At 46.2% G+C, this 144,179-nt stretch overlaps 4 protein-coding genes across 15 annotated transcripts in view; 1 reads left to right on the plus strand and 3 right to left on the minus strand.

Moving 5' to 3' along the window:
• LOC119431388 (chitin deacetylase 7) overlaps positions 1–14,064 on the minus strand; it is a 63,694-nt gene extending 49,630 nt beyond the window's left edge. For 2 of the 9 annotated variants that reach the window (XM_049656803.1, XM_049656802.1), the window contains exon 1: positions 13,299–14,049. In XM_049656803.1, coding sequence (XP_049512760.1) covers positions 13,299–13,669 — 371 coding nt within the window. In that variant the 5' untranslated portion in view covers positions 13,670–14,049. Of the gene's footprint in view, positions 1–313; positions 1,022–3,558; positions 3,802–4,860; positions 5,074–13,298 lie in introns of those variants that run through there. The other 7 variants (XM_037698873.2, XM_049656804.1, XM_049656800.1 and 4 more) reach the window with 7 other exon arrangements.
• Positions 14,065–24,213: 10,149 nt separating this feature from the next.
• On the minus strand, positions 24,214–35,634 carry LOC119431205 (uncharacterized). The gene is made up of 8 exons (XM_037698674.2): positions 34,757–35,634; positions 34,337–34,640; positions 34,111–34,214; positions 32,827–32,966; positions 30,731–30,833; positions 29,363–29,530; positions 26,167–26,314; positions 24,214–25,224 (listed from the first exon to the last, which is right to left on the minus strand). The coding sequence occupies exons 1-8, from the start codon at positions 35,498–35,500 to the stop codon at positions 24,983–24,985; spliced, it is 1,953 nt and encodes a 650-aa protein (XP_037554602.1). The 5' UTR covers positions 35,501–35,634; the 3' UTR covers positions 24,214–24,982.
• Positions 35,635–36,792: 1,158 nt separating this feature from the next.
• Positions 36,793–85,468, plus strand: LOC119430951 (protein MON2 homolog). The gene is given in 26 exon segments (XM_049656794.1): positions 36,793–37,035; positions 42,977–43,125; positions 45,367–45,430; positions 47,199–47,326; positions 48,577–48,708; positions 50,761–50,893; positions 52,579–52,634; positions 52,636–52,683; positions 54,637–54,924; positions 56,216–56,340; positions 59,762–60,073; positions 62,536–62,760; positions 63,282–63,426; positions 64,789–65,037; positions 66,106–66,395; positions 71,090–71,177; positions 72,187–72,478; positions 73,894–74,045; positions 75,071–75,271; positions 76,099–76,317; positions 81,708–81,842; positions 82,398–82,532; positions 83,157–83,297; positions 83,838–84,001; positions 84,355–84,517; positions 85,142–85,468. Coding segments are annotated over 25 exon segments (4,308 nt in total). The 5' UTR covers positions 36,793–37,035; positions 42,977–43,014; the 3' UTR covers positions 85,454–85,468.
• Positions 85,469–97,558: 12,090 nt separating this feature from the next.
• Positions 97,559–105,036, minus strand: LOC119466538 (thyrotroph embryonic factor). 4 transcript variants are annotated; one of them, XM_037727067.2, is made up of 2 exons: positions 104,623–105,036; positions 97,559–99,717 (listed from the first exon to the last, which is right to left on the minus strand). In XM_037727067.2, the coding sequence occupies exons 1-2, from the start codon at positions 104,702–104,704 to the stop codon at positions 99,290–99,292; spliced, it is 510 nt and encodes a 169-aa protein (XP_037582995.1). In that variant the 5' UTR covers positions 104,705–105,036; the 3' UTR covers positions 97,559–99,289. The 4 variants fall into 4 exon arrangements, with proteins under 4 accessions (XP_037582995.1, XP_037582994.1, XP_049512773.1 ...); XM_037727066.2 differs by having other exon boundaries at positions 97,559–99,720; positions 104,623–105,035; XM_049656816.1 differs by lacking the exon at positions 104,623–105,036 and adding an exon at positions 100,681–101,929.
• Positions 105,037–144,179: the final 39,143 nt, after the last annotated feature.

A 144,179-nucleotide genomic window follows, 5' to 3' on the forward strand; every position in this document is an offset into this window, starting at 1 on the left:
TCATTCATCGAGTAATTGTCCCAAAACTGGGGGCTACGGATACTTTTAAATTAAAAAAAATATTGTAGGGTTTTACGTGCCAAAACCACGATCTGATTATGAGGCACGCCGTATAGTGGGGGGACTCCGGAATAATTTGGACCACCTGGGGTTCTTTAACGTGCTCCTAAATTAAAGTATACACAGGTGTTTTCGCATTTCGCCACCGATAAATTTGACCACCTCGCGTTCTTTAACGTATCCCAGGCGAGCACATTATAAACGGAAAATTTTGCATCGAGCACATCGGAATGAAACTGCCGCGGCCGGGAATCGAACCTTCAGCCTCGTGCTTAGCAGCACGCTGAGTCATGGATGACGTTTTCAATGCGGCTGCTTTAGCTTGACATTGTAAAAAATTTAGATCATGCATTATTGAAAAATTCGTGCACTACACACGAAACGACGGTTTCAAATTTATTAGCGTCGACAGATACAATTCTGGCATCGGGTAAACAAGAAATCCGCCGACTAAGCGGGAAGAATGGTGTGCTAAAGGGTGTGCGTCTTACGACGTCCAAACCGCTTCGCAGCAACGTAGAGACAGACGACGCCTGCCAGGCAGAACAGAAGAACGCAGCCGGCGTCAAAGTACTGTTGCCAGACTGCCTGTGCGCCGTCCTTCGCTTTTCGCACGTCGTCTCGCAACCATGGGTAACTTTCGGGACACGGTTTGCAGCCGATGAGCTGACGCGTTTCACTGATCGGCGCATCGGGAAACGAGCACGAGTAGACTTGCGGACAACGCTGGAACTCCGAGGCTCTCGGGCACATGATCTGCGCATACTCGCCGAGGGGCTTGGGGTCGCGCATGAACCGCACCAGTTCGGCCACGGTGACGACGAACACGTCGTCCATGGTAAGGAGCCAGTCGACGAAGGAAAGGTAACCCTGTCTTCGCCCTGGATTCTGCAGCCAGGTTTCGTGGGTGAACACTGGGAACGGAGCCCTGTTGGTGTGGTAGAACCGCTCGAAATTTGACCTGTGTGGAAACATGAAGCGGGTAAGAAAGGTGAAAGCTTGCACTAGGCCGCGCAAAGCTCAAGACACAGCGAAGCTGGCCGATTGATTGCGTCTCTTGGTTGTAGCTAGGTTGAACTTGGCTATGTCAATGTTTAAACTTGATTGTAGCTACACATACTCGTGTAGCTAGGTTGAACTTGGTAGAAGCTAGGTTCGGCCTCGGCTGAGCTTGGTTATGCTAGGAGCTCTCCAAGCGTGGGTGTATAGCGTAGTGTGTATGACGCTCGCTTTCGGACCGTGAGTACCCGGGTTGAAATCCCGCCTCCCCAACAAAGTTTAAGTTTTTTTCTCTCGCTTTCCTTTTCTCTCTCTTTCTTTCTGTAGGAGCTCGGCGGAGCCGTGTCTGTGAGGCGTCGCCTGGTTGCCATGGCGCAGTTTCTTGATACGAACCACAAATTACGGCTGGCTTAAACAGCTTCGCTGCTAAAGATATTCGTGTTGTTTTTATTGAGCGCCGACAGCCAAACCTATGAGGAGCGCGCCGCGTTAGCCCTCATACTGCGCAAGCGAGGCGCTTCCGACAGATGGCGACTCCGTTTGTCTCCAGCTAGAGTCACTGCTATCTCCAGCTGCCCGAGAACCGGCTTGGACGGCGACTTCCATCCTGCTCTCACGTTTCCGGAGCCCTCACCCGCCGTCTGAAAAGTGGGAGAGGGCGGCGGGAGAAGGGGAGCGCTGTTTTTCCCGAGCAATCAGCCACACCATCTAAACCTTCAGACGCCCTAAAGCTCTTGTGCGACAGCACGTGTGTCTCTCGTCGAACGCACCTCGCAACTCGACCGGTTGCTCGAGGGCACGCGCCCCTACAGCATCGGCGCGCTTTTGTATCGGAGGTGATAGTCATGCCACCATGGGAACGCGGGCCCCCGAATGAGCCAGACGTGAGACGACTCATTCGACTCTGTCTTCGAAATCAGTCTTCCAATCTAATAGCGAGTACTCATTCGTTAATACAAATTTTAAGCGAAGCTTTATAGGCTCACAAGTGTCGGTCGGCGGTGGTGGTGTCACGCCGAAAAGTGCGCCGATCCTGGTGATAGCACCGAAAGGGTCCAAGCTCAATGGCATATATCCCTGTGGGCTCGGGGACCTGTAACGCGCCCTTGAACTACCCTTGTCACACGTGGGACCCAAAGAGACAAAATCACCAGCCCTGTAGAGAAAATGGGGGTAAGCGAAGCTTGTCGTCCGAGTCTAGCGTGGGGGCTTCCGAAGCCGAGGCGAAACGTCAGCGAAGAGCCGCGGACCCCGAGTTGCGGGAGCGCGATGTTGAGGCCAAACATCAGCGAAGAGCCGCCGACCCTGAGTTTAGGGCAAACGAATCGGAACGCCTGCGACGGTGTCGTCTTGCCACAAGATTCGCTTGCCTCCATTTTTTCGACAGGTTTCGGATAGATCTCCGGATAGATTTCACCGAATAGATTTTCGATCTAAAAAATTACCCCACGTGTGCGCGATCAAACATAACATTAAAATAAGGATGCGATAAATTTCATCTCGGCGGCCATAGCAGAGAAAAAAAGTGAGAATTCACGTATAGTATAGCACGTTATACACCGCTCAAGTAGTCATACTTCAATATTGCGATCGTTCACCCTCACCGAATAACCTTGAGTACGCGAACAGAATGCTGATTTGTTCCGATTGCTCCATTTGGACTTTCAATGAACAACGCTTCCTAACGTGCAATATTATCACTGAAGCTTGCAAACGTTGTGAATAAAATGGAACACTATATCGTTGTGAATACTAAGAACATATTTTTTTTATTATTCCGGAGAACGGTTGCTTTATTATTTGAAAAGAGTTCTATATTCAATTCGATTTGCATGTGGCAATTTTCGATTCGCATTCAATTCGATCTCAAAAATTACCTATCGCACAGCCTTCGTTAGATGGCGCCACCACCGCGCCGCGGCGTCACATTACAGTGGCTAGTCACGTCATCGTGGCCGCCATCTTGGGGTATACGTATACATATACACTATAGCACGTCGAGAAGCTGCGTAACGAAGAAACATGACCACAACACAGGCGCGCCGTGCGCCGAACGACAAATCGATAGGAGCGATTATCCGGTGAAAAACGGTTACAATGCAAAAGCATTATACAATGTACGCGTAACAATTATATGCTATATGCGCTGACGTCATCGCGTCCATGTTCGAGTACTAGCCCGGTAAGAAGCTGCGTCCGTCATGTCACGTGAAAGCTATATCTGTAGCCCAATCTAGTCATCATGCACCTAAAGCGGCACTTGATGAGCATGTTCGCCAGTGGCACCGCGTGTGTCACCTGTATGCCTAAGCCTAACATGCCTACGCCTAACATGCCTACGCCTAACATGCCTAAGCCTAACATGCCTAAGCCTAACTCATTCTGCGTTAAATAAACGATACTTGCTATCGTAAGGCGTGGATTCACTCGCAGTTTTATGCGGAGAGCCTTTCGACTCGTTCTATTTTCAGCCCACATACGCGCCCGTGTCAGGCGCACCTGAGGAAATCCAGCGTGTCCTTCTCCGTGGTGGGCTGCGGTGTGCACGTGTCGGGCATGGCGCAGCTGTTGAGCGCGCGCGATCCGTTGCTGTGCAAGGTTGTCCGATAGAGGCTGTTGAGCGGCACCAGCCACAGGCCCCGGTGGCTGCCGCTGGGACACGACGGCACCGTGCACTCGATCCCCAGGCCGTAGTCCAGCGTGTACGGGAAGAAGGGCAGCTTGTCTGACTCGTTCATGTAGCTGCGCGTTTGAAACAAGCACATGCTACGGCTGGATTCTTCACGAAGAACGAATGCACGCATTTATTTAAACATAATTTACCGTATGGCAAACCACGCGATTAAAGAAAACAACAAAAAACACACTGCTGCTTGCTGCTGCCATGAAAGGGAAAACTGTCATGCACACTAAAGCATATGAATCTATATAAAAAAGGTGCCGTTCCGCTCATAGTCAAATATTCCACCATATTGTCACATTACGCCATGTTTGCGTTCTAGTATATTCGCCGTTGATTCAGTAAGAGAGAGGAGGAAGAGAGTGAAATGATGTCGGAAGCACTGTAACTCTCTAGCCGAAGCGACGGACACTTGATCACCGAAGTGTTTACGGTATACGTAAATACTTCCATTCCTCCTCTCCCCGTCTCTTTCCCTTCCTCAACTCCCCCCTCGCATGTTGACTTCCGTTGATGTGTCAGCAGACGTATCGCTATAGACAGTTACAGTGCGGTCAGGGGTAATGTCCTCACTTATTTTTCTCGTGTCATGTAAAAATAAATGACCAATTGCTAATTACTACACCTTAACGACAGCCAGCAGAAGGGAAGTGTTAGTTGTGTAAAGGATTTGAGATAGGATAATTCAGGAGATTGGAAAACCAGAACTGTCCGCATCCGACAGCCGACCGAACGGAAGCTTCACAGAAGGATTCTTAGCGCACAGTGGGCCCCTTCTTCTTCCTTTCTCTGCAACACGCAACCGGGCTCTCGCTACTCCTCAAATGGCTGCACACGAACCTTAGCCTTCGATTTACTGGATACAAGATGTTCTTGAAGTAGCAGTAGTAGTATTAGCATATATATACATGTATAGTATAGTAGTTGGCAGTGGCAGTAGTAGCAGTAGTTGTATTATAGATGTTATCGTTTGGGTAGCACTCTAACCAAACATTTTCAAGTTACAAAAATCGATTGTTTCTGAATTGTTAACTGCCGTCGAGTTACGGGAATCTAGCGGCCGTGGCTCCAGCCCGGACGAGCGCGATGTGATTGTGAAAGCAGCCGGTATATATACTCACTCGATGCAGACGGAAGAGTCGTAGACGAATCCGCTCTTCTGCATCATGTCGTACGCTTCTCCGTTGCCAGCCTCCAGGAAGGGCGCCCTTGCTCCCACCATGTCACGCTCGGGGATCAACGCGTAGTCGCGCAGCAGGTCGCGGTCGCCCACGAACTCCGCCGCCCAGCCGGCGACGTCCAGCGTGCGCCAGTAGCTGAGGTTGTAGCGGTGACTGCGCATAGCCCATTTGTCGAGAGAGCATAGTCTATAAGCGTGAGCAATACGCCGGGAGAGACACGTACGGAATACCGGGGGTGCTATCCGGAACATTGTCAAATTCTACCTCATATTGCCGAATTCACCATGTTGTGAGCTCCGATTGGCTCAAAATGCCGCCATTACCGAATTCGACAATATGGCGGAATTCGGTAATGTACAGAATAGTAACCCGGGTAGGGTGGCTAGAAGGGGAGGTGTGAATACCGGCGGCGCTTTCCTGCAGGCGCGCGTGACCCCCTTGCGCACCGATGCCACCAGGGGAAATATGGCGCTACCGCTTGCGGCGCGAGAAGCATAGCCGCGCCGGCCTGCCGGCCTCGCCTCGCCTCGCCTCCGTGCCTTCGCCGTCAGTTTTGGTCTCGTCGCCTGTTTTGTGGTGTTTCTCGCGATACATAGCGTGTTGCACAGGGTCGTCGTGGCATTGCCAATTGCCATCCTAGTATTATTCACGAGGCCTTTCACGCTAGCTCATTCTGATCACCACCGCCTTTTCTTCTTTTTTTTTTCTGTTTCCTTAGGTCTATCGTTCGTGACTTTATTAATGGAACTGCAGTCTTGATACCACGTCACATTCCTGCCCTCTCAGAAGATGCCGTGCCCACAGTACTTCCGAACTTGCCAAACTACATTAGGACTCTGACGAAAGAAAGAAAAAGAAGAGATGTCTCACACGCTCCACGGGTCCCAGGTTCAGCACGGCCAAACCACTCCGGTATAGGCAGTTCCGCCTACTATGACCCTGCATGCCTGGACTACATATTCGACTCTCTGAGTACGAATAAAGTATTATTATTATTATTATTATTATTATTATCTTACAAGAGAAGCGGCGCTTGTCTATTGACAAGACGGGGGAATACATGCCCACCGGCAGACGTGGAGGCTGTAAATATACAGCGGGATGGAATGCCCAGTCCAGTCGCAGAAGAATTGTTCATTATCGAGCTTAAGCGACCTTTGGAACTGTGGTCACTGCAAAAGTTTAAACAAAACATTGCTCGTTACTGAACTGCAGAGTTTGCATTGAACGAAATGCTGCGCCTGTTGTGTTAACCAAAATGGTAGTGTTCTTCATTGGAGAAGGACTTGCCAGGGCCGCTATTTTGTAGCGATGACTTTAAAGTAATAATGCCTTTTCGCGCTTATCGCGCTTTGTCAGTGGTCAGAGCGACGGTCCGCTCGCGTTATCAACGGGATCAGCCGGCCGTGAGCGGTGGATGATAAGACTATTCCAAAATAAGTCATAAGACATCGCTACAAAATCGCGGCCCAGCTGTAGCATCTACTTGGCTGGGCAGCTTCACAACGAAACCTTTGTGGAATCTAAAGAACAAACAGTAGGGACCTTGGGGGCCTTTTATATCTACCAGTCTATCAGAACCATTCTACAAGCTGGTCAATTAATGCCCTTATTGAAAACAAACTCACTCGTTTAATTGCATGCCAAAGCTTGGCAAAGTTTATGCAGTTGATCAATTGGTGATGTGCCAAAAATTGGTTGCCTAGAGCATTCTGCTGCCCTGACAGCATCAGTTGTACGTTTTTATTGCGTAACGAGGATTCATTTTTTGCTTAAAGGTGTCATTCAGCAGGGCACTGAGAATAAACTAAGCACCGAAATATTGCGTGTTGTAGATCAAATTTTACCATAGTTGTTTTCCTCACTTAAATAAACTATTTTATGACCAGATCTGTTGCTGTCTGAAATCATAGTAAATTGCTTATTTGAGCGTCGAAAGGACATGCTACACGTCTTCAAGCGCTGGCACAAAGTGGTTTGTACGTCGAGAAGTAATCGGGTAATGACTGCAGTTTACAGGTCGTACGTACAGCACGCATAGGGTGATTACTGCTGACCTCGACGACGACGGTCGCATTTTGAGGGAGTCGAAATGCAAGGCACCTGTGTGCCGTAAGGTGTGAGTGCGCGTTAAAGAACCCGAAGTGGTCGAAATTATTCCAGAGCCCCCAGCCCCTATGATCCTGATCCGGAGGACAAAAAAAAAAAAAAAAAAAAAACGCGTTTGAATCTATCGACGCAATGCGAACTGGGCCCGTAAAATCTCAGAGGAGTAGTGATGTGGGCTGATAAAACGTTGATTTCATGGATAAAGATGTATATTCCATGACGCTCGCAGACAACGCGCGATACCCGAGGCTGGCGATGCGCTCATTTCGGATGCGTGCCTTCCCGCGCCTCGGTCAACAGCGCCGCCCTGCGGCATCGGTGCGCTGAGGGGTCACGCTTGCGCCGCCGGTATTCACACCTCCCCTTCTAGCCACCCTAACCCGGGTTACCGGAGACGCGGACGGCAGTTGCAACGCTGGTAGCGAACACCTTCGCAGCTTTGTCGAAACACAATGCGTTATAGAAGCATTCATGTGCAACATAATAGGTGCTCTCGTAATATATATATATATATAAAAGGAGCGCGAGTTAGCGATTTCGTCAATCTCGCCACAAGCACACAACGATTAGTTTATATCATACTTATCGTCATCAAACAAAGAGTGCATTCTTGAATCCAACAAGTGATTATGAGGTTCGGTCGGCGTTCACAGCGCTGAATAATAGTAAAGCAAGAGACATTGACGGGCTTAGAATTCAACCAATTAATTTTGTCGTAGAAAGTATCATATCCGTCCTTATATCTTTAACGTATCATTGGCCTCCGGAACATTTCCGGGTAATATGAAGCGCGCAAAACTAGCAGTTGTTTTTAAATCTGATGATAAAAACGACCTGAGCAATTACCGACCAATTTCAGTGCTACCTGCATATTCTAAATAGTCTGAAAAATAATTTCCCACGTAAAAATTCTTTTTGTAAGAAACACTTGTTAATATCACCTTCTTAATATCGTTTCAGGAAGGAACTGTCCACAGCATTAGCACTACTCAAACAGAAGAAATGATCATTAGGGCTTTTGAAGACAAACAACTCATTATAGGCATTTTTGTTGACTTTTCAAAAGCTTTCGATTCATTAAATCACCTCATATTATTAGCAAAACTGGATCGTTGCAGATTTCGTGGTCTGGCCTGAAATTTTACGACGTCTTACCTAACAAATAGAAAGCAAACTGTCGCAATAAATGAAGAATAATCTGCAATAGAAACAGTGAAAACGGGTGTTCCCCAGAGCAGTGTATTAGGTCCCTTAGTATTTAATCTGTAAATTAATGATATTGTAAACATAGAGGAACAGGCTTCATTCATAAACTGTGCAGACGACACAAGTACATTTTGAAATTCTGATAGTCTTGATAACCTTTCTCTTAATGCAAGCATTGATCTATATAAAAAATATAACTATGTATACAGTATCGCAATTGCACTGCAAATCAATACAACAAGGACAAAAACAATTTTGTTTACACCGCACCAAAAACATATACTTTAATTTTAATGTTAAAATCGGTCTCAATAAAATTGATTTAGTGTCAGAAACTAAAGTACTTGGCGTAATATTCAACGAATACTTACTCTTGAATTCTCAAATTAAGAATACTCTTCGTAATCTCGCTAAAATATTTGGGATGTTGTGCAAGTGTCGGTATGTATTACCTGAGATACTGAAGCTCTTAGTGTACAACTGACTTTTCTTCCGCATAAGTAAATTTCTGCTGGTTACTGTGGGCTACAATGGCGCACATAAATGTAGATAATATTCACAGATTACAGAAGAAAGCTCTCCGTCAAATAGCAAGTGTTCACTGGGATGCACCGTCAAATCAACTATTCCTTAGGTACAGGATCTTACCTTTTGAGCAGTTCTACAAGTACCGATTATTGCTGAGTTACAAAATGAGCTTAACGCATAACACGTCATTTATGTCACTGTGCAACCTAACGAGCGCTCCATAAAAAGTGCATAGTTTCCGGAGCAAGACAACCTGGCTAGTACCTTTCTGTAGGACAAATCATGGCTCTAACAGCATAGAACATCACTTAAGTAGACTTCTGAATGAATTAATTTCTCGTGGTACAAATGTCCTCGAGATGAGGCATAGTGATTATTTATTTCACTTTCTAAGCAGTTCTTGGTAGTTTTGTTAATACATTATCATGTAACCCTACTGATTTGATCCGAATTCGTGAAATGTGGCAAGTCCTTCGTTCTTTTGTACTTCATTGTATGTATGCCCTTTACCTCTTCACATTTTTTTGCAGTTCACAAGCGGTAATCTTTGCATTCTCGCTAGAAGTCTTTATTACTTTCTAGATTGCTTTAATATTGATAACAACTACTGTCGCGCTGCCATTGACTGTCTGTAAGGTTACGGGGATCCCGTCAAGCTTGTCGATTGGCAAATCTGTTTGTCCCTGTTCCCGGCATTTCTGACGTATGAAGTGCAGAAATAAAATTGAATTTAATTGAATTATGTCCCTGCCTACTATTTACAGCAGCAGAGTTGATCGGGAGAGCACCGTCTATAAGTGCGAGCAATATACGGCGGGACAGATCTTTACGGAACACCACGAGTGCTATTCTCGACTTTTTCGAATTCCGTTATATTGTCGAACTCGCCATCTTGTCAGCTCTGACTGGCTCACCATTACAGAACTCGACAATATGGCGGAATTTATCAATGTCCAGAATAGCACCTCGGGTTACCGGAGACGCGGACGGCATTAGCAACGCAGGCAGCGGACACCTTCGCCACTTTGTCGAAACACAACGCGTTAGAAAAGTTTCTGCGTTACATAATAGGTGTTCTCGTCGAAGAAAAGTAATAAAAGGGGCGCGATTTAGCGATTACCACCATTGGATACTATTTACAGCAGCAGCTGAGTAGAATATGGTTGGTCACTGCAATAATATTTCTTTGTCCTCTTTGAGTAAACTGTGCGACACAAGATGGCGCCACCAGAGCGACAGTGACTGTAATTATGCGTGCATGTACCTGCTTTTTGTGTGTTACCTGCCAAGGCAGGCATCGCTACTGCGACGCCCGCCTATTACAAAAGGGTGAGGCCAATAAATCCCACCCAATCACGTCTACGTCTCCGGTAGCCCGCTATTCCATAAATACCTGGTAATACGCCATATGGAAAGCTAAAGCTCTATAAATCTGGTGCGATTTCCCGTTGCCGTAAACTTTTTTCTTCAAACGTCAAAATTCAAATATGTGTCGTTTGACTCTCGAATAAATTATTACAGCTTAGTATGGTTACCTAAGTCCCAACCGAATTTACAAAAAAAAATGTTTAATATTGCAGAAGAAATTAAGTCAAATGCCACGCCTCTCAACCTTGACTACGGTGCTTCCCCTTTTGATGCTTTCCAAAAAAACAAAAAAATGTGGAAATATATGTCTGAATTGCGCTGTCGATCCTCGTTTCATTGTTCAATTGTCAACTTTGGGCATTTCTTTTAACAGAAACTACACTAATTAACAACCCCACACACGAATATGCGTCGCTCGTAGATACGATGAGTGCGACACACGGTTTCTTTTATTCCGTTTTCGTGTGCAATATAACAAAATCCCCGCTACGACAGCTTATTTACAGACGTAACATGCTACTGCTTTCTTGTTTTCCTTTTACTTTCATCATAAGCTACAAGTTGTGTGCTTGTGATGTAATTACACTTCTGATGCCACAATTTGTATATATATATATATATATATATATATATATATATATATATAGATCAAGTGTCCATTCATGCTATTCTTAGTTCTTTATGGCGCACATACTGGTTTTTTTTTTTCTATTGTGACTTTCTTTGCTTCTGTGCCGCTCATTTGTGCATCTTACACGCTGCTTTGAAGTGCCCGCCTTACAGCGGCTACCTGGGCCTCCGGCACGCTACTTTTTCGAAGTTTAGCTCAGGCAGTTAAAATGGCATTTGAAACAATCGTTCACATCTAGCCCGCTGAAATGTCGCAACAAGCTATATACACGAACATTCGATCATGAGCCACGAAAAAATCTGTGCGGATGTCTCATATGTCACTCATGAGCCGCCTCCAAATAATTCAACTGTCATTGTCTTCTGTCTGTTCCAGATGTGTGTACGGATGCTTGCCCCGGCGGGTATCTTTCGCAAGTGACGTGAATTCATCTGCCTAAAACTTGGCACTCGGGCTGACAGTAAACGGTACAAATAATTAAATAAAAGAAATAAAAGAAAGGATAACAGTTGAGCTTGAGACGCAATAAATTTATCTGAATGTTCAAGCCTAAGTGCGTAAAAGGGACGTGGAGATCCGAAAGGAAGGATGAGGAATGTTGCGTTAAACTCCTGTCAGATGCCGGCGAACGGGAAAGCTTCTCTGCCAGTAATCGTTGCCGGGAGGAGCGCCAGCTGACCAAGAGGCGGTGTACGGCAGTTGTCCTCGTAGGAAATGTGGCCCTCGTTGAAAACCTGGATCGACCATTCCACGTTGTTGGGCGACGATTGCCAAACCTCGCTATGTGGCCCGCGAAACCGCATTGGAAACGCACCGGCACAGGCCGCAGATTTCGACGTTCTTCAATGTAGTCAGGCACGTTGGGGTTGACCGCATAGCCAGCAGGTTGGTCACATTCATCATGGCTAGGCATCGACCGCCGGGACAAGTGCGTTGGGTGAGGGCGTTCGTCGTAGTCAGGATCTCCATAGCTCCTGCTCGTCTGTGGGATATACCTATATACTCAACAGTCGCTGAGTGAACCGTCGGTTTCCATGCGGTCGAAACGGTCGTGCTTCTCATCTCGTGTGGTGAGTACGCACCAGTGATGCCGAGTGTGCTATACCACATCTCTTCTCGATGAAGCAACTCCTCGCGAAACAATCTGCTGCATGGTTGACGGAAGGTCAATAGACGAGCTCGTGTCTACACTCGCCGCCGTTGTGACGTCAGGCAAGCGACCAAACTTCGCCTGTATCTGTCGCACTTTCAACATTTCAAAGGTTCTGCAGTGACGAATGACGTCAGACACGGAATTCAAGCTTGTGCCACAGTTCTTGAGCCACTCGTCGACATCTTCTCTGTCTTTTCCTCCGAAAGTGAATGGAACCCGGTAGTACTGCCACGAAACGCCATGCGCTGGCCTCGGAGCGGCGTCAAGTCTTCAGGAATCTGGCAGGCTTCTTCAGGCATCTCAGGTGAGGGTGGCGGAAGCCCGGCAAGTCGACGGCTTCGGCGAAGTTTGTAGCAGCGTAGGCTCCGTCGTTACGAGGTGTACCGAGCACTTCTCCCAAAATGTTACGAGCACAGGGACAAGGGTTTATTTAGGCTTTGGACAGCAGGAAAAAGCAGGCTACGAACAGCGGGAATGGCCACCGCATAGTCGTGGTTCTCCTCTTCCTACATTTCCGTTCTCAAAGTCCCTTTCGCACACTTGAACGCAGCACTATAAACATATGTATAAAGATATGTATAGTAAGATATATATATATATATATATATATATATATATATATATATATATATATATATATCTTACCAAATAAATGCACGGGCTATGCGGGAATCGAACATGCAACCTCGTGCCCAGCTGCATAACGCCGAAGCCAGTGAACCGCCGTGGTGGTCTCTCTCTGTAGACGAAAGCTCGATTCCCGCACAGCCCGTGTGTTTTTTTGGTAAGTAAAGATCAATCCATCCATCAATCAATCTTACTTACACATGCACTGCAATACGACGGCAAAAATATGATCGTCGCAAGCAAGATCGACAGAGTACACAGCACAATAATTTCGACAAACACTAGAGATCATGGAAGAAGGAAAATGACTAGGAGGGAGCGTCACGGGACAATATTGAAGCTTAGTCACAAAAAATATATGTATATAAAAGAAGAACTCATGGGAAATAGGCCCTCACCACGTGATGTACCGTATATATGCAAGCGGCAATTTCTAGCCGCGTAGCACGCGGGTGGAAGAGAGGAATGGCGAGCGTGAGGCCTACTTCCTGGTTCTGAGCCGTGCTCCCTCAATGGCTGCAGAAGGCAGTGTCAACTTTGCCCTTCCTCATACAGACCCACTTCTCTCTCTCTCTCTCTACTTCCCGAAAGTCAACGCGCAGATAGGCCCCGAAGGAAGGCAGGGGCGGTGCCAGAGGAGGTTGGCTTTTAAGCGCTAGTTGCATGACGTCGTGTACCTTAATTCCTAGTATTATTTTATTTTTCCCCTTCACCGTGCATAATCTAAGGATGTAGTTAAAGTAATGGTACACTCACGTGATCGAGTGGATAGCAATCTCGTTGCCCACGCTGTGCAGTTCGTGGACGAGCGAGTAGTCGGTGTAACCGGCCGACACGAAGAACGTCGCGGCCAAGTTGCAGCCGTTGGCCCGATTCCGGCGTCTTCCCGGGCCGAGCAGCTGGCGGTAGAAGTCCATGTTTTCCTCGTTGACGGCGTCGTCGAAGGTCAGCATGACGAACTGGGGCATGCTGCTGGCGCTCAGGTTCGCCGGTGGTCGCGTGCTTGGGCACAAGCAGTTGTCGCGCAAGCTACACTGGCTAGGGTCGCACTTTGTCAGAGATCCCGCCACAATAGTTTCCCAGGCACACAGTGCGATGAAGAGGAGGCTTAATGCGTACCTCGCCATGTCTCTAACCCCACCGAATCACGACGATCACTTAATTTGCAGCTGGAAGTCTTGCTTGTCCAGTATTCAGTCCAACTGAGCGGTAGCACAGTCAGACGTGCATGGTTTACAAGGCGGCGAAGTAGTCTCTCTTATGATCACATTGGCGTTCTGCTTGCATTTGTAACAGCAGTTGTTGCGGAAGGCGTTCGCATGTATATTCAGCGTGGCTTAACAGAGGCACTGCAGGCGCTTTCCAATTTGCAGGCTTACGAGACGGTCTCGGCACTTCGCAGTAGTCTAAACCTTGGGGCTCCGGGGACGTGTCTGCTCCGTTTCACCGCGGTCACAGGGAAACTGCAACCGGATAGCACGTGATATTTGGAGCCCTCGTCTGTCTGCATCGGTATAAACGTGCGCCCATTCGTAAAACGGTATCCGCCGTGAGCGGCATGCGTTATATGTTCTGTACACATGAGGCGCAGTGAACAGCAAACACAAATGCCACATCGCCAACAGCTGGCGTGGCGCGGTCTCTACGCGGCCGATGCACTGCGCGTGTCGTCAGTGTATGGTCGCTACCTTCCGGAGCCGCGCGTCTGCTAAAATGACTGGCGGCTAATCAACGTTCCGTTCATGTAACAGCGGGCTGCAAACGGCGCGTCCCGCATTGACTCCTATAGCTGCACGAACAGTTTTTAAATAAAGCCAGCCACGGGTCTGTGCGAGGGAATAAGCACACCATCGTATGGTATCTATATACTACACGATGCTTTCTAGCGATTCTGGTAGAAAAAGATAAAATTGAATCTGGAATCAAACATAGGTATTTAGCTAAGAGCTTGTGTTATTTAGCTAAGACGCCATCGTTATAGGAATGAAGCAGGACACTTGAGCAAATAGACAAGAGTGTGCTGAACTGGGCAGGTTGGCGCATGTTGAATGAAATCGAACAGCGCTGATGTCTGTCGTATACAGTGCGTTCTGTCATTCGCGGTGTTCAATTACCTTCCACAATGGACATCGTCAAAACAAAATGGCGTTTTGACGTCCGCGCGGATCCTTTGTTCACATTGCATGGGAGGACCGCTATGGGCACCAGGCGCCGGCCAGATGGCGTTGCGGCTGTTTCAGCTTCCTACAAGAACTTCTGCTGTTAAAAAGCATCTCTTGTGCAGGTATTGAAGAAAATGTCAGCTAGGAACACGAGGGAATATTTATCTCCAAGGTATAGCTTTTTCATCCACTTGTGCTGTTCAAGAGCATCTTTTGTTCGGTTACTGAAGAAACATCTGCTTCGAGCACGGAGCTTGCGTTTCATCAAGTTCTGCAGTTCAAAAGAATGTATCGTGCTGCCATTGAAGAAAAGGTCTGCTAGGACCACGAGGGAATCTCCGTCCTCAAGGTCTAGCTTTTTCATCATCTTCTGCTACTCAACAGCATCTTTTGTGCTGCTATTGAAGAAAACGTCTGCTCGGAGCACGGGGAATCTTCATCTTCAAGCTCTACCTTTTAAATCATCGTCAGCTGTTCAACAGCCTCTTTTGTGCTGTTTATGAAGAAATGTCTGCTAGGCGCACACGGGAACCTTCCTCGTCAAGGTCTAGCTTTTTAATCAACTTCTGCTGTTCAAAAGCATCTTTTGTGCTGTCATTGAAGAACAGGGCTGCTTGGACCACGGGGGAATCTCCATCTTCAAGGTCTAGCTTTGTCATCAACTGATGATATTCAACAGCATCTTTTATGCTCTTATTGCAGAAAAAGTCCGCTATAGGAGCACGCGGGAACCTTCATCTTCAAGGTCTAGCTTTTTCATACACTTTTGCAGTTCAACAGCATCTTTTGTGAAGATGGAAGTGGTCATCATCCATGTAGTCAGTATACACTTTCTTCATAGTCCGCAGTGCTTCCCTCTCTGCCCACAAAATGGCCCCTGTTGACTAATAGTTCAATTGGTAGGGCTCAGGACTTTCAACTATGGCTTGTAGGGACATGCTGTTTTGGGCTGACATATTATTTACTGATTTGTTATTTGAAAAGCCTTCAAGGACCATGGGGCAATACAGAGAGGGAGTGGGCTAAACACGTACGAAATGATGTAACCGGAAGTACGGCAGGAATGCATAAATAAAACAAATAATACAGTACAACACATTCTTCTCAGTACTTCAGCGGGTCCACAATATGTTTTTTCTCCGTTTAACGAAAACACATTTATTCTTTTAATTGCGCGCTGAATCATTACTTGTTCAAGCTTGCCAGCATTTAAAAAAAAATGGATTTTTTTTTTGTGCAGTGTCTGAATCGTCGTGGTTGCAATGTACCTAAAACTATACAGCATTACCTTATAATAACGATCGATCCGGATAGAATTTTTCTATAACGAGTCGCACTTTCAAGAGCATGTCTGTGGCCTCCGACACTGCGTGCTCCGCTTGCAGTAACAGATCTCGGAGGCCAATAGTGCGACAGGTACGCGAACACTGCACACACCCCAGCCATCCAACAGCTAGCTATCCGGAGCTGCTGTATTAATTTGTATGTAATGGATGAAATATTTTCAAGCAACGGCCTGTTGCAATACTGGAATACTACCAGTGACGCGCAGGTTTTATTAGCACGTTTTGGTAGCACTGCCTGTTTTGCATATCGAACTACGATACATGGAACAATGTTGCGGTCCCCATGGGCTAACAAACGAAATTAATTAAATAACAACTATAACGTAAATTTCTAGAAATATACGGTTAGCACCATTCGCGCCATGTCTTGCCTAATCATCACTTAATTTTTAACCTTGCACAAAACTGTACTTTGTCTTATATATAAGCACAGTTTGGAGAAAAGGTGTCGTGTTATAGGAATTATGCACACTGATATTGTGGAATGCGTCACACCTTATCTAATTTCGGCTCATCAGAATGTTCGCGGTGCTCACTTTACCTTGCTTTGATTGATTGATCGATTCATTCATTGAGTGAATGATGTCACAAAACAGGAAGCTACGGATAATTTTGACCACGTGGCGTTCTTCAAAGGCTCATTCACACATAGGCCGACACGGCACCGATCTTGGTCTGCCGACTGTTGGCGACAGCAGTTTACAGGACGGAAAACGCTGTGGTCAACGTTTTAAAGGAAGGAAAAGGTTGTCGCCAACAGTCGACAGACCAAAATCGTTGTCGTGACGGTCTAGTGTGAATGAGCCTTAACGCATCCAGGGCGAGCACAATATAAACGGACATCTTTGCATCACCCACATCGCAACGAGACCGCCACGGCAGGGAATCGAACCTGTGACCTCGTGCTTTGCAGCAGAACGCTGAGTCACGGGATGACGTCTTCAAACCAGCTGCTTTCGCTTTACGTTGTCAAACAATTAGAGCAGGCGTGATTAAAAAAAAAAAAACACCGATGATTACGATACTCCATAATGCGAAATTCTAGCGCAGCTCTATACATGTTTTCATATCGCGATGTATTTGCTTGCGCGGACAAGCTGTCTCGCGCGGCACGTTGCAAACGGAGCGAATTAAGTGTGACGCGACTGCCTCGGAAATCGGGACATCCCGACAAGCAGCTCGTGGGTGACGCTTGGGCGCGATTCACAGCAGCCGCCGCAGACATACATCCGCTCATGCAGCGCTTTGTTTCCATATATGGTATCGTTGGACGAGTTAACCGCTTGCCATCGGTAAACAGATGACGGCGCGCTACACACGCCCCATCTCGTAGCGGTCGTCGCATGCCTTGCACGGCACTACGCTTTTCTTACGCTGCGCTCCGCGTTCGCTTACATTTTTCCCCGTGCTCGTTCGCTCGGTTACGCCGAGGGACAGCGCCGACGCTCGCCGCATGAACGGGTGCCTAAGAATTGCGCCCTAAAATTCGTGCACTACATATGAAATGACAGTTTCAAATTTATTAGCGTTGACAGATACAATTCAGGCATCGGGCAAACAAGAAATCCGACTACTAAGCGGGAAGGTGGGTGCGCTAAAAGGTCTGCGGTCTTACGACGCTCGAACCGCTTCGCAGCAACGCAGAGACAGACGACGCCTGCCGAGCAGAACAGAAGAACGCAGCCGGCGTCAGAGTACTGTTTCCGGACTAGCCGTGCGTCGTCCGTCGCTTTTCGCACGAGGTCCCGTTACCACGGGTAACTTTCTGGGCACGGTTTGCAGCCGACGAGCTGACGGGTTTCGTCGATCGGCTCATCGGGAAACGAGCACGAGTGACAACGCTGGAACTCCGAGGCTCTCGAGCAGCTGGTCTGCGCGTACTGGCCGAGGGGTTTGGGCTCGCGCATGAACCGCACCACTTCGGCCACGGTGACGAGAAACACGTCGTCCATGGTGAGAAGCCAGTCGAGGAAGGAAAGGTAATTAACCCTGCCTGCGCCCAGGATTCCGCAGCGAGTTTGCGTGGCTGAACACCGGGAACGGAGCCCTGTTGGTGTAGTAGTACCACTCGAAATTTGACCTGTTTGGAACCGTAAAGCGGGTAGGAAAAAAATGAGCAGGAACCGTTGACGATGATCGTCAATGTATAAGCGAATAGCGGTGCGCTTCTCGAAATCTGTGTGCCTTATTAAACGAATGATACGCTCGAAGGCGTATGTTTGTTGCAGTGAGAATATTTAGGTATAGGGCGTGTTGTTTCATTGCGTATAGTATAGGTGGTTATAAAAAAGCCGGCAGATCCCACGCCCTGTGAGAATCGATGTTATGCGAAGCAGTGTGCGGGGAGCCTACCAAGTTAAAAGAGACGACCATGAGAGCATCACGACGTAGGCGGCTGTTTCATGACTTACATGACACGCATGTCATGGCATTCATTTCATGAGGCCTCAGGAGACCCAATTAGCTATGCTGAAGAGACCTTAAAGCCAAAGACTTAGTCACGCTCACGACTATGACTTCGACAATCAACCTTTTAGCCTTTTCATTCACTTAGTACGACATTTGAACCCATTCCAATGACTTTTCAGTGTTAATATTTGTTCGATGTCATTGTAATTTTTGCTGAGTCATGGTCATGAATATGACTTCTACCAAAATGCTTTAGTGTTTCCCTCCCTAGTACCCCCGTCCGAAGACATTTCAGTTGTTTTTGTGTGTTAATCTTGTTTTCGCTGAATCATTGTCATTTTGCTGAGTCATGGTCATGAATATGACTTCTACTACCATCCTTTAGTGTTTCCTTCACTTAGTACACACATAAGAACCCATTTCAGTGGTTTTTGAGTGTTAATCTTCTTTCGCTGAGTAATGGTCATGACTATGACTTCTACCATCGTCCTTTAGTGCTTCCTTCACTTAGTACCCACGTCCGAACCCATTTAAATGGTTTTTGAGTGTTAATCGTTTTTCGCTTAGTCATTGTAATTTTAGGTGGCTGTTTCAAGACCTACATGACACGCATGTCATGACATTCGTGTCATGATCTATCATTTATGTTCGTGATAAACTCTTGTCATACTATGCCAGTTTTGTTACATACCAAGTTAACGAAGCGACTACGAGATCACCAAGACGGAGGAGGCTGTTTCATGACCTACATGACACACATGTCATGATATTCATGTCATGACCTATCATTTATGTGCGTCATACACTCTTGTCATACTATGCCAATTTTGGTACATACCAAGTTAACGAAACGACCCTGAGAGCACCAAGACGTAGGCGGCTAGATAGATAGATACTGTAAAGGCGACGTTTAGCTGAGGAATCAAATGCGTATCTACATTATTGCGATAGCAATCATACGGACACTCAAAGCGGATTTCTGCCGTCAGCATCGCCGTCGCCGTGAGGTTCCGTATGACGTCAAACGGCGATGAAATCGTCGCCGCGCGCCGTATGCTATGTGCGAGTGAAAGCGCGCGAGGGACGCGCGCTTTCACGGGAGGGAGGGGAGGCGACCTCTAGCTGCGGCACCAAGTGCGTAATTATATAAAAACGTCGCGAGGCGAGAAGGTGGTGGAGACTTCCGAAGCTGCTCGACGAGTGTCCCGTTCTAATCTCGTCGAAAACCTCCGAGCCGCCCCCAGAGGCACCGGCAACAATCACCAACGCCACACGCGTTCAGTGCGAACGCGGGCAAAACGTCGACGGCATTCGAAAACAGTTCTGCGCGTTGCTCGTGCTGCTGCATGTCCAAGTTTACACAGCTGATAAAACTACTATCCTTACTCCGTATAGCTCTCTACTAATTTGCTATCGCAATTGATGCTTCGCTTTTCGGATGAAACTGCGACATTTTTTTATATAAATACGCATTTGGTGCCGCAGCTAAACGTCGCCTCTCCTCCCTCCCGTTCCCCCACGGCCTTTCGCACGACAAGAGAAGTCGCGTTTGCTCTCCGCCGTGCGTTCGCTCCCCGTGAAAGCGCGCGTCCCTCGCGCAGCATACAGCATACGGCACGCGGTGACGATTTCATCGCTGTTGGAATCTATATGGAACCTCACGGCGACGGCAATGCCAACGCCATAAATCTGCTTGGAGTGTCCATATAATTGCTTTCGCAATAAAAGTGAGAGGTTACGTAGTACAGCGCGTTATACATCGCTTAAGTAGCCATACTTTTGTTCTAAACTGCGATCGTTAGCACTCTCCGATTAAAACCCTGAGTATGCGAACAAAATTCTGATTTATTTCGAATGCTCCATTTGGACTTTCAACAAACAACACTTCGTAACTTGCAATATTATCACAGAAACTTGAAATATTTGGAATGCCATAGGATACTATATAGTGGTCAATACTAGGAACATACTTTATATTATTCGCAAGAACGGCTGTTTCAGTATTCGAAAATAGTTCGATATTCATTTCGATTTGCTACTGGCAGTATTCGATTCGTATTCAATTCGATCTCAAAAATGATCCTGATCCCTTTTGACGCAGGGCAGGCGTTTGTCAATGCCACAGGAGATGTAGAAAAACAAGAAAGGAAATAAAGTGAGGCGTATAAAGTAAAGACAGGAACAACATAAAACACAGTTCGTCACAGTCGCACAGTATTGGTTAGATGGCGCCACAACCACGCTGCGGCATAACGTCATCGTGGCCGCCATCTTAAAGTATACGTACACTATTGGGTGCGAGGACTTACGGAGTCACCATCTGTCGGAAGCGCCTCGCTTGCGTATTATGAGGGATAACGCGGTGCACTCCTCATAGGTTTCGCTGTCGGCACTCAATAAAAACACCATGCGGGAGCCCTCCTGGCCATTTCTGTAAGTATTCTCCAAACAAGGGAAGTTTCTTACTGTCAAAATAATAATTTTGGGCAAACAGAAATGGTAAAATTTCTTACATAAACAGGCAGCTAGGGTGGCCGCAACAACACCACCTAGATAGCGCAAGGCCTACACACTCCAATCCATGTCGTCATGATACCTGGTCCGACTGCCATAGAATCCAATGGGGATGCTCCCGCGTAAGCAACAGTGATTTTGACATTACCGCTTTCGTCACGCCAGCCTTGGCAATGAAAATATCGGGCCAGGTAGCATGACATCATAGATGAAAGTGTGTAGGCCTGTGCTATCCACTTGGTGTTTGCCGCAAGCAGGAAAAGTGGCTGGAAATTCAAATGCAGCTGAATGACGAAGTTATTAGCGTGTATGCCTTGACCGAAACGCACCTAGGACATTTGGAGCCCAGCTGCCTGTTAACGACAATTTCCTATGAGAACGGTGCAACAGAATGACTGGCTCAAGGAAACGCGGAGGCATAGGCAAGCTAATTAGGCAAGGCATGAAGTGGCAAAGGGCAAAAGAGACATCGAAGGAGCATTTATGGATTAGGAGCACATGGGAAGGCAAAAAGACGTGGCTTGGACAAGCTTACCCGTGGACAGATAGCAGAGATTACAAATATTGCATAGAAGCGATATTAACGAGTTCAAGAAAACAGGCCAGGCGGTTTTAGTAGGTGATATCAATTCGCACATAGAAGGAAGGTTTAGACGGATATACTGATTACAATGGTTCTCCAATGCTGGATCTGTGTGAAAACAGAACCTTAATGTAGTTAACAGGGAGAATAAGCGTCACATTCAGGTAACGTGGCAATGCGGAAACAGGCAGTCATGTATCGATTACGCCTTAGTCTCAGAAATGGTCTACGAACAACTAGACCAAATAATAAAAAAAACGAACATGGAAAAAATAGCCTGGATAGCGATCGTAGACATTTAATATTAAAGTTTGGGAGAGATACTAATGCAAAACACGAACCAATAGCATCAGAATTGCTAAAAAATTAATGAAGAGCAGATAACAGATCGCAAAAAAACATTACAAACATTAAGAAGAAAATAGAAGCTTTTCCTAGAACAGCCTGGGAACAACCTGGGAACTGGTAGACGTTATGCAGCAGAAAATAAGACACACGAAAAAAAAAAAAACATTGATGGATAGGAAAGAGGAAACCACGCAAGTGTTGGAACAAGGAAATAAAGCAAGCTGTAGGAGATCGTAAGCAGGCGTATAGGGATCATCGAGAAGCCGAAAAGGTGGGATTACATGTAGAAGATGTGCTCCTTAGATTGAACAAATACCGAGAAAAGAAAAGGGTGGCGAGTGAGCTCGTGCAAGAGACAATTAAATGCGCAAGTGAACAGCGGATGCATAACATTCACAAAAGAGACAAAGGTGCCTCAAAAATATTCTGGAACAATATAAAAGCACTCGGAGCTCCAACTAAAAACTCGCAAATGGCTATAAGGGATGAAGACGGTAACATCTACGAAGGAGACAATGCGTTGCGGTACATCACAGACGTTATGAGGGATAACTTCGGCAAGAAAGAAAGAGTAGTTCAGACAACAGATCCGGCAACAAAAGAGAAGCCTGAGAGATCAAAATTTAGCACAGAAAGCTTTTATTAGAAAAAGGCAACAGAAGATGTCCCGAATAACACGACAGTAGGACCCGATGCAAGTGATTATAACGAAAAAATTCTGGTTAGATGGCATGAAAGCAAGATGAACCTCATATACAAAGGCAAATGTGATAGGATAAGACGAGCTCATACAGGCCAGTTACAGTAACGTCGGTGATATATAGAGTTGCAATACAAGCGATAAAATTAGAACTTTCTAAGTGGGTAGAGAAAAATGTTGTACTGGGGGAACTACAGAATGGGTTCAGACCAGGCAGAGAGACAGAGGGAATAAACTTTAATCAAAAGAGTGCGCGAGCGTAGGTAGCTCCTCCGCTATGCAGTGGGTGGCCCTCTCAGTCCAGGAGTCCAGTGGCCTTAGCTGCGTTTCTCGCTCAGCTGACCAGGTTGAGCTGGTCCGTCGAGTCGGAGCTGGACAGCGCTGCCTCCCATTGCCGTGTGGTGGGGTGTGTTATGGGTGTGAGCTGTGGTGTGTTTGCACAAGCCCATACCATGTGGTAAATTAAGTGTTGCACATTGATCACAGCGTGGACATTTATAGGAATACAACGCAGGGTGTATGGCGTGGTAAAGACTCAAATGTGGATATGTGTTTGTTTGGAGTTTTCGCCATACTTACGGCTTGCCTCTCACGTCAGAGCATTATGCGGTGGGGGTAGTGTTCTTCGTGAAATGCGATAGTGTTGTAGGATGTGCGTGTAGGTTAATGGTATGGCAGACCAGGCAGACCGCTTAGAGGATTATCTAACTCAGTGCATAGAGATTTCAGTAGCTCAGGATAGACCTTTATCCATAGTATTTCTAGATATATTAAAGGAGACATTATTGTAAATGTTCAGATAACTATTGGCACATGAAGAATAACGAGACGAGTGAATATGAAAAAACTGGTTATATGTGGAATAATGAGATTAAGACATTGGCAGGCACAGGATATATGCTCATCTGGTGCAGGAGCAGGGCAACAGAAGTTCTCCTGGAGAGGCCTCCGTGATTCAGTGGTCTAAAATCAGCGGATGATGATATATTTTAAAGCAAGCAATTTTCCACCTTTCTTGATTATTTGTCCTAACAAAAACATCCCTGGTCTACTGAATTGTAATGTCTGTTTTCAGAGTTCAAAAATTTTGAGCCTAATCCTTTAAATCCCCACAAAATTTCAATGTTTGGCAATATTTTGAAGGATGCTAAAGGACCTAAATAAATATCTACTCGCAAGAGTCGTTAAATTGTGATTTCTTTTAGATATGACACATTTCATTCAAATCATTCCAGCAGTTGCATAAGTGGAGCACTTACTGCATTTTACATTATGTGAATGGATTAATACAAAAAATGGTGACGGATTTTGTGGGGGCATTCTGTTGATGCGCGATTGCTGTTATTGAAGAAAAAGTGTGCTAGGATCCCGGGGGAATCTTCAACTTCAAGGTCTAGCTTTTTCATTCACTTCTGCTGTTCAACAGCATCTTTTGTGAAGATGGAAGTGGCCATCATCCATGTAGGCCACACACTTTCTTCACAATCCACAGTGCTTCCCTCTCTGACCACAACATGGCCCTGGTGGACTAATGTTCAGTTCAGTTCAGTTGGTACAGCTGAGGACTTTCTACTATGGGCTTCTAGGGACATACTGTTTTGGGTTGACATACTATTTATTGATTTATTATTTGAAATACCTTCAAGGCCCATGAAGCAATACAGATAGGGAGTGGGGCAAACACGTACAAAACGACGTAACAGGAAGTATGGTAGAAATGCATGAATAAAAAGATACTGTACAATACATTCAAGTGCAACTCTAAATAGTATGTGGGGAGACATAAACATATAAAAGAGCATATGTTCTTGAAGTACAATTTCAAGTATGTCGAGTTGGTTTACTGATATTATGGAGGTGGACAAAATGTTCCAATCTTCACTTGGATAAGGGGAAAATGAGTAAAAAACAAAATACATGTTAGTCTTAGAGAAGGAATCACCAACTTTGTATCGACAGTATGCGTGAGATGAGGTATAAAATGGCCGTGAAAGAACTTCCCATTTGAATTCTTGATTGAGATGACAGGTTTCAAAGAAAGAAGACAGTGGCCAGGCTTTTTTTTTATACAGTGAGAGCAAGGGAAGGTTTAGGCTTAGTTTCACAGAACACAGACATGCGATGATAATTAGCAACAATAAATTAACAAATCAATTTATTAAAATTATTCGAACTCTTCATTGAAATCTACTGGTTGATGGTGCTTATAGCATGTCATGCATAAAAAAAAAATTTCTCTTTTCATAGCACATGTCTTTGCATTGCCACAAGCTTTGTTTCTGGAGGAAGCCCTGCGCCACGGCAGTTCTGTCTCATCAATGACATACCACTATAAAAAAAAGGCGAATGTTTCACTTCCACGTACATTCTAAAGCCTATTATGTAGAGGTTTCTTCTTCAGAATCTTCTGAACTGCTCTTTTCTTCAGCGAACTCCTGCTTTGCTTTCGAGAGTTCCTGTAGTTTTGCTTTCGTCAATGTCGATATCTTTCGCTTCACTTCCTGCTTTGCATCGTTTAATTTAAGTAACTTTTGCTCGATCCTGCCCGATGCAGATTTCGACGATACTGGTGTGCAGCATTCACTGTGGTCGTCGTCGGTTTGGTCTCTTAAAAAGTTGCCTGCAGAACAAAAAGAGGCTGAGGTTATTAATGATAAAATGTTTGTAATAAAAAAGCAGTCTTCTGTGAGTAATTGCGTTATAACACAAATATATTACAGATTAAAGGGGCCCTGAAACACTTTTCTAACTGCTAATCATAAAATGACTTCACTATTAACGGGCGTTTGCACATGAAAATGGTGCAAAAATTTTTCAAATCCTTCAATTATGAGCAGACTGGCATAAGACTGGTATAAAACAGGCATAGAATCGAGCGAAAGGGCATCGCAACAAAATAGAGGCCCAACTTTACTAGTAGTCTAAAATCTCTTATAAGTGTTTCAGAACCTTCATACTTGCTAAGTGCCATCCTTTTAGATGCGAAAAGAGGTTCTTAAACTCTACCACACACTTTTGTGAGTGCTCCTTTAACGGAACTGCTTATGCAGCAAAGCTTTTGCACGTGTTAATGAAATTAGCTGAAAGCTTGAGTGGGCTCCATACCTGAAAGCTGCCCATGTTATTATCCTAAGGGTTTCAGGGTGCATTCACACTGGCGATTAACAGAGGTCGTGCGACCGACCGCAACTGGCGACCAAGGAGAGACTCAAGGCGACCAATGTTCACGCCGACATGAGTGAATGGCCCGTCGTCAAGCAGAAGTGCCTCGCAATTGATGCTGTTCACGTCTCCTTATCACACCATTACCACATAAAATAGACAGATGTCCTGCCCCTGCGCCACTGATTGGTTCAGTGGGTTTGCAACTGCAGTCACGTGAGTGAAAAATCGACCAGCGATTGACTGACCCAAAACAATCATTTCTTGACCAAAGCGACCAATTTGGTTGCATGAACTCTGCGAGTCACCGGTGTAAATGAGCCCGAAACATAGAAAATATTTATAAAAATAAAAATTTTGAGAGTTACATTCAAGAACTCAGCACGCTAGTCAATCTTACCAAACATGTGCTCCAGACTACAGTAATAGTAGCCTCGTTCATCTTTCGGCTTTGAAATACTCAGCAGCTGGAGGCTCTTTACTTGTTGCATTCCAAATGGCTCATCTTTGAACGTTGTGTACCATTCTTCTTTAATCTTCTTTATCTCCTAGAAACCAGATGAAAAGATAATCACAATTTCAACAGTCTGGCAGCAGGACACTTTGGAAGCCTTGGTAAAATTGTTGATAATTTATAGTTGATAATCAGGGAGTAATTCGGTTTGGGGAGTGTGAATATTAGAAATTTTAGAATAACGAATCGAACAATGTCCTATTCAATTTGTAACTGTATTTGAGAATCCAAATATTTTTCCAATAGTTTTTGCACGCTTCATGCTGCTGAGTGAACACAGTCCAAGCATCAAACATGAGATTTAGGCAAAAATTCAATAATGCCCAGACTGCCTTTTTCAACTAAACACAATCACTCGCAACAAAATGTTGTTTAGACACGGCATTCAGTATTGAGTACTGTTTAGTACTGTTTATAGATGCAGCCGATGATACGCATTTGTGATTTTGTTGCAAATGTATGTACACAGATATTAACTACGCTAAAAAGGCACCCTTTCAAAGCTTTATATGGTAATGTATGACCATGCATGACCTTTATATGGTAATGCATTACTATTGCTAATGCATGCTTTGCAGAGCCCCGAGATTGTGAACAAATTGCTTAGTTGTTTCTAATTCTCCCTTTGTGCTTTTAGTAAAGCAGGCTTTATAATGTGCAGTGTAATGACAAACTTTCTAATGTTGTGAATACCAAGATGTGAAAAATGGTAAATATTAATGGTGGGAAGGCTGTACATTATTTAGAAACATTGACAAAAAGTATGCTATATTTGATTTGCTTCGGGCATTATTCAATTCGTATACGGCTCGCTTCTGGCACTGTTCAACTGGGTCTGAAAAACTACTATATGCATGCTCCTAAGTTAGGTTTTATGTCTCAAAGGTGTGTTCTCTGCACGACAGAATATAACTGCATAGCATGAATAACCGAAAAAGTTAATTTACTAGCTCCCACAGCATACATTATGAGTGTGCTATACACTTTATCAACATGATAGTTTGATTTGATCTGTCAACATTCATGGTGAAAAGTGCTTGGCAGTGAATGAAGATTCTTGAAGTCCCCAAGAATATTCGAAATGCATGAACCTGATATTTTGAAGCAGGTCAATTATCCTCTGCAAACTGGCATTGAATCTTATACCGAGGATTACAAGATGAAAAGCCGAACTGACAAGAGGATGTGCTCTTGAGATGGCGAACCTACAGAATGATAACGGCATGCCCTCCCAATATACAAGCAGCAGAGGAAGAGTCTTTTCCAACAATATCACACGTCTGCAGCACATATGCACTGCTGGGGTCAACCCAACCGTTCAGCATCACCTCTGCGGCTGCAGTCGCTTCTAGAGCAAAAGGACCGAACATTTGCATCCACACATCACCTCTCTTAAAGAATGGGTCACACACGGGAACGGCGTGCGCATGCCAGAGAGCGCTGATCTTTTTGTGGGAATTCGCACATTCAGCTGGCTTAACTGACGGATGTGAAGCAATTTGCTTTTCTTTTTTTCCTTTTCATTTACCCCCCTCCCACAAGAGGCCATAGTGCCATCTGTTTTAATAATGGGAATTAATCAACCAATAGTACCTTACAGTTTCACATATCCTAGCGGTCTCATCTACTGCAGTTAATTAACAAGGGTTACTCTAGCCCAGTGGTTCTCAAATGGGGATCCGCGGACCCCAGGGGTCCGTGAAGCCATATTGGGAGGTCAAAAAAAAAAAAGAAAAAAAAAGGAAGTGTGCGAATATTTGAAAAGTTGGAACATTATCGAATATTATGTTTTTAATATTCGAATTCGAGAGTAGATATTTGGAAATGTTCTAATACTCGGTTGGATACGCATATTCAAATCAAATCGAATATATTGCTGGCTACGCGGCAGAAAATACGGTTCTTAACATTTGTTTCTATCTAATTTAATAACATTGGGGCGATATTGTGTTGAATTTTGTGATATTTGCATGCTGCTGGCGAAATTGTTTGCCTGTAAAGCACACTTAGCCACTAAACGTATAAACAATCCGGGAAAGCCAGCCTCTCAGTAGCAATGGCATAGGTTTGCGGACAGCGAGGGTGCACTTTTTTTTTTTTTTTTGCACCCAATAAGCTTGGAAGGCTCTGCGTGAAGACAAATCCTTCTAGGACAAAAAAAGCTGAGTGCGCAAAGCAGCACAGAAACAAGTTAGTAGATTGCAAGGCTTTTGTGGTTTATCGTATTCCGCTCTGCTGTGGAAACACTACATTCGCCAGAGCAGTAGGTGCTTAAATGAGCGGTTAAGACAGCACAAAATCAAAACAAGAAAGCTGCCGCCTGATGGATTTCTCGCCCTACATACCAAAGCATGTCGCTGCCGACCTTTGTTTTATAAAACAGTCATTGTTGGTCAATATAAGGAAGAGAACAACCGATTGATTGTTGAGGCAGAGTATATCGACGCACTTGGTGAACTGCGTATTAGCAAGCCGTTGATAGCGTTGTCTCCTAAGGAGTTAGATTTCCTGCGTGAGCGTTTGCAAATTGTTCTGGTAGGCTATCGCGGGTCATGAATAAGGTTTCGATAGTGTGACTTTCATCACACATGTTTCTTAGTGCTTCCACGTGATCTATGTCTGCTATGGTGCATGTGGTATATAAGCGGTCTGGTTTTGAGAATAAACACTGTTGTTGCTAGTAGTACTATGTGATGCCTTTTTTTACGTGCCTTCTTGTGTCCGTGTTACGTTTCGCACTGCTTTAAAGTGTTCCTGCAAACAAGGTTCTTTAACCCCTTATCTTCCTACTTGCTTCATCTAGGAAACACAAAACTGAAAGTGATGGATAAAAATTGTAAACGTTCTCTTAAACCCCTTACACAGGCACTCCCGAGATAACTCATACAACCACCCTCGCATGAAATGAAATGTCCACTGGACTAACATGCCATAAAAGCCCAGCAGTGGGTGAGGTGCAGTCGAAAAAAAAAAAAAAAAACGGCCGTCAAAGGGTTAAAGGTCACATGTCAAGTGTCATCGTAAGCGTCAACTGCTCAATTCTGGTACAAAGAAAGTAGACATCGGAAAGCACACCACATACGTTTCTTCGGCTGCTTGTCCTGCTGATTTTTGCCAACGTCAGGTGAGGCATAAACTCTGTGCCTTCCGTCAAGTCCAGGTTCGCCTTTTTAAATTCTTCGCGGCAGACTTGTGCGAGAGCCTTGAGCCGAGACACCGAGTCTTCTCCGATGGTCTTCACGTACAGGACCTTGGGTAGTGGCATTTCAACCTTATGAAAGCACTCGCTTCTGTGCCTCCAGACTACGCTTCTAACTTAGCGCGAACGGTGTTTGCAGAGCAGTGTGCCGCATGCTGAATAAGTGCACAACTTGAGGTGCCTCGTATTGTACTACAATGCTAGCTGTTCAGGCTCATGTATGTGTGCAGCAGTCACCATCAGCTAGGCGACAATAAAATGTAAACAAGGTCTTTCACGTTTCACTGCTGTACAGATGGCACTGTATTAAGGCAATGTTTTGATACACGTCCATGCAGCAGCACACAATCTGTCTTTCAAAATGAATGTTGTCACTGACTCTTCCTTGCCCAAAACAGTAACCTGTATTTGTTTGCAGTAACCTCAGGGTAAACAATATACGTTATAGAGGGAAGGGGCAACACAGACAAAGGTAAAAAATATACACAAAAGCACATTATAAAAATCAGCTAAAAACAACATTAGCATACTAATTACATTTCTTTGTCAACACGTTTGTAATTCACGAGTAATGAATGGTACCCCGACGTGTATATTAATATTTGCAAGTATGTCGTGTCATATCTATGAGTGTTACACAAGGCATTATTTAACAACATGGTTCCAAGTCGCGTTATTTGTTAGGCCCACAACTTTAAGGAAAGATCTTGAGGTTGTGTTGTTATAGATTATCCCGTTTCTGATTAATTGCATATGACGCAACCTGCATGTAGTGCCTTCTTATGTCTGTTTACTACTGTAGTACCATGTAGGGCTCTAACGCGCAGCTAATTGGTGATGATCGTTATCATCAGATGTTTAGAACGTTTAGCACTACAGTCGAACCTTGTTATAACGACGTAACACATTACACGAAAACACCTTCCTTACAGTTTAGGTGTGTGGGCAGGTGAGCAGGGGGAAACACCGGACATGTGACTCCCCCCCCGCAATTTCTGTGGACTAGGATACCTGGTATATAAAGATGTGCAACAACACTTGCCTGCCCCCTCCACCCCTTAAAAAAAATTCCTGCCTACGGCACTGTTATGTCCGATATTTGTTACAAGCACATATTTGTTAGCACTTATATCAGCAAGACACATCTTGCACATTCTCCTTTACATCAGTGTCTGTTAAAGATTCAACTTATGCTGTACTTTCAACGTCGCAAAACGTATGTTATTTAGGTCACATGGATGTACTACTGACTTCGTTCCTGAAGTGGTCCAATCCCTCAAAATGTAGCACAAGGGGAGTGGCTTCAAGGTCATCCGTGACCGCCTCGTGGCTGCGACTCAGCGAGTCCTTGGCTCTGAAAGTGATTCAGTAATACCCATAAATGGCTGCTTCATTTCCTGACAAAAGCAGACGGTGCTTTTCCACACTCTAAACAAATCTCACGAAAAGAGCTGTTTCTTTCCACTTTCCAAGCAAAGCTTTTTTTTTTTCATTATTAAAAATAAAAAAAAAATGGTCAGAGCTTTAAAGCCCAACTGTAACGAAATTTCAGTTAGGCTAAATTGATTGTAAATGAGTGGTATACTAAATAATTCAGAAGGACGTGCTGCGCAAGTTTAAAATCAACGGGAGAAATAAGAAGAGACAGAACAAGCGCTGTTTATGTTCCCTCTTGATACGTTGATTTTAATCTTGCACATCCTTCTTAAGACTATGCACTAACTAGCCCTCTGGTACTCTAGTGCTCTGGTATTTACTAATCAAGCATTCTTGGCAAAGCTGCAGGGATGGTGCTTGTCTAATTTTCTTATTCGCAGCCTCTAAACAGCACGTAAGCAGACGACGGACTAATGCATGCACAGGTGCATGACTTAGGCTTGGACTAAGGCATGCTACACTTCTGGCAAGCGGTAATGGCGGCATTTTTTTTTCTTGTATCCAAGAACGTCTTCTTTTTTTACTTTTTGTGATGCACCCACTCGTAATTTAAATGTAAAATTTTGCACGGTGCCTACAAAACAAATACTATATACGCAGTATATAAGATATAGTACAAGTTAAAAAAAAAATTTTTTTTTACTTATTGTTTCTTATACTTTTTGCGTGATAGTAGTGATATTCTGCATGTTATATATATTCATGCACGTAACAATAAACTTTAGCCGAAAGTTAGTGCCTTGCCGTGCCCTTCGGCCTCATGTACACAGTTTCCCTGCATTGTTTAGCCACAATGAACAGATAAGTCAATTAAGGGCTGCTTTTAAGCATCTGTTACAAACTGTGATGTAGTATAATTGTATCAGCAAATGTCCCAAGCTGTCTAAATATTAAACAGCTCATCTGTTCAAGAGGTCATAACCAGAAGGTCTACAGCGAGAAGTTCACAGGCATGTGGGCTGTATTGACTGCATACCCTTGCTTGCTTAATCTAAGGCAAGATGTAGCCTGCGCTGCGGCGTGCCAACTGGTACTTTCTAATGTATAAAAACTAGGGGTGTGCGAGGATTTGGAGTTTCCAATGCGAGTTGAACAGTCTTTGCTATTCCAGTCACTTCCGATTCGAGAATTCACTATACGAATTTGTCGAATATTTGTTTCTGTTGGAATATTATAACGGAAAAAAAAAAAACTGCTGTTAGTCTACAGGGAGAACGACCGCTGCAAACGGGGACTTACAAATGATTCTGTCGCAAGATAATTACAATTGTTGTGCAGGTGTGCCGGTTCCTTAGGCGTACCAGTTCCTTGTGGCATGGAGATGATCGCTTTGGTACAATAGCTTCCAGTCATTAAATTAGTACGTCCTGTTTTACGGAGCCTAAAGATTTTTGTCTCGATTAAAGCAAAGTAATTTATTATGTGGCTAGTCTCACCATGTTTGCATTCCTCTAAACAATGTGTGTGGTGTTGCAGTGCACTTCTTTGACAAACACAGCACCTACAACGTGCATTTGGTGAAGTGCTGCCCCTTTGTTTCGTTATTGTTCTAGCCATTGCTGCACTGTATACGATCACCTTTTTTGTTGTTTCTCACTCACAAGCCTCTCAGTTGACCTGACATCCAGATGTTAACAGCATTATATGTATCAGATAACATAAATTAACTTCTTTTTTGCCTACCAAACTCCATAAAACCTTTAATGTCATTTTGTTTCGAAAGTAAAAATATTCGGTATTCAATTCGACATGTGGAGTTAGTTTTCCTTGAACATTCATATTTAAATCAGAAAACTTCGCTATTCGAACACCCCTAATGAAAAAACAAATATGTCTTACGACAACACTGGGCACAATGTTGTTAGCTAAGCCGAGCCACAGCACAGAAACAACTCTATGGAGGTATATACCGCTGTAGTGAGTCGTCGCCATCGTTCACCCGAAGCACAAGGAGGGTGATATGCAACGTAGCTATTTCCACGAGCAGTTGTTCAACATTTGGTTCCTGAATCCGCAGGTGGTCCTGGACCCTTTTCGCCTTTCTGTGGACCTGGTAAAACCACACTCTCATTAATTTTTTTTATTCAGGTGGTCTGTTCAGAAGTTCAATGCAGGGAGCTTGCTTGTAAAAATGCTAAGCAACACAGGTACAGTTGAAAACACTCACCATGGTGGCATAGTGGCTTTGGCATTGCGCTGCTAAGCACGAGGTCGCACGATCAAATGCCGGCTGCATTTCGATGGCGGCAAAATGCAAGAACGCCCACGTAATGTGCACTGGGTGCACGTTAAGGAAACCCAGGTGGTCAAAATTAAGCTGGAGTCCCCCACTATGGCGTGCCTCATATCTTGGTTTTGGCACGTAAAACCACAGAATTTAATTAATTTCAGTTGAAGATGACCTTGCTACAGATAGCCAAAATGGTGTTCATCAGACATTGCATCTGCTCAGTTTTAATGTGGATATTTTTGTGGGGAGGATAGCGTATATCACGTGACCAATTGTACATTCTAACATTACCTTTTCAAAATTGGCTCTAGAGCCATTGTGTCAAGTATTTATCCCGGATATAAAGTCATGCGTGCAGAAGTTGTTTGAGCATATTCTTGCCGTCGGCTTTCATGAAAATTGGCACTAATTTGATCTAAACCGTTGTGTTGTCACAGATGATGAAAAGCAAAGTGTATTTCGAATACCGCGAGTGCATTTGAGAATTCAGAATGCACCATCATCAATGTGCCAATCAACCATACAATGTTACCGTAGATGTGCCGTTTGTGTGTTTATGTGATCACTGTGTATATCATAATTATCACCCAGCACCTGGAGTGGCAAGCGAGGAAATTAGCCACGCGAACTTCTCCAGCATATCATTAAAGTTCCAAGTCTCCCTCACACAATGTTACACTATCACCTCGACGTTAAAGTAAAGTAGCTTGACGTCAACAAACACGAAAGACACATACAAAGACGTTGGTTACACACAAAGGCAGATGGTTACTTTCCTCATGTACATGGTTGGATGCTATCTTCCTCATCTAACCATATTTGGAACAGAATAAGAAAGGGTTTTCTGCATTCGTAACATACCAGCCGGTAATAAGAACTGATTAGAAAGCCGATCACGTTCTTAAGCAGTCTTTGGAACTGAGGGGGATATGAAGCAGTAGATCGCACAGAAGGTTGCTCTCACGTTTATGTTATCCACTTGAATTGCCACAAAGTAGTTCGGCCGAGAACTCTTTGCAGATTTTGTGCTCTTTGACTTCTTAGATGACGACGCCGACCCAAATTTGCCTTCAATGAAAAGAAAAAGAAAGATATGAGCTAAAGGAATGTTACAACATTTTTCCACAAGCCACGTACCCGTTGCAAAGCCCAAACAATTTTGCAACGTGCTTTTCTCTTTTCTAACCAACCTGCAAACAGTGGTTTGAGGCTGTAGACAGGGTCGTCGTCGTCATCATTCTCGGTGTCAGCTGAGGAAAGTAAACCGGGTAGCTCGAAAATCCACCCAGACCCTGCAGCAACCTCGGTTTCCCCGGCAGGTTCGTCGACAACGGCCACGCAGCTCTCGTTTGAACTAGAGCCGTCGTCAGAGACGCTCCGTTCCCGTAGTACGGCGGTTGCGTTTAGCTTTGGCAAGCGCGTTCGCGTAGACCGTTTGACAGGCGTAGACGCCGCATCGGCCGCCGCTTTGCCAGCGTCGTCACCGACTTGCTTCTGCAGGTGGGAAGAAGCGGCACTCATTTTTATTACAACGCACATAAATAACACCCAAAATCGGAGGGTGAAAAAATCACAAGCAAGCGGTTCTCGAGTCAAAACGGACGTCTTACACCGGGCATCGACGACGGCTCAGTACTGCTGGTTTGGGTCGCGGCAGTCTTTGGACCAAGATCGTCTTCCATCGCTGCGCGCGGAGGGGACGACGTGATGTCCACCGGCGAATTTTCGGCTCCGTCTGCCTCGCTCGAAGAGTCTCCTTCCTTCTTATCACCGTCAACGTGCAGCAAGCGCAATATACGCGTTGAAGTAGTCTTCGTTTCAGGTTGGGTCTCGACGACGGTCTCGTCCAAGGCGGGGTTACACAAGCTCCAGTCGAGTATGGCGGGGTCCTGGGAGGAAACGTTGCCACCACCCTTGCCCTCCGGTAACGGTTGCACGGGCTGAGGAACTGTCGCAGCAGGGCTCGGGCCAACGGTCTCGGAATGGCCTATGCCGAGAGCAGAGCGGAGAGCGGACTCAACGGCGGTACTCGAAGGCCTGCCGGCAGGGTTTTCGCCCGTAGCCCGTGCCTGCGTGCTAACGCCGAGGGCGTCGGTGTGCGGCGGTACGGTTCTCTTTTCGGAGAAAGACGGCAGGTTCTTTTTTGAGACAACGATGGCTGTCATCGGTGGGCAGCTCGGGTGCATGTCGCGCGACATGCTGCTGCTGCCGGCGCGAGCGTTGCTGCTGGTGGTACGGCGGGAGAGCGGTTGACGCACAAACAGGTCGATGCAGCCGTTTGCCACGCAGCATGAGCGATTTCGAAAACTTAGCAGTAGGTGATGTCCCGCGAGGGCGATTGGCCCTATACTCATTGAAAACGACTGTCCCTTTCTTTAACCGCCGGAGGAAAAGGTGTTTGTAAACTGCTCATTAGGTTGCAGCTGTCACTGAGAGACAAAAAAACATGGAGCTGGATTTTGCTTGGCTTGCTTCGGATTGCTCAACAGCTCCCGCTGTTAAAATTAACAGCTTCGTACACAACTATAAAATTATAATATTGTTAATTTTTTGTGTGTAAAACACTTAAAATTTATAGAATTTACATTTACGTGTATTTTGTGTTGGTACAAAACTGCAACTGGGCTCAATCTAAAAGCAGACGACGCAATACGTTGTTTCAGTCGGGGCAACGCCTCCTATAAAGTCTCTATAGGAGGCGTTGGTCGGGGTACATTCGGAGCACTCTTGCGATAGTTTTCGCCGATAATTTCTTGTCCTCAGGAACATTTATTTACGCAATTATTGTGGAATGCTTGCTTGCCCGTCACACAGTCAGTGATTGCAGTCAATGTTACATACGCCGACTCTAGGCCGGGCTTTGTTACCGAATCGCAATTCCAACGCGATCGAGTTTTTCATCCATTATCGTCCATCGATGAATCGATAATTCTATATGTCCAATGCGTGGAGGAAGGAAAAAAAATTGCTCCATGGTCCATGGTATTTAGGCTTAAAGCAATGGACGTATAAACAACGCCTCCTATTCTTTATAGGAGGCGTTGGTATAAATCCGGCCGCTGGAACACGATATCAACGTGTCACCAGTGTCAACTACTTGAAACAACCAACTACAGTGCCTAGAATATATACTGTAAACCAATTGCGCATTTGTCTTCTGCAATAATCGTATGGTGTTGCTCGGTTGCTCGCCCCTCCGTTTTGGTTTGACTAGGCCGACTGGTTTCAATAGAAATTTTATTTTTATTACGAACGAACCATGCAAAATGAAATGACGCTTCCATTGTGTTCGCAACTGTCGATATTTGCTCGAGGAAAAGAACCGATTATTCTTAATGATAATACAGTGCATACACGTATTCATAAGACCAAGCGTAAATAGATTCTATTCATTTCACCGTTCTTGCTGAAATAAAACTTGTAATTATGCTTCGCGCCAATGCGTTCTACTGGCGTCGTCTGCTATCCTTTTTATCTGCAAAACTGACAAATAAAGCAGGCCGTCGTGTCTCGTAAGATTTTCTTTCTTTAAAAAAATTCTGAACATATTGTAATTTATTTGTTAAAATAATTTTGCTTGCGCACAAATAATTCGATAGGTTCCTGTTTGTAAAACTCCTGTGTCGCGCCGCCAGTGGCGCGCCGAGCGCATGTTCGCCGTGCAAAGAGGTGCCAACTGGATTTTTGTAAATAATGCCTGGAGCTACGCTGATCTGAGCCCGCCGGTTTCTCATTGACCTTTTAATGCACTGCTCACCGATGCTCGCTCGTCGCTGGTTGAGTGTACCGCCGTGCGTGCCGGCCAAGCACTGAGTCTACAAGACGCCAGCGGGCGCTATGCGGGAACGCCCAACGTGAGCGACGGACAGTTCCTAGTTGAGCGGTCAAGGTAATTACACCTGTCTTATTAATCTCGTTAGACTAAAATAAAGAAAATAAGAAATCAGAGCGAATGCGCGTCTCGCTAACACAGCCACACGAACCGCGGCATGAACGTTTTGCTTTGGAAAGTCTGTTGGTCGCTCTGAGCGTACCCGTCAGCGTTTGATCAGCAGCAGCGCATTGCTACCGGAGGCCTATATTATTGCAGTAGACTTCTCTTTCGCCTTGCTGACTGACCGGCAGTTCCGGTCTTGCAATCTGTCCGAGGCGCTCCGTACCGATACCTGTCCGCAAAACGTGGCGTAGGTAGGCAGTGCGTCTCGAAAGATCGCCTGACGCTGGGATCAAGCGCGCTGCACCAGTCTGTATGTCGTGACGACTCAGCTGTGTAAACTCTGAAGACAGGTGAGACGGCGGTCCTCTGTGGCAAGGGTCCTTGTAGCTTACAGCCGCAGCGCCTGCAAATAACGGAAGAAAATGCGTGGCTCGCTGTTGACGGACGCGAGTTTTCCCGACGCTCAGCTGAGCAGCAACAGATTGATTCGCAAAAAAAGACTGCCGCGATTCACGAAGTCCGATGCAAAACTGAATGTGAACGGCGGTTTTTCTCTCGGAGTCGCTGTACCCTTCGCTAACGTGTCGAGTAGTAAAGGGGCGTGTTTCTTTGATAACCCCGTCGTTATCAGAGCCTCGATCTTGTTCAGGCGATCGACTGTGCTTTTGAAAGCCAGCAGTGCCAGTCGGTATCGTTTTTGCTTTCGCATTCCTCCTTTCTCATTTAGTTTTTTTATTTGCTGCCAGTCGAAGAAAGTAAAAAAAAAGTACTCGGGCCGCGCTTGAAGCTTGATCGTACTTTTGCGCGGCGTTAAAAGTTTCGCATGGATTCTAATTTTAGCGCGTACACTGAAAAGTGCGTTCTTGTTTAGACCCATGGCGTATCCAACCCGGTTGCAAGGTTTCGGCTTCTGTCGGTGTACGTGAAAAGTTTTCTTCAAAAAGATCGATGAGTGTGTGCACGTCTGTGATACCGTTCGTAAGCAGCAGCAACCAACGATTGTTACCTTCGACACCCGTGGGTGTCACGGCCAGAGTAGATCAAGTTTAGCGTGTCAGGTTAAATTAACCAGCTACGGTTGCCCATTGCTAACCACTGTGATTGGGAGTGGCCTAACACAGTCCTTTACGCATAGCCAGGGAAATATGTGTTTGTTTGGATAGCTGACGGCCATGCATACATTAGCTTAGAGAACTGTAGCATATCTACCTCAGTAAGCCATGCATGCCCTTGCACATAAGTGCATCAGTCTCTGGTGTTAGTAAATTCTAAAGAACCAGTCTCAAGTGCTGTTTCTACTTAAAAAAAAAAAAATTAATCGAGCCAAATACTATCTAGTTACTGAATGCACTAGTGTAGATGTCATCAGTGGCATCAGTCTGTCTTGCTTAAGTTTGCATTCTCTTATTGTAAGGTTTGTTTGCCTTGACCTTTGCATGCTTTACTAGGGGTACTTAAGGATAACAAAGTTATCTACACCGTTGTTTGCGTGTCTACCATCTTCTTGCACAGCGTTGTCTCACACTACAGATCGATGTAGCGAACAATATAGATGTCTCCCAGTTGTAAAAGGGACAATTGTGGTGGCTCTCATGCTGTATTCAAACCCTTTTTTTTTTTGCGGCTTCTAGACAAACTGCTTTTTTTTGCATACCAGTGCAGAGCCTCTGGCAGTGGAAAACGTTATTGTGCCTGTAAAGATCACTCATGCTTACTTCATCTCTAAGATCGCATCATCTGTTTGAACTGTAGGTTGTGAAGGTGGGCTGTTGGTTGTGTTGGCCAAGTTTCATATCAATTACAGTGCTTGCCTTATGCCCTGCTCCGCTTGTGTTTACGGGCCTTTTTTTTTCTGCTGTAATATTAAATTCATTGCCATAATCATCCTAATTTGTGTTGACAGCACGACAAAGGCCTCTCGCAGCAGTATCCAATTACCCCTGTTCTGCATCAGCTGTCTCCACCCGATGCCCGCAGGTTTCCTAATTTCATGACACCAGTGAATTCTCTGCTGTCCTCAACTGCGTTTCCCTTTCCTTTACATCCTCTCCCTTACTTTAATAAACCACCTGTTACTAATAGACCACCTCCACACGATACATGGCCTGCCAAACCCAGTTTCTTCCTCGTAATTTCAAATAGAATATGCATAAATGAATTCTTGGGTTTTACATACCAAAACTGCGATCTGATTATGAAGCATGTCGTAGTGGGGGACTCCGCGTAATTACTTTGACCACGTGGGGTACTTTAACGTGCACCCGATGCACAGTACACGAGTGTTTTTTGCATTTCACCCCCACCGAAATGTGGCCGCTGCGGCCGGGAATCAAACCCGCGCCCTCGTGCTTAGCAGCATAATGCTATAGCTGCTAAGCCGCCACAGCGGGTCAACTAGAATATGAAATACTTTTTAATGACATTATACCTAGTTGTTCAACATGAAATCATATATAGTCAATTAATTCAGAAATGAAAGTTGGGTTACCAGCTGGGACAAGACTATAAGATGTTGTTAGAATGTAGTACCACACCACTGATGCAACAATTGGGGGGCGACAGGCAAATAATAAAAAAAAGGAAATGGATGAGTCGGAAGAACAGTGAGAAGGTCACAAGGCCTTCTGAATTTGCTCTAGGATCAAGCAAACATGACGTGGGTACTAGGGGAAAAAAAAAACAAACAACTGACAGTATGTCAGCGATAGATACAGAACAGTGAAAACAAATTCGCTTGAAGTTTTTACATTTTCTGGATCAAATAGAGAAGCCATTGTTCTTTTTTTGTTTTGCTTAGTTTTACATTTATATTGTTTTCATGCCTAGTACATTAAAGAAAACAGCAGCTTAAAAAGAGGATCACTGATGATTCATTTATATGAATACATTTTTTTGTACTGTATGCCAGAGTTCAGTGTGGCAGAAGCTATCCAGAAAATGTCATGGGGAGCAGTCTGTGTGCCTGCTTTTTTGCTCATAGTTTTTCAAGGGATGTGCTGTTTGGTGCGTTGGAGAGGTGCATGCATTTATGTTGTAACGATAAGATGTTGGGTCTCGTAATAATTTATCCGTGGATGCCTATGCAGATTCGGAAAGCAGCCTGACATTCAAATTTCCAGCGTATGCAAATGACACAGCTTTGTGCGGTTTCTCTGACTACGGTCACAAACTACTAGGGAAGTCCTCAGACTTTGCACTACGTGAACTTTTGCAGTTCACTATACCATGCACTAGATTTCGTTTTAACAGTGTGACAGAATTGTTTATTACAAGATGCACTTCTGAGACTAAAAAATAGACAGTTGCAAATCATGCAGTTTTTTCTTTTTTGACCATTTTTTACATGGTTGTCTCTTGTGAGCCTGAGCGTACAGTGCAGCCAACTGTTAAAGGGAACACATGAGTTTAGAGTATGTGTGAATATCTTCCTCTAACAAGTGTACAATTGCCGAGCTTTGCTGCCGATGACTTGTGGTTAGTGGCGCTGGCACCTTTTTATGCACCTGTTCAGTACTGGCATTGGCATAGCGTAAGCTGGCAGTTGCAGCTAGATTACCCAGCAAAGAAAGTTGCGCGATAGAGTATTCCTTTTAACAGTAGACTGCACTGTACACCCTTAAATTTGCTGGACGAATGTTCTAAGCTGCATTTTCCTGGTGAGAAATGCATGTGCTAGGCTGACATTTTCTTGCAATTAAGGCCTCCGCCGTGCGCTCAAAAAAGACCCGCTACAGTGGACCAGCGGCTATGGCATTTTGTTGTAGAGCACAATGTTGAGGGTTCGATTCCCAGCTGTGGTGGCTTAGGTTTATGTGTCCTGTGTGTTTATGTTAGGTGTGCTTAGGTTTGTGAGCAGTTTGAAGAACCCCCAAGTGCTCATAGTTACCCAAGAGCCCTCTAGTAATGCATCCCTCATAACCCACTGTGTAGTTTCGAAGCATTAAAACCCCACAATTTAATTTTATAATGTTCCCAGAACATGTCATTATGTCATGTATGATGCAGGCAATGTTATTTGTGTAGGAGAGAGGCTGTAGTTGTGTTAGTACATGCAGCTTGCTGTTAGGTTGCAAATCTGGTTGCTGGACCGTACAAAAATCGCAGCATGAAAAAAAAAAAAAATGTTAACTGGATCTACAGTGCTGTTTCACTGCAAATTTTCTGATGCTTCGCACATAGTTTGGCCAATCTTGGGCCTCGAGTGCTGGCTGACATTGACTCTGCAATTACAAGATGCCCCCTGGAGTAATTAATTAAAAGTTAACGAGTGAGGTTGTGTAACTTATAATTTGTGGCGGTTATTGTGCAGACTTTCATGTCCTCCGCTGCTGTTAAACTTGGTCGATAAAATAACTTTTTTCTCCGATTCGTAGCTGAAACATGCAATGTGTATGTTACAAATAGTAAGCAAGCAGCTTGATAGCTGTACAGTGCTTATTCTCTGTGTGTACTTATGCTACACTTACTATGAAAGCATGGGAGCTAACCAGTGCGTTTTAGCTTGTTTTAATGTTTGTGTAGGTTTTATAAATTTATATATAGCTTCCAACCAATTCATTGACCAGAGCTGCGACTGAGAAATAGTGAGTGAACAGCATTACAGCTCCTTACTTGGAAGCTAAATACAGTGCAATCTTGTTGATACGATTCTGCATAATACGTTTTTCGAGGTAATACATGTTTTGTTAATTTCCCGGTCAGTGTCTTATAGGAGCAATGCATTTCGGATAATACGATTTTTGGATGGATAAGTTTTGTTTTCCGGTTCCCGTGAACGTGAACGAGATTCCGCTGTACATTTGACTACGTTTCTATCTGGTTGAGTTAATAGATTACAGAATGAACATCTCCAGCCAGAACTTGCTTATCATACCTGATGTTTCTGAGCCAGCTCAGCTCCTGTCTGTCGTCGACCCTGAAGAAGGAGCTGAGCTGGCTCTGTAATGTCGAGTACAGTAAGCACGTTTTGGTTGAGTGGAAGTTGTAGTTGGGCTAGTCGGTGCATGATTGCTTAAAATGGGATTAGCCTGAAGCAGACAACCATGCATACGCATGCACCTTCGGTATGTTTTTGTATGTGTGGTTGTTTGTTTCGTGCTAATCATATTGTGTAAGTTTTGGTTCGAGACGTCTGTTGCTGAATGACTGGCTATTTCATGCAAATTGTGCGGAGGTGCAGTCAACTGCAAATCTGAGAAAAAGCTGAACATCTATGCAGATTCGGAAAGCAGCCTGACATTCAAATTTCCAGCGTATGCAAATGACACAGCTTTGTGCGGTTTCTCTGACTACGGTCACAAACTACTAGGGAAGTCCTCAGACTTTGCACTACGTGAACTTTTGCAGTTCACTATACCATGCACTAGATTTCGTTTTAACAGTGTGACAGAATTGTTTATTACAAGATGCACTTCTGAGACTAAAAAATAGACAGTTGCAAATCATGCAGTTTTTTCTTTTTTGACCATTTTTTACATGGTTGTCTCTTGTGAGCCTGAGCGTACAGTGCAGCCAACTGTTAAAGGGAACACATGAGTTTAGAGTATGTGTGAATATCTTCCTCTAACAAGTGTACAATTGCCGAGCTTTGCTGCCGATGACTTGTGGTTAGTGGCGCTGGCACCTTTTTATGCACCTGTTCAGTACTGGCATTGGCATAGCGTAAGCTGGCAGTTGCAGCTAGATTACCCAGCAAAGAAAGTTGCGCGATAGAGTATTCCTTTTAACAGTAGACTGCACTGTACACCCTTAAATTGCTGTCCAAGTTAGATGTGTGTTGCCAATGTCTGTTCTTTTTTTTTTTTTTTGTATGCTTTCAGCATTGAACCTCCTTCAGCAAATTGCTTTGGTTTTTCTGATAAGCACTTGAAAATTTTTTTCAAATTTGATGCAGTCGGCCCGGGGGCGACCTTGGTTGAGGTGGACGGGGCAATGGCGACCGGCGAGCGAAGCCTCACCGAGAAGCGCCTCCTGGAAAACCTGCAAAATGATCTGCGGCTGCTCTCCAACGAGGCCAAGAAGAAGCATCCACCTCTCAAGGAGGTAATGGCATGCCCTCTGCTGGCATTTTCTGAGGCATGGGATAGCCATTCCCTTCAGAAATAGCCTAGTCGGCTATTTCTTAAGGAAGTGCTCACATGATATTTATGGCTTGTCATTTTTATTGCTGTAGCAATTATTATACGAATGCTCGAGGTGCATTCGCACCATCTGAGCTGCTGCTGCCGTCATGCTATTGCTGGCACACGCATGGCTCGCGCGCGAATGGCTAGACAGTTTTTAAGAGACGTGGAGTGCGTTTGGCTGCAAAAATGACAAAGCTAAGTGGATGCCCCCTCAACGCAGGGCGGCATTATGTGTTTTGCTTTGGCATAAGCATTGTGCGCACGCACACTTGAAGCACACTGGAGTCCCTGCTGAGCTGCTGTGTGCATGCACTGCTCTGAGCGAAATTGGCTGTAAAACGTCAAGCTAACTCACTGGGAGCTAATGCCGATGATGGTTTCCCGTTGGCCTCTTTGTGCACCATTGAGGCGAGACGCCTGCAATGCCACTGGCAGCCCTCCTTGTTTTGCTAGTGACGTGTCATGCCTGGTGTACCTGCTGGGGCACTGTTCCTTTTACGTCACAGTAGTTTTCTTGCATGCTGCGTTGCGCCAACTTGTCGCACCTGCATATAGCTAGAACATGGTTCGAGGAGTCTGAGAATACTAGACCTTGCTGCTGCTGTCGATAGGTGAAACCGACAAATTTTCTTGTCCTGATTTAATTAATTTATTTATTTATTTAATACATACTGCGGACATGAAGTCCATGTAGGGTGGATAAAATATAATATTATGTCACGAGAAGTAAAACGGTCACAAGAAGTACAACAAAATGCTGCAACAATACAGCAATAATGCTGATACAAAAAGTAAACCATGCTGATACAACTTTATGAAGGCCAGTCATTCCAGTCATTAATGGTGCGTGGATAGGAAGAGTATTTAAATAGGTTGGTTCAGGCAAAAAAGGGGGGTTAGACCATTTTAGTGATGCTGGCGAGTAGGTCTCGTTATTAGTGGACTTACATACATTGCCGGGTCGAGTGCCAATTTGTGATTAAGTAACTGAGAAAGAAAGTCGAGCCGTAATTTTTTTCGAATGCGATTCAAGTATCACGCGATCCCCGTGTTTGTGATTGGGATGTCTTTGCGGTTGATGTGCGCTGTGATGGTTGCTTTCTTGCTTGTCTTTTGTTCTGATACCTGTTTATGTAACCGTGCTATTTTCACTTAATGCAGTCAAACCTCAATGTGGCAAATACTGATATAACGAATTGCCAGATGTAAGGAAGTAAATCTAAAGTTTTTCTCACTGATATCGGCATATAACAAATGTATGCGTATATCAAATATTGAATAAAACGATGATGTAGTGACTTCCCCATTTTATTGTTTAACAAACCCCGGTTCAAACATACTTAATTCATTGCACAAAGAACAAGTATTTTCTTGTCAGATGGGACCTTGTTAATAACCAGGTGTGACAGTGAAACTTAGTTGGATGCGTAGCACTCGTGAGTTTCTGTCCTGCCATCTCAGTCTTGTTCTTATGCTTCAAGTCTGGTAATTTGCTGAGAACTTGAGGACTATTGTGTTAAGAATGTGTCACGTGGAACGAAAAAGCTACAGTTCAGTCTGCAGAGAAGTTGATGCACACAACTAGTATAGTCTTATGTGCAGCACGAGTGTTTGGCATGTCGCATGGCATTAGCATGCCATGTAAGTGCTAATAGTGTTCGCAGTTCGACAGTGGCTGTTTCACATTCTTGACTGGACGGAGTGTTTAGGCAACATTCCCTACAGGCCGCCTGTGCTTGGTCTTCCTCCGAGAATCGTTTTATATGCAGCTTTTATCGATATACCAGTGAGCTCCGCCGATAACCACTATATTATCAGCATGAGAGTTATTGCGCTATTTATACAAATCTTGCAACTTTTAGCACCCGTGAATGCCTGGAAAAGGTTAAGGGAGTCCACACTTCAAGGAAATTTAAGACACTGCGAACAAACTGTTTTGTCTGGAAGCTGGGTTTTTGAAGAAAAAAAAATGGAGTGGGAGTGTGCATAGACTGGAGATTTGTTTAGAGTGGAGAAAGTACACTGTTTCACGAGTTGACATATTTTATTATCTTTTTTTAATGGAGTGACGCATGCAAGAAATGTATTAGCTCTTTTATTTTACCTCATTCTCATCAGCCAGACTTTAGTCACCAGAACTGTACGTTTACTTTTACAGGCAGCAGAGTCTGGAATCATCAAAGTTCGGAATGCTGCAGCCAAGCATCATGACCTCAGACTAGGTATGTGATTTTATATTCTATCCACTGACAATACTAAAAGAGGATGCTACAACTTTAGAAGCTTTGAAATCGAAGTGAACTTCAAAGTGCCATAATTGTCATGACTGTGGCAGTGACTGCCGTGACTACGACACCTGGAATCTGTGACATGGGAGTGAACTTCTAACTGTGGCGGCTATGAAACTGTTACATAGAAATGAAAGTCATGACTCTGTCATGACCAATCATCAGCTGTGTTGGCTTGGTTAATTGTGTGCATCAACGGTGCATGCTGCAGAGATCATCAAATCTGTTTGCTTTTCGAACGGTGCCGTGTACTCAGTCAGTGAACAAAAATGCAGTGCAGAGTCTGCCAGTGCTTTTCAGCGACTGATCTAATTGCAGGATTTTCTTCGACATGTTTTTCACTTTGTGCTACTGTTTAACTCAGTGCTGTTGACAACAGTGCAATGCACTAGACTGGGCTGCACAGATGCTAACTAACGCACAAATAGTAGCTACGACTTGCAGAGCTGGCTTTGGAATGAAACGAATACACGTACTGATTTGTCTCCATTTGTTTATGCTGTGTAAATTAGCTGCCACTTGTTTCATGTTTATTTTACTCAGTGATTCGTGGTGCAGCACAGTTTCATAAACTGAAAGCATTCATTAAAAATTAAAATAACAATAAAAAAAGTGTTGGAGAATTGCACATTATGCCACATTGCTAGCAATAACTATATGAAGCCAACAGACAGATAAACCAGGAAAGCATAGAGGAGCTAACTTTTCTTTAATGGAAACGTAGAATTAATTATAAATGGTTGTTAGTAAGGTTTGAGCACCTCAGTTCCCCTCATTTATCTCGTTCATTACATTAGCAAGGACCTCGAATTGAGCAGCCTTGATGCCATGCGGTAGCATACGAGGGTTTATAGGCCAGCTACTTCCTCCTAAGATAAAACACTATGTGGTGCTTGCTGTTAAGAGAATGTGTTTCACATCCACCACCATGTCCGTGAGTGGTACTGGCCAACTCTCCCAGGGCCAGATCTCTAGTACACATACTTATACACCCAAGAAAGTGCCCGGGGCACGGTTACACACCGTAGCTTAATTGATAGAGCATCCTGCGCATCATGCAAAGGTTGTTGGTTCGGCTCCCACTTGTGGCAGCGTGCCTTTTCTGCCACTCCTTTTTTCCCCTTTCCTTCATTGAGAATATGAAGGTCATCGCAGGTTCAGCACGCTCACACATAATTAATTCTACATTTAATTAAAGAAACAGTCAGTTTTCCTTATGCCATTATGTCTGCATTGTCTGTAGACTTCATGTGGTTATTACTATAAAAAAAGTTAGTTAAGTTTCACTTCGTGAACGCGGGTTACGTGCAATTGTATGGACGCCGCGAACATGCACAGCGAGCACAGCGGCGCTGAAGCACAAACTAAAGGGCATGAACGCGCCAATTCTCTTCGCCACCTCCAGGCTCTTTCCTCCTCTGGCGCTCGGTTCCCTCGCGGTGACAAACATAATCTCGCCGGTTTGACAGTCTCCGCTTGTGCTTAAAAACTAGAGCCTTTCAATTCGCCTGATCGTTCTTGCTCAGTGCTAGCAACGTCTTCTCTTCTTTTGCAATCGATGAAGAGAGACTGAAATTTCTTTGTCTCCATCACTAAGGTTGCCCTGGTCATCTGCTATGAATTGCCATTTCCATTAATGTGAGTTGTTCACCGGACAGGTAGTTGTTAATCTTAATGTTTGAATGAATATGATCTTTTACAGCCCTGCTTTCTGAGAGCCCGGAGATTCTGGAGCCCTTCTTCCTAGGCTGTGATACAAGGAACCCGAAAATTGTTCAGATCTGCCTGTCTGCCATCCAGAAATTGATCACCTTTGAAGCGGTCTCTCTGGTGAGTTGAGTCTTGCCGTTGGTGAGGAATGATACTGAGACGATGCGGCCGAATAATGGCTAGAAAATGTGCTTGCTTCGGCCTGCGTGTGCCTGGTAGTTGGCACTTGGGCAGTAACAGACAGATTCAAGAAAACCGAAGAGAACCTGCAGTTTGTGCATTTAATATGGGAGATGGGGAACCATGCTGTCACATTGTCACGCTTGGGGCCGATTTGCTAATTAGTGAAATGCCATACTTAACGCAATTTTACCGTGCCCTTGAAATGAAAGAGGCAATTCTCTCGATCGTTCACTCATCAGATACTTCTGGTGTGAGAGAGAGAGAGTGTGGTGAATATTTGCTGTCACTTGTAAAAGAAAAAAAATTATTTCATAAGAGCCACGCTGAACTGCTGCATTCTTCGTCATCATTGTGAGAGGCCTCGTGATTATTATCAATAGCCTGACTAACACAAAATTTTCAGCTCATGCATGAAGCCTAACTAACTTACAGTGCAGGCATACACGATGCTGAAGCCACTGCAGCTAGGGTCTGCAGCTTCAGCTGCCATAGCTCCACTTTTCTTTTCCTCATTGTGCTCGCCATTGCCTACATCCTCAATTTCGAGTGCCAGCACATTTTGTGTGCGTGCAGGTGCCCTTTTCTTTTCTCTTGCTTACTTTATTCCTTCTCTCGTCATTTATTGCACCTGGAGTACCATTCCAAGCCTGTTGCTAGGCTAACCTCTGCAGTTATCATTAAGCTCTATCTTTTGAGCCCACTTCTTTTGACACATGCTGGTCGATGTATACAGTTTTCTTGCGATGGGGGGGCATTCTTCGAGTATGCATGTTTTGTACACCATGGGTATGCTCTGTGGTGTGGACGATGTGGGGAGGTTATTAGCAAGATGTTTTGAGGTTAGCAGTCTGTGATGACATGGCACTAGCTTTCTTAGCAGTTTTATTATTTTATTTTATTTGTTAATATATCTCAGAGGTCCTATGTGAGGGGCATCACACGAGGGGGGGGGGGGGGCGAGCGTTGGTGAAAGCTATGTGATGACGGTTGTGAATCTGCAAGAAGGGATTTAAAGGAAGCAAAGCCAGTTGTAGTCTAGTCAGTGAACTTCAAAGACAAAAAAGGCAAGATATGATCTCATCGTCCACCTTGGTACGGTCACCTGTTATGCTTATTCTTTCAATAATAATCTGCCACGGTCTGGCTCGTAGACACCGTGTCGTGGCGTGAAATGTGAACGTTTGCAGACGGCAGCGGTGAACATCATCACCTGCCTCTGGAATCTCATGGAGAGTGGAATCGAGGAATTGAAGCTCTTGCAGACGGTCACCCTCCTTCTCACGGCGAACACTGTTGTCCAGGGTGATGCGCTAGCCAAGGTAAGCTCTTTATTTGTATCAACCTTGGCTCCTGTGTAGCAAAAGCTGCATGGTAGGTTATAGCACTGTTTTAAAGCAAACACTTTCTTTGCAAACCCCTCTTAAACTTTTGCTGACTGTGGCTGCTGCTGAGTGCTGCTGCGCTTCTTGCCGAATAGCTACTACTCAGAAAATTTTGTGTCCAGTGGTGGAAACGAACGAACCTTGGTCTATCAGCATGCCAGCTCAATGCTTTAATAATTAGGCCACAATTGCATGCATACTTCTTTCATATGAACTGCGGAGTAGCTTTCCGAGACGATTGACGCGCGAGTCATGTTGTGTAGCACACCTGCGTGAAAGCACATGTGCGAAAGCAAGTGCGCGACAGAGAACCGCTTCTTGAAAGCATCGTTCGACATGCATGTGCATTGAAACTGCATGATTTTTTCAACACTTTTCTTTTTTTTGTTCGTACACATCTTTTGTTGGTACAATAGATAATGATACGAGGGACTTTCTGAAAGTAAGTTTCGTCATTTTTTTTAATGAGAACATGGTACACCAGGTGAAACAAAAAATCGCCATAAGAATCCACGCCTGCTGCTCGTTCAAGGATGGAAGGAGTGTCAGCGGAGGAGGAATGACGCATGCGCAGAGCGCCGAAGAAGAGAGAGTAGCAGCAGACCAGCATGACCGAGGTTATTCGAGTACAAACCACTGACGTGTCACTCAGTGACTAAATCACTGAGTCAGACGTGTGCTGACAATGTCATTGCCAATGGAAGTGCGTGCTTTTATCCGGTTTGAATGGGCAGGTGGGACTAGTGTGTCCGTCATCCATGAACGCCTGCAGATTGTGTATGGTGAAGAGGTCATGTCTTGTCAAATGGTTGGTCGCTGGTGTTGCATATTCAGTGAGGGATGGCAGAGTGTGGAGGATGAAGGTCGAAGTGAGCATCCCTCCATATACCCGAATAAAAACAACATTACTAGAGTACAAGACAAGCCGCACTCTCGGGACGTCACTTCCGAAACAATGCTTAAGTGGAGCAGGCTGTGTGACAATTCCTTGCAACGCAGGGCACCGAGTTTTACCAGAGTGGTTTCTTCAAGCGGATTGCACTCTATGACAAACGCCTCAATGTCGGTGGCGACTATGTGGAAAAATAATGGCAAGGTGTATAATTCCTGAATTCCATGATGTATTTCTATTTGGCAGTAATGTTTCCGTGTGACAATAAATGACGAAACTTACTTTCGGAACGTCCCTCCAAGAATGATGGCATCTCATGTGCTATTGCATTAGGGACATTTGACTGAAGCTTGAGGACCTGTTCCCCCCATCCCCCTTATTGTGGGACGTTATGCGGATCAATTTGATTGCAAGTATAATTTATAGTGCAGTCTGTATAAAAAGATAGTCAGAAACAGTGATCTTATATGAAATAATGGGACACAGTGCTATTGGAAGAAAGCAACAAGGATGTTATCTGGCTTGGTGTTTACACTGAGATAAGGCTTTGTGCACTGGTGTCTGGAGAAGATATGGGTGTAGCACTGAGCCCCTTCCCACCAATAGACTTCTTTACACAACTAAAAGGCTGGGGCTTCTCACTTTGCCTACAGTTGCCATCATCGTAGAAGTTGTTTTACACTTTAATGGTAAATAAGTTCTGGGGAATCTCGCAGCGCGCAGGCAGATTTATTAAAGGGAAACATTGCAATCCACCCACCTGTAGCAGTTGACAGTGGCAAAAAGTTTTCTTTCTGAGAAACTCGTTTCCTCCACCTGCATAACATCTGCATACTGATTTGCCATATTCAGCGCTTCAAGTTGTTGGTTAATTCGGCCTCACTCTGCGGCCTGCTAGTCTCACATGGTAGAGTGACTGCCCCAGACAAAGCATTGGTGCCCTGTTCGATCCCCTGACAGGGAGAAATTTTGCTACAACTTTGAAGCTGGATGACAATGTGTTCCCTTTTGTTAAACTTTCATGCTGATCCTACTTGCGTTGCGATAAACTACATCTTTATATTCTTGCTCGTTCTTGTCTTTCTTTCTTTTTTTAGGCAATTGTGCTCTGCTTTAGATTGCACTTCACCAAGAATAGCACCACCAACAACACCGCGTCAGCAACCGTCCGTCAATTGGTCTCCGCAGTTTTCGAACGTGTCCAGGCTGAAGATGCAGCATTGGCGGATGGTCAGTAGATATTTTGGTAACATCGAAATTTGGGCTCATTGATTGATCACCCTGAAATTTTGAACAGTGCCAATGCAGGATGTGGGCAGAAGATTGTTATCAAGTTGTAATTCAAATATATTGGGCCTTTTCCCCTTGTGTTCAGTTCCATCATAATGAAACAGCACCGTGCGCATAATTTTCTTCCGTCCTTGTCCTGTATGGCTCTGTTCAAATTTTAAAAATATTTCGGTTTAATGTTTACCAAGTTAAGGCTGTAAAGGGCATTGCATATTCTGTGAAACTTTGAATGTATACTAAAGGGGAGTGTCTTCTGGCCTTGGTAATTTATGCAGATGTAAGATATGCAAATGACTGTTTGGCTTTGAGCTAACCGTATAATGCTCTATTACCACTTGTTGACTGGTTGGCTGGTAAGAACATTTATTACCACTTGTTGATGAGTTTAATACTTTTCACATTGTACAGTTGTCATTGTTTATCTGATTTTTAGGTGTCTAAGCATTGTTAAGAAGTCTACCTTTAACCCATTGGCTGCCAAATTTTATGTGCTCTGCGTGCCCTTCCGTACCGCCTGTTCTTGCCCCTTACGCACACTGTGTGCACTTCCGATGTTGCATTTATGATATAGCGGCTCTATGGTAACGAACGCTGAAAAAAATGAGAAAAGATAAGTTTGATGCACTATATGTAGCAGCACTTTTTCTGTAGCTGCCAGTCACCGATTCATTTTGTGCGGGAAAGCTTGAAACACTATAAGGCATCCGGAGAGCAGCACTGCACTTTTCTCCATCTGACCTGCTTTCAATTTTTTTTCCTTAATGAACTACGCACATTGCACTGATTTGATGCATCTTGTTTGCCAAGATTCGACAGAATCTGACACGTGAAATGCACCCATTTCGGGGCTTCAAGTGGCATAGGTGTCTAAACGCACATGTAGGCCTTCTACAAATATCAATTGAAAAATGTTTTAAAATATTTGAACCACCCCTCAAGTGGACAATTGTTACCAGCTGTTGACATTTCTAAACGTGTCCAGCGTATGTCGGCTGTTGCAGCGTCTACGAATTCTTTTTTTTAAACCAGTGCCTTCTTAGCGGCAAGAATTGTTGGCATTGGAATATGGTCCCCAATCTTGCACTCGGTGGTTCGCCGGCTTTTGCCGCCGATGGGTTAGTAAGAAGCATGCTCCTGACTTTCTTTGTGATCAGCTGCACATTGTCCCGAAAGCTTTGTTGACTTATCACTCGTCGTGCTAGCTCAATAAATTTGGTGCACGGCTGAGCAAGAGGTCAAGGGTTTGAATCCCGGCCGCAGTGCTTGCTATCTTGATGGGGGCAAAATGCAAGAATGCTTCTGTACTCAAATTTAGATGCATGTTTATTAGAACTCCGGTTGACTAAACCTGGAGCCCTACACTACTGTGCCACCCAAAGCCTCATTGTCGTTTTGGGTTGTAAAAATCAATCAATAAATCAATCATTCAATCGACTTTGATTTCCTCTGCTATCGTTTTTTTTCATAAATTGAGCTCGAATGATATTTCGTTCTATTTGGCCTGTAAATGTGCGTTCAAGACACTAATTTGCAATGCTGTACATATTTGGTTCGTTTCCTTCAACACTTTGAAAACGTCCGAAGTTTATCACCCGACACGAGTTTTCTTCTGCTGTTTCTCGCAGTTGTGAAGACAGAGGAAGTCAACTTGGAGGAACTGAAGACTGGCAGCCGCTGCCCGCCCTAAGTCTCTGCAACCGTGCGCTGCAGATGCCTTTCTTCTGTTCCAGGTAAAATGGAGTTTTGTCTTTTATTGTGGTAGCAATTACATGGACACTCGAGCCATGCTCACCTTGTTGGTGTCCTGTCTCTTCATGTTGTCCCAGGCACCTGCAGCTCGTTTCGGGCGGCAAAAGAGAATGCAGAACTGGCGTTCCACATATGCCACATGCATATATATATAGTGTTTTATTGTCCATAGGTCGTGCGACAGTCTATAGACTGCCGCACTGCTTGCTAATCACTATGTCCATGTTTTGAAACATGGGGCTCGCGGGGCAAGCTCTACACGAGCTCAATGTTCTAAGCTATGGCCTGGCTCTCTCTGGGCTTTGCCTAGTTGGTTAGGCTCCATGGTGAAAACAGCACAGAATATTTAACCCTTTCAGGCGCCACTTTATTGTGTTGATTGAAAACTTACTTTCACCACATTTCTTGCATCTTCAGAAGTCATAGAAAGTGTACAGCTGCAGAAAAGATTAAAATTTTCAATTCTTTAGTCAGTTTTGTCAAGAGTACAGACTGTGGACTCCATGCGAAAACTCACTACAGGAATATCAAATATGAGGACATCAACTATTTCGTGTATTAAAAAGCTTGAAAAGCACTTCCTTATCCAGCCACTTGAAAATTGTGCCAGGTGCATGGCCTTGTAAAAAACAACGAAAGAAGTGAGCCTGCTACATGCAACGTACTGACACCTAGCAAAAACACCCAACTCTCTACCTTCCCACTCATTTTACTAAAACATCTTGCACATGTTATCCAAAATTGCAGCACAATTCCATTCATAAGTGTTATATATGCAACACACTTTAAATATCATTACTTTCATGAGTGCTTTTGCTGTTGATGCACTATCTTCGTGTACACAATTGTGTACATAGCGTTTAAAAGGGTTGAATGAGAGTGAGCAGACAATGTAAGTGCTTGTGTCATCTGCTCTGTGTCATCCTTGTCCGGTGGGAACATGTCTGACACAGTAAGGGTTCTGCTAGGCTAGTGTGCATTGCGTGGTACGAGAAAAAGTTAGCTGTATAGCGTATTTACTTGTGTAAAACCCACACTTCCTTTTTTTTTTTTTAATCCTTGCAGGGTGTGGCTCATACATAAGGTAGGCATATGACTACTAGCTGAAACTGAGACGACATTGCAAATGATTCACAAAATAATGGAAACAGTGATTATGCCACTTACACTCACATTTATTCAAGACTCAGCACCACTCATCAGGTTGTGCGTTATTCGAGATAGCTCCAGCTCTCAGAGTGATTACTGGAGCTTAGTATCTCATTGGCACTGTGCCTTCTGGTGCCATCCATGCTGTTTGATATTCCAGCAACTTTAATATTAACTGATACTGTTCAAAATTTCATTTATGGTACAATTTCTCTTTTCTTTAAAATTTTAACCTACAAAGTGGGGGTGCGGGTCCTACGTGAGTAAATATGGCAAGAATTGACTTCAGCTTCAACTGCTCATGTCCTCTTCTCCAAGTTTTGTGTCCTCTGGAGACTCCTCCTACATTATATTGCACATTACCTTCAGTCACCCTTTTCTGTGTTAACTCGGTAATGATTATGTAAAATGTTCATCCCGAATATGAAGTGAAGTGCCCGCGGAAGTGTACGGCAGTGGTTTAGTCATATTCGTGCCATCAGCGTTTTAGGAAGTTTACATACATTTGGTCTAAACCGCTGTGTCATTATAGGCACAAAAAGCATCCGCAAAGTCCGTTTTGAATACCACGAGATGGCATGAAAATCAGGATGCAGCATCAACATGGCTAATCACTACAGCAACTAACCGGGGTGATTGAAATGATTTTTTTTTTTCCACGTTTGTATTGTACCAGTTGGCAATAAAAACCAACTTGAAAAGGGAAAAGCTGCCTTTGGGGTCTCGGGAGGATATGCTGTCATTCAGTAAAAAGAGTGCTTATCCTTCGCTACTTCCGTCACCAGGACCTGGTGCAGATGGTGAACGCCGACCAGCCTCTGTGGCTGGTGGGCCTGACCGAAATGACCCGTACGCTGGGCCTGGAGCTGGTCGAGTCCATCCTGGCGTCGTTTCCGGAGGCGTTCCTGCGGCACCCGGAGTTCCGCTTCCTGCTCAAGGAGCGAGTCTGTCCCCTGGTCATCAAGCTGTTCTCGCCAAACGCCCGGCAAGCACCCGACCGGCCTTTCTTTCCCATCTCAATGCGGCTTGTGCGCGTCGTCTCCGTCCTCATTCACCGCTTCTACGCAACCCTGGTGAGCTGTCCTCCATATTGATTAGTAGTACAGTTTCTGTTAAGCTTGGCTTACAATTTGTAGTCCTCATTAAAAAAATTTTTTTTCTTTGTATTTGTTGCATGTAACATAAATGATAGAACTACCCAACACTGATTCAATCCATAGTTTGAGTAGCTAGTGTAGGGTGCACTGGAAAAAATACATGCAAAATGTGACAGCGAAGCGCTTGCAAGAAAAGGCAGTGAAAAAACAAGCTCTGCTATATCAAAATATTAACGATGAACTGCTAAAGCGTAGACACTGAACTAAGAAGCAAATAAGCAAAAACACAAGCAACACTGATTCCATTCATAGTTTGATTGGCTAGTGTAGGGTGCACTGGAAAAAATACATCCAAAACGCGACAGCAAAGCTCTTGCAAGAATAGGCAGTGAAAAAAACAAAAAAAAAAACAAAAAAAAAACAAGCTCTGTTATATAATAATAGTGACTACAGACTGCTACAGACCACACTAATGGTAATTTGTGCTTGATGAAGGTAGGAAAGAAAGCTGCATCAGTGTACCTTGACTAACCCAACCCTCTGAAAAACTGAGCAGTGCAAGTTAGAAATGACTTGCACATGTAGCAGAAATAAATTCAGCAGCACACTACAACATAGTGAATAGTGTACTGAAATATCTCCATTATGCAAAGCTAAAGATGATGGAGCATATCAGAGGTCAAGTAGACAATGTATTGATACTTTATTGCAAAGGCGTGCAATAGTCACCTTTACACAAAGAAGGCTAGATGAACAAGAGACAGATGAAGGTTGAGAAAACAGCTAATTAAGCATATCATACAACGATACATGTTTTAAAGAAAGCCATAATTCAGATTCAGTTAGGCTGAAGGTAATTAAGAGTGTTGGAGGTGGTATAAGACAACACTTGGAAGCAGTAATTGGTATGTAGATGCAAAACAAACCAGTTATTGCAATGCCTTGTTGAGTGAGACTACGTATTCACTTTTCTCCAGTAAGCGCAAAAAGTGGAGGGCAACTGCTGTACTGGTAAAGCACTTCTCCGACGACACGGACCTGTTAAACCTGCTTTTACTACCAGTACCAAGAACTGCGCAATTGGTTTTCGCACTCATTATTTGTGCTCATTGGCTCGTTCAGACACTACACTGACCAGCAAATATGTTCCAAGGAATTTGCTCTTACAGTATCGAAGAATAAGGCAGGGGAGACAGGATGAGCTAGACAAGCATAAAATAAAACATGTTTTTCAGATGACCTATAGTTCCTGACTTCTTCCGCTCAGGTGACCGAGTGCGAGATCTTTCTCTCGCTGGTCGTCAAGTTCTTGGACCACGAGAAGCCAAACTGGCAACGCACGCTGGCACTGGAGGTGTTGCACAAGCTCTCCTCGCAGCCTGAACTGCTCAAGTAAGGACTCTGCTGGCTTCTTTTTTTTAATTTTTTTTTATTTAGGTGCATGCAGTTGAAAGCTGGTTTCTACTGTGATAGGCAGCTAAATGCTAGTAAACAGGGTTTGTCTGTAAGTAACGCATCTAACGTGACATCATCATGCAAATTTCACCAGCTTTGAGTTTTTCGTCATGGGTGATTGGGAAGGGATGCAGAGATGAGATTCGGAATGAAAAGAGTCAAGGATCTTGAGATATGGCACTGTTCAGCCATTCCTGGCCCTTAGGCCAATAAACTCCATATATCATCATATCATCATATGAATAACAATTTTTAAAGGATGGGAGGCAATTCTTGGTATTGTAATTAAATGCAAAAGGTGGAGTAATTGAAGGCTGGGTGAGGACAAAGCTCGTACGAGAGCTTTTAGAGAATTCACGCAGTACCAAATCAGAGTGTTCTACAAACACCAAAGGGAAGACTAAGTCTGCACAGAAACAGTGATCAGCAAAGCGGAGTGAGTGAAAGCCACTGCTTCAGGTGAACTGCTTGTCGCATTAAATAACTTGGCTACTAAGAGACTGGGTCTGTTGCGTTCCTTTTTCTTGTCTTAGCGTGCCTCACAACAAGGAAGTCAAACTTCTTGACCTCAGAAAACAGTAGCATGAGCATTGAGAAAGTGCCAAGGCATCCTTGTATGACAGATGCCTGCGATTTCCATAGATGTTCGCATGCAGTTAGTCAAGTAGTCAAGATACAGTAAAAGCTCGATGATACGAATCTCACGGGGTCACGAAAAATATTCGTATTAGCCGAAATTCGTATCATCGAAACACAATTAAAACTACTGTCGAATCTCGATAATTCGAACTCGAAGGGGCCCGAAAATTTGTTCGAATTAAAAGGACGTATTTTTGAAGTATTCGTGCACCATAGCACAATGCACGAACGGTGCGAGTCGTGAAATATGGCGGCATGCAAGCGCATAGCAAGCGCGGGCCACGAAACTGCCCACGCCGGCTAACGGTAGCTTCCCGATAACTGACAGAAAACGAAGCTTCAAGGAGCGAGCGGGCGGCGCCGGCACACAGGTGCTCGCGGAGACTGTCGAAGGTGAGGGAGGAGGGCGGCAGAGAAGCGGATTTGGCCGCGTCAACTCCGCCGCTTCGGTGGCTCCCCTCGCCCTCCCTCTCAACTCCCTCGTAGCTCTCTCACCTTCGACTCCGTGCGCACATCTCGGTGCGTGCCCGCCGCTGTGCTGGCGCCAGCTTATTTTAGCCGCCCCCTGAAGTTTCGTTTTCTGCCGTTATCGGGAAGCGAGCGTTTGCGGGCGTGGCAGTTTCGTTGGCCCAACTGTGCCTGCGCCGCTGCTTCCCTCTGCGCTGCTGCCGCAGCGTGCAAGTTCAACATGTGACTAGAAAATAGAGGAGAAGGGTTCACTGCAATTTTATCTGCGTGGCTGAGACGTCGGCACTAGTGTGTGCTAGAATACCGTTGTCTAGAACACTCTAGTCGGCACGTACACGCTTGTTCCGGCGCGATGCAGAAACCGCGACCTTGCAATTTGAGAGAGGGGGAAATTTCTGCCGCGGGTTCTTTTTTTTTTCCCCCGTTCTTTCGCGCGCGGCATTGAGGGGTCTCTCCTGAGCTTTTGCTCTATGGCGGTGTCGGAGCAATGCCGGTCGGAGGCGCCGCCGCGTTATTTGGCGCGCTGCTAAGAGCATTGTCGGTACGCGGTATGTTCGAAATAAGCGTGTTCGAATTAACGAGATTCGACTGTAGCTAAATTAAAGAGTCAGAGGTGAACTCACTCAGGCACATGTACGTAAAAAGCATTTATTTCTTGAAGCGCCACCGCTTCAAACTCTTCGCGCCCAGTCGCGCAGTCCGCGCTGTCCGGCGGCCGCGCCTCCGCACCAAAAGAGAAGGAGAGAAAGCGCGTGACTGCACGCTGTTCTCTTTCGCGGCCGTCGGTGGGGCGGCGTTTATTTGTATCAACCGACGCAGGCTGAAAATCGATTCGTAACAACCGTTCTCTAGCACGTTGCAAAGTAATGGGGCTCGGCCGGAACCACAGAAAAATTCGTATCATCCGGAAATTCGTATTAGCCGTGATCGTATCATCGAGCTTTTACTGTATTAAGTAAAAGTTAAGAACACACGCATAGATGCATGGGATTCCATAGTATAATTCTGCTTTGAACCTGAACCTGAGCTTCCAAGTATCTGATCAGTGTGAGAGAACTGGGCCAAGACGTGCTGTAGTATGAGGGGACTTCTTCACGAACCTAGATGCCAACTTTGGTGCAGCAGTGGCAGCAGAATGAGATTGGAGAGGTTGATTGACTTCTTCTTAATGCTTGACCACTCATGACTAGTAAGAAGGAACTAAGCAAAGTCGACGACTAGGTTATGCACGCCCACTTAACAAGTATTTGCACTTACCATTTTCATTTTGCTTTTGGCTGTGGTTTCTGTGCTCAGGATCAATCCACATTACAATGGTACTTAATAGTAATCTACCCAAGCAGAATCTTGGTTGGATCATTTTGGTCATTCATAATTCAGGAATGCAACAAAGCAGAACATATGCAGACAAAGAACACATTCAGCCCGTCCCATCAGTTCTATTCTTTGTCCACATTTGTTCTGCACTGTTGAATTTCTGAATAGTAATCTAACTACACATTTGCTTTTTCGAACCTCCATAAGTGCACTCTTACATTATATTTGTGGTTGTGTTATGTATGTTTGATTACAGTATTAGAGTGATTGGCTTATGCGAGCCTGTTCAAGGACTGTCAAAATTAAGAGCTCAGCTTGTATCTTGGTTTATATCGTTATGAGCAATGCTGTGCAAAAGAAGCATGGTCGCAGTATTGCATTCATGGAATGCAACCAGTGGAACAACAGAAGATGTTAAGTATTGTGTAATAAAAACAGTGGAAACAGAAATTGGCAACCAACAATAAACGCATGCATGTAGTGCTTTTGAATACATTAAATATTTCTGGCACTTCTAAAGCTTATAACTTGAGCATCATGATGCACGAGTGCACGAGGATGACAAAAGAATGTTGCTTGTTCTCTCTAGTGTTCAAGTCATGGGTAACCTTCTAGCCTATATCTTTACATTTCTGAATCAAGTTCATGTCACCCAAGCGCTGTGCCCTATACTTGGAAACAACCTAAGAGTGCAGCAGCAAATGCACTACTGTCCAACTCGGAGGATTTGTGTATGTCTGCCAGCGAATTACATTTCTGTGATGTCCCGGTGTATACAAACTTCTTTCAATGTTGGCGTCTCTCAGCAACTATATTTCAAAGGGTAGAGGCACATAAGGCAAGACCAGCACTATTTTCTGGGTGGAGCTTGTACTGAATTTTTTAGTTTGCCGATGGGTATAGCATCCTATCTTGTTTTGTCGCGTCTGCGCAGGAGCTTCGTTGAGAGCTATGACATGAAGGACCACAGCACGAAGATCTTCCAGGACATGGTCAATGCCTTGGGTGCATACGTGCAGGCGCTCTTTGTGAACGCGCCTTGCCACCACCATTACCACCATGGTGGAGGGGGCGGTGGCTCCGGTGTTAGCGCACCACCGCCTGCGGTACCACTTACCTCTGGCATGCCGGGCGGCGGCAATGCGTCCTCTCTCTCACAACCGCCACAGGCGGCCTTTCTGTACCGCGGTGTCTGGATGCCCCTGCTGCCACACGTGGCCACACCAGGCATCTGCAAGTCCACATAGTGAGTTCGCATCAAAGTTTGTTTCTGTATCTTGTTTATTTGTGCCTGTTGCTATTAGAAAACTGCTATAGTAAAATAAGGCGTTTAGCATCACTTGGCACTGGACAAGGTGTCAATATTCAAAGAACAAGGTGCCTGCCATGTTAGGTAACCAAGAAAGCTGTGCTGGTTGGTTACAACTATTGCGGAACGTGATCTACCAGTGCAAAATTTAGACAGGGTGGAGCAAGATATACACAAGACAAATGCCAGTGTCCTGAGTGTTTGCATTGGCATTTGTATTGTGTGCATCTTTCTTTGTCCCATTTATATTTGGCATTGGTAAATCATGTTCTATAATGTCTTGGGAACATGCACAAGGAGAGAGAGATGACATGCCTTCCAGAACTGGTAACACTGTAATGTATGGGATAAATAAGAGCGTAGTGGAGTTTGTTTCGGCCAGGTTATATGCATTTTATGTCTCCATTATTTTCTCCTGTAGTTGTGACTTGGCTGTTGACAGCTGAGCAGGTAAATGCTCTCCAGAGATGCCACATTATAGCACAAACAAAGGCTTAGCATGAAGTTCATGAATGGGAATGTGGGAACTGGTGACTAATACAGTATACATGGCAGTACACACTGCAGTGGTAGTCTTTGTCTGACCCGAGATGATCTGTATTTTTTGTAAGTTGTACTTTTGGTTTGCACTGGTTCGTGAAGCCGCTTGTCTGAAGCCTTTTGTGTGTGATGTCTAATCACGCAAAAAGAAAAAGTGGGGAAAATGCAGAGGTGTGCACCTAAATTTCAGAGGCAACAGCCATCATTTGCCAAATGCATGCATTTAGGTGCCACAATAATGCATTCCAGAAGACACTGGTTTCACCAAGTTGTGTAATATCCATGCGTTGCTAGTGCAAGTTCGTCAACATGCAGCTGAAGTGGAGATTGATGATCCAAAGTACATATGTCAACAACACCTTTTGCAAGAGAGGCTTGAACTTGCTCTCATAAGTCCTTTGAGTTACCCGTCACGTTGGCGTAGTGACTTTGGTGTTGCGCTGCTAAGCCCTAGGGTCCAAGATCAAATCCCAGCCTCAGCGGCTGCATTTCGCTAGGGCCGAAATGCAAGAACGGCTTAGAACGCCCATGTACCGTGCATTGGGTGCATGTTACAAAACCCCAGATAGACAAAATTAATCCGGAGTCCCCCACTATGGCATGCCTCATAATCATATTGGGGTTTTGGCACCTAAATCCCCAGAATTTAAGTCCTTTGAGTTGCAGTTTGATGTGAAATGCCTTAGTTTTTTTCCAATATATGTGTATAGGGAGTTAAAAAGTATTGGGCCAATTTTCCAGACTATAATCTGTATTTTCCAGATGAATGTCCATGGACTGTTCAGGTTTAAACATTGAACTTCTATGCTGCGCAGTTAATCTGGAGGTGTGGGATGTTCAGTATTTTTGTTTGCAGATGCACTAGTTGTGTCGTACTTTTGTTGCAAGCAGGAGTCCTGGCACTGATTGCTGTCTGAGTCGGATGATTATCGCTCATGCGAGTTCTCTCTATAAAGATAAAGCATGTGACTGATGATGCTGATGACGTCAATGGTTGTCACAGTATGGTACTCCTGGATGTTTCATCAGTTTGGTCCTTTGTTCACGGCTGTTGTGCAGTGCAAGAGTCAGACAGTCGGACAAAAAAGATTTTATTTTTAAATTGTAATTGACTCCTGCAGCCGATAATTCTCACTCACCGTTATTTTTTCAGGGTATATATGTTTCGTCACACTCGTCAGCACTCACTCACGTTATAGCTCGTGCCCACTGATACTCACCAACACTCGCTTGTGTTCAGAGTTACTTCCATTCACACTTACTGGCACTCACTCACATACATACTCGCATACACTTACATTGCAGAGAGTCACTTGCGCTCAGGCTCGCATCTACTCAAAATTACCGTCACTGGCTTTCGTTCGTACTGACGTTAACCGGCACTCACTCCTTTTAACACTCGCGTCTACTCACACCTGTCATCACTCACTAAGCTCTAATTATTCACGCCTGTAGAATGAATTTCGAGTGAGCATGAATCAGTGTTTTCTCGTGAGCGAGTACGCCGACCTATGCTGCAGGCAATACGCCAGGTGCGGGCTATAATCTGGAAGCTACGTTACGTCAAATATCTCTTTCCGGCACACAGACAACAAGAGACGTTATAGCTTCACATTATTTCGACTGCCTGGGGTTTTTCAATGGGCACATCCGTCTAAGTACACGGGGGTTTTTCGCATTCTGCCTCGCCGGAATGCAGCCGTGTGGCTGGGGATTGAACCTGTGACCTTGTGCTCAGCACTAATTGTCATAGTTGCCAAGTTGCTTGCATGGAATGCCATAGCCACAGAGCCACCGCAGCGGGTCTGCTTGCCTCTGAGACAGAGCACGTCTCGCAACCCTTTTGTGTCATTCCACAGCATGGATATGCTGGATCGTGTGGAGCCACCCGTGGTGGCCGAGGGCTACGGGGTGTCCCTGGGCTACGTCTGCCTCCTAGACGTGGTGCACAGCATTGCCACCGTGGTGGACCAGTCCAAGTATGCCACAAATGACACAGCCGCCAACCTACGCCTCCACCGCCAGCTGGTGTCGTCGTCCTGGTGTGGGCTGCTGGCAGCTCTCTCGCTTCTTCTCGATGCCAGGTGATTGTTTGCGTCGACGTCAGTCAGCCAGTTATTCAAAGTTTATTGGCACAGTAATCCTAGAAACAACATTAGGCACAAAATGCTTGTCGACCAATCATCGAGTGGATGAAACATATATATAAATTATGGGACATTTGACTCGCCATTTTAGAGCACTTTGAAAGCACTATAAAGGTTGCGTAAGATATTAATGAAGCAAAACTACTAACCTTGCAGGTTTGCTTTTAGAAACTGCACATTTGGCTGGATGGCCAGGTTTTAAGAGCATTACTTGTGTCATATAAGGTAAATAAGCCTTTTGCTCATAAATGGACTTCGCACAAACATTGTTTTTGCTTAAAGACAAGAAACTATCCAGGGTTCGATATCCAAACGTCTCTTTTCTCAAGTATTCGTATCGCGTTTTATTTGGAAATTTTGCCATTCAAGCACCCTACTATTTACCATCGTCACATGCACAAATTTCGGAATGCTTCCAGTCATGATATTTCATAGTGCCTTGCACGAAATAATCGCAGCACGGATGAGGCGGCCACGGAGGAGATCCTGAAGACAATGCAGGTCTATGCCAGCTTGTGTGGCCAGCTTCAGCTGTCGACACCCCGGGATGCCTTCATCACAGCCATGTGCAAGGGGTCCCTGCCTCCCCACTACACACTCACGGTGAGTTTGCATGGTCAGGGCTGTGCATTGAGTGATTTGTGAAGTTTATAATGCAAAGCAATTGATGTGCAGACCACTACTAGATTAATTTCATTTCATTTATTTACTCTCAAGATACAGTGTAAATCGCTTGTAATGCAAGTCGCCGGAGTCACGAATATCCGCACTATAAGCGGTACCACACTATAACCAAAACAATAATTTTATTCAATTATATGGACACTACAGGCGCATTTCTGCCGGAGCCGGCACTGTTGCCGTGAGGTTCCACATAATAAAGTCCAAGGCGATTAATTTTTGCCGTGCGCCGTATGCTGTATGCGCGAGTGAAAGCGTGTGAGGGTGAGCCGGTGATCGTGGCTCAATCTCGCGCACGCAAGGGTGGTAAGCAGGAAAGAAGCGCACCATCTTCTAGTCATGCGCAATGCTCCAGAGGGAGGATAGGGAGGGAGGAGGGAGGGGGGGGGGTGTTCTACTCCGCGCGCCCTGAGCGACCACGCGCGCCTGCCGGGCCGCAAGGCTTTGGGGGGAGGATAGGAAGGGGGGGAGGGATGTGCTACACCATTGTACGTCGTTGGAGTATAGATGCCAGTTGTTCGCCACCGTGACGTCGCAGAGCTCAACGCGCGTGCGCGTTATGTCGGAGTATGTCTGCAGCTTGAGAGAATCTTTCGCCGTCTTGGTTGACTGCTCAACTTTCAGGCAGCCGCACTGTAACCGGTATTTCGTCTCTTGCAACTGCAGTATAAGCGATACGCATATAAATAGAGCGCTATGGGGGAAATGCAAAAATGCATGCGCACTTACATCTATGTGCACGTTAAAGACTGCTAGGGGGTCAAAACAAAATTATTTCAGTCTCCCACTATGGCGCCTCTCAGTGCTTGTATGTTACTTCGAAATGTTAAACCACATAATTTGATTTTGTTTTTTGATCAGTGTCATTGTCAAATTATGTTGAGTGCGTCGACGAAATGCGCAACAAACGACTTCTGTTAGTGAACGCCTGTCTCTACAGTGATTCCTCGTGGTTATTGCATTGTGTGAAAGTCAAAGGGTTGCCAGAAGCAAGTGATTTATGATAACAGCCTTTGGAGCTGGAAGATATGGTTGAGCTCTGGAGGCTGGCTTTGAGAAGCATCTCAAATGGGGGGGTTTGAGATTGATGAAATGTTTGGCATTTGATGCCTGTAGCGCAAGATGAGCAAAATAATGAGAAAAAAAGAAGTGGTTTGGTCCTTTTGTCTGTGCTCTCATCCTGTACTACAAACATTGAAGATGGTGGTCAGGCTTTAGTCCGCGTTGCACAGGGCACAGCTGTGACACTTTGTGCTTCAGTCGATGCGTTCTTACTCCCATCAGGTGCTAAACTCCACATTCCCCAAGACGTCGGCGTCTCCGCATCCGCGGGGCGACGGCTCATCCGAAAGGCCAGGGTCCACAGGTCAGGGTGGCCCCTCCCCTGTTCCTCTACCGCAGCAGGGCCCCAACCTGGGTCCCTTTCTCGGAGGTCCCGCGTGCGATCCCCACGACGCCCCTCGGCAGCAGGTGGTGGCTGTGGGCACGCCCTTGCCCACCCCTTCACTCGGGGGACATCAGGGACCTGTCATGGTGAGGAAGGAGCAATCTGTTCTGCTCATCCACATTTGTCGGAGGAGACCGATTCCTTCGGCAATGTTCCTGTGTGACGCTTCACGTAGCATCACAATATTGTCATGTGGTGTTAGCATAAGGCGACGCCTTTTTTTCAGAACTCTGAAAATGCACTGGAGCAAGTGCAATACCTTTCAATGAATTTCTGGAAGTAAATTTTTGAAATAAATTTTTGAAATTAAAAAAGGGAAGGTTTCCCCTTCTGCCTCAACATGTTCTCTCTTAGCGTGGTTGGTGCCACTAGCCTATCTCTGCTTTCTTAGTTTTTCTTATCATCACTACAGGGCACTTAGGTAACCGTTCAAGATCGACGTCTGACAAAGGGGCCGGAGAGCTACAAAGGAACGGTGACAGGATGGGAGGGAAGTGTTATCAGCTGCCGCTGTCCTGATTGCTAGAAGTTTACAGGGGTGTGCGTTTGTGAGCTTTCGCTCTGGAGTAACTCATGGTCACGAACAATCGCCTCATCGATGCTGTTTATGGACTGTCACATGGGTCTATGACGTCATAAATGGGGGAAAATAGAGGGGGGGCCCCTCGAAAGCTGCAGGAGAGAGCAAGCAATCTTGTATGCGAGATTGTGGGCTCTCTGCTGCATGCAACAGAATAATATTTGGCTCGCATGTTCATGGCAACATTGTCTACAGATCGCTAGTGCTTTCCTACCATGTTCGAAAAGTGTCGCAGTGCCCCGTAAAGTTAATAAAAAAGAAAGAATGCAAATAAAGGGAATAGTTCGGTGACCACGGTCGAGACGAGCACAGTAGCTGTAGGCAAATCAAAACTGAAGCGACTCTTGCTTATCTGTCATTTATACACGACATAGAAGTTTCTATATGACCTGCAGGTAGCATGGCGAATGTTACATTTTTTCTTTCACTGAAGTATGAAAATCTGGGGTGCACGTTACGATTGATGGCATAGCATTTATCATTTGTGGCCATGAAAAATCAAGTGTACGTTACTGTCAAGGGCGTATTGGAATCGAGTGAGCATGGAACGTGCTTGCTTGTCCCCTCGTTGCAGCTGACGGCCAAGAACCTGCAGTGTATGCGTGCCATTTTGGGGCTGGCGCAAGCCCACGGCGCCGTGCTGGGCAGTGCCTGGCACCTGGTGCTCACCACCCTGCAACACCTGGTCTGGATCCTGGGCCTGAAACCGTCCACGGGTGGCAGCCTCAAGGCTGCGCCAAAAAATAGCTCGGACGGGACGCCGGGGGGCGGAGGCACCAACTCCTCCTCCGTCATCACCACGGCCGTCATGGCCGACCTGCCCGTGCTGTCTGCCATGTTGTCTCGCCTGTTTGAGAGCTCCCAGTGAGTGGTGGCCAGCGTGTCTTGTGGCATGCATGCAAAAATACCCGTTAACCTTGTGCTGAATGTAGAAGTTGAAGTCTTCCTGGGTGCAAGCAGGCACCCCTTTAAGTTAAGAAGAAGAAATCGCAAGGCAGACCATCACGGTGCACACACCCAGATAGATGATGAACATTATCTTTTGGCACAAAAGAAGACATACACAAGCAGGACATACATAGACATTCAGAGCCATCAGAGACAGATGCATTAAGGAGTGTATCAGAAGGATTGAAGGAGCAGATTGGAAGCTAAGTTACTTAGGTACCTGTAGAGGAAAAAAAAAAATCATTTGCTCAGTGTGGAGAGAAAGAACCAATGAACAACCAATAACTAGTGCATTGATGTGCTAGACTGCAGCAGAAAAAAGTGCATTAAATATAAAGTCAAGAGATGCTGAAAACAGTACACTGGATAGGCGAAATGGGGAGAGGGCCAACTATGGAAATGTATTGAACAGCAGAGAATGAAATCGGAAGGTAAAAGTTGCAATACTGTTTGAAGACAATTCAAGGGTGCTTGAGAATGTGCAATCGCAGCAGGAAATTTTCAGATGAAGACAATTTGTGCATGGCTCGTGGAAATGATGCAGAAACCATTGAGCATGTTTTGTTAGAATGTCGCAATATGCAACCAGCGGTCAACGTATAGTTAGCACTCCCGAGGCCATGGGTCTTGTAGCCCAACTGCAACAAATTTTCAGACCTAGTAAAAAGCCTAGTTTCAGGTAGTGGTGATACAGAGCAGCCTCCGTGCAAAATTTAACGTTTGGAGTACGAGTGGATGCGTCACGAAAAGCTAGCAGAAATAGACATTTTTGATGGCAAAAGTAGAAAAAAGATATATCGGCATTACTGCTCGCCGAAAGTGACGCATGTTGAGAACCGACGTGGCTCCTCTCTACAACCCCCGACATTAGGATGGCACCCGCGGTGCTCCGTGGCGCGCTGAAAAATCTTGGAGGCAACATGCTGGAATTTACATCATATCTTCTAAACACCAGGTGCACGAGTTGTGCGTGTAGGTGCTACCTAAAAGGCTGCAAATAAGAAAATTAGACAATATCCCGCCCTGCAGATTTGCCAAGACTGTTTCGATAGTACGTACTGCTCATTTATAACCGAGTAGCCTTTAAGGACTATAGGGATAAAGTAGATGAATCTGCTGTGCCGACTAGTAAGAGATGTCTGGAAAATCAGTGGTACAAATGAAAAGACAACGTGCAGTGAAGCGGACTTGCTATCTTGAATAAATTAGCCCCTAGTGTATGAGAGTATTTATGGATTAACATGTACCAGAAAAAAAGTAGAAACCATGAATTTAGTGTTATGTGCCAGCACCCCGTTTCAACAGGGATGCTCCTACATCATTACTATCGTTGTCAGAAGAGAGAAGTTGAAACAAATGAAGGACAAGGCACTTTTGTGCCATGTCACTAATTGTCACGTGTTATGTTAATATTAAGATACCTGCCTTTTCATCCATGTTTCTGTCGAAGAACATTAGTTTACGCAGTCAGGCTAGAACATTGCCTTCACGCAGTTCATTTCAGCGAAATTATGGCTGTATACTCTATTTTTTCTCGTATAACCCAGCTCCGCATATAACCCGCACCCCCACTTATAACATCCTGAAAGATTAAATTAAATTTGTGCACGTAGGCCTGCGAAAATAACTGTATATAACACTCAAATCTTTGGAAAAACAGTTCATGTGCGGATGCACAACTCGTCCACATTGCATCTTCTGCCAGCAGCTTTGTTCCCTAGCTCTTCGGCGACGCTGATAATCTCCGATTTCTCCTGTGCTGGTATTGCACTGCTGTCGAGTGCATCTCATGTTGATTGGAATTCTGGTTCGCTGGTGCAACCTTGCCTTAAAGGGAAGCTGAAGAGGTTTTAGAATTGGAAGATTTACGGGGTTTGGAAGGTCGACATACGTAGTATAATTCAACTCCTGTAGTTATTTTCTCAATTATGTGCGTAGCTGCAGCGCTGCAATCGCGGTTTAAATTTTCGTCGAAGCTCCACCCCTCTTCGCGCACCGAGCATAGCGGCGAAATAGCGGGCGTGAGGATGACGTCAATACAGGGGTCACGTGAGCACTCTATTCGAATCACGCACCTCGCCAATACCTAAAATGATGTCACGATCGCCTTCGCCATCAGAGCCCGTTAAACGACCCGTGGCGTCTCCCGCAGACGCTGCGGCTTGTTTTTGTTAAATTAAAGCAACTAGGGGTGACTTCTGGCTTGTAAAACTTTGATTTTTGTATTCAGGGGTTGAAAAACTATTACAATTCATTGAAAGCTCACTTGAAGCCGTACTTTAAGGTGAAATTAGCATTTAACTCACATCTGGACTTTACTCAGTGGTGTAGCCATCATTTTTGTTTTTTTGTTTTTTTGGCGGGAGCTCGCAACTGGAGGGCGAGGGGGATGTGAAGATGAGAGGTGTGAAGAGGAAGAGATAGTGGGCAGGTCAAATACCAACACAAAAATTTCATGGGGGGGCACATGCCTGGTGTGCCACCCCCAGGCTATGCCACTGACTTTACTGTTCAATTTTTAAAATTCTTGGTGTGGGTTATACATGCGAAAATACAGCAAATTGCGGTGGTGTTGTCACACTCACATTAGCCTTCGTAATCTTCCTGTTGTCACTGTCCTTTTATCTGTTGTGAGTGCTTAAAGTATGTTTTTTGTCCTCGTTCAACAAGTGCTTGTGACTGATGTCTTCTTTTGTCTTCTCTCTCTCTCTCCTCCCCGACCTTTCTCTCCAACGGCTCTATTTATTCTTTGTCTTCTTGTCTCGTCTGGATCACCCACACGCTTCTCTGACCCCTTTTTATTTCTCACTTTCCGAAATGAACTCGTTGGTTTGTCTCTTTCCCTCTTCCTTCTGGAATTAAAACCCCCTTCCCTCTCCCACCAACACGTGCAAAAACACTCGATGCTGCAGCTACGTGCCACTGGCCGGCACGCTGTCTCGTGTCTTTCACAACTCCCAGTAAGTGTGGCCTTGTCAACTTCTCAGCTGCGAGTCTTGCCTTCTTCCTTCATTCTCTGTGGCCTCGTGTTTTCCGTTTTCTTGTCTCTTTGTTTCGTTTTGCTTGTTCTCTGTTCTCATCTTGTTCAACTTCTTTGGTTCTACCTGTATCTTTACTTTTGGTTTTGTACAGTTTCACTCTATCTGCATCAGAATTTCTGTTGTCTTTGTGTCACAGCTCAGTGGAATAAGCAAATCACTCAGACTCACTCACAGACAATAACTTTAGCTTCCCAAGTAGCGCTAAACTTAACGCCAATGTTATCAAATATTAGGTATGTGTAGCCCCATTCTAGAACGCATTCTAGAACCAATGTGATCCACTGTTGGGCCAGCATTGGCCCTGCTCTTTTTCTTGTCAGGTTAGGGCTTACCTAGGCTCACTAAAATCTGAAACAGCCATGCTGCCTCGAACTCAATCACCAGAAAACAGACCCCACTGATCTTAGACTCAGCTAAACGAGACACAGACAAGCCCACTCAGACTCATAGTGACTTGGGCTTACTCAGATTTACAGAGTCATTCGGGTTTACGGACTCGCTCAGATTTACGGATTTGCTCAGTCTCGTGGAACCATGGGTTTGACCCCCGCCTCCGCTCTTGAATACACGTAGTCAGGTTCACTCACAATCATGTGGACTCAGATTCGTCCTGATTTGGACTCGCACTTATGTAGCCTCACCTCTACTAACTCAAGCTCGAACTCACTTGGGCTCAATTGGACTGAGACTCATGGGTGGCTCTGGGTCCGAGTAAGTTGACTCACAAGTGAGTTTGCCGATGTGTGGTATTCATGCGCTTATGAGTGCCATCATTCAGTGATCATCAAAACTGCGCATGCGCATATAGATGGACACATCCAGCATAATCTAAGAACCTGAAAGTCTTTAGAAAAATTAGGCTTGAAACCTTTATTTCAGTCTCTCTCATCTTTTTTCATTATTTGCATGAACATCAGCATGTTAATTATAAGTCCAATTTTGTTGTGAATTTGGAGCTTCTCAATTTCGCAGCTGCTTCTGCGCAGTGATAATTCAGCTGAAACATTTGTCCGGCATCTTTGTTTTGTGTTTGCCTTGCATCAATTGTTTCGTGTTTGTGCATAAGACATTGAAAACAGTAGGGTCATTTCCATTCAGGCAATTTAGGCCTGAGGCTGTTAAAATAGTGTACATTTTTTTCTTGTGCTTATACGCTATATTTTTGGTTCACATTTCATTGTGTTTGAGTCGAGACTGAGGGGGAGTGTTTCTTTTTGGTTTTTTTACTGAAGCAATCTTTAAAGGTTTATTTTTTGGTTATTTGACATCTCAAACAAATACGAATACAGTCAAGCCTCAATATATTGAGCACGAATGTAGTGAGTTACCAGATACAATGAAGTAAATTTATAATTTCTATCACTGATATTTGCTTGTAACAATGACTATAATCAAGATATTTTTGTGTTGGTCAACTTGGTCATAATGAAGTTTGACTGTAAGTACCAAAAGCTTGTGCTTCCGTGCTTGGCTGCAGATTTAAAGAAGAAAAGAAAGTAAAAAAGAAGACATCTGAAGGAATAAAAAAAGTTGCAAGGCTGTTTGACATGTGTCCTCTTATGTTCGCAGGTACCTGGATGATGTTGCACTACACCACTTGATTGATGCGCTCTGTAAGCTTTCAACTGAATCGATGGAGCTGGCCTACAACAACAGAGTAAGAAAACCTTCATCACCTTACCTGAAAGTCTGCATAGGTAGTGCACTGAGTGACAGCAGATAAAGAAAAGTCACAGGTCCTCATGCAACACCTGAGCAAATGTATTGCAATAGCATTACGGCTATTGTATATTAGCTGTTATGACTGTTATGGTGTCGTATCGTTTGATGATCATCTATAGACATTTACATTAGCTTCCCCCCCCTCCTTGCATGGTTATCCGTGAACTATTAACAACTTTGTGATCTACTGAGGCTGTCTAACTACTACTTGTGACTTTGATATTTCTGATGCAGCCTGCATGCTCCTCATGACCTTATGACCTATACTGATTCTTTTCGTTTATGATGCATCATCTCTGTGTGTATCTACCACAGTGGCTATTACGTACCACTGTCAGCAGGCTGTCAGTAATGTGGCAGACTGCTGTCGTGCCATGCACGACAACTGCAGTTGTCGTGCATGGCTAAGTGCCACACCTATCCTGTTGTTCTTGGTGTCTCTGTTGCATTACCATACTTGCGAGGCACATACCGGGCGCTGGTACCAGTGTCAGGGTAATCAGGATCAGGGCAATCAGGATCAGAGCAGGGTAATCTGCAGCAGGCAACACAGCCGAAGAAGTGTGCCACTCTTTAGGTGCTTACTTTTTTTGTCCCTTCTTGGCCAGCTGCGGCAAATGGTCTGCGGCAAACTGCGGAAAACTGCTACCGTGATTTGCGACATCGCAGCTAGTGGTAGAAGCAGAGGACGATGATGAATGCGCGAGCAGTAGCGCGAGTCGTGGCTATAAGTTGCTGTTAGACTAAGGCGTGTTGCCTAGGACTGCGGGGCTGCCGCACCGTCCCCCCCCAGCTTGTAACAAAAATTAAACATAAGGTATTTTCAAGTCGTATGTGACTGTTATAATGAGGTACGACTGTGTACTACTGCACAGTGTGGGCACATGTGTGTGTCCTTGCACAACAAAAAATAATGCGACGATTTGCCCACGACATTGATGCAGGAGCCCTCGCTGTTTGCCGTGGCCAAGCTGCTCGAGACGGGCCTGGTGAATCTGGGCAGGGTCGAAGCCCTGTGGCGGCCGGTGACCCAGCACCTGCTAGAGGTGTGCGCCCACCCGCACACGCGCATGCGCGAGTGGGGCGCCGAGGCGCTCACCTACCTCGTCAAGGCGGCGCTCAACCACTCGCCCAGCGGAGGAGGCGGAGGTGGCGAGGCCACGACGGGCTCCTCGGTTATGTCAGCATCCACGACGGCGTCGGCATCTGACAACGCAGCTGTGCCGGTTCATACAGGTAACTTGCATTGGCTTTCCCTCTCTTCTGTTCAAGGGCTCTGAGCTGGGCTGTTTGGTTTACGTTCATTATGGCGGAACAGTGCAGAAGACGAGATTGTCTTGTCTGTTTCACCCGTCCTGTCGTCTGCACTGTTTCGCCATGACTCTCCTCTGCTTTTCTGTCCCATTTTTATATGGAATCATTGGTCTTAAGGTAAGGCACAGTCCTTTGTCATGGAGTGGCTTACAGAAATTACTAGAGGGAACTCTATCGCTGCGATCATTCAGTTATCGTGCGAATGATGGATAGTACTACATGCATTTAGTCTAGTCTTCGTGCTTGTGGCTTCTGACATCTCTCGTGGCGTTACTTATTACACTTTATCCTTGTCAGTTTCTAATAAACTAGATCTTTTAAACACTTGATGCCAATAAACATGTGCTCACATACAAATTATTGGGAATTGTTGCATTTGTGATGCAATATTTGGTTCCAAATGATCAATTTGCAAGGTCACTCATTCATTTAAAGCCAGAAAGACGGAAGTTTAGGGAAATCCACATGCAGTGGAATCTCGTTGATACGATCTTCACGGGAACCGGAAAATAAAATGTATCATTTGAAAATCGTATTATTCGAAATACATTGCTCCTATAAGGCACTGGCTGGGAAAAGAACAAAAAACATATTATACCGAAAAACGTATTATGCAGAATTGTATCAATGAGATTCCACTGTATTATTACTACCCAACAAGCATGACCATAGTGTTGTGAATTCATAGGGGGCCAGAAAGGATTGCTTGGTGTCTGGTGGAAAAAGAAGAGTAATCATGTGATTTGTGCATGCACGTCATTATGCATTAAATTGTTTGTATTATAGTCATAATATGTGCCGTATGGTCTACTCTTAAGGGGAACACCAACTTAGAACTTATTCTTACATAATTCTTCACATTTGAATCATTATCAATTGATAAAAGATACTAATTGTGAATGCCTCCTTGTCTGCTACGAGTAGCAATTGGTGCAGGTCTATACTAATTGGGTGTTTCCTTTAACAGTGGGCCATACTGTACAGTCGGCCACAAAAGTTTAAGGGGCGCGGATTTCACAGCAAATGTGAATTTCTGCTCTATTAAGGCACAGAGCTGCTAAGTTAGTGGACCACTGTGGAGGTTGCAAGGGCTATTACACACTGAAACTTTTAATTTGTGGATGTGTGCCCAGGCTTCGCATGAATTCAGTCTTTTTGCAAATCTCTTGTCCCATAAGCTTTTCTACCAGGCTGCACACGTAAAATAATGCAGTCTTGTACGATTCAAACGCACGACAATGCAGACTGACAAAAGTACTATGTGGTTCTGAAAGTTTGGAATGAATGCGAGGTGACTGCAGTGTGTTGTGCACTCTTGCCGCTCATGTCATCATCAGCGATGGCATCGCGGAGGAGCCTGCAGGTGCTGCTGCTGGCGCCCCTGGTGGAAATGGCATCTGCTCACCCCGACATCCGGCAGAAGCAGCTCGACTGCACCCTCTCCCTGCTGCACAGCAATGGAGAGACACTCACCCACGGCTGGCCTCAGGTAGGGACCTTCCTTGTTTCATAACACTCGTGCGTTAACTCCGTCATGAGGTGGATGGAAGTCTAATAAAGTGAATGCGTCGGCTTGTTGGTTGAACATTTTGAACTAGAAACCAGCACAAAAGACGAGGATGCAAAAGAGGCCCACAACAACCACATGTAGTGCGCTACATGTGGTTGTTGTGGGCCTCTTTTGCGGCAGCACTTGCCTCCCACAGCCGTGGTGGATGCTCTTCAACAAGGCCGCTTGTTGTTGGGCGACCAGGCGCCCAGAGACTACTCGTAAATCTCTATTGGGCCCCTTTTTGGAGATGTGAACCCTTACGAGAGCCGAGCACCAGACCAGAAGACATCTTTAGAAAAAAAAACGGTAGATTTCCGGTGGCACCGGGATTTGAACTCGGCACTTCCCGCATACGAGGCGGATGCTCTACTCCTAGGCCACCGCTGCGGCTCTTCTGCATCCTCGTATTTCGCGCTGTGACCTAGTTTAAGGATGGAAGGAAAAGGATTGGAGACCACTGATGAGTGGTTTGGAGAACTGTTTAGCTGCATGGCCTGTCACCAGTGTGAATGAGTGTGAACACGCATGCATGCCCCTTGAGATCTTCAAATAAGAAAAAAATAAAATAAAGGAAAAGGAAAGTGGCTGTTGTTAACGCATTCCGCACGTCCTGCCACCTCTTCTTTGTCTCTCTTGGGCACCTTTGACAGATGGAAACCTCGAAAGGTTGCGATTAGCACATCTTTAAAAAAGAAAGAAGCATTAGGCAGGTCATTGCTATCTGTGCTGGCCCAGCCGAAAGGAGCTGATGAGTTGAGGGCCGATGAGGAAAGTAAACATTGCATTCTTTAATTTTTTTCCGTCTTATGAATACCTTTCAAAGCTTTCTTTGTGAATGTATTCCTTCAAAGGCACTTCACCTATTCCATTGTGTTGCTTATATTTTATGAAGTGTCTGACAGCCCTTTTAAAAGCAGTTAAATGCCCAAATGTCCCCTCCCCCGTGGTGCTTCTTCCTCCAGGTGCTGACAATAATCGGAGCCATCTCGGAAAGCCACGGGGAGGCACTGATTCGGTCGGCGTTCCAGTGCCTGCAGCTGGTGGTGGCCGACTTCCTGCCCGTCATGCCACGAGCCTGCCTCCAGCTCTGCGTTGACACGGCCGCACGGTTCGGCTCGCAGAACCAGGAGCTGAACGTCTCGCTCACCGCTGTCGGCCTCCTGGTCAGTGAACGTAGAGCCTTTGACGTTTCAAAGACTGGGCCTTCCAAGTCCCCTCCGGAGGGCGGCTGCCCTCGGGAGAGCTGAGATCATTGTGGTGTGGCCCCATAAACATTTTGTTCCACTGTCCCCAGTTTTAAGGGACCCAGTTTCAACTACTAATTCAGCTTAGGGAGTCATTGTATCAAGTAGATAAGCCGAAAGGATGCGTGCCTGCGTGTAGCATCTTCGGCGCATGCTCGCCACTTGTGTGCTCTTTCCTGTACTTGGTACAAAACAAGCGCGAATAAAGGCTTAGAACTGCCACTAGAATGGGTCCCCTTGCCAGGTCCAACCAAACAACTAAAGTGCAACCGCCACTACACCATCGACATGAGAACCGAGGTCTCAGTGCGAAAGAAGGCAACAGTTATTTAAATGTTTGGAGATCTTATGTTTAGTGTTAGTAGCCTGTGAAAAACTTGCATTACAGCAGAAACACGGACACCTGGCAGGAGCGGCGTTCTCGGTTGTTCACTTTCGGGGATACAGTTACTTTAGCGAGATTTCGCACGACTAGCACTGGAAGCATTGGCATCTGTGGGCAACAGAGTTCCTGGCACTGTGTGGCAAAGGCGTGCCAAGAATGCTGTCACCCATGGATGCCGATGCATCTGGTAAAGGTCGCACGGAATTTCCCTAAAGTGACTGTGTGTCCCGGAAGTGATCCAGTGAGAATAATGCGTCAGGTCACGGTACGCCTACACCTGTTTACACTAAGTCGAGCATTTGCAACTCGCCCAGATCATTGTTGGTAAACAGACCTGTCCACCGTTCTCTCCAACCTGCAGTGGCACATGGCGGACTACTTGTACCAAAATGCGGAGAAGCTGAAGCAGGAGGAGGGTGACTGGGACACACTCTGGATGTGCCTCTTCCAGCGGCTGGGCGAGCTCTGCGTCGACCCACGCTCCGCCGTCCGCAAGAGCGCAGGGCAGACCCTGTTTTCGACCATCAATGCCCACGGCTCGGTGCTTCGGCAGGAGACCTGGCAGGCCGTGCTTTGGCAGGTACGTTAGCTATTCCTGGTGCATGGGCTGGGGCCACTTGAATGCTAAAAACAAGAATCTAAGAGAATGCTGGGCTGAAAACAACGCTAACGACACGAGCGAGTTAGAAGTTGATAGACAGATGTGCTAGTGTCATCGTCTTACTCATCCATGTCTTTCTTAACTACGTTAACTAACCTAGCTGACTATACCAAGCGAACACTTTACTTAAAAGCATATACCATGTACCGTCGCGGTTCAGTGACGATGGAATTCTGCTGCTAAACACGACGCCATGGGTTCGAGTCCTGGCTGTGTTGGCCACATTTGAATTGTGGTTATTATATCTTCGCCTACGCAGGGGCGAAGCCGGCAGGCAGCACACGGTGCTAAGTGCAACACATGTTTATTCGGCCACACAACTAACGATCTAACAACCCCCCCGGAAGAAACAAGGGGCGGTTGCTTATATACATGCTCGAGCCACTATCACACCAAGCATTGACGTCACAAAGCCCAACAGTCCGAGTCCGGGTCACCGCGGATAGCGAAGTGCGTCTGCGTCAGCACCACGATGCACAAACACGATAACACAACACTCCTCTCCCCTCACGAGGTTTTCGTCTCACGGCACGTACCGGTCTGGCGGTCGCCTCAACCGGGTAGAACGTCGAAGCTGCGGTGTTGATTGTCCCGAGGGGTCGCCGTTATGGGGACCACTGTCGAGCGTCGGACCGCTGTCGTGTAGAAGGCCCGGAGAAGGCTCGGTAGAAGGCCCTGCCGATTCAACTGCTGGTGACGTCAAGTTCGATGCTGGTGGGTCCTGATCGTTGAGCCGAGTAGGCGTGCTGGTCGAGGTGGGCTCTCTAGTGTCCCTAGAGAGCGGACCCTTGTTTTCCACTCTCGGCCCGTCCAGTACTGTTCCCGCCGCCTTAAGCCAGCTCCGGTTTTCCTGAAATGTACGCAGTCGCAGGTTATCAGCGTGAACGTATCGGTCCTCGTCTCCGCCGCGAACAATGTACGTGCATGCGCTGCACCGCTGAGCAATTGTACCCAACAGCCATTTGTCGTCATCCGGGCGGAGTCCTTTTACCAAAACCTGATCGCCTTCCCTAAAGTCTCTCCATGGCCCTCGTTTCTGGTCTGCGTGGAGCTTCGCCTGCTCTCCCCTTTCGCGCATGCGTTGTTCCATTTCAGGGTGCAGCAGACTCAGCCTGGTTCTTGGCTGCCACGACAAGAAGATCTGGGCCGGGGTCTCACCAGTGGTGCTGGACGGGGTGTTGCGATAACTGAAGAGAAATTGGTCTATGCGATGTTGTATGGACTTCTTGTCTCCTTTTCTTTCTTTGTCTAGTATCTGTTTAAACAAGTCCTTCTTGACGGTCTGAACGCACCGTTCGGCGCTACCATTCGAAGCTGGGTGATAGGGAGGAGATTTGGAATGACGAATTCCATTCCTGCTCAGGAATGTTCCGAAGTGCTGCGATGTGAATTGGGGCCCGTTGTCCGTCACGATCTCCTCTGGTAGTCCGTAGGCCGCAAAAACACCTCGCAATTTCTCTACCGTCTTTTCGCTTGTTGTTGCTGTCATGACAAACACCTCAACCCACTTTGAATGAGCGTCCATTAAGACCAAAAAGAAATGCTGGTCCCTTTGCGCAAAATCTAGATGAACTCGCTGCCATCTACGCGTTGGCCAGCCCCATGACATTAGTGGTACTCTAGCTGCCGCATTCTGTGACAACTGACAAGTGATGCACTCTTTCACCGCTTGCTCTATGTCTAGCGTTAAGCGAGGCCACCAGACATGACTCCTTGACAGCATTTTCATTCGAGTCATCCCTGGATGACCTTCGTGCAGCATTTCTAGAACCTTGTGTCGCAACGAAGTGGGTATAACCACGCGACTGCCCCATGTTACGCACTTTTGGTCTACCGACAGTTCGTTACGGCGAACGAAGTATGGTGAAAGATCGTCGTCCGACACATGCGCAGGCCACCCGTTCTGCGTAAAAAACAACACTTTGGACAGCAATAGATCTTTACGCGTTTCCGATCTGATTTCCCTTGCAGACAATGGAGCCTCGTCTAGCACCGAAAAGAAATAAACACCCTCTGACTCCTCTGCTTTGTCTCGGAGCGGTAGCCGTGAAAGGGCATCGGCATTTTGGATTTCGCTTGCCTTTCGGTAGACCCATCGGTAGTCATACGCTGCAAGGATTAAGGCCCACCGCTGTATCCGTGCTGCTGCCATTGTAGGGATTGGCTTGCCATGCCCGAAAATTCCAACCAGGGGTTGGTGATCTGAATAAATGGAAAATTTTCGACCAAACAAAAATTTGTGGAACTTCTTTAGACCGAAAATCACTACAAGAGCCTCTTTCTCCAGGTGGGCGTAGCCCTGCTCTGCCTGACTTAGTGTCCTCGATGCGAACGCTATCGGTCTTTCGACCCCCACGATTTTATGGAATAAGATCGCCCCTAGTCCATATGCCGAGGCGTCGCATACCATACCCAGTTCCTGATCCGGATTGTAGTATGTTAGTACTCTGGGATGCATAAGCCAATCCTTAGATCTCTTAAAGGTATCCGCCACCCTGTCCGTCCATTTCCACTTAACATTTTCGCCCAACAACTCGTACAATGGTTTCAGCTCTGCTGACATGTTCGAAATGAATTTGGCATAAAAATTGAGCATGCCCAAATATGCTCGAAGCTCCTGTTTGTTCTTGGGTGTCCGCGCGTCTTTGATAGCGCGCACCTTATCATCGGATGGCCGAATGCCATTTGCGTCCAGCACGTGACCCAGATACGCCACCGATGTTTGGAAAAACTTGCACTTTTCTTTGCGCAGTTTAATGCCTCGTTCCTTGAACCTTGTCAGCACGCTTTCCACCTTTTTCCAACTCTCCTCAAAACTTTCCCCGGCAATCAACACATCATCCAGGTAGCAGGCGACTCTATCTAGGCCTCCTAGAACATCGTCCATGACTGCCTGAAATATCGAGGGTGCACTGGTTATCCCATACGGTAGGCGCGTAAACTTAAACAGCCCCATGTGCGTATTTATCGTGAGCAAAGACTGTGAGTCAGGGTGCAACTGCAGCTGCTGATACGCGGTTGAAAGGTCCAGCACAGTGAAATATTTGCACCCATGCAAGGCTACAAACAAATCTTCCATGACTGGCAGCGGATAATGATCGGTGCGCAAGCAGGGATTCACCGTCATTCTGTAGTCTCCGCAAATCCTGACCGTTTTGTCTCCTTTTGGAACCACCACCAGCGGCGTGGCCCAGTCGCTTTTTAGGATGGGAACAATCACCCCTGCGTTCTGCCAGGCCCTCAATTGTTGGGAAACGGGATCTCGGAGTGCGAAGGGCACCGGTCGAGGTTTACAAAAGACCGGTGTTGTGCCATCCTTCAGCAACAAGCTTACTTGACAATCCGTTATCTGTCCGAGCTCTGGTTCAAACACTTCCGAGAACCTTTCAAGCAAGCTAGCTACTCGATCGATCGCCACCCTACCCACACTCAACCAATCCAATTTAAGAGATTCCAACCAGTCTCGCCCTAGCAACGCAGTCTCACTCTTTTGCAACGTACGGACAACGATCAGAGGCAGTGTCGTTGTCTGGTTGTTGTGCGCTACCGGCATCATCAGCTTGCCCAGAACCGCTAACGGCGTTCCCCCATAGGCTTTTAGCTTTATGCTACACGGCAACAACGGTCGCCCGGCCCAGTGTCGCTGATAGAGAGTCTCGGGGACGATAGAAACAGATGCGCCCAATCTGCATCGGCACATTACGACCCCCGACCCGTACGTTTACAGTATAGTTTCGGACACTCTCGTTACACGAAAATACATTCTGCAGCAAAAGATTGTCCTCACCACTACTGTCCTCCGCATAGTGCGCTGTGCTGCCGGACGACCGGCACACTCTTGCTAAGTGGCCCACTCGTTTGCAGGCGCGGCAGCGGTATTTCCTGAACGGGCACCTTTCGTCGGTGTGGGAGGTGGCTCCGCAGCGGTAGCAAGCCCAACCGGTTGTTTCTTTCGCTGCTCTGGTTTCCATGTAGTCTCCCCGCGGCTGTCCCGACCTCGAACTCAGAGTTTGTCGTTGTACGGCGTGGACACCCAGTTCTTGCCCCTCCGGCTGGAATTTCTTCGTCTCGGAATGGGCTAGTTCAATACTTCGAGCTAGTTCGCACGCCTCTGCAAACGTCAGTGTGGCCCTCTTCAGAAGCTCTGCTTGCGCTATCTCGTCTTTCAGCCCGGCAACGAAACGGTCCCGCAAAGCTTCATCCAAAAATGCCCCGAAATTGCAGGAGGCAGCCAGACTCTTCAATTCCAACGCAAAGCCCGCCACCGGTTCTGTGTCCTGATGAATCCGGCGGTTGAATCGGAAACGTTCCACTATGACCATGGGTTCCGGAGCATAATGCTTCTTGAGGGCTTGAATTAGTTGCGCATATTCTTTCTCCTCGGGCTTCGTGGGAGCTAGTAGATTTTTAAGCGTGCGATAGGTTTTCTTCCCAATAGCGGTAATCAACACCGAAACTTTGAGGTCGTCGCTCACCTGGGTCGCCCGAAGGAAGTGCTCGAACCGCTCGATGTACGATTCGAAATCCTCGTCTCCGTCCTCGAGGAAGGGTTCGAACTTGCTAGCCGCTGCCATGTTGAAGTCTTCCGCTCCCAAAAGTGCCTGGCGTCTGTCGGCCGTGCGGATTCACACGGATCCCATCCTCGTCGCCACTATTATATCTTCGCCTACGCAGGGGCGAAGCCGGCAGGCAGCACACGGTGCTAAGTGCAACACATGTTTATGTGTTGCAAATGCAAAAACGCTCATGTGTCTCGTGAAGAACCTTAAGCAGACAAAATGAATCCGGAACCGGCTCCCTCACCTATTCTGAAGCCCATCACACAATTTCTTATTTTTGGTGGATGTGCTCCAGTGACTTCACATACCCTTTTTATTTGATTAGTATTAGGCGGTCATGGTTATAAGGGGGGACCCAAGGGGGGACCCAAGAAAACAGATTAGCCGCCGGATTATCGAGACTTGGCAGGGATCGCCTGAAATACTGAAATACTAACACAGGCAAAATGCAAAATGGCGACCATGAAATAGGGGGGGGAGGGTGCTTCAACACGCGGCGTGCAGGTTATATACAAATTTTATCTTTAGGTGTGGCTTCACGGCACCGCTGTGCACCCTGCCATAAAGCCACACTGTAAGGCGAAAATCGCGCTGCCGTGAAGCCGCACCTAAAGGCAAAATTCGCATATAAGGTGGGGGGTGACCTCAAGGCTAAAAATTGTGGGAAAAAACCTCGCCTTATATTGAAATAAATACGATAAGAGCTTGTACAAAGTCAACATCCGCACATTTTGTCCTATTCTCTTGCAGGTGCTTTTCCCTTTGCTAGACCGAGTTCGGACGCTGTCAGGATCAGCCTCAACGGAGAAGGTCAATGACATGGGTGGGAACATTCTCATCCACCACTCGCGCAACACAGCTCAGAAGCAGTGGGCCGAGACTCAGGTGAGCGTTGAAGCATGTTTGCCTTGAGCGTGTCAGGCAGGGAGCCTTGCACCTTCAAATTGAGGAACTTGCGTTTCACATCAAGCTCCCAACAGACCATTTGAAAAAAAATTCCGAGCTGGCTTTCCTGCAACGCACAATTGCCCAAAACACATTTGAACCTCTTTATAGTTTAATGTGGATATACCGAATTCCTGGGCATGCTAAACTCTTACTGAAATATTTGATTCACATGCGTTTAAGAAGGTGATGAGGCAGTCGTTACTGGATAGCCGGAGTGAAGTTAGGATGCCTCTTTCCTGAGGTCAGAAAATGTACACATGTTGCAGGAAGGTACGCAAGTGCAGCTGAGGGCATGTTAGTCTAAAAACACAGAGCTCTACAGACACTTTTTCATGCTGTGATGCAAAATCTCAACATTTATGGTGGTCGTATTTTAGCCTTTACACCTCTACAAGTAGCACTAGCAGACTACAAGTGGCAGTTTCAGGTGCAAATGGTCAGAGGGTGATTTTTAACACTGGACGTGGCGTGTTCTCACACGTTTGCTCCTAGGTGTTGACGCTGTCTGGCGTGGCGAGAGTGTTTCATGTCAAGCGTGAAGTGCTTCAATCCCTGGGAGACTTCCCACGTGCCTGGGCGCTTCTCCTCGAATTCATCGAGAACTCTGCGCTGAGCAAAAACAACGAGGTAAGCACGAACATTTTGTGAAATGGACTTGTGCGTTTTTTCAGATTAATGGAGCCAGCAGATTTTGTAAGGCGATGTTCTGTGCTGTGTGCAGAGTTCTGTCACTCTTTAATGGTTTTTAATGCACCACAGCTTATTCAAGCTTTACTTTCCTGAGGGTCTTTGCTATTGGCTCCAACGTGCTGGTTAGTCCCAAGCTTGGATAAAGGAATCCTGAATGATAGACTGTGTACCTTCATTTCTGGCATGAAATATTTGGTAGAACATGATGATGTATTGCAAAAGCACTTTATAAGGTGTGTGAAAAAAATTATAGAAATCTTTCTAAAGAGCAGAAAGTGGATAACAGCACATTAGCAGAAACAACAACAAAAGTATGAGTGCGTCTTGTTGGTTGATTAATTAAAAAAATTAGTACTGAAAATTGCCTTCTGTGCATTACTACTTTTATATTAGAAATATGTTTTAATGATTTGTTTCTCTTCCTTTCCTCTCTTCCTTTACCTCCTTTCCCACTGAGGCCACAATGCCATCTGTTTCATTAAAGGGGATCAGTCGGTCAAATTATATATAACGTTCATATGGAACCAGGTGTGCAAATATTGTCGCTGTTCTGTCACCCAGGTGTCGCTGTCGGCGCTAAAGAGCTTCCAGGAGATATTGCATTTGAGTCGTCCCACCGAGGGAGCCGGCAATGGTGGCGCCCTGTTAGGGCGCTCAGCTGACCCACAGGGAGAAGCGGCCCTCTGGTGTGCTGCCTGGAAGGTACGAATCGATAGCACAGCTTGACTTGCTGCATTATCCTAAAAGAGTGTGGTTTATTACTTCATTAAAATGTCAATACGGTTAGAATATAACGTAGAGGCTGACTTATAAGTATGGAAAAAGAGGAAAGAAAAATGCAGCAACATTATTTTGAATATTATGCAGCATGATTGCTTCATACAGCAACCAACCAGACGGAAAGGCTTAGCTAAGTGCAAGAGATGTGCACATACTATACATGTAAGCTATACCCTCGAAACTGTTTGACATATGTCATCTCTACTTATCTTCTACTGAATGAGCCATGAGCAGTGTGCCCTAAACAAAAGTTAGGCCTAAGAAAACTTCACCGCACTGCCGCTTTTTAATTTTATCTTGCTGCTTTGCATCCAAAGTATGTGAGGAAGTTCATTTATGGAACATTGCTTGAGATATAAGGATGGTTTTCGTCCATTGCTCATATGCCTTTTGGGATGTACGAGTTTTGTACGAGTGAACGATAGGTTTTCTCTAGCAACTCGTACGTTTCCTCAACTGCAGGTATGGTACAACATTGGCATTGAGAGCACCAGACCACCCCCGGACGTCGCTGTCGACGATGCGCGCTTCTCGAACAGCCTGTCCTTGCTGTACATTCCGTCCCAAGCGTTTCTCACCGCACTTGTTCAGATCTTCCCGCACCTCTTCCAGCACATAAAGAATAGGTGAGTCATTTGAGTTGGTCTTTGTTTAAGGGGGGGGGAGTTGATGATGCGGGCAGGCTACTTATGAAATTTCTTCAATGTTTGCACAAGAGATGCATACTTATTAGTGGAGAAAATGGCAATTGAGGGAGGGGCTGAATTTCTTTTTTCGTGATCTCTCTTGTGCTTAGAAAAGACGTTGCATCATATACCAGTTTTTATGGCCTTTTCTTAGATTTTAGATCATTTTCTGCATTAAAGGTCTGCAAAAACTGCCAAGTTGAATCTTCTACAGTCAAACCTTGACATCTGGTGATGAGTGCTGGTGATGGTCACTTGACATTCACATTTGCTCTTGTCTTTTGGGGTGCCAGGTTCACGGTCTCCGACTTCCAAAAGTTTGCCACCGTTGTCCAAAATGCTGTTGCTGCACCCGTTCACGGTGATGCCTCACCCTTCATTCTGCCTACTCTGGCCGAAGTGGTCCTTACGACGTTGCAAGAATCCATTCTCAGTGCCATGGACACTTTGCACAAGGTGAGCACGACGACCCTTGTCCTTGGCCTTTTGCTGTGTCTGCATTGTACAGTCGAACTTTGTTGATTTGACCTTGGCAGGACCGTAAAATTGGTTCTAATTGTCCAAATCTATGAAATAAAAGTGCTATTTAAACAACAGAATGTACAGGATGGTTTAAAAAGTAAAATTTCATGTAGCCAATGTTTCAGTATCAGAAAGAGGCTGTCTCTGAGATTGACTAAAGTGGCAGGCGGTGCTAGTAGGTGTTCTGATAACATAATCTTGGGTAGTGCACCATAACGTCTAGACAAAAATCAAGAGTAGGGTATCAAAGGCGGAGGTGCTGATAAGGACTAAGTGCACAGACAAAGCACTCTCTATATGCATATATTTTTCTCTGCCGTTCACCCCCCCCTCCCCCCTTTTTTTTTTGACTTAACCAGATTATATTGAACCCAGATGGTCAAGATAATCCAGAGCCGTTCCCTATGGCATCTCTAAATAGGATATGCATTCCTTTGGTACATCAAACCATATTGTAACAGTGGTTAGACAGGGAAAAAAAACTGTCACTGGAAAAAGATAAACAGTAAAAAATGTACGTGTGTCAATCAGCCAATCAATCAATCAATCTCATTTCAGGAAGCGCTCGCAGGCCCGGACAACCTGCAGGCAATGGTGCCCTCCATCTTTGGCCAGCTGTTGAGTTTTGCCTGCTATGCCTGCCAGGCGCCAGCATACGGGAAACTGCAGATGCGCTCGGGTGGGGTGGCCCCCAAGCACCTAGACTGGGTGACGCTCAGCTTTGTGCCATTTGGGGAGCGCGCCATGGAGATGGCCGTGTCCCTCTACGTGCAGACAGCACAGCGACCAGTCGTCATGCAGGCCGACATCCTCCACGCCATCGTCAAGGTCAGCACTGACCGTCCACTTTCTTCAGCATGTGTAGCGTAGTCGTCTTACAGGTAGCCGCGTGTATAGACAAACCACTGAGCGTCTTGCTGCTTCGGTCTGCGTTTTCAGCGTTCCAGGATCGCCACTGTACAGTGACATAAGCGTGGGATGGTTTGGCACATATGGTAGCATTTGCTTTTCAGCCGCTATTCAAGCTGCAGAGTGTGACGTCACTGAGATGCAGCATTGCTGCCATCACATTCCGTGTGGAACAAAAAGAAACTGGATGAGCCCTACTGACTCGAAATTTTCCCTGCAGGCAAAATCAATAGACGTGGCCAAGTTTGCAAAAGTTACTTTGCAGAGCTTGTTGTTCTGGTTGGCTAACAGCAAAGAAGAGAAGTGTCACCACAGTACTCTGCTTGTTTCACCTATGTACTGTGCTTGTTACAGACAGGTGGCTAGTCTGTAGACAACTTTAGCTTGGTCAGTAGATGACACTACCTTTGGCTTTCATAGTTTTGTAGCTGTTGGAGGAACCCAGCTATGGAAATACGTTATTGAACAGCAAAGAATGAAATCGGAAAAGGAGCTTTACGAGAATTTCAAGGGCAGTGTCTTACTGTTCAAAGCCAGATCAGAGTGTCTGAAAATGCGGAGTCACATGAGAAAATTTGGCAGTAATGACTAGTCATGTGCGGTGTGTACAAACCAATAAGCATGTTTTTTTCAGCACGTTTCAGTGGCGCATTGCAGAGCTGAGAAAGGATGTAGTTAGTAAAGGAAATATACAATATTGGTGGCTTATAGAGAGGGAAAGCAGAATAGCCAAACACAGAATAATCTTCAGGGCAGTAAAATGCTCGTTATTTGATAATTTCTTTGGGCACGAAGCAAGAATAGACACGACAGAAAGGTAACAAGGACAAGATTAGTGGCAGTGGCCACCAGCTCATTTCACACAGCATGCTCATACAATCCACTGTTTCAGCCTTATGTTTGCTTTGTCAGTATTGCACCCAGTGAGATTAGGTTAGCACACTTGTAAAAGATGCTAGAATATATCTTACAACCGCGTTGAGACTTCAAAAATCATTCATAGTAATGTAGGATAGTCGATACAGTTAGGAAATTGCCAAGTTAACAGTCCATAGGGCTGTTCATTTCAAGCCATCTGCACAGGCTTGTACTGTACCATGTGGCAGTTGCCTCTACTTGGCAAACCGTGAACGTTATTGGCAGAGTGATCTGGTTAGGACATTCTGAAACAACTTGCATAGTCGACTTTGCGATTCTATTACAGGGCGTGACATGTTACACGCTACACAGTGCAAGGGCATTTGAATTTTTATAGCCATTGGCGTAGCAGTCAAAGAATGGAGTGGGGTAACATTCATTGCAAAGTATGGCCACACCTCACGTATGTCCTCTGATCCCACATTTTACATTTCAAATCATAGATGGCGCTAGATGTAAAGGCAAGTAAAATATTGATTTATTACGAATAATCAGTGGAAAGAAATTACTCCTGCTCACAGATCCCCGCTTTTCAAGGAAAAAATTTGCATGAATTGTACCGTGAGTGATGCTGTTTCTGCACCTCGTGGCTTTCCCCGTTTGTCAAGCTACAGTGGAATGCAGTGTAGGAGGGAAACTATGCCTGTGGTGGAATTTGAGTTGGAGGGGGGGTGAGCACTGTGGTAGCCAAAACACTTTGACCATTGCGCTCCTGTATCCATTTGGCAATGCATGCCCCAATCTAAATTGCCTGGGACAGCTCTAGAGTACGCATGTTTTTGGCTAACTCATGCGATTGTGTGCTGCAGCAGCAGCAGCTGTGGATTTTGGGAGTTCAGCTTACATACATTGTGAAGGCAAGGGAAGGTCTCTGAAATACATTACAACAAATGGTAGGAAGCAGGTTCTCTTTCTTATGCTTAGTCACAGGACCAGTCCTTGAGATGGTGCGTCCTGTAGTTTGCATTATCCTGGCTTGTTTTACAAATAGCCTAGAAAATACATCACAGAGATATGATACCATCACTGTTCTGCGTCTCTTGCATCTCCCTCCCATGCATGTGGATGTGGAAACAGCTTGCAATAAATATATTTGCATGTGATAGCTTGTACCGGGCTACAGCATGCAACTTCACTTGCAGGGCACAGCTATGAGTCTCGAGCATTGTAGCTTTTGCCATCGCTGGGCTGCCTGAGAACTGTGCAAGTGACATAAAACTGCTGCCTAGCAGCATTGTTACGGCATACAAATGGTACGTACTCCGGCCAGTTGATGCCTAGCGACTGCAAAAAGGGCAGCACTGAATGGGACAGCAGCAAGACCAACAGGACAACAGTGAACAACAGTGTCACAGTGTCAACACTGTGACACTGTTAAACAACAGGGACAGGACTACAGTGTCAGGACTACAGTGTTGTCCTGACAGGAGAACAGCGCGTTGTCGTAACAGATGACTGCCCATTGTCCAGACAGGACGACGGCGCACTGTCATAACAGGATGATGAACGACAATACATTGTCATGTCAGGACTTCCACTGCCTTGTAAGGATGGCAGAACGTTGTTCCAACAGGATGAAAGCACATTACCTCACAGGATTACAGCGTTGTATCCTGACAGACCAACAGTGCATTGTCGTAGCAGAGTGACCATTCATTGTCCTTAACCGGATGACAACAGATTGTCATAACAGGATTATGGACGACAGCACATTGCCCCAACAGGACAGCAGTGCAATGTCGTGACAGGACGGCAGTGCATCGTCATGGCAGGATGGCAGTGCATTGTACTGTCATTGTTGCTCTTGTCCCGTTGAAGCACTGTCATTTCCCAACTGCTTTGGCACTTTAGCAGTCCCCGTGAACCTGAACAGTGACAGCGAACACACTTTTGACCATGACCGCATGGATGTCCCAGTAGGTCGGTACACAGAGTAATCGTTGCTTTCGTTCTGAGCAATGTTCTATTTCGTCCTGAAATGCATTGTTGCACGAATACTGCCTGTCACCTGGCAGCTTCACTATCATGGCTGCACAACAGGTGCTGTCTAATCAGTGTGTGCTGCAGCTGACAACTGCATGCTTAGAGTAGGTTGACACATCTACGAAAGAGAAGTGATATGCTACGCACTTTCTACACTGTTGTAAGTGTGCCAGGATGAAGTCAACCATCATCTGCAAGTTAACAAAGCTTGCATTTTTTGCAAACGCAGAGATGACGGCAGCATTTGGAAAGCTTCAAATGGCCAAAAAGCGTAATCTAGTTAATCTTCTAAGCAACAGACTTGAAAAGATTACCTGGTTGACCCTGCCAGTAATCTGTGCATGTTTAATCACATGCTGAAATAAGTTGTGGCTCTTTTGAACTAGAACTTACTTCGACACCAGAGCCACTATATGTCCCTATGTGCTGTAAGCGGGCGCCACTTCCCGCAAAGCATGATATACTGGATGCCTTTCGGCAATGGATGCTTTCAGGTATCTATGGTAAATTGAGTTGTTCTGGTAATTACTTGTTGGCGGATTTTGTCACAATCAAATTGTGGCGCAAGAAAATGTGCTAGAAGTGCTGCAACTTGTGCCGCTTGGTTGTACATCCCAATTTTTCTTACCGCGCTGTTTTGGAACACCAGACACAGGCAGGAGCATGAAGTAGCAACTGTTTTATTTCGGTCCTGTTCTGTGTTTTGTGTTCCAATACAGGTGCGGGACGAAAATAAAAAAGCATTGGAACACCAAAACACGAGCACTGTATATTGATGCGTTCAATGTATCTTGTGTTGTCATCATGGTTACAAAGGGCTACAATTTACTTTGGAAAATTTGGGATTTCAGTGTGGATAGGGAGCCTTGGCAAGGACTAGACTATCCAATGAAGGCAGCAGACTCGTGTACTATTATTAACTTTCAACTTGGAGACGTCGGGCAGAGTAAAAGCGAGGAACTTTTTCGTTTGCCTGTGTTTGATATGAGAGTTATGAATTATTTTAACTAGGATAAATTGGAAAGGCAGCTTTGGTGCCAGCAGTAGCAGTACTTCCAGCTCCAGTAGCATATGGCATTACTGCTATTGCTTTAAACACCATAGTTCGGTCTCTGCTCTGCCTGAATTGTGCTTCTGCCTACCAGATTCAATGACTCAACTGACAGTTAGGTGAATTCATTCTCAGTGCACTTACTAGTGTGCCTGGTATAATAACACATGCTTTTACTTTGAAATTGAAAATAATTTCAATGTTCAGTGTGCTTTAACACGACGGTGTTATCAAGAACTTTCTGCATTATGTATGAATGGTCGCCAGCCGACAGCTGCTTGTGTTGTGATTCAACTATTGCAGACTGCGCTCGCTGCAATTATTGCCTTTTAATGTTGCTTGCTTTCTGGGCACAGGTTCACTCAGTTAACTGTTTATAGTTTAGTCCTCGTCTCCGCCTGCACATCTGCCTCTTCGCTAACTACGCCGTATGTTGCATTAAATGTTACACCTACTTCATCTCTGAACTCTAGTAGCATGGCATTTGTTGCCTCGACAGATTCTGTACGTCAACATCGTCTGTTGGGCTGACACTTGCAATCCGATTTTTTTTTACAGGGGAAGCATTTCAACTTAGTGTATGATGAGTCGGCCCAGTTTGTTATCTTCAGAACACCACTGCTGTTTGTTGCAGAGTGTGTTTGTGGGGCCACCGTAATGTGACATCAGTGCAAAATGCAGGGTTTAAAGGAATAATAGAAGGTGCTCTCACTGTTTCTTTTAATGCTTTAATGGCTCTTCTTAATATAAGCTTGGTTCACTCCTCAAAAAAAAAAAAAAAAGAGAAATGATGCAGTGTATCTTTTATCCTATAGGACACTGTTAGATTCAGAAGGATAACACATTACAGCCTCAAATTGTCCTAGAGAGAGTCATGCTGCTTCAATTATTTCTGCAGACAAAAAGAAGAAACAAAGATATATATATATATAAAGAAATAAGAAACGGAGAGGGGAGGGGCAATGTTTTAGCAGAAAGAAAGGATGATTGGAATAATCCAAAGAAAGGCTATCCTTCCTAAAATTGAACATCTGGATCACTGTAGGCTTATGGCAATGGCTAGCACCATAGTCTCCTGTTGCATTCGTTGACCCTGGTCATCTTACTTGGAGTAGCCTCCCAGGAGTCTTCCAAGGCTGCTGGGTATTTATTTTATGCGATGGTTTTAGGGATGTGCAAATATTTCATATTTTGAATACAAATTGCATAGTCTTTGCTATTGGATCCATATTTGATTTGGGAACTTCACCAGGCTAATTTGTCGAATATTTGTTTGTCTGAACGCTGTGAGGGATAGTAGCAGTTGCGTTCTACAGGGAGGAAGACAGAATCAAGGGGAGACTTGCGAATGAGTCTACTGCTTGCCATGAGTGCCGGGGTCATTGTACAGGCGCACAAATTCCTGATCAAAAGCACGAGGGAGTTCACTTTTACACAATATTTCCGAGTTAAAACAGGCATCCCTATACCTAAAGGGGCCCTGAAACTTCTAGAACATAGTGAATAAACTGAACTAGGGTCTGTATCCAAACTAGTTGGTAAAGCAACATCTTAAAAGGCAGGTAAAGCCCAAATAAAACACCGACAGGAGAAAGAATGAGGACATACGGAGTGCTTGACCTTACACGATTGCCCATCGAGGCGACTCCCGAGCCGCACACTCACAGATAAAGACCGAAAAACCACTTCATCTTTGCATTGCCGGTCTACAAACGACGGTTGCGCGTTGCTGTGTCTGCTGCGCATGGCTTCCAAGATGTAAAGCGTAGCTTAGATACCACGGTCGCCACGGGTGTCACCACAATCCGTCTCGCCGCTGCAACATTGAAACTTTTGGCTGGCCCAGCGAGTCATTGCTCCCTTGCGCCCTCTTGCAGTCTCCCTCATGTAGCTGCCCGCGCACTAGTGGAAATGAAAGGAGAGAGAAAGCTGCCTTATCAGTCCGGTAACTACATCTAACTTTGCTTGTGCTTGAAGCATTCGAAAAATTTTTGCAGCAGGAGATTCGCGAGGCAACATAATTTAATAGCGATGTCATTCTATGCTTAGTTAAAGTGTTTCAGGGCCCCTTTAAACAGCTTACGAATTCTCGGTATTAATTTAGGCAAAGCAGTATATTATCTGACTGATATCTCAGCGTGTTTGGATTCCTTTAAGGGAGATGTAGGTTGAAAATTTTTCTTTTTCTTTTCAAAAATAATGCTTTAGATTTTGATTGCAATATTACGCTTCAACATTCTGTTTTCATGTGCGAAAAAAAAAAATGAAGGCCTTTCTCTCACCAGAAGACAGTGAAAAACAATTCTAATCGAGGCATGGTAGCTGTAGGGGCTTCATTGTTCCATTCATGCAGTATTGACAAAGCTCACAACCACAAGTTTTATCCAGATGGTGAGCCTTTCTGGCGTAACAATAAGCGAGCACTAGCATTGGCTGAGACGACGCCGATTCATTGCCCACTTTTCACCACTGTGGTCAGCGGCGAAGGCCTCTCCTACACATGAGATGCTGACAAGCCAAAAACACTTGTTTTGTTGTATTCTGTGCAAACCCTTGAAATGTAGCTGAGTCTCTCAACAGCAAGATTTGGCTGTGTGTCCAAAAATAAAATTTGTTTCGCCGATTGTTGTTGAGAGTGACACTTTTATACCCATAATGCCATTCAACAAAGGCCACAAAGGCTTTGCGGAGGTTCTACAGGATTCTTGCGGCTTAGCTCTGGAGCTGATCTCTCTGAGCAACCAGTAAGACCAGAGAGGACCGGAAAAGAATGAAAAGAACATATGGAATATATATATGACAACAGCTGAAGCTAGATCTCGTTGTTGCAGGGTAGCAAAGTAATTCCTGTTGGAGATGGAAGTTCACAAGGGTTCTGAGGGTACCACCTATGCAGCAGGAGAATTTTGAAGTTTTACACTTCTTATGGGAAGAAGTTCGGAAATTTGCAGGCGCAAGTTGGAATCAGCTAGCACAGGACAGGGATAATTGGAGATCACAGGGAGAAGCCTTCGTCCTGAAGTGAACAAATATAGGCTGATGATGATGATGGGAAGACTGGTCTACATTCTGGCCAAGTTTCATGCAAATTTATCATCTGCAATAGTAATAGGCATGTATAGGAACTTTCAGCTTCGTTCTTCCCTTTATATTTTTCAATTTAATACTGTTCTTCCTGCTTGTGCACAAGAATTATTGTACTTAATTTGACCTAATCTTGGCCAAATTTTGCACGCAAATGCACAAAGATGTGTAGAATGCAAGTTTTTGGGCATTGTCGTAATTTGCAGAAATTTTTGTCATGCTAATTTTAGGAAACTAGTCATAAATGTTCTTGGTAACTATAGTTCAAATTAAAAGTGTATTTCTTGGAATAATAAAGCTAAAGGAAAGTAAATTTTAAAATTCTTATTCGCAGTTATTTATTTATAAGGAACAATAGTCGTCTGGCACTGAACAAGGCACTGAAAGAAACATCAGTTTAGTGGCTGAGTTGTTCTTCTGCATCTTGTGCTAAAGAACAACTTCTGCATCTTGCGCCCACAGAAATAGTGCACTAACTTTCATTATCACTGTCCAGCTGTTTGTCGTGGTTGATCGGTGATTGGCCAGTTGGCGTAACAGTCTGCTCTCCTTGCAGCTGCAACATAGCACTCATGCACTTCCTGGTGCGGGGCTCGCTTATCGTCATTCCGATGTCGTTATTTCTCGAAGACATTACATCCACTTTTCCAGGAAAGCACACGCTAACTTGCGAGGAATGTTGGCATTATGAAAATGACGTTAAGCACAGCACCTTTCCTTTTTGCTTCTAGCTTTTGTGAGGTCAATATTAGAAAAATGTTTCTCCCTCTACGATCTATTTCACCTACGCCTTGAAGCTTTGGTCGTTTGGTACCTTCTTGCGCCATTTCCTGCACCTTTGAAATGTAGCGGGTTGTTAAGTGTACGTTTGGCCTTTGCCATTTTTTTGCTTTTGTGAGGCTGTGTGGCACTTACCAAGAGCATTTTTGCGGCTAACCAATGTAGCAGGCGGCGCTTATCATCGTCAAGCATATTTTAAAAACAACTGCTTTGCTGACGTGCTTGCAAGCAGCATTCTCAGAAACGCTGCAGTCATTTTAGCTTTGGCATTGCATCTGCTTCTTAACGGATTCCCCGAATTTTGAACATACGCTAGTTATGTCCCTGTCGTCGGTTATGTACGTTGTGTGTTATATGTTATCACTATGAAAAAGAAAAAGACATGTTTTTCTAAGCAGAGCTATATACTTCACCAACAGGCATGCCTTTTCTTTACTTTTGAGTAATCAACACGCTTTCTTTTCCTCAAGAGTGCCGATCCACGTCGATTGCCCAAAGGCCGTGATCTCATACCCCTCCTGCATGACGCATTAGGTTGTATTGTTAGCTCGTCACTGACCTTTACGAGAATTACTTTCCAGTCGTTGATTATCGACGTTTGATGTGCGTCATGCGTATTCTCGGAAAACGTTTCGTTACGCGCGCCCCCGTCAACCTTTAGCACCATGGTGGTTTCAGTTCTTCGAAATGCCTCTGTGTTGTGATCTTTGCGCACACTTGTCGAAGCAGTGCATTTGCAAAATGTTAGCACAACTGTGACGTGCGAGTGTTATCGTCTGTCACGTCGGACAGAATTTGCCATTGTTTTCCTGTGGCACTCTTCGTGGCAGTGTCGCATTCCACGTTTTGTCGAGAGTGCTTGCTACTTTGGCATGTTCTTGAGATTGGTAAAACTTTGCACTTGGCCTTGTTGCTCAAAGCACATATGGGTGTGCTGAAAAGCTTTCAACCTGACAAACTTCCATTATTTCATGCAACATCTCTTTAATTTCATTACGAGTATTATCTGGCAAAAAAATTTTATTACTTTCGTTCAGAACTTTTGCGTCTGTTCTATGAAAAATCAGCTTTTAATCCATTGACTTGAGGATTATTTGAAATTGCATCCTCAACCGTAGCTGTGATTACCCCTATGCTTTCCTTGGCTTCATTGCCTGTTGGCTCTGTGTGGTTATGATTAACAAAAATTGAGCCACTCAGGTTCCCTTGTTCTTCTTCACCCTTAACTATCGTCGTTCTTCATAAATACAGTATTGTGAGCATGGATTGCGCATGCATATTGCTGGGAATTAAAGGCAGCGCTATACAAAGAAGAGGCGAGGGTTGTTCCAAGAATTGCCTTTTAGGATAATGCTCCTGCTGCAGCAAAGATTTCCAATATGGGGGGCTACATTGAAGGTCTTCAGTGCATATGTCGTCGACCTTATTGAAAGGCCTTGCTCCATCCCATGGCATTGTGTTTTTTAATCGGAAAGTGAATTCGAAGGAGTAAATTATTAAATACAATTTTGATAAGATCGCGACTTCATCAAAGGAGTGCTTCAGCAAATAGAGCTCAACATTTTTGCAGATGACCTAAGGACTTAGTGTAAACAGCGGAATAGGTGCGTTAAACTTCAGAGAGGGCGCATCGAATGACTTGCAAGTTTTAATGCCCTATGCAATTTCCTTCTTGGCTGGCCTGGCAACATTTGCTTACCGCCTGTAAATGTGGGTCCTTGAATCCACTGAGTCGATCTAAAAGGGGATATGTGACAGTTTACATTACCATAATTTCAAGCATTTATTTCCCGCTTGTAAATTCTGCCACCACAGCTTTTTCAATGTTTTCATTGTGCTGTGTCAAGCACATGATACCTTCAGAAAAAAATTTTTCCTATGCAAGCCTTCTTTCGTCTATTTACACTTTCGAATTATTGCTCGCTGTACTGGAAGCCTTTGAACCAGATTAATTGACCCTTCTGCATGTGTCGAACACACATTTTACTTGAGCAACAATACCAGACATGACAGGAAAAGATAATTGATTGATTGATTGATTGATTGATTGACGGGGCTTCATGTCTCAAAGCAACACAGCGGCCATTAATGATGCCGTAATAAGGAGCTCTGGATTAAGTTTGACCACGTTAGGTCCTTTTAAAGGAGTACATTACTTGTAATGTTTTGTGTTAGCTGGAGGTCTGAATTCCTTAAACAGTTAAAAGAAAAAACAAAATCTGGTCAGTATTAAAGGGCTATAAATAACTTGCTGTAATGTCTATTCCTAAGAACCTGTTTTGGTACCCAGTTTTGGTGTATGCATCATGATGTCAAAGATACATTGGATCGCTCCATTGTTGCAATCGCTGTTACTGCCACAGTCAGTGCGAGCGCAGCTATAAGGAACGCGCGAAGCACTAGTGGTTAATTTTTTTCATGATGAACATCGTCATATTTAGCCTCATTGTTGCACGAGGTCGGCAAATTTCGCTCCGTGCCATGACGTCACGCCAGTGTCGATGACGCCAGGTCTGGCATTTCGATACCAACTTTAGTGTCAAGTTAAAATATCTTACGTTTCTCCCAACCTTCAGACTTGCCAAGTGTCGTCCTTTTACATGTGAGAAGCATGTGATAGAGCTTTTACAGAATTGAAAATGTGCGTCAATGCTCCCTTTAACGTGCAGTCAATGCTCGGTACAACATTGTCTTTGCATTTCACCTCCATCGGAATGTGGCTGCCATGGTTGGGAATAAATCCCCTGCCGTTCTGCTCAGTAACAGAATGCCATTGCCACTCTTACCATCATAGCAGGTGGCAATCCGCGGAGTTAAATTTGTGAGTCTCGACGCAGGGTTTTTTTAACGTGAAAATTATTGATGTTTCCTGAAAGCATGTTCTTTTGGCAGCGGTGTCGCCCTCATCGCCAACAAAACCACTAGAAAGCATGTTTGGAACGCCTTTGTCATCATCTAAATCGGGAGTGCCCCAGAAGTTTCTCAATGTTGAGATTGCTCCCAATCCAATTGCTACTGTGCCAATCTGCCATGCGGAAAACCGGAGAAGGAATGAAATAGTGGGGCAAGAAACAGGGTGTCTACCACCTGGGAAAACCTGGAATCTCCAAGGAATTAGTCAGCTCTGGAAAATTCTGGGTGGGGAAATGGGGAACTCTCACTGCAGTTTCGTTTAATTGGGGAATGGGTGGTATGAAATGTGGAATGCGTTATGGCAAAGCTATTAGTGTGCCTGAAAGCAGCGCAATTTTTAACTGAACCTACGCAATCCGCAAATAATGTTGTCTTTCACTGGTCCGGCAAGTGTGAGCTGGTCCGGGTGGGTGGCTGGAATATCGCGAAACACCCGAATCGGTCAAACCTGATATAGTACATCTCGCTTGATTTGTGGTAGTAGTTGTTGACAGTGTAAACTTGCATAGTAACTTTGCAAGCTATAAACCACTATTTTTTCCTTGCGCTGCTGAACTTCCAGTGTCCGTTAAATTTGAGTGTAGACGGATTCTCTAAAAAGGTGCTGCTAATCTACTGCACCTCATGAGAATTAATCGAACCAGGAGTTGCGGGAAGTGAACGCAGAATGAGAAACAGGGTATTCTAGTTGTCGCATGGGGTTGTTTGCATAGCCCCTTACTCGGGATACTATCTCGGGCACATCGCTCAAAGGGTTAGTGCTGCCAATTTTCTGTCTAAAGCCATACAGATTAGATACGGTGTCTCTGAGGTCAGTTTGCTTCCACATTGTTTTGTTGTTTGCAAAAAGGTTCTTGCTTTTCTTACATGCATAGCCTGTTGTTCAAAAATCAAGGTCAGGTTGTGGGGTTCAGTGTCTCAAAGCGAGTAGCTCAGTTAGTCTGCAGTACTTAACTATATTGGCCTTGCTTCGAAATGAAGCTGGAAGCTTGAGATGCGACTTGACGGGTATTCTAATGTTCATGGAACATGGCTGTTGGCTCAAATTGCACTGTAAGTTTCCTCAAGTGTAGAGGGTGAGGTTTCTTGCAAAATTTGAATCCGTGCAGCTCCGGCATCCACTCTGCCGAATCATTGACCTTTTTATTGGTGCCAATTGCAACCATGAATTCCAGGTCATATTGCCAAAGCCATGGGTAGAAGTTTAGTTTTCTTTTTTTTTTTCACAGATCCCATGCCCTGTAACTTTTTAGAGTCTGTAGTACTTCAAGGCTGTACTGCTCGTTGCTCCGAGGAAAGTGGACTTGCATTTTAAGGTAGAAAGTGACATACACAACTTGTAAACAGAAAACATTTTGCCTTTTATTTACAGTCTGTTCCAGCGCATTTTCTAGCTGACATGTCATTTTGCATGTGCATAACAGTGTGCACGAAAACCTAATGAGAACCCGCCATCGCTGAAAGGCCATGATGGGAGGGGCCCCATAAGGTTAGGCGGTACTCTTTGGTCATTCGTGGATGCAGGCCGCTTCATCAATGCTCACCGAGAAGCCTTTCTGCATATTTTATCCTCTTAGCTTCACACCAGTGTGCTAGCTTCAACAGCTTCACAAAAAATGCAACATGAAGTAACAGTATAATAAAAAGCGGCTCTGTCATCACATCTCTATCCTCTCTCACTTATAAATTAAAAAAAAACTTAACAGTCTCGTCAGCGGTAAAAAACAAACGCAAACTGGAACACAAAAAGTAGAGAAACATGAAGGAAGCTGCAAGCCGGGCAGTCATTCATTCCCTCTCTTATCACAATGCCGGCAATTGTTCACTCTTTCATCATAACTTATACAATTGCAAAAGCAAGAGAATTAATGCGACAAAAAGAAAGGCAAAATAAACAACAATGCTGGACTGGTCGTGGATCACAGATTCGTTGCTCAGTAATCTCTGCGCCGCGCGCGTCAGTCCATCTGTCCGTCAGTCACCGACGAGTCCGCACAGTCATCACCACGGTCTATATCTCTAAACTGGTAGAGTCTGGCAGAACCGTTCGATGTGGGCACAGTCCGAAGTGGGTATCGCAGACGCGCTTTGCTCTTCCCTTGCTAAAGCCTTCTCTTACATGAACTTGGGATGATGCCTTTGGAGGAGGGGAATAGCCCTGTCTTGCTTCGACTGTATCATGAATAAGTTAAATAAATTAAAAAAGTGAGAAACAAAAATGAGGGGACGATGGGGAAGCGAGGTAAACGGTGGGGGTGGGGAGGGGGTTGGGCTCACGTGCACCGTCTACTCTAAGTTCCTACTTTGAAAAATATATTACAATTTGCATGGCAGCGACCACTATGCGCTTCCACGAAAAAGTGGAGCAAGTTCTCGTGGCAGCGTAGTACATTGGCTCGTCCAACAGTGGAAGTGATTGAGCCGCTTGTTGTTGCTTTGAGCCGACAGCAAGGAGGAAAAGAAAATTTACGCAAGTTATGCCGCTGCCATCCGGGTTTCTTGAGAGTTGCACGTATGCAGCCGTGTTGTTTATTACCGGTAGTCGAGATCAAATGTAGCCTACCCCCATGCGCAGTACATGTAAAATCTGGACTCTTCCGAGCAAACAAAAATGCCGTATTTGGGTGCGGCCGAGGAACAAATGCCTTTGGCCCTCTGATTTCTGGTGGCAGAAAACACTGGGGCGCGGACGCTTAAACAGCAAGATGAAGAGCGGCCGGGGAGAAATTGTGCTAGACTAATGGGCACTAAGTCGCTCCCGCCGCTTTTCGAAACTGTCTTCGGCACTGTCTAACAGCTCGCGCGGTCCCTTCCCCCCGATGGCCTGGTATTCCACGTTGCCGGCGGTATCAGTCCAGGAGAACGCGTGCACTTGGAAGAGGGCTGCTGAGACACCACACACGAGGAGACCGCCCCCTTCTCGTCGACTAGGCTGATGATGGGTGGTGGTCCACGTGAAGCGCGTCGTCGTCGCATGCCATTCTCGCTGCTGCCCTAGAGATCGGTTGACCGGGGGCGGCCCTGCTGCCTGCCGGTCAGCAGGCCCGCCAGAGGGTTCCTCCTTCGCGTCAGCTGGGATGCTTGCCGACAAAGAGGAGCTGTCGCAGCTTGTCCACCTCGCTGCGCAGCATGGTGAGCTCGGTGCGCAGCTGCAGGTTCTCCTGCTCCAGGTAGAGCACCCTCAGCGCAGTCTGCTGCTCCTTGATGCGCCGCAGCTCGCGCGAGCGCTTGGCCGACTCGTTGTTTCGCTTGCGGCGCTCCCAGTAGGCCTCGTCCTTGCACTCGGCCGGGATGGGCTGCGGGGACTTTTTCGGGTGCGCGCCGGGACCGCCGTTCAAGCTGGCCATGCCCATGGCGGCCGCCGCGCTGGACGCCAGCAGCAGCGACGACGAGGGCGTCGGGCTCGGCGACAGTGGCGGAGACGGCGAGGGTCGCGACGCTGCCAGGGACATGTCCAGCGCTGCTACGGGACTGTCGTCCGACACGTCAGACTCGGCTGCTGGAGAAGAAGAAAAGGAAAGAAAGAAAGCCACGTTAAAGCCAAGTCGAGACAAGCATCCACAGCACTCCGCGGTCGTCGCGCGCGGACAAAGGAAGAAGCTGAGGCACTGACTGTAAGAGTACCATCGGCTGGAGTCGGCGCGTGTTTACCAAGGTGCGGAGGAGAGTCCATCACGGACGGAGGATCTTGCCACGTCATCTTAGCTAACTTCGGGTTATCGAGAAGCGTTATATAGGCGAACGATATATCGCAAGGCATGCTAACGGTCAAGTAACTGCCTTATCATAGCGCTATCGCGAATTTTTTAAAAATGCGGGGTTCTGGTGACCCAACAGCGTTGGGTAATCTGAGTGAAGATGGATGAGGGAGTGACTTGTTTACGTACTGCGGTTCTCGAGTGCCGCGAGATCACTGGGGAAAGTACGGATGCGTCGGCGAACCTCTCGATTCAACGCGTGGAGACAGGGGAGGCAGCGAGAGAGAGGTCTGAGGTAAAAGGCCGCTGACAAAACGAAGTGAGAACAGGCCGGAGATAGAGACAAAGAAGGGAGAGGAGGAGAATCAAGGGGAGGCGTCAGCGCACGGTCAACATGGCGTCATGCGATAGCGCGAAAAAGGAAACCGCTGAAACGGCCCGCCGTCACACGGATTCCCGGCAGCCGGGCGGTAATTCCCCTTCCCGCTGGAAGAGAGACTCCATTACATCGGCGTGTCGCAACCGCAGCTTGAGGAGGTGTGTGACGACTGCATTATCGGCGGACGGGGAAGTGCCCGTCGGCCGCTGCATTGCTTATGCCTGGCGCATTGCCGTGCAATATCAGCGCGCTATGGAAAGAGCTGTTGACGCTATCTCTTCGCGTTCTTTCGTTAAATGTAATCTGAGAGAACCGTTATATGTCGTGGTAGTTTTCGTTAAAAATATAGACATCGCGGCGAGAATTTTTGAGCTTTGCGTACCCATGAAGAATGTCGTCGCTGGCCGTTCTCGCCCTGTGGTCGGTGGCGAAGGTCCTCGCGCCGTCGGCAATACGCAAATCCGCAAAAGCTCCGGGTGCACGCATTCAATGTGGAATTCAGCTTTGCGAGACGGACGTCACTGAGCGAATGCGGTCCCTAACCTCAACTCGCACCCCAACTGCAGAAAGCCGTCTATTGTCCCGAAAGGTCCTGGACCGCTAGCAATCTTCTGAACCCCCCAGATGTGTGGAAGAAGCGTTGACCTGCGTCGACTTTTATATTTTGTGCGCGGTGTCAAGGCGCGCGCGTTATGACGATAACGGACTCGCGCGCGCGGATTTATTAATCGCGATGTTTCTCTCTCTCTCTCCTCCTCCTCTCCGGTAGCGCTTGCATTCCCCTTTCGCTAAGAGGGCGCGAAACCTTCTTGGCATGACGTCACCTGAGCGTTCGTCGAACGTTCGTCGCAGCCTTTGACATTTCTTTGTGCGCGCGCGCGCAAGTGCTTAGTCGCGCGAATAGAGTGCGTGACGCAATCGCGCGAGATCGCCCGCCCGCCCTGCCTTGGCCCCCTACAGGACTAACGGGTGCGGCTTTGGCTGAGAGCTCCGTGCTCTTAAGCCGCTATGTTTAATCGCTCGTAACTCCCGCCGCCTGGACACTCCAGCCCTGATTGGCCACCACTGCGCGATCATCATCCTGTTGGGGACGGTAGTCTGCGACGATCACGTTTTGGCGATAGTATCGCAGGCGCGCGCGCTGATGTTCGCCTTCGCTTGATGTAGTGCTCAACCAGCCAATCAGCTACTTCGCGTGACGTAGCGCTCAATCAGCTCATCCGATTTTTCTCAACCAGCCAATCAGCGCGCGCGCCTGACGATACTATCGCCTGCAGGGATCGTCGCAGAGTGCGTCCCGGCCTGTGCCGATCCCTCACTGTTTTCGCACCGCGCTGGTTGCGCGACGGACGCGAAACCGGGCGAAATCGAGGCGTGATTTCCGCAGGCGCGCTCGCCTCCCGGAGCAAGTTGGCGACCGATTGAGTCACACAAGCCGCCGCCGCCGGCGCCACTCCTTTCCGCCGTTCTGTGTGTGTGCGCGTTCCTCTTGCGTGCTTCGGCCGGCGCCGCGGATTCTCGGAAGAGAACGAGCGAACCGGCGCAAAATAACGTCCGGTGCTGCTGCAGCCGGCGCCGAGGCAAGACGACGCAACTGCGCGCTCGCTCGAGAAAGCCTCTTTCCCTCCCCTCCCTACACGTTGCTCCGGCGACCTTCGTTTATTTTGATCGGTCATCGCTTCCCCGCCCCCCCCCCCCCCCCCCCCCTCTAACACCCCCGCACGCTCTGCGACCGTTTTGCGGGCTGCTGCTTCATCTTTCGCAGTGTGAATAACCGGGCCCGGGTCGTCGGTGCTTGTTCGGAGCGGGCTGATGATGACGAGGTGCTTGCGACGGCGGCGTGTTACCGCGAAACGCGACGGGTGGTTCGGGGTGGTGAAATTACGCCGAACCGAACCGGCGCGCGCCGGCATCGCGTGACGTGTCAACCGGCGCGAGCGCGCGGTGACGAATTATTATTATTCCCGCGGTGACGCGCGCTTGCGCAAGCTGAGGCCCACTCGCCCGCTCTTGTCGGAAATGCGAAAAAAAAAAAAAAAAAGAAGAACGCAAGAACAATCGTTGCGTCGTTGCCGTTCTTTCCTTTCGAGCGCGCGCGCGGCCGTGTTATAGGGCGGCGAAACTGTAAACAAGCCGCGCCCGTCCGTTCAGCTATATGCATATGCGCTACTGAGTGCGCGGCGAACAGAAGGTTTCGTCATCAAGTGGCCTCCTCGCGTAACAGCGACCCTGTACCAATGTTCGCTAGATTGATCGGCGTCGGTTTGTTTTTTTTTTCTTTTTTTTCGCCGTCCGACGAGCGACCCGGCGTTCTCTCAGGAAAAAAGAAGCCGAACAAAAACAAGGAAAGCGTCGACCAGAGATTGCGCAATAAACACAGAAAACCAACTTCGGTGTGCCCGGAGTTCGTCGTAAACAAGCGTCGGAGACCTTCCCATTCCAGCAGCGGGCTGTTTTGACTGTATACGGAAAGCGTAGCGCCCTTCGTATAATGATCGCGAACAAACAAGAGTATAGCGTATAGAACGCTCGATTTGAAGTCTGCGTAAACGAGTCTTTTTTTTTTTTTTTTTTCGTCGTAAACAGAGGGCGCTGGCGAACTTTAGGCTAGGCTCTGCACCCCATCTCTCCCCTCCCCATCTTCGCGCGCTGGGAAAGAAAGATATGCGTGTTGCAACGAAAACCTCGGCGTGACGCAAGATCGGCGTGCGCACTGTCCCTGGAATCTCCCGAATCGCATCAGCACTCGGTCCAGTCGACTCATCTAACAAAAACAGGAGAGAGAGAGAGATAGAGGAGAACGGTCCGCGCCAGCGAATCGATTCGACGCGGTGGTGAATAAGTTTTTATGGCGCGCCGTCGATAGTGATTCAGCGAAGAGTCACACACCGGCCCTGCAAGAGAGAGGTTACGCGGCATTCGTGGTGTCTAACACCCCCGAGCTGTCCAGTGGAGGGGGCAGGCAGTCGTAGAATCGATAAAAAAAAAGAAGAGAGAATCCACGGCCGATATTGACCGCCTCTGTGTGCTACAGTGTCGCAAGGGCCTCTTTTTTTTTTTCTCTCTTTGTTTCGAAATTCCGTTGCGGACCTTGGCATTCGTCGCGCGTCCGGATTCCACTTAAGATCGAAAGCTTTCAACGCTGCCAACTAATAAGCTTGTGCTTTTTTTTTTTTTTTAAACTGTCGTTGCGGTTGTAACAGGTCTCTTCTTCTCGCCATCTTACATGCAGTCGCGCAACCGCTGTAACTACCCGTCGAGGCAACTAAAAACGCCGCCGATTTTTAATAGCCGGGAGAGAGTGGGGGGGGGGGGGGAATTTTTTTTTCGTCGCTGGTTAGCGAGGTAACTCGTGGTTGACGATAAAAGAAGAAGAGAAAAGAACAAAAGAAAACGTACAGTCTGCGTCGTCGTCACCCGTTTGAACCCTGCCGAGCATAACGCAATCACACGTGTCGTAGGCGGAGCCCAACAGCCTGCTGTCAACAGCCTGGCGTCGGCGGCAGAGTTGTTGCGCAGTCTTGGGTCACTGCGCTAACGCACGCGCCAACGCGGATTGACCCTGTGTGCTTGCTTGCCCGCTTTGCTTTGCGCGTGTATCCGGTCGCTCTCCGCATCAACGCACAAAAAACAGTTTCCCCCGCTTGCATTGCGTTTTCTTTGTATTTCTATGCACCCGGTCGGCTGCGCTTCGAGTTATAGCGTCGAACCATAACGACGACGCAATCGAAACCTGTGCTAACTAGTAACGGCACCGAAGAAGAAGAAGAAGGCTCTCCGGGACGGAGGAGAGAGGGAGGGAGGGCACCGCGGAAATTTTCGTCGTCAACACGTTGCGACACAAACACACACCACGGAACCGCGGCTGGCGCCCCCCTAGGGCCCCGGGCCCGAACCTCGGGAGCAGCAAAACAAAGTTCGGGGGCCGGTCTCGCGAGGATAGCCGAGAAATTCCGGGAGCGGTTCTTTCGGGAGTGAAACGGTTTGTTCGAAGTCGATGCTGCGCTTTAATGAAACGAGATTTGGTCGCGTGCGCGGAGTTCCGAAAAACAAGGCGTTTCCAAAAAAACAATCTCAAAGTAAGGAACACGATGAGCCCGGTGGCGGTCGTAAACAACGTGTTCTGCGTGAAACGAAAAAAAAAAAAAAAAAAGTCTGCGCGCGCCGGGTTGGGGGTCGAGGGGATAATGGATGAAAATAGGGAGGAAGTGTAGCGGTGAAGCACGAGAGAGGTTCGCGGAGCACGGGGGGCATCGATGATGATTTCTCGCCGATTAATAATAAGAATCGAAGATTAGCAAAGAGTCGCACAAACGCAACGAACCTTGGCAGAGCGGCGTCCTTCCGAGAGGCATCTCCCGTCCCCAGATCAGGTGCGGCTGTTCGAGAATGTGTACGGGTCCCATGTCTCTGAACGATGATTCAGGCCCGTGCTGCTGCAGCGGCGGCGGGCTCGTCGAGTAAGGACGATCGGTAGCCAGCAGTAGCAGCGGCGTCGCTGAAGAGTTTCTCGCTTCAAGCCGCGTAGACGGCGACCATCAACCGACGCGTACCGGGCGCGGAATAAACACCGGGCGGGAGAGCGTCGTCCGTTTGGCTTCTTTCCGCGAGGGTGGCAAGGGCACCGACTGGCGCGAGCCCTACGGAGCGTCGATCGTTTCAACGATGCGCAATCGGTGACTGATTCGTCCACGCATGAGACCCTCCTTCTTCACCTCTCTTCGCCGTGTTGTGTGTGCGCTGCGTGTGTGTAACGTCTGCTCGGCGGCGACCTCCTACGGGGAGCTGAGCTCCCTAGGAGCGCCTTCCCTAGGTCGTCTGCTAGCGCGGGCCCCACTGGAGACTCCTGCGGCGCGCCGTGTTCCGTCGCTAGTTCGCCGACTCGCCGCTGCTAGCCCAGAGCCGTGCTTTTTTTGGTGGCGCTGCTGTTCAACCCTTCGTTGTCGCGCGCCGCCGGAGCTGTTTCTATCGGAGAGCCAGGTAGATGCGGACGGAGGCAGTTCGCGATATCTTTTATCACCGAGGGGTCCTTATGTGGGCCCAGTGCGGACTTCCTTGTGGAGGCAGAAAAAAAAAAAATGCTCTTGACATGTGCAGCACACCGCTGTGTGTGTTTCCATGTCGCACTTCTGTACCAGTCGTTCGAGATGTTATCTCTCCAGCTTGCGTCTGGTAAACGCTCTCGTACCACCTATTACCATTACCTATTACTTTGGTGATAGAGCCGCATGAAGTTGCTTCGTTATTTCCGATTGTTGGAGTAAAATAAATTTTGTTGAGCTCATAATTTTTGTTTTGTATTTTTCACTTTGTGGTGGTTACGAAACACGAGAGTCGGCGCCCATAATAGAAACGTTCCTTCTTGTTCTAGTTCACATCGGCATTTACTTCCTCGAATAACAGCCTGAAAATAATGTGTAGCTCGCGCTAATTGTCCAGCCACAATGTGTCCGCGACGTTCTCGTTTGCCGGCTCTGTATTGTGAAACTAGGTCTGCATGTCTTGTAGTTTTGTAGTCATTTCTTGTTCCAGACATCACGTGGCTGAGGAGATGATTAAAAAAAAAAGGCCACTGTATCGCGGCTTGACAAAGCTCGCATCTGCCGTAAAGTACATCAGCATGCCGACGGATGATCAACTCGACAACTATATTGCAAATAGTACTTTCAGCTAATACTGATAATAAAAGAAAGGAAATATAAAACTCTACAATATTCCAACAACTATTGGAAATGTGTGAACGCATATAGCGAGAAGTCGAACAGACTCGAACAGAGTCTGTTCGACTTCTCGAACAGACTCGTTTCGAACAGACTCGTTTTGCCACGCTTGAAATGCCAGCGAGATCTGACAACGTGACACTTTCTTACAGCAGATCGCACTCCGGAAAAAAAAAATGCCATCTGTCGTGGCATTTCGGATGATTTCTACTTGCGTGGGCAGCCGAAGTTGTTTGTTTTCGGTATGATTGATTTCGCGCGAAGCGTAGCGGTAAAAATAAAGATAACACAGAAAAAGATTACGACTCGTGTTTCAACGCAGATGTGTGTGTGTGCAGAAAATGTGTACAACACGGATGTGTGTGCGTGTGTGTGTGTGACGGCGCGCGGACAGCGATGTGCTGCAGGTGTAGACATTTGTTAGGCGTATGCTACGACTATAGTTTTCTACAAAAATCCCGAGCAAAAACCCCGAGCAAAAAAAGTATACGGTCTACAGACTCGCCGAGAGTGAACTGAATTTCTTCGCAAATCAGACGCACAAACCTAAATTGACGAGTGTACTGGAGATGCGCAGCCCTGAATTTCAAGTTACAACGATAGGAGGAGAAGAAAATTGACATTATCGCATAATCTCGTGGTCCGCCTACTTTAGCTTACCGGGAGCACATTCATGGATTTGCCTAAAACCATTTTGGCCTCCTTGCTCCAAACGACTTTACGACATTGTGCAAATTGATCGTTTTTGACAAAAAGATATTCCGTTATAGATGCGACGAGACATATCGAGACGCGCAGACATATCGCCTTCATGCGTTTAGAAAACTATGATAGCTTGAAAAATTTAGACAGATGGGTATGGATATCTTTATTGCGATAGGGATGACCTCTTAGCCTGCTTTGGGAAAGGGAATAAACTATGCCACTGGAAATTATACTCCGTCGCTATAACATTCGACAAATTCATGTACTACTCGTTGCCATGGTTTAGCTGAAGGATCGCGCCGATTTTCCTCCAAGTTAATTTCAGTATCAAACTCGTGTGTCGAATGTCGTGTCCTCCGAGATCGCGGCGCCGTTGCGAATCTCGAAGGCCACGGTCACGTCGCCGCCCTGCTGCCGGCGGCAGCGGTCGCAGCTCTCCCGCTACTACTGAATGGAACCAGCAAGAAAGCGAGGCCCGCGAGTTCCCGTAGCGGCGAGCTCCGTGACCGGGAAGCCCCGTGGGTGAGCGCGAAGGGGGGCGGGGTGTTGCCCGGACCTAGGGACGACCGGTACCCAGATCTTGAGCAGAGGAGCGGTCTTTGCTCGGGAGCGAAGGAGAAGAGCGGGAGGGGGGGGGGACCCTTTGCGCAATGTCGTCGCCGCGCGCGGCCGTGCCCCTCTGCGCGCTGGTGGTAAACAGTTCGATTTGCGTCATCCCGTGCGTGTGCGCGCGCCCGCCCTTTCCACGATTCCTCGCTCTCTTTCCACCTCTTCTCCCGCCCACATCTCACCGTTTATTCGCGCCGCTCTCGTCGAAGACGGCGAAGGGTAGCGAAGTAGAGAGAGAGAGGCCCGCTGGCTAGAGCTGTGTACGTTGTACGTATTTGTATGTCTGGGTTGTCAGGGAAGCCGCGGCGGAGAAATAGCCGCCGCCGACCATTGCGAGAAAGGGTTGACGGGGAGGGATTTGCGCGGAAAAAGAATCGAAAGGTAACAAAATCCAGAACGAGCGTTGCGAGGGATGGCGTGCGCTTGTGTGCGTGCTCGCTCGGTGGTCTCCTCTTCTTCGTCTCTCGGCACGGGTGCTTTCATCCTCTCCATCCGAACTGCAGTATTTTTGAGACGGTTGAGGAGGAAGAGAGGCGAGGAGGCGATATACATTTTTTTCTTTTTGGCGAGGCGGACCTCGGCGCGTGGAAAGGGTTGAATCGGCCCTTAGTAGAAGCGAAAGGGCTCTCGGGATTCGGTCGCGTTCTTTCAGTCGAATTCGGCGAGTGGAGAGAAGAGTGTCGCTGCCTGCTGCTTCGTTGGAGGAGGGAAGAAAGAGAGAAGCGGCGCACAGTTGCAGGGGCGGAGGTCGTAAGCACCGAGAAAACACAGCGGCGGCTGCACTGCGCCTTGGGAGTGATACGTGGGGAGAAAGAAAAATAAAGAAGCCCGATAAAATGTCAGCGACGCTCTTTCTCGCTCGCGCCCTCGGTTCGGGGTGAGTGTATTGCCCCAAGATTGTTGACCGCTGCGGCTTGCGCGCGCTAGCGCACGCTGTGCTTGCACGGAGACGACGATCGGTGGTGGTTCGTTGCGGTTCGGCGTTCGATTGGTCGCTGCTGGGTGCTATAGCTGCCCATTTTTTGGGGTTTTGGTTCCTGGTGACAACACAGTTCGCCGGAGTGACACGGCACGGGTGGACTGTGGGGTTTTCAGTGTTGACATTTAGTCGCTCTTATTTATGTATTCATTTGTTTTTACCACATTGTACGCTATGTAAATAGTTTTCTTCGTCTATTATCTCCCCCCTTGTCCCTTTCCTCTCCCCCTTCAACCCTCTCCGCCATTGCTGACAGCCGTTCAGGTGTCAGCGTGATGTAGCTAGACAGTTACAGCGCGGTCAGCAGTAATTATCCTTGTTCTTTTTTATCTACATCTTAATAAAAAATCAGTTACTACTACTACTAACACCACTACTACTACTGCTACTACTACTACTACTACTACTACTACTACTACTACTACTACTACTACTACTACTACTACTACTACTCCCTGATTATACTTTTCAGGATAACAAAATTGCGCTGTTGCAGTCTTCGCTGTGGAGCAACATGGCGCTCGTTGTGTCCGAACCAACCGCCGCGTCGCTACGACGTTGTGCTACTTGAGCGCGAGGTCGGGGGTTCGATTCCCCGGTCGGGGCGGTATGCGAAAAAACATTCATGTACCCAGATTAAGGTGCGCCTTAAGGGACCGCAGGTGGCCTAATTAATCTCGAGTCTCCCAACCGCGTCTCTCGCAGCCAGTGCGATACTTGGCGTTAAAACCCCAGTAATTTGATTTGTCTCCGAACAGATGCAACCGGCGCTGTTGTTCGGTCGCTATAGCTTCTCGCGAGTCGCGATGGTTCGTGTCTGAAGCTGGCCAAGAGTAGAGCGTCGGTGTTTCGACGTTGCTCGTCGTGTTAAAATACATCTACACGTCTCTTGGATCAAAAAGGGCTTTCATTTCCACCGCCCTCCTCTCCCCTTCGGAGAGCCCTTGTTTGCACATTGCACGTTGCCTTCAACATTTTTCGAAATTCTCTCGGAAGTGATTACGCAAAATATTCATTCTAAAACGTACGGTGCATGTGTAACTGTTAAGAAGTGGTTTACTCTTAATCTCGTCATCCGCTTTCGATAAATGTGACACTCGATTGATCTAGACTTCTATGTCGTCCCAAGACGGCCGAAAGCAACCTTGAGGTGTGTTTCTAAATCACTGAAATTGCACGAAATTACCGGACGCGGCAGCAGCATGGCAATGTACTACACGCAGTTCCTTCTTCATCTCTGCGTTTAAGCAATGAAATGCAGTTTTTACCATAGCAAAGATGAGGAGACGGTGGAGATACTTATTTTTATCACGTCCATGGAGGTGCAGCTTTTGGCATCTAACCTGATAGTATCTAAACTTTTTTTTTTCAGAATCATAACATAACAGTAGACATAATAAAAACCACCTTGAAGGGTGGTTATATCCCACAGTTGTGTTCGGGTCTCAGGAAGTTAAATCGCCCGCCTCTGAGCATTGAAAACAGAAACCATGGACGATGATATCGTCGATGCATGTAAGGGAGTAGTCGGACGCTTCTAGAAAAGCTGTTCGCTTTCCATATAGAATCTCGTAAACACGAATAGGGAGGTCGACGCGGTTCATTCGACGCACCTGTGCCGAGCCGTCGCATGTGCGGCCGCGGTCGCGAGCGCGAATTCGCAACGCAGTGAAAAATGGAATGCGGCGCGGTGCGCTTGTACAACTTCCTCTATGTATACCGATCCGCTTCATTTGAGGTCTGGTCTCTCGGGGAGTCCGGTGCCGTTATGGTGGACCCAGTGAGCCCCGGCATATACCCTATAAGCAGTGGGGTGCGTCAGGGCCGGGGCAGCGCCGGAGAACGAAATAAAAAAAAGTACGACTTATACAGACAATCTGCTGACGTGATAGCTTCGGACTGCAATTCGGATGTACAGGAAAACATAATTCTGTTACGCGGAAACTCGAAGACAAAAAGCCCTCTTCCCAGCTGCCGTTTGAGGTCTGTCTGAGTGGCCTCGGCCGCTAGCGGGCGGCAGTGTTTTTTGGGTGAGCAGAGAATGAGTCCACGAAAAATCCCGAGTAACTGGAAACTAACAGCTTCACTGTTTAAAAAAATGAAAGAAAGAAAGAAAGAAAGGAAGCCAGCGCATATCCAACGCAAGACTGAAGTCGAAGTGACTCGGAGGGTGTTGTTAGGTAGCGAGGCGGCATCAATGTAGCCGATGACGCGAGCACAGCAAACTTCGAGCACATGCCTCGTCACCTGTTAGCTGTTTGTGTAATGACGACGGTGGCGATGTATAACGCTTGTCGAAGGAATTAAGTTGATGAGAGGTACGCGGGGCCACAGCCATGTAAGACACGTATGTAGATACGTTCTCATTTAAGGTTTCTTTACCAGCGTCACAGTGTCAGATGCCCATTGCGGGGTATTTGGCCAACGATGGGCGCACATTCAGTGGCCCAACTTGGTGTCTATTATGCGAGAAACCTTAGCTTATACACTTGCGTACGTGTGGTTTGGTGTGTACATCACATCCCGGGAGAGGACAGGCAAATGAGTATTCTCTTTAGAAGGAAGGCGGTTTGTCGGTGGCCCTGTGGCACCCTGACTCGGGAGTGAGTTTGAATTGTTAACACTGTACCGCGACAAAAAAGAAAGAAAAAGCAAACAAGAAGAAAGAAGGTACAGATGTAAGAGCGTCTGCACCACTGAGCAGACTGTTTATCACAACCTTTTGCGATAAGAGTTGCCTTGTTTGTTTGAGCAGGCGGCAAGCTTGAGAGGCTTTTGCGAACCGAAGCAATTGTTACCTCAGTATCTATATACCGCTATAACCCGCCCCTTGCTGTCAAATGCGGCGGCCTCCTCAAAAAGGAACTACCACTCCAGGCACTCTTACTCATTGCACCGGATGCTACTGTGTTTTTATTCTTCTCTAATTTTCATTGTTTGCATTCATCGCCTTGAGAGAGAGAGAGAAGCTCGCAATTGAATAAGTAGATGCTACAAGTATATTTACGGCGAGACTGGAAATGAATCGCGGACTAAAGGAACGCTCGATAGCCGCATTCATATGCAGGGCCGCTCGGCGGGAAAGCGGGAAATGTTGAATTAAATATTACTCGAGTGTGACCGATATCATTGTCTGTGTCGGATATGTTGTGGCAGTGCCCTCCAAGCTATCTGTACATAATGGCCGCGGCGTTGGCACGTCCGAACAATGCATATAGGAACCTGGGAGAGAACGTTTGAGTTTGCAGCGGACTTGCGCAAATGTTCCGAGGAAAAGTCACGAAGTGCTGGGAGCGTTTTATTTAGGGAAGTCCATACCTTATAGGGAAAATCGTCTTGAGGTGAGGATTTATTCAGGCGATTACTTTACCGTATAGGACTTGCGACATCCGCGAACCTATAAGCACGTTCCTCATGACAACGGCGTGCATAGTGCTGAGGAACATGCTGGATGGATATTTGATTAAACTACCGATCGATCGATTGATGTGCGTGAGCTTTACCGTCTTAAAGCAATGCAAAGACTGTCAGAGACTCTGTAGTTGAAAGCATCCGAATTAATTTTGTCCACTTGTTATTATTGTTTGTTTGTTTTTTACGTGAAACCGAAGCACGGTGCACGAACTTTTCGCATCATCCCATTATAACCGTACAGTGCAAATAACATTTGTAATTGCATTTTTAGGTTGTCCCCCATGTGACCGCTGTCCCAGCCAATGAAAAACTTCAGAGATGCGCGGATTTCCAAGACGTCGCGGCCGAGCCGAACTTCTTTCATTTCACCGGCGTCTCTCGGGGACTGTATGCAGTGGAACGCCTTTAGTGCTCGGGGCTTCCGAAAGAATTCGTTATACACGTCACTTCGTTGTAAAGGTCGCGCACCGACTATACGCAGTGGAACGCCTTTAGTGCTCGGGGCTTCCGAAAGAATTCGTTATACACGTCACTTCGTTGCAAAGGTCGCGCACCGCACCACTCGCAACAAAATCTGGACATAAATATTCCTTCGTTATACAGGTCACTTCTTTGTAGAGGGGTTCGTTGTTTGGAGGCGTTCGATTGCGTGTTATGCCGCAGCGTGGTTATAAGATGGGCGCCCTAATTGGCCGTCGCCCAGTGTTTTATCGTTGCACTATTCCTCTCGGTGACCCTGTGCCCGGGGCCGTGCGCAATCGCGTAACCGTCATCGTTCGAGCGATGCCCCCTCAGTGCAGTCGTCCCGCCATCCGTGCAAAACAACTCGAGAGGCGAAAAGATTCGCGCCACGACTCCGATAAAAAAAAATTAAAATAAAAGAAAACAAGCGCCTCTGCATAACGTCCAGTGTCAGCATGCAGCGCTGCCTATGCGCGGACAATCGCGTAGCGGCGCATTGCACGCGTCTTATTTGGGTTCGGGCGCAAACGTACTTGTTTTTCTCTCTTGCTCCTTCCTCTTCCGATGAGCTCTTTTTTTGTGTGTGTGTGTGTGTTTTATCTGCGGCGCTTTTCATTCTTGCGCGCTCTCGTCGCGCGGCTATACTCGAGAGATTGCGAGGCTTTGCTGCCTTCAGCGTCTGTGTATAGTTTACCCTCTCTCTCTCTCTCGTCAGTCTCGCCGCCTTGTCTGACATTGACTCGGGCGGTGATGAATGCGCGGGATGCCGCGTGTTGTTGCACACGATCGGCGGCCGGTTGCGGTGCGAGCACGTACACAGATATATCGTCCCGGCGGAGAGGAGGAGAACGGCCCGACGGGCCCGTGCATGGAGAGAGAGAGAGAGGAGGGAGGGGGGGGGGGGGGTGCGCAGCTCCTGCTTCCCGACCGGGTCAGCAGTATAACTGCGGGCACAGTTATATGTATAAGCGGAGTTATTGAGTACGCGAATCTATTTATTATGGCGGTCGTACATGAGAGAGAGGTCAGTGGTGGACAGAGCCAGCTGTATACAGCGTACCACTTTCTGTTACTTCAGCTTTATAACTCTTACGTGTACCGGCTAAATTTACCGAGCTGGCGGGACCGACAGGTCAGTTTGAAGAGAAAGGCGCGCCACACTATAGCTTGTTGAGAGTGCTTAAGGGACTTTCTTTCTTTCGGTAATTCATTCATTCATTCATTTTTCTTCTTTCATTCATTACTTGATTGATTGATTGATTGATTCATTGATTCATTCAAACATTCATTGTTTGTGTGTGTGTGTGCGTGCGTGTGCGTGTAAGTGTGTTAAATTGTGTGTTTTAAATTGTGGGCCGGGTTTAACGTCCCGAACCTGCACAGTGGGTTATGCGGGACGTTATGAGGGAGTCAATGGATCAGTGTTAATTTTGACCTATAAGCACGAGAGCTTCCCCCCCCCCCCTTTTTTTTTTAACCTCATTCCGCCCTCGCCCGAATGCGCTCGGGCGGTAGTCGAACGCGCGACTTCGCGTGCTCACCGGCATAACGCCCTGAGCCACACCGCGTGCGCGTCTGTTTGCGCATGCGTGTCTCGGCCGCGGGGGCCGTTAACGATGTTCGCTGCCTCTTATCTCACTCGGCAATAGATATCGTATAATAAATAATGATCAATACAGACCACAAAAAATGGCCGAAGCCCCAAGCTACCACTATATACACCCGTAATTACCACGGCTTAATTAAGCTGGTCGATCGCAACAATCAATCATTGAATCAATCAGTGTTTTTTTTTATTTCACAAAACACCCAAGTTCCCTGCGGTAATTTCAGTAAGGAACTCCACAATGTTGACCGCATCGCCCTCTCGGACACCGCTTATTCGACCTCCGACTGGCTCACGTCTGCTAGGCAGCTTCGGCTGCATTGCACGGTATTGCGCAGTAATTGAACGTATGCAGCATTGTTCTCTGTAGCGGCGACGAAAAACAGTGCCGTTTGTTCGCGTTACGTCGTTGGCGTAACAAAGGATATGAACGCAAAAAACACGACGACAGAGTAGGAGCGAATGGATTCGGCCAGTGGCGGTACCGCCCTCGTGCGCTCTTCAACGACACAAGCTCAAGTCGAGTTCTTTTTGTTATCTGCGTCGAGGTTGAATGGACGCCGGTCGGCACCAACGCTGGAACGTCCGACGCATCATAAATCCACCTATAGGCTTCAGTCCTTTTCAAAGTTATTTCGCAAACGCGATTACGGAATATATTAATTCGTACCGAGTATGAAGTCGGGTGCCTGAGGAAGTGTATATGCATGGAAGCGGTTTATGGTCACATTCCATTTAGCATAATTTCGAGAAAACGGACACCGTATTTTAATTGCCATGCGTCGTACGAGACGCAACCACGAAGTGTGTTTCTAATGACGCGAAAATCCAATATATAGCGTAAACATGCCAACATACCACGCATTGTTGCATCTCCACATCTGTCTCTATGCAAAGAAAACAAGTTTTTTCTTTCTTTTTTTTACCGTATATAACATGAGGTGATTGTCCCTTTGTCCACATACATGGATCATCTAACCGCCACACATCTATTTAGAAAAAAAAAAAAACATTTTTCGCGTTCGTAACATACCAGTCAGTAATAAGAACCGACTTGAAAAGCCATTATGTCCCTGAGTGGCCTTCAGGTCTCAAGAGAAATGTGCATGCTACGCTGAGTTTGACGCAAAATGCGTAGTCGCGTTCTTGCAAATGCTGGAGTGATTTTTCAGCTGTGGATAATCCGAAAAACCAATTACTATTTAATTGATTACTATGCTAATCAACGTTTACCTCAAATAACAGTTAATTGCATTTTTTTCTTTGTTTACGAATGCGTACTCTCAGTAGCAAGAAGTGCAATTGACCAAGTTGATCCAATTTTCTTTGATAGGGAACTGTGTTCGAACATTGCAGGTTTTAAAGTGCACTAAAGATAAACACGAAATAAGTTTACACTGATGAAGTATTGTAAAAATGAAAAACTCGAGTTTCGGTAATTTCGGGCTCTGAAGTTGACTCCTAGAAGAGACAACGAAAGCCACGTTTTCAATTTTTTTTTTCGTACCGAAACCCAAGCAGCCTGTACGTCAGCGTGACGTCATCAACTTCAAAGTAATCTTTTTTTTCGTATTTTGGCTTTTGTGATGCACTAAAGGTTTCCCAAGGTTGCTAAGTATTCGGCACTTTTAGAATGTGAAAGTAAAGTCCATCTTTACCAATAACGAAAAAAAAAAAAAAACATGAACTAGGCCTGAACAGACGTTGAAATCCGTGACGTCGTGGCTGTTAATTAGTTGGTGCGGGAAGTTCACGGTGGGTGTCGCCACAAGCCATTAGTTGTTGCGTCATTTCTGGCTTACAGAACTCCAATATCAGAAGTCCAATATCAAATCACTTTATTCAAGCGTCACATGATGTTTCAGGGGGGCTTAGACACGCACACGCACGCACGCACGCACGCACGCACGCACGCACGCACGCACGCACGCACACACGCACACACGCACGCACGCACGCACGCACACACACACACACACACACACACACACACACACACACACACACACACACACACACACACACACACACACACACACACACACACACACACAAAAAAAAAAAAAAAAAAAAACTTTTACCAGGCGTGACGTGGCGCCCGATAGGAATGGGACACAGCGAAAAATTGCGGGGTAACTAAACAGGTTTCAAAACTACAGTATGCCACTATAGACAGAAAAAGAGAAATCGCGGTATTTTCTGGCGCAACAGATAACGGACAAATATGTGGAAATTAGTAGGCAACAGCAAAGGTAATTTAGCCTGGAATATGTATTAAACAAGCAAACAAAATTTCCTTAGTAACGAGGGCACAATGCAAGACCTCGGGATGGCTGTGCCGTATAAGCTTGCAGCTACTATAGCTGCAAGCTTATGTGGCACAGCTGCAAGCTAGCTATCGCCATAGCTCCCTCGATATGTTAATTCTTGCAGGAAATTTCGTGGTTTTTAAACGCATCCGGTGCGCATTCCATTATTCATTTCACTCACTTTATTTTTTTTTTTTCAGAGCAGTTCAGGCGTACGTGAAAGAAAGCATTGCGGGAAATAAACTGAAATACAAAATCAAAATTCAATGTGCAGTGACTAAAGCTTGGTAGATGTTATATGCAACTCGTAAGAGATACCGTGACAGTAACAAAAAAGAAAAAAAAAAGAAAAGAAGGGAAAAAATTGGAGGACGCTTAAGCTTTGCCTTTAAGAGTGCAACGCGATAGCATTCAAAGATCCCTGACTGCTTATCACGCTTTTTTTTTTTCGCGTATATTCGAATTACAATCTGACGCTGTCGCGTCTGTATAGGTTGTGGTTAAGTCCTACTTTGCGATTTTTCTGACGGATTTTACTTCGAGAAATTCAATTTTTGTTCACTTAACGCGTTGCGCCACGCGAAGGGCCTGCCCGGTCGGGGGTGGTTCGGGACGATTATTTCCGCCACCGACGCCGGCGAGCCGATGCCGGATTTTCTGCGACAGGGGGCCTTAACGCTGTCGTGGTAAAAAAAAAAAAATCATTTAAGAACATTACGCGTATATACACACTAGGTATTCACGTATACTACAATTATATATATCCCTTAAAATGGCGTCGTCATCGTCGCGTATAGATCGCCTCTTCCCATGCGGCCTTCGCGTTATTTACTTCTACATTGTATAAAGGTTTCGCGATGCTCCAGCTTCCTGAAAACGACCGAAAAAGCAGAAGAAAAAAAGCGACGAGCCGTTTCTCTTTACCATCGTTTTTGTTCTTTTAGCGGTCGAGCACTGGGTCGTGGTGGTGGTGGTGGCGGACCAGGAAGCAGTGCTGTGTTTTCTCTCTACCGCCCTCTCTTTCTCTTCTATATCCCCCTCTCTCTCCCTGTGCTGCCGCCGCCAGTGCGTTTGTTTGGCGTATCGATTCGTGCCGTCTCTGTGTCAAGGTCCTTTCGAGCCGGAACGAACATCCGGCCCCCGGTCGACGCAATTCGCCGTCGTTGACGTTGCAGCAGCAGCAGCCGCCGCGGCTGCCTTGTTTACTGCGTATAGCGCCATGGTGCTCATCGTCGCTTGGGTTACGGCCTCCCTCATGCGCCGTTATTGTGAGGGAACGCTTAATAGGAACGCTAGATCGCTTTAACCTAGCTAAGCCAATGCTTTCTGCACGATCGGAACGACATCCGCTCTTACTGTAAATTTAGCAATCGAATATAACGTTTATGTTAAGTGTTATGTTATAACGCTTATGCTAACCTTTAAGCTTGCGTTGATTAAACGAAGGTTTATAGGGAACACAAAAAAAAACGCTGTATCACTTCAACTTTACCTTGGTGCAAAGTTACAACGTTCACTCTTACTGTTAACGAACGTTTAACTTTAACGCTTATGTTCACAGAGGCTTAGGTTGATTAAACCAAGGTTTGTGGGGAACACACAACAGAAAAATGCTGTATCACTTCAACTTTACCCTATACTGCAGTATTACAACATTCAATCTTAATGTTAATGAACGTTTAACTAAACGCTTATGTTAACGTTTAACCTTACGTCGAATAATAGGGTGCTTATAGAGGAAAAAACAACGCTAAATCACTTTAACTTAACCTAACATTTCTGCAAACTCAGAACATTCACTTTTATACCGTTAATTAACACTTAACTATAACACTTATGTGAATGTTATGTTAACGCTTTGGCGCTCCTTGGCCATCATTGGCCCTTGCTCCAAAAAAAAAAACATATATCATCACGTTAACGCTTATGTTAACCTAATGCTTATGTTAACCTATCCTTACGTTGATTAACGGAATGTTTATAGGGTAAAGGTAGATCAACTGCACGAGTTACTGTTTTGCTATTACATAAGCGTTAGGTGCAGTCAATGGTTAGGAGGTTAACCTCGCCAAATGCTTCTGCAGGACCAAAGTAGCCACTCTTACTGTTAATCAACCTTTATCCTATAACGCTTCTGTTGATGAAGGTGGCTAAAGATTAACAGAAGCATTATAGGTTAAAGGATGATCAGCAGGAATGGCTGTTTTGCTATTGCGCAAGTCTTAGGCTTGGTTAACTTTTAACCTAACGGTTAACCGCTTATGCAATGACAAATTGACAGCCGTTAACGTAACCTAACGCTTTAGCAAGACAGCCACATTTAGCGATGGTTCACCCTTGACCTATTATTATCGCATCTGTCAAGCAAGGTTAAAGGTGGAATAATATAAGCGTTAGGTTGATCAACAGTATGATTGACTGTTGTGCCGTTGCAGAAGCGGTAAGTTAGGGAAGGTTAGCGTTTAATCAACCTAACCGAAAGTATTCTTCCAAAGCCCCATTTTCATTAATTTGGCGGAGAAAGGTTCATTTGTTGCTAGTGAAAATGAAGGTGGAACTGCCATTTCCCGTACTAAAATGACTGTTGATTTACCATTGACGTATTGTTGGGTAATTGTTGAATCAACGGATTTTCAGCAAAATTTCAAAGTTCATTCAGTTCGCTCAACAGTTGCACAATGATATTACCATTGAGAGCTTCTCAATAGATAATTTATTGGTTTCTTCTAAAGCCCCATTTTCATTAATTTGGCGGAGGAAGGTTCATTTGTTGCTAGTGAAAATGAAGGTGGCACTGCCATTTAATTCTTTTTAATATCGCGTCGAAACATCACCGCCGGGACGTTATTATGACGTCACGGATTTCACTGTATTTCCCGGAATAGACGCGGGAACATTTTGCGCATGAAAAGTATCCGAAACTTGCTAATTTACCTGTTTCCTTCCTCTAGAAGGCTGTGCAGTCCTTGTTTGTCGATACAAACAGTTAACTCTACACCCGAGTAAAGACGCTCGTCACGTTGAACGTCAGATGCGAGAACTCGTGCTCCGGTACTACGTTTTTTTTTTTTTTTTTTTTTTTTTCTGCATTGTTGAGCCGCGTCTCGCAATACAGGGCAGGCGTGTGTGTGTTGCAGAGGCATAAGGTAATAATATAAAAGATTAAACATTCCGCTTTTGCGTCCCTTTAAGCCTACAGTTAATACAAAAATTACTAGCGGTAGCTATTGTGCCAGTGTCGACGGAAGCTGCAAGTGTGGTGTTAAAGTCATCTGAAGTGTAGTCCATCTAAAACGATAAAACGTGACTGGTTCCGAGAGCAGACGTCACCAGAATCCATTGCGTCACGGCGAGCATGGTTCGGGCGACTTTAATTATAGAGGCATAAACGTTGGCGTCGGGAACCGCAAGGCGGCGCCACCAACGCACCATTTCGTTATCGCGTCCATTCGGGCTAATGCTATTAATCATATTTTCATGCTGTAGGAATGGCTATTCTGGTATTTCCTGGTATAGTATACAGAAGGGCAATTTACTAGGTCTATTGTTTTCTTACCTACGCTTCGTTCAGGTTCGTGCAGACGAGTCTAGTGCCGGGCAGAGGCTATGATTTCGTCTGCTAGCAGCATTTGGCTCGCTGCAGGCTGTAGCCAATCGGAGCAGACGGCGCGTCGTCGGCTACATCAGCAGACGAAAAAGCTCCCGACTTCGCACTTACTGGGTGCGTAAACGCCCTCGCCTGAAAGTAAACGGCAATGTACGAGTTTCCTTTTATCAAGTCTAGGCAAACTGCAGCGAAATACATCGCGAATGCGCAGTGCACGAAGACAACTTCTCAATGCGTAGACAATACAGCGCGGAGTCTGAAACAGCCCGCATGCACCGGCCGTGAGTGAGATAATTTTATCTTCTTTGAAGATTAGCTCACCTTTATCTGTGACGCATGGTCACGCCAGCACTTAGCTACCGTCCTTGCATCGAATATTCACTATCGTCGTTATATCAGCGCCGACAGTCGCAGACAAAATGGCGCCACGCGTTTGCAACGCCAGCCTGCTTGCTTGTCTTCTGCCTACACTCATCAAAGCCGCAGTGTAGAAAGTGTACTTTTCATGCTTACACTACAGCTATTAAAGAAATGGCTTCGTGTAGGTGGGTGGAGCTACACTTTTCCACACTAAGTGAAAAAAAAAAAATGGCGACTTGCTGCAGTAGCTGCACGTGTAGCCAGTGTATACGTAAAACAATAATAGCCCTAATGATAGCAGCTCAACCTATACTTTCCCCTTTAGTATCCATTTATGGCGGCGCGCGTGCTTATGATCATAAACGCGCTGATGACGGTTGAGAAGGAGTACACGTTGCATAAGCGGATTACGTGATTCCGCATGCAGTGTGTGGCGGCGGTGCCTTGGTCGTTATTCCCGAGGAGCTTCCGTAAGCTCGATCAATTTTGAGCAGCCTGTGCCAATGCGTGCGGCAATCTCTCGCAGATGTGCTCGTATAGTCGTACCGCCTTTTGTGATTTTGTCATATAACATTCTTTGTCGGGCCACCGCTTGCGAAAGCTCGCTTTGAGATGCAACCACCTCTGTTCTATAGTGCACGCATGGTGTCACGTGGCACGTGGTGTGTACAAGTCGACGTAATTATATAGACCATACTATAACATGAGCGCATATAGCTTGTCGAACTCGTACCTCATTGCACTGTGCTGGGTAATGTACACTGCATGTACTGGACACTTTATTTGTCTTGACAGACCCATGCAGGACGAATTCTTGCCAAAGTAGGACCGACAACTCGCGGTTCTAGTTGTTGGTCGATTCGCACTGTTAGCTCAGTTGGAAAGTAGATGGTTCCGGGTTAGATTCCCGGACCACACCGAATTTTTTGAACTGCGGTTCTTTTCCGAGAAACTCGTGTGATGTTGGGTTTGGTAGGTTCGCGATAACTGTTTAGTGTGTGACAACTTTCGTTTCAATCTCTCTCTCTCTTTGTTGTTGTGCAATACGGGGTCTGTGTTGTACAGTGCGGAGTTATAGCGATCCTGTTTACAGAGAAATCAATTTCAGTGCCCTGCACGCCCTCACTCAGAGTTCTGTATTCTTGTATTGTGTCACCCCTTACGAACAATAAAAAGTTTCTCACTCACTCACTCACTCACTCACTCACTCACTCACTTCACTCATCTCATTCATTCATTCATTCATTCATTCATTCATTCACTCATTCACTCACTCACTCACTCACTCACTCACTCACTCACTCACTCACTCACTCACTCACTCACTCACTCACTCACTCATTCATTCACTAACACACTCACTCACTCGCATACTCACACATTCACTCTCTCACTCACTCACTCACGCGCTCACTCATCCCCCCACAGACACTTCACAAGTTAACGCACATACACATAAAACACATTCTCTCCCACTCTCTCTCAAACACACACGCACAAACTCACGCAAACAGCAACAAAGTAACTATCCGATCGGAGAAACCTAACCACCCATCGCTCAGCTAACCAGGCCTTCCGACATGCGGGGCGTGGCACTGTTTAGATCGGACGGCTCGGCCCATTCGCCCCGTATATAGCCGGAAGCGAACGCGCCGTCGATCCGTTGAAATGCCGCGTTGTTTTGCGGTGCGGCAGGAAAAATAGTCCCTCGTGGTGTCGCAACACCGAGTCACAGAACGCTAGTGCTCACCACCCGCGTTATAACCCGCTGTTCCGTTTCGGCGGCGGCGCGCGCTCTTCGTGTTGCTTTTTTCGGCGCTTCCGGGCTTTCGGCGCGACTGTTTTCAACTGTGCGTTGGTTTTATACGAGGAAGCGCGCGCACACACTCGCACAGTACAGAGCTTATTCCAGCGAGTGGGCGTACTGTTGTGACCGGCGGCTGTGTTGCTCTTGAAAATCGATTCCGGCACGTGTCAAGGGCGCCCCCGATTTTCTTTTTCTTTTTTTTTCTCTCTCTCCTTTCGTCATCAAAGCGCGCGAAGCGCCTCTCTTCCGTGGAGCGGCCGTTCTCCGAGCCGCTTATTCTTTTTGCCCCGCGATATATCTCAACGCTCGCCCTATTCCGGTCATCGTTGTCTCTTTTGTCGCCGACGTTCTTCTCTCTCTCGTCTTTTTGATTTTTTTTTCTTTAATCTCTCGAGGTCTGCCGTAAAAAATTGCGTCGGCAGCCATATTTCCTCGGTCTTTATAGCCCTGTGTGTCTTCTGCCCACTTTAAATAACGACTCGAAAACGCGTCGCGCGCGTTTCGATAATCCGATCAACTCGCGTCGGCATTTTTTCGGTGGCTCCCGTCAGGCTCGCATTAGATATAGCGTTCCCCTGTATATGGTCGTATAGATGTATAGACACCAGCATTAGGCATTACACATCGCGTCCTAGCTCCCACGGATGACCGAAATAAGGGCCATATATAGTATGGTCTGTCCCTTTCCGTCGATAACCACCACGCAGCCCGTCGGTGTAGTTCGCAATCGTTGGTCCAGGGCGGCGCTGCAATCCGTACACCTCCAAGTCGCGGTCCGGTGAGAGTGCCGTTACGTATGTAAGGCTTCCTTCAAGCTACTCAACACCTCTCATTTCGGAAGCCGCACGTTTGCCCTGCCTCCTTTTTCTATGCTTATAATACTCAATCTTACCCACTTCCGTGAAGTACAGAGAAAACAATGGCTCCCGTCAGCCAATCAGGGAAGAGAACCGGAAAAGGGGGCCGCTTCATTGGTCCAGCTCTGATCGTCTTCTGCTCTACGCCGACTGAGTGGAAGATTCAAGGACGGGATTAGTATATATTAGGCTATAGCGCTGCTTCCGTCTTCTGCAACGTGCAGGCGTCTCTCGTTGCTGATTGGCTGACGCAAGCTTTATAGCCTTGTTTGCAATGCAGGGTGTTTGCGAGGTGGATTATATGTTCTAGCCGTGTCTCGCATACATCCCGACGACCGTTTCGATCGTGAGAGTGCGGAAACGATGACGTAAACACTTCCTCGGGGGTTTGCCGGCAACGACGCCAAGTTTGGATGCTTGGGAAACTCCGAACGCGCCTTCGCGCGTACTCCTTCCGTGTCCTATAAGGTTGGCTCAAATGTCCTCGCCTTTAGAACGGTCAGACATGTTGTTTACTTGTTGCGTAAAGTTACTATGCCATATATATAGCGCTGAGCTTAAAAATGCGTTTAGAGATTAACGTATACCAAAAAGATGGTAAACAAAAAAAAAAAAACGAAAAAGCTCAGTGTCACGTGACCACGACCCCTCTTCAATTGGGATGCGCACGTTATCATCATCAGCCTAAATCGCTCCTGTTTATTATGCATGTATCCATTCTTTATCACTATTTCATGCCAATCACCGAGCTACTAAGTTGCCGCTGGATGGTAAGGGCAAAGTCTTTATATATACAAAACTACACGACATGCAATAGACAAAAACAATAAAATGAAGCTTGAAGAAAACCGTAAACATCGTCTTCTAAGATGTCGTCTGCATGCGTCGCGGTGTGTTGCGGTCGTTCCAGACGACCTTTTCTTCACGTCTGTTTCGTGCTCGCCGGCATTCGCGCCAGTAGTCGCCATAACGGAGCACAACTGGTTGGTTAAAGCCAGCGGCTCGATCCTGTTGTTTTCGAGGAACGTTTCTGGATGACATTGATCCAAGTCTGGGCGGCAGGATTGAGTTTGTCTAAGTGCGCTTGTTTGCGTTCGTTTTTTCTTGTGTCTCGGTTTTAGAAGGCGCCCGCGTGACGTGACGCGACGTTGTTATTTCGTTTCTCGATCCTGATCGATGGTCGTGTATCGTAATTCACCTTCAAACGTTTTTTCGACTTTTGTGTTCTTCCGCGAAGCGTGTGTAACAGTTTTTGTCACATTTGTGCGCATATTTTGATCGTATCGCGCTAATCCGTTTTCCTTTCCGGTTGACTTTTTTTTTTTTTTAATGTTGCGCTAGCATCTGCGGTGCACCATGTTATTTAACACCCTTCGTCTGTTAGAGTACAAATCCTACGTTGTATGTGGTTGTTTACCGGTGAAGCTTGGCTGCCTTAGTCATTTGCTTGTCCTATAGAACTATGCCGTGCGATGTTTATTACTTTGAATCCAACACCTTGCCAGATATCCTTGTGATTGTCACGCTTGAAACTGTAACGTAGCTGAACTAAACGCATTTTTGGAACGTGTTAGGAATCTGGATCACTGTAACCGTGACTATAGGTCTGGTGCATACCGTTACGTATCGACGCATATGGGGTCGCCAAATGCCAGCCTGTTTCTTGTTTATTGAGGTATCGAATACATCAGGTAGCCCGTTCTTTAGAAGTGACACAAGTTTTCTACAACGTTGAATATATGTCAGGAGCTGTAGGAACCAGTGTAGGGTAGCAAACCGTATTTTTCTTCTGCTTAACCTCCTTGCCTTCTCTTTCATTTCTCTCTCTCTCTTGTTATATTCGAAGTCTGATAAAATGTATCGAAGTGGTTTAAGCGTATTTGTTGTCACCTTCCGTGAGATCTGACGCCAATTTCATATTTAGACCGTTTTGTGGTCGCGGACGACGAAATAAAACGCCCGCGAACTGCGTCTCAAGTACCGCGAGTAGACATTAAAATGCAAGACTCAGCATCAACACGCCAACGTATACCGCGAGATGTTACACCCTAATGTCCGCGTTCATGCCGATGTGAAGCGGTTTTTACGACAAGGAACACGAGGAACTTCCTCCACGTGCAAGCACGTGCTGCTTTCACCACTTAGCAGCAGGGATATTCAAACGAAGAGTTAGCTACGGTGTTGGGCTTGCTAAGCGCGAGGTCGCCGGATCGAATCCCGCGGCCACGGCGGCCACATTTTCGATGGTGAGCGAAATGCGAAAAACACCCTTCGTACTTAGATTTAATGGCAGTAGTTGAGCGCTTAGTAAAAAGGAGGGCAAAAAAGGAGACATACGGGCGCTTAACGCTCAAGCGCTCAACTTAACGCATAAGCGCTCAGCCACTGCCATTCAAGATGAACCAGTGAGCCCACCTCGCCACACTTAAAATCGTAGCTCGTTAAAGAACCCCGGGTGATCGAAATTATTTCAGAGTCCCCCACTACGGCGTGCCTCATAATCAGATCGCGGTTTTGGCACGTAAAACCCCGTTATTTAATTTAAACGAAGAGTGGGTTTTCGACAATCGTAAGAGAACCATTCGGTAACACGAATTGGCCTGAAAGGCGGTTACGTCCGCGAGCATTCTTCGGGTCCTTAGGTGACCTAAGTTATGAGTAGGCATTGCGGGCTCAGCGGGTTGCGTAGCGAACGCAGCTAGCCCGACCCGCAGTTACGTACGCTGGCATTTCTCGGTACGATCGGCGACGCTGGCTGCTTTGGAAAGGAGGAGGGGATTCCAAAAGCGGAGGAGCCGCGCAGGATTGAGCTGCGGTGCGACGAGGAGGAGGAGGAGGAGGAGGAGGAAGGGGTCGTGCGGCGATGGGGGGTGTTCGTGGAAGGCATATTTTCATTGAAGAGGATATCCGGCTAGGGAAATCGGCGCGTCGGAGCGGTCGGAGACGGGGACTCGCCTAGGGAAAGGCGCCCTAGGGGCGACGCGTCCCCGCTTCTGGGGATTGCGTCGCGGTGACGCAATTCGCGGGTAAAGGCCGTTGAATTTCCCCCGCCCTCCGTATGGCGGTCCCTCCTCCTCGGCCGGCACGTGCCGTCGAGCGGCGTGTTTATGCCCTCGGCGGGTATTTTTTTTTTTTTTTTTTTTTTTTTTGCGTATGTGTCGTTCGTTCCGTGGCAGCGGCACATTGCGCTCTGCCTGTGTGTGTCGGTTTTGATTCCGGCCTGGCCTGCTGCTGTGCGGACTGTGTGTCTCTTTGTGTATTTGTGTGTGGTATCTTCTTGAAAACGTCGAGGACCGCAGGCGGCGAAGCGCGAGAGGGGGTGGGGGGGAGTTTAACATCTCTTGTGTGTTCGATGTATATGCAACGACCTTTCTGCTTGCAGTATTATTGCTTGTGCGCTGCAATCGGCTCTTTCTTTATATACATTTTCAGTTTATCGTATAGTCTGGACACAGTGCTGACGACTGGCCTCTACCTTCTAACCCTTCCTCTTGAGTTTTTCTTTTTCTTTTTTTTTTTGCATATTTTCTCTCTGCCTCCGCTCCAACTCTTTCCCTCTCCCTCAAGGCACTGCTAGCTGCTCGCCTCGCACTTTATTTATGTATATATGTTGCAAGACCGTATATATGTATATATGTATTTGTTGTTTACTTACTTACGTACACTTACTTCCTTACTTCGGTTGGCTTTCCTCGTAAAAGACGAATGCCTCCCCGCCCCTCCCCCTCGGATAAAGAACTGCTCTTCCCCGACCGGACGACCACTAGCGGGTTATTTCCCCCCGCCGTTGCGAAGGGGTGACGCAACGTGTCGTTAGGTGGCGTTCGGCGCACTGCGCGCGAGGGTTCGCCGAGGGTTAATTGGATCCTTTCGCCCTACGCTGTTCCCTTCTCTCTCTAGACGCGTTCCTCCTGTCCCCGAGCGAGATCTTGGAAGGGCGCGACGGACTTTCGCTGCCTTCAGTGGTACAAGGCCTTCCTTCTTTCTTTCTTTCTTTCTTTCTTTCTTTCTTTCTTTCTCGCTTACTCGTTGCTGCGGTAGCATTGTTCCCGCAACTGCGATGGCATATGCTTTCACTTGTCTACCTCTCCTCCTCGTTCGCTTTCTTTCTTCTTTTTTTTTTTGTGGCGGCTCGCAAAAGGAAATAATTTATTTGGATGAAGGACCTTTTCGGGAAACTCCCTTGCGCTCTGCTTCTTTCCTATTGCATTGGGATTGGGAAAAAACACATCGGCGGCGCTAAAAATAATACCACTGCCTCGTGGACTACTCGCTTCTTGTTTGTTTTTTTTCCTTCTTCTGTTATTGGCTCGTGCATTTCTCGCGTTTCCTGGCGCGTGTGTCGTAAAAACGTGTCGTGATGCATCTAGGTTGGCAGAACGCAAAAAAAAAAAAAGAAAAACAGGGATGTACGTTGCCTTCTGCTTCACGACTAATACCTGCCGTTTTTCCAATGTCCATCGTTCTTCCATTTCACTTACTTACAGGAGCTAAGCACGAACTGTTACGAGATTTCCCGCGCCAAGTATTTGCTCGCCGATCTTATAAATTCACTGTTTTGATATAGAGTCGAGTGCCTCTCTAACGAACGCCGCTTCAACGGAACGACCTGTACAACGAAGGAATTATTGGATATCGGTTCTGTTGTGAGCGTTGCGGTGCGCGACCGTTTACAACGAAGTGACCTTTATAGCGAACAATTTCGGGGAGCCCGAGCACTTCGTTATAAAGCCGTTCGACTGTAATGCGTTGCCAGCCGAAATTCATTTAGCGTCTCTGTTTGGTTGTCCCTATTAAGGTTGCAGAGAAGTTGGGGTCCGAGCGAGAGCTTTCTTGAACGTTTATTTTAGTATTTCATTTTGTTCTTGTTGACGTTCACGAATGACGCGAACTTCGTGACAAGACCGCGTAGGTAAAAAGATCGCAGCGCCCCCTCAGGTCTGACGGGCTCGTGAACTGTACGGTGTAAAGGCGGCCGCGCGGCTGTTGGAACCTATCGAGATCGAGTCCATTCTGTGGATGAATGGTCGGCAGCTTTAGCCGGCTATACTTTGTTCGTAGTATCTATCCCGCCGCGGTTTGAACTCGGCGTCTCTCTTAGAGGGTGTTATGATGCACTAACTCGGGCAGCGATGCTCAGGCATGTCTACATGTGCGCGCATACTAGAGAAAGAAAGACAGCCTTGAATGTCCTTTCTCTTTTGCCGTGGCGTTCTGAGAACTTTGCTTCAGATAGTTTAATTATTAATTACAGTTCCGGACGTCGTTAGGCAACGCACAATACTCATGTCGTTAATCATCTCCCTTGCGTATCTGATAATGAATGTGCTGGCATGGGATAACATGTTCCTGGCAGTCATATCGTCGTACGTGCCGTATCATTACCAGGTCGCAGTCACACGCGTACGTATCTCGTGCTAATGCTATAACTAGCTCTTTTGAGACGATTAAAGGCGATTGCGTGACGTCGCGCAACAGACCACGTGCGCGTGCGCGCCAGTTTTCATTAGGTCACAGACGCGGGGTATGAAACGGGCGAATGCTATTGTCAATCTTATCACTGTCACCATATCGCGTCGTGTACTTCACCGTTCTTGCCTTGGCAAACATCGAACATCGTGTTCGTCCTCGCGAATTAGCTGCGCCGAGGTCTCACGATGTGCATTAATTCGCGTGAACTCCCGTTTGCATTGGTACGTGTAGCGCGTAAGCATATAAACATTGCGCGCCATTGAAGTTGTGACCCTGTATAGGTCGTCAGTATAAACGGCGCTCACTCACACTGGCTTGTGCACAAGATAAATGTTTTCATGTTTGGTTAGGGCTCACTCGGACTCGCCTGAAATTCTACTCATGAGCCGAGCTCACTCGGAACTCTACTCAGCCCACTCGATCGGACTCGGAATAATCGGAATCTTACTCAGCCGGGCTCACGGGACTCACTCTCGGGTCGGTCTGAGCAACGCCTCCTAGATAGGCACAAGGCCTGTGCACTCTACTTTATGACGTCACGCTACTTGGACTTGTCAAGCTCTGCGTGATGAAAGCGGTGACGTGAAAGTCGCCGCGGCTTACTCGGGGAGCGTCGCCGTTAGATTCTATGGTAGTCGGCCAAGGTAGCGTGACGTCGCGGATCGAGGTGCACAAACCTTGCGCTATCTAGGAGGCGTTGGTCTGTGACTGAGTGGGTCGACTCGTGAGTGAGGTTGTCGACCTACGGTTGAGACGCGAGCGGTGCGCAAACATTGCGTGAGATTACACGTTGCCTATAGGATGACAATGGGGACAGTTGTACGTATCGGATTTAGTTAACCGCTTTACGAAAGCTTTCGCTTCGCATGTATTCGAACACGTGCGTTTTTCTTCGCCATTTGGCGAGCGTGAAGCTGGGAGAAGTGGCTACACGACAGGATAAGGCTGGCGACGATGGTATAAATGTATGGTATTCCATTTCTCACTGTAAACTTTCAGTTTTGGTGGAAAATAAGGTTCTTTGATTGATTGATTGATTGATTGATTGATTGATATCTAAGTCAATTTGTTGCGTTAGTGCTGTCTTGTGTGTGAGCTACTGTGTAAGGAAGCAACAGCCACGCAGCTTCAGCTATACGGTCAGCAAAGTGCGTGCAGGGGTCGCGAATAAAGCTTTCGCTTTAATAATAACACAAATAATAACATAGACGCAAACGACCTCTCGTGGCGATCGCGAGAAGTATAGAGGAGGCGCTGCGAATCCAGCCTCTGAGCAATCTCCGTATCGGCGAAGGCAGTATTTCCCGCGGCACTTTCTTTCCTCCGAGGATCTCAATTTGCATGAAAAACACGCAACTATATTGTTCAACTGAGTAAGACACGTTAAGGGTTGTTTTTCGCCGCTCTTTTCATGATTCATGAGAATTCGTTGTCGCGTTTTTTTTTTTTTCATTTAATTCGCGCAATGATAATAATTCGGTATAGGTTTGAGTCATACTGCTCGGGTATTTTTCCAAATGCGCTGAAGTGTAGCACGTGGTTATGTAAGATGGTTAGGTTGCAAAAGCAAAGGACGTGGCAGAAAAAAAAATGCGTAGGAACAATGACACCACAATAACATAGAGACAGTGATCAATTGTCAGATAACAGTAAGGCAAAGTAAAAAAAAAAGGATAAGGAAAAAAAAGAAAAACGAGCCCCTGAACCTTTTTTTTAAACGAAGCATTACGTTGCGGCGAAGTTAGGTTGTCTGCGCGTTGGGCCTCGCTTCCCCACTTAATTCTTAGCAACGAAGCCACATTTCATAACATGTGTGACGCTCACCTGCATAACACGCTCAGGCACAGACTGCTGCAGCCACTGCGCAATTTTCATATAGTCTGGTATTACGTCTTAGTTTGTAACGAGATTATTTATTTATTTATTTATTTATTTATTTATTTATTTATTTATTTATTTATTTATTTATTTATTTATTTATTTATTTATTTATTTATTAAAAGCGAAGCTTTTCCTTGCGAAGCTAACCGGGTTTCGTGACCGTGGGTGCTGCGGCCTGGTTGTTCTTTAACCGAATAGGCCAACCAATCATAGCAGAGGACGCGCGTCGCTGGGTTTCTTGCAGCACCACCAGATGGCGCTCGAATCCGCCACAGTGGCGGCGCCGGCCGTGCGGGGTAAAGAAAAAAAAAGCAGAAAGCTCGAATTCGCACATCCGTGGCGGCATTGCATAAGCCGCTCTACAATGTCTTAATAAAGCCAGTCAATAAACACAAACTCGTGTTTCGACATCTTTATGCACTCACACAAAGTTTCGCGGTTTATAGATTCCGACACCTTGGCTCTGCTGCATTTTTTATTTATTTATTTTATCGCATCCGGGGCTTTTCCCTAAAGTGACATAAAGAGAAAAAAATAAGTTAAATTCTGTTTGCAAATTACACTTCTGCAATAGTCGAAAGGTCACTCTTGCCGTGAGAGGAGTTTTGGTGTGTGTGTGTGTGTGTGTGTGTGTGTGTGTGTGTGTGTGTGTGTGTGTGTGTGTGTGTGTGTGTGTGTGTGTGTGTGTGTGTGTGTGTGTGTGTGTGTGTGCGTGCGTGTGCGTGTGTGTGCTAGAAAAGAAGGAAAAAGAAAGAAAAAATAGCATTCATTGCGGCAGAGCTCGCCTCTCGACGAATGTCGACGTTGATGCGATTAGCACTGAAGCAGTGTATAGCGAGACACCGTCTTGCCAATTTCTTCTCTTCTGTGTAGCTGATTTCTTCAGTGTTTCTGTTACGGACACCATCTGTGCACTTCCATTGTAGCTAGACTCTCTCTCTCTCTCTCTCCTCACTCAACTCGGCTGCGTTTGATGCCGGCTTTTTTCACTTCTTGCCTCTTGTAGTGCTTGTCTATCCGGGCACCTGCCCAAAATGGGTTGTATGTATATGCCTACTCTGCAGGATTTGCCAAGAATGTTCCCAAACTTGTGTCACATCCCCCCGTGGCTCATGTCCAGTGGCCGAGTTAATCGTCTGTTCCCAAGTTGTCTATTCGAGGACATGATCATCATCATTAGCCTCTCTAGTAATCTTCAAAGAGTCAATCTCCGCGATAGTGCGATTGCGTTGGTGGGCGCGTAGCCTCCGCGCTCGCCGACGCAGCTTGCTGGCAGCAAGCAGCGGTGGGAGTCTTGGAGGCTGTGTACCCTGGTGATCATTTGCTATATATATATCCAGTGTTCCCTCTGTCTGACCGCGTGCAGGCGAGAGTGTGGAATATTGTGATGGAAAAATCTTTTTTCGCGATATGTAGCCTACACTTGCAGTACGATAAGTAGCATTGGACGATGACCTTAGCAACTTTAATCGTTAATTAGGCAAGTTGGCGAACCTCCTACGCGACGTCGCATTAGGTGAAGCCGTTTTGAACGTTGCGCTCGCAACTCTTAATCCTTATTGTCCGTCGCCAAAAGGGAGGATTTCAAGTTTCTCTTCATTTTTAAGGGCATGAAAAAACTCACTCACTCACTCACTCACTCACTCACTCACTCACTCACTCACTCACTCACTCACTCAGGAATCAATCCTGAGTGAACAACGAACAAGCAGCGAATATGATCGATCAATCAAATCAATCAATCGATCGATTCATCATTTTTTCCGTGCTCACGTTGGTTTCGACGGGAATTCAGGGCGCAGGCTCCTTTCCCAAGCGCATCACCCCGAAGAAAGCCGAACGCCAGGCCGGGGCACGCTTGTACCCATCGTCTTCATTTGCCGCGCTACCCCAAAACTCGCAACGGATGCTCGTCCAAATGCAGCATACTTTCTTTACTGAAGCGCATCTCACGATTAATGATATAAGTTACCGAATGAAAATGGCCACAGGAGATGGCAGGCCGTTGAAGCGGAGCGCCACAATTGTTTTATGATGGAGGGACCTCTATTACCCGTGGCTGACTGGCTTGGCTTGGCTTGTCTCGTCCACACCGCACATGCCCGCCGCACCTGCTTGCGTCTATAGACACTAAAGCGGTCTGTGATTTCGTTGCGCACACCTCTAAGATACTGTTTTTTTTTTGTTTTTTTTTTCCGTCTCGAGGCGGTATTTCTTGTCCGCGCCCAGCTGCGTCTGGAAAAGAACGGTAAATACATCCATCACAACCTGGCTATTTGCATACACTCGAGCTTTCGGACAGCACATGCATCGTCTCTGCGCTCTCTTTCATTCATTCAAGTTTATTCAAGTTCTATTCATCAGCGATGTCAGTTTTACAAGGAAGTGTATACATAATTAGTAATACACGGGGAGTCCCAAAGTTAGAAACTGTCAGGGGATTCCCATACTTGAACAAAGTGAAAAAAAAAAAAACAAAAAAACACGAGATATAGGTTAAGCCTTAAGCGTTAACCTTTGCAGGTTATTGCGTATATACTGACCTCCACAGATCCGTCCATACACACTTGGCTCCGCGCGCGTTCTTGAAAAAAAAAAAAGAAAAGAAAAAAAAGCTCGTATAAGTTACGCATTGCAGTAGTGATCTAAAAGATAACGGTATTGTGGTTTTCTACATTTATATGAGCTATCAGTCGGTTTTTTTTTTTTTTCGATATTCGGGAGTTTTCGAAATAGCGTTACCCAAGCGTCTTTGCGCATACCCCAACACCAAAACACTGCCGTACGCTTTTTTTTTTTTTGCGTTATTTTGTACGCCTGGCCGATAGCGTCACTCAATCTTTGGGTTCCCTATCCCCCCCCCTCCCCCCCCCCCTACGTAATGCGTTGGATGGATAACCGGTGGACCATTAGACTTACAGAATGGGTGCCAAGAGGAGGGAAGTGCAGTCGGGGACGGCAGAAAACTAGGTTGGGCGATGAAGTTAGGAAATGTGCAGGTGCAGGTTGGAATCAGCTCGCGCAAGACAGGGGTAATTGGAGATCGCAGGGAGAGGCCTTCGTCCTGCAGTGGACATAAATATAGGCTGACGACTTCTAAAACTCCCTATTGTCAGGCAGTATAGGTACAATGCTACCGCCAGGGGGACAGTGATTTGTTGTTAGCATTATCGTTTATTGCCCGTGCCATGTGGCTCCGCTTTTGACTTCGTCCATTTCGTGGTGCTCGCTGTTGCCTACGTTTGAGAGTTCTTGTGCAAATGCATGTGTGTTTCTTCTTTCGTGGATCCCTTATCATATATTAAACCTGCAGTAACACAGGCCTTTCGCTCGGCTAAGCTGTCTAGTTATCGTTAGACGTTCTCTCCCCGGCGCGCGCGTATTTCTTTTACGTAGTGGATTATACATTCTTGGAATACGCAAATTGATTGTACGATGGTTAGGCAACGCGGTGCAAATAACATGGCGGTGCGTGTTCAAATGATCTGGCAGATAACGCAGCGACAACTTTAGTAAATTGTGGGGGGTTTTTACGTGCCAAAACCGCCATATAATTATGAGGCACGCCGCAGTGGGGGACTCCGGATTAATTTGGGCCACCTGGGGTTCTTTAACGTGCACCTAAATCTTAAGTACACGGGTGTTTTCTGCATTTCGCCCCCATCGAAATGCGGCCGCGCCGTAGCCGGGATTCGATCCAGCGACCTCGTGCTTAGCAGCCCAACACCATAACAACTAAGCAACAACCACGGCGGGTGTGACAATTTTCTGAGCAGTTTGGTTCAGAAGATCCAAAGTGCCAATGTATCACGCCTGGTTGTCTACTATATAACGTATAAGTTTGTAACTTATAGTAGCTATATTCCTCGGTAAATAACTTATAGTTGCTAGCCACAAGTAAGTAACTGTCACAGTAATCACTGCTTTGGCATGCTAACTGCACCTAGCAGTCGATGACGACAATAACTTTACTAACTATTAAGGGGGCTTAGTTGCCACGTTCAAAATTTTGCTAACCGTAATGATGCAGCTGCGTTATCAATAACAATGCAGTGGTACCTGTTTGCTTTATAAGCGCCAGCTCCACTGCCGTATTAAGGTGGGTTCTATTGCTTTTAAAAGCACAACAAGTAAAATTTAACGAAAATGAAGCAGGAGTTGTGTTCTGCCATGTTCATTACAGCATCGATTGATTGTCATGTTTTCCGGGAAATTATGAAACAATGATTCCGCCTAACTACACTGCACATAAAGTTTTGAACGAACGATAAAAAACGGTGTACGTACAACAGCACACCTGGCTTGCTGCGCGATGCGCTTTTGAGAGCGACCCCGTATGAGTAAGGATATACAGCCACGCTTGGAGCACAGGCTTGTTCCAGTGAGCACTGAATGCATTTGGATAAATAATCCAAAACTGCGGACCTAGATTTCTATAACATTCTACCTACGCAAATGTGTTCTGTACGAAATATCGAGTAACTATTAACCAAACACAATGAAAGAAACTTCAGTTTATATAAATGCGGCACTAAGACCATCAGCGCATAATAACCACCAGCGTTATAGACCAACAGCAAACCGTTGTAATAGCCTGAAGCCATAACTTAATCTCGGTGCACTTCTGGATTTCTTGTGTTATTGTAAACAGCTAGGGGAAAAAAAGATTACGGCAGGTCCAACGCACTTTTTGGAATCTACTTAAGCAAACCTTTCTTTTAATCGTTTCGAATAAATGCTACGCAAGAGACACGTGATGCGTGCAATTGTATTTAATTTTCGACTTATGGAATTATTTACCCGCGCTACAGCTGTGTCGAAGACGCCCCGCTGTATATATTCGTCGAGACACTCCGGGTAAAGAAACCACGAAGCATACGTCCACACTCTAGCGCTGAGCTACTGCAATGCGATAGCATGTTATCATGATTATCAGGATTGCGCTGCCTCCGGTCTGTTCGCGTTACAAATCGCATTGCAACCATTGACATGGCAGGTATCATGCACCGCATGGTGTCAGTATAGGCCCACCATATCGCCACGTTTGATTGTGCACAGCTTGCTGGATCCAACCAAATTTGCACATTACATCGCCTTTAAGATCGGCGCTGTTTAGTGGGCAAGAAAGCGAACGCCGGCCGCGTCTCAAACCCTGGGGATGAAGAAGGCTTCGCTTCAATAACGGTCAGTGAGGCGTAGTAACTGCTGCGGTTAGTGTATATATATCATCATCAGCAGCAGCAGCCTATATTTATGTCCACTGCAGGACGAAGGCCTCTCCCTGTGATCTCCAATTACCCCTGTCTTGCGCTAGCTGATTACAACTTGCGCCTGCAAATTTCCTAACTTCATCACCCCACCTAGTTTTCTGCCGTCCTCGACTGCGCTTCCCTTCTCTTGGTATCCATTCTGTAACTCTAATGGTCCACCAATAAGGAAAAGTCAGTTTCTAAAAAGAACAATGGAATTAAAGCGAGCGCTGTTGCCGCGCGCACAACAGCACTGCGAGCGGCCTGATCTGTATAGTCGGTGAAAAACCCAAGGACTCGATGTCGAGTGCGCCGCTGTCCAACTCAAAACAGAATTTGTATATACTGTTGAAACTCGTATCTAATGAAACCCGATTTTACGAAGTTCCCGATCTAACGAAGACATTTCCGTTCCCCGGCAGGTGCCCATATAGGGTTCAATGTTGTCGTCAACCCGAATTAACGAAACGAATGGCCACCCCAAACCCGATTTAGTGAAGTTTTTCCTGAAATAGTTGAGTAAAAAAAAAAAAAAGCGGCGATTTCTTTCTAACTTTGGCACAGACAGGTTTTTCTTCGAGCGCGCGCTCGAACCCTATCGCGTTAAAACATGTCGGCGCCCATGTAGTCACGGCCTTAGCTAGCTTATTTTGACGAGGCTGCACGCCGTGCCAATGCACGGAACAACGGACTCAGCAGTCGGTAGGACTCTTACGTACCAGATTTCACACGCGCAGGCGCGGGTTAATTAGCGGCAAATACAATGCCGTGGTAGCTTTTATTGGGTGGCGCTACGTTATGCAATTTTAGATTTCGAAGCACCGAAAAATTCCTTTCTCGATATTACGAACTTCCCGATTCAACGAAATAATTCGACCCTAGTCATCAGTTCGTTACATCGAAATTCAACTGTGTTGCTAATTCGGCTTCCTTGCGCATTACGGATCCGATGCGCTATATATAAATTTGAGATGCGACGCGCCATATGTGTCGCATTCACGCAGGCGTGGCGCCGCTTCCGAATCGAGAGAGAATATCGAGCCTTCAACGCCTGGCAATTTACCTGCCGAGATTGTCGTCGCGCTCACGACTGTGTAGCTGTTTTCCCGAGCTTTCTGCCGCGTATACCGTATAGTCGCTGATGACACGTCGAGAATTCGGCCGCCGGTGACCCCCCCCCCCCCCCTTTCCCCTTCCTTCCATCTCAATGCTCGAGGGGATTGATATTTGCTCTCGCTTTGCCAATAACCTCGACCGCGAGTTGTCGCGTGCGCATTTCTAATGAACAAAATTTTAAAAAAATCGCGGTGCAAATGTCTGAAAGTGTATGCATATGCGTATAGCGCATGCGCGTGCAGGAAGGTACACGTGGCAGGTGAGCGTTTAATGTTCTGCCCCCCCCCCCTTTTTTTTTTTCTTTTTTTTTTGCATGCTATCGAGTCGTGTTGTCTAAAGGAATTCACGTTGATCTATTCACTGGATACTTCACTTCGGGGGATCACTGTACTCCGGCAACACGTGTATATAAGGAGATGATGCTATTGACACCTTCGGTAGCGGGTTCTCGAAAAGGTGACGCGGGTTGAAGTTTTGTGCAACCTAGGCGCTATATACCGCGACGGCCTCGCGAGAACCCTCTTCCACTATAATGTATCATCATCATCATCATCATCATCATGATACATTATAGTGGAAGAGGGTTCTACTATAATGTATACTGTCAACGAATGCATCTATGGTCCACCGGCTCGCTGCAAAAAAAAAAAAAAGAAAGAGAGAGAGAGAGAGTGGAATGAAATTTATTCGTAATTCAGTGGCACAAACGGAAATCCTATGAGTGCGAAAGAAAGTTCGCAATGCTGAGTTTGGACTGGAGTCCTCAATTTCAAGCTCTATATACATTCCCATTAGCGTTCCCATTAGATTATATATGGCCGTCGGGCAAAGGTAGCATGACGTCACGGATCGAAGTGTCAGCGGCCTTGTGCTGTGTTGGAGGCGTTGGGCAGACGTCGTCAAAATCGGTGACGTCAGAGTGAGCCATGGAGCGGGAATTTTGAAGGCGGCTTCGCCACCGGTCTCTCGGTTCACGTGTCTTTTCTGGATCACCAAGCCTCGCGTCGCGGTGAGGAGTGGCTTTTCTTGTGTATATTGCCCAAGGCGTATAGTTTACTAAGTTTAACTATAGTTTATAGTTTACTGGGCAGAAAACTAGGTGTGGTGATGAAGTTAGGAAATTTGCAGGCGCAAGTTGGAGTCAGCTATAGCGCACTGGAGATCGCAGGGAGAGGCCTTCGTCCTGCAGTAGGCTGATGATGATGATGATGATGATAGTTTACTAATGCAGCTCAGCTTCTCCGTTTGTATGTTCACTCGAGTCTTTTAAATTGTCTCGCTATCGCCATCTGGATTTTCCAGCTTTATAAGTTGGCTTAACTTTAAAAAGAGAGAGAGAGAGGAAGTGGGTGCACCGCACGACCTAGTTCGATCGTCCGCCCCCGTCAATCACCCGCCGTGTGGCAGTGTTGTGCGCAATTCTGGACGATTCTGCAGGATCGTATAGCTGCAATGTCGGCGCATAATTTGTTTCTTTTTTTCGTGTCGTTCTGCGCGAATTATCGCTTCGTGTGGCGTCACATTTCCGCCGCGATCGAAAGTTCGAGCACGTGTAAGTGAGACACATCGTGTTTTTGTGTGTGTGTGTGTGTGTGTGTGTGTGTGTGTGTGTGTGTGTGTGTGTGTGTGTGTGTGTGTGTGTGTGTGTGTGTGTGTGTGTGTGTGTGTGTGTGTGTGTGTGTGTGTGTGTGTGTTTTAAACATATTGTTACAGGGTCGCTTTCAGGACCTTCATATAACAGCACGTACATGTTTCACTAAGGTGAGACGGCGACAAAACATAGAAATAAAAGTGTGGTGGTGAGGCGTCGAGAGGAAGCGGAATGGACGACGTATTATTATATACCGCCGCCGTGGTATGTGTGTGTGTGTCTGCGCGAATACTTTCATTCCAACGACGTCCGCCACGTGCGCGCATCAACTCGCGCTCTGTATGACGTTTGTGAACTGCGCGGGGCTAATGTGCCGGTATTATAAGGCCAATGAATGTTTGCCCGATAACGTACACTGACCTTATATGCGGGGTCGGTCATTGGGTCTTTCCGTGAGTCCTGTATAGGACTCGCGGCGAATGTCTCAACCCTTGTAGCCGAGCGTTCTGAGCCTTTATTTATTTTTTACCCCTTCTTTCCTTTCCTCGAAGGACGGTCTCGTAAAGATTTAGCTCGAGACTCGGAAATGTGAACGAATTTAGAAAAAAAGAAAAAAAACATTCTTGCGTGTTTATTTCACCCCTTCGGGGTTATGCGAGTTTTCAAGTCCCCGGATGGGCGGATGCTATAGGCTCTCTATCAATATAGTAATGACCGATTCTGGGCCCTTAGGGTAAATAAATGAAATGGAATGAATACTCAAGGTACAACAAAACACGGTTGTAACGAACACTTTACTGCGCTCCGGTGATAGTTCGATATGAAAGCAGTTTGAAATCAACTGAACTGGAACACGCGGGACCAAGTGGAGACAGATGAGGACATCGTTGAACTATGAAATGACGTTTATTTTCGAGCATGCGTGGGCTACATGTGTAGAAGTTCACGCGCATAGAAAAATAGAAAAAAATGAAAAAAAAAAGGGGGGGGGGGGGAGTGTACATAGCATCTGCGGCTCGTATCGGCCATGCAAAGGCCGGGAGCCTATATACGCGATCGGAAGTCAACTACCGGAAAATATGCTCTTTCTTCAGGTTAAGGAACTGATGCGGTGCTCGCGGTAAAATAATTTACACCTTTAAAAGGGTAATAAGATTGTGAATCAGTCTATAACTTACACCGCATACCACCTGTTTTGGGTGTAAGGGCACAATGTGCACCCTTGCACCCTTTTCGGATGTAAGGGCATGAATTTCTGATTGATTTACGCGCTTATTCACTTTTAAAGGTGTAAAATATTTTACATTGCTGGCACATGTCATTTCCAGGCACTTCTTTCTGGACGTATAGTCCACCAGGGGGCGTTGGTCATGCCGATGGCAAAGGGGACAGTAGTGGATAGCCAGTCCCGGGCAGCTGGGGGGTGTCCACTATTCTGTAAGTGTATACTGGGGGGACACTTACAGAATAAACCCCCCTGTGCAGGGGGTAATTGAAGGCTCCAGGCAGGGGAGAGGGGAGGATGACTCGCCCTTAATATCTTAAACTCGTGCGCTCAAAGTAGTTCGGTACATCGAGTTATTCGCTATATCAGCACCCGATTAACCTTTATTTACCATGTTCTCTTGTATGGAAAGGCAAGTAATGGATTCGAGCGCTTAGAAAAGTACGATACATCGAGTAGTAGTTTGATATGTGTGTGCCTGATTATACGAATATTTATTACCCTTTCTTCATCTCTTGTATAATTTTCTATTAATTATTGCTATTATTGTTAGTATTTTGCGGGCTTGTTGCGCATACATCGTTGGCGGTGGCTCAGTGGCCGTGGCGTGTGCTGCTCAGTAAGAGAGGTCGGTGGTTCGATTCCCGATCGTGGCTCATGCATTGCGGCGGCGACAAAATTCAAAAAAAAAAAAAAATGAGAAACGCTCTTGTACTGATAGATTTACGTGTACGTTACCCGTTTGGTCAAAATTAATCGGGAGACTCCCCTCTCGGCGTGTCTCGTAGACACACCAGTGTTCTTGCTTTTGGACGCTGCACTAAGCAGTAGTCCTTGCTTTCGCTTTATATATATATATAATATGTTTAATTCCGTGGCATATTTTGTGGTGTTCATTCGGTGATTGCAGATATGTTTCGCTCCCTCTGCGCTAACTTTTTCCCGTGCATATAGCGTCATGCGTGGGTACATTTGCGCGGGCGTGTTTGTGCGTCTCTGTGTTTTTTGTGCGTGCGTGCGTGTCTGTCTATCTGTGTCTGCCTGTGTTGGCGTGCATGCGTGCGCGCGATTTTTTTATGTGGCTGAAATGCGTGCGTGTGTGTGTGTGTTTGTGTACGCGTGCAAGCCGATGTGAGTCACGCCGGAAGCTACACATCATGATAATCGTTTATATAGGAAAGTATTTCGGCAGGAAATACGAGGAATTACGAAAGCATCCGCATGTATACGACTCTGGCGCCGCCTCGCCCACGTTTTTGGACTCTCTTCAATGTGCTCCTTTGACCTGACTTGTATACACCTGTCCCTGATCGATATTGCCGTACGGTAATATCCTCGATCGCGCCCATCTTATTTACCATTGCGCGTATAGCCGTTCTCGCCGTACGTAGCTCCAACCATTCCTCCGCCCATACGAATGACTAAGAGTGCTTTAGGCATGTCGCATTACTGTACTGCGGCTTATCCGACCGTCGTGACGGTAATATGGGTAATACTGTACTGAAGCTTACTTACCCGGCTGTGTACTCTATAGTGACGGTAATGTGTGTCGGTGTAATGCAGCGATTCCTTTCGGCTCTATTCTATTCCTTTCTTATCACCCACCGCTCTCGGCTCGCCGATCCCTCTGATAACGTCGGCCGAGCGCCGCTGCATGGGAAAAATGACGAAACAGGAAAAGGGTTAGCGTAGAAATATAACCGGCACGTTAATCCCTGCTGTGCTGCCTTTAACCTTTATCTTTTTACAGAAGGGTAATAGCTATCGTACGGCCAGGTGTCTATACCCTGCGGTAATAGCCATTGCCTATTGCAGTACGTTAATACAGTGCAATACACTTTATTATTTCTTCATCACATAATGCAGTTAGTGGTCGCAGTGAGCACACAAAGCTCGATATGTGACGAGGTTGCGGTGGAACATCTTAATTCCGCACATTAAAAAAAAAAAACATCTCAATAAGCTTGTTACACTCCTTACAAACTGAAAGCGTTACGTGGTAAATGCGTAGGGGATCACAACGCCACGAGAACATGATATTACCGAACGGTAGTGAGCCATGGCTAAATGTCTATATCTAGTATAACGTCTCGCGTATCAAGGACCAAGTTACTGCCGACCGTCTATATACTGTTCATCTCCTTCCTCAAAGGTTCCAACGGATAAGTGGAACGTGCTTGCTAAAATGTTCCACTTATAGTGTGATTTATACGGAATTAGATTAAAAGTATATACAGCGACGTTTCTTGCTCCATTGCGTCTATAGCGTGTACGGTGCATTGCAGGAGCCGAGGTATAAAGCTTACACGACGAGCGTGTGCGGTTAAAACCGGGTCATGAACACGCGTGTACAAAGCTGCAATAGCAGCCAGCCAGCCGGCCGGCCAGGGTAATCAGTTTCCTGTGCGCCTCCCTCGGCGCGTGGCGGAAACGTTCCTGGCTGTACGTTATAGGTCGGCGCACGGCGCAAGTTCTAAAAACTGGTGTAATACGTGCTTCATCGGCGGTGCACTATGGACTCGACACTTTTGTGTTAGTTTTTTTTAATTATTATTATTCCGCGACGCTATAGGCAGCACGTGGTGCGGGACTGCGCAGCAGTTGCGCGGAGATCTGTGAAAGCACGCGCCTATGTGTCTCTTCGATGTTCGATGACGTGGCGCCGATCCGGAAGGCACGCGCGATGTCGTTGGCCCTAAGGAGGTTTTAAAGAAAAAAAAAAATGCTGGAGTGGAGATGCCGTCTCAAAAGTGAAGCCGGACCGCAGCCATCTTACCATAGGCTCCAAATAGCGTTCGCAAATATAGCTATTCCGTTAGCAAATAGCTATTTCACTCCGTTTTGTTTAGGATGGTTAATTTAGCCGTACGGATGTCATTCAACGCCTTTCTTTCTGCCACTGCTTTCACAAGGCTGGAAGCCTAAACGTTTTTTTTTTTTTCCCTCAAGTTTTATGGCACATCATGATATCGATACACAGCCAAAGGTAACATTTTAGGCAAAAACTTTGAACTTTTATTTTCAAATAACTCTGTAGCATTTGCAGTAACTGACCAAAAGGACCTGAGCTGTGAGAAGATTTCAGCTGTCACGTTCCTCTTTCAGAGTAGAAGTATAGGCAAACTCTGGCGGCAGTTTTCGGCAGACAGCGGCAGTTTTCGCGAAGACAGCGTGGAAGTCATATAAACGATGCACGCAGGCTAATTTTGCTGTCCACGCGAAATGGCGTCGGAGCAGAAGTACAGTGTATAGCAGAAGGCTTGAGACAAACCCGACGGGAATGTCGTCTGCTGGGAAGGTCGTCTGCTAACGGGAAAACGTAGTCACGCTTTCTTACGCACCTAATGTAAGCTATACGTTGAGTTTCTTTATAAGTTCGCACGCGCAAAGAGTTTTAAAAATGTACAGCGCGATATGTGCTTTTATGAGCGTTTTTCTTCTTGACGACGCGAGGTGGCTTCACGTCGCAGAAACGTCTCCCAGACGGTTCCGTTACTTCTGCTGGAAGCAATCTATTCATCATCATCATCACCAGCCTATATTTTATGTGCACTGCAGGACGAAGGCCTCTCCCTGCGATCTCCAATTACCCCCCCCCCCCCCCCCCCCCCCTCCCGTCTTGCGGTAGGGTATTCGAACTTGCGCCTGCAAATTGCCTAACTTCATCACCCCATCTGGTTTTCTGCCGACCTCGGCTGCGCTTCCCTTCTCTTGGTATCCATTCTGTAACCCTAATGGTCCACCGGTTATCCACGCAGTACATGGCATTACATGGCTGTATGCTGGAAGCAATCTCATTAGCTGTAAATGTAGACTAACTATACAATGCCAGCCAGAATAGGAACACGCCCTCTATAGGGACGCGCTGTAAGGCTGGTCCCGACAATAGCCACTTCTGTCACGAATTGTGATGCAGTTGTCAATTTCAATAAATAATTCGATGTTTAATTAACGTACCAAAACTGCACTGGTTCTTTAACGTGCGCAAGAAGGCGGTATACACACGGATGTTTTACAGCGAATCTGTTAGCCTCAAGTTGGTCGGGATTTTCGGTGGCGTGCTCACCCCAAAAAACATCAGATGGAAAAAAGTGCTTGCGTTTGAGTTTCCGCCTAACGGAATTATGTTTTTACGTATATTCGAATTACAGTCCGATGCTATCTTGTCTGTGGGTTGTGCGTAAGTCGTACTTAGCGAATTTTCTAGCACATTTTACATCCAGAAATTCGGTTAGGTCAATAACGCACGTAAAAAGATATGCATAATAGATAACGCAAGAACGTCTCAGACTAATCTATGCATGCTTGTCGCTTCAGTTTTTTTTTTTTCTAAGTAAATAAAAAGAATATTAGAAGCGACAAGCACGCATAGATTAGACAAATCCACGTACTGTACTCATCATTCCCATTGTATACAACTGAACGATCGCAGCGCCAGAGCTTGTTCTTGTGATTAGAAAAATCCTATGGTTCTGCCCGTGGCCTCTGAGATCCGAGATTACAAGCCGTTGCAATCTCGGAGGCCACAGATGCGGCAATTTTCTGATCTTGGAGGCCACGGATTTGTCAATTTTCTGATACACGCGCAGATCTTCCGATTCTATTAGGCAGACACGTTGTCCCCGCGGAGTGTTTTTCCTTTTTTTTTTTTTCCTGACCCCGTCAAGGTTATAATTCGTTCAACTTGAGAATATCTTAACTTGGCACTCGCTTTTATCGAGGAAAAGCGGCGCTCTGAAAGGAGGAAACGAATAAGCCGTACGTAGTACATACGTCTTTGAAGGCGCTGGTTGGAAACCGCCGTTATTTCCGTTCCATGATTGTATTCCGCCGGCAGAAACTACAGATGCTTGTCGTGGCTGGGGTCGGTTAGTGGACCGGAATTGAGAGAGCCCTCTAGCGGGAAACACGG

Source organism: Dermacentor silvarum, chromosome 10 (genome assembly GCF_013339745.2).
Source record: "Dermacentor silvarum isolate Dsil-2018 chromosome 10, BIME_Dsil_1.4, whole genome shotgun sequence".
Taxonomy (NCBI): domain Eukaryota; kingdom Metazoa; phylum Arthropoda; class Arachnida; order Ixodida; family Ixodidae; genus Dermacentor; species Dermacentor silvarum.

Bases quoted from the DNA above. Each gene is read 5' to 3' on its own strand.
- LOC119431205 (XM_037698674.2), bottom strand. From the start codon at position 35,500: ATGAGTATAGGGCCAATCGCCCTCGCGGGACATCACCTACTGCTAAGT. The intron at 32,967-34,110 runs GTGAGAGCAACC...TGGTTTTACCAG, and splicing joins TTCAAGTGGATAACATAAAC to GTCCACAGAAAGGCGAAAAG. The intron at 30,834-32,826 runs GTATATACCTCC...AATCACTTTCAG, and splicing joins GGCGACGACTCACTACAGCG to AGCCAAGGACTCGCTGAGTC.
- LOC119466538 (XM_037727066.2), bottom strand. From the start codon at position 104,704: ATGGGACCCGTACACATTCTCGAACAGCCGCACCTGATCTGGGGACGG. The intron at 99,721-104,622 runs GTTCGTTGCGTT...CTTCTTCTCCAG, and splicing joins AAGGACGCCGCTCTGCCAAG to CAGCCGAGTCTGACGTGTCG.